The following is a 142,250-nucleotide window of genomic DNA, read 5'->3' as shown; positions in this document are numbered from 1 at the left end:
AGCAAAAGTAGCCTATTAGTAATTGACACAATGAAAAGAACCAAATTTTAACGCTTTGATTATACAGAATTTGCAGACTGCATTTTACTTCAGATAGATGCGATAACTGTTCCATTTAGTTTTTCTTTGTATTGCGAGTCAACCAGACCCCTACACATATTTCAACGATTTTTTTTAAAAGAAAATGACCACATTTAATGAAAAGATGTAGTTGATCTATTGGTATTCTAAGTCGAAAAGACTATTATTGTTGTTGTCACCAAGAGGAAAAGGGAACTAGCTTAGTCATTTGGCTACAAAAGCAGTGAAAACATTGCATTTTTAAAGTAGCTGTACCATAAAATAATTAATTTTTTTTTGTATAATGCACTTTATTTCTTGGGATGACCAGGGCTGTCATTGTCCCACCAAAAGGCGTGGAGTGTCCGTGTCTCAGATGTTCACTCATTTCATACAGGTCCTTCTGGTAAATATGTCTTTTTTTCTTCATTCTGACTGAGGTTTCCATGGTAAATCCAGGTTTCTTTTGAGTAAGAATTTTCACCTAATTATGATACTAAGCAATTGCTTTGGCTAAATTTTTTTTAATAAAAAATCTGCAACACTGAATTAAAAATTAATTCTTCGGTCACAATGACAGTGCATGGAGCCTAGTCAAACTGCTAATTCTGAACGGTGTTTGAGATGTTCTACCAAAACGAGTTGCCAAGTCAAATAAGTTAGGGAAATAGATTGTATGCCAAAACCCTTTATTAGACATTCATAATGCTGCTCAGCATATTGCAGACTCTGAAAAATCCTGCAATTAAGAAACTTGATCAGCTTTGTTTAAGCTAAAATTTTACAAGTATAGTTGACCAGCAACTTTTGTTGTAAAATACCAAAGAACATCTTGTGAAAAACAGGCTGAGAAATCTTGATTACCAAAATGACATAAGACACTTTTTGATAAATCAACTATTTGGTGTCTTGCAATGTGCAATCTTTCTATTTGATTTTTATCTCACTTATTGGCAGTGTCTTAACAATATCCATTTTGCCTCCACGGCCACTTTCTGGTCAACAGCAAGGTGCACAGTTGCAACTTCAAAGAGCCAAGGCCAGGCAAGTTCATCCACAGAATTCCCCAAGTGTCAATGTGCTATCGACAGATGGACTATTTTAAGATGTTACTTTCTTGTGTGTTATAAAACATCTTTTCAGTTGATTTCCTCTAATCCCCTTATTTTCTTTTACTTAATATAAAATTTTTCAGTGTCAGAGTCCAAGATTATTTACTAGAGGTCAAATAAGCCTGGACTAAAAATACAATCATTGTATTTCTTCAGAATTAATATTATGGTTGTTACTGAGTGGTAGGAGTAGCTTGCACATTCAAGATAAAATACTAACTCGTTAGTGTGGCATAAAAGGTTGAGGGAGTTTTTTTCTAAGGTGGCATGGAAGCGATGCCCTCAGATCACCACAGGGAATGGGAGTTTAGCACAAGAAATCAAGGTAAAACAAGGTCACCTGGGCTATTCCCTCACTTTCTTGTTATAAATTGGCCTTAGGTCCTGACACTTCCATTACTGGGTTGCTCCATAAACCTCATGGAGAATTGACAGTACTTTTGCATTATTTTGGATATGGCCATAGCTCACGTGATCTTCTTTCCCTGTGACTGTTTTCTATTCCTACATCCTGAGAGAGAGGAATCATTTAGATTAGTTTGTCACCATCCCATACAAAGAACTCTTACCAGGCACAGTTTTGCTGCAAGCTACTGCAAAGACCTGTGACCACCCTCTAGTTCAAGCTCAATTTAGAACTCAGTGCCTCTAGAACCAGCTCCATCCCTAACTCCATTAATTATGTGCAGAGTATCCACATTTTTTTGTGCTGATATACACACCATGAATCCTTGCAAAAATTTCCATAAAGAATCACTTGCTCTTTCGGTCCTTGAAGGTGACATAACGATTGTGGTCGTGGGAACCTAAAGCTGCATAGAATTTGTTTTGGTCTAAGTTGTGTTATGATCTGGTTCCCACAGGCTATACTTCAACTGATCTCCCATTATCTTTCTCCTTTCCACATTAAAAAAATAAACGAATTGCTGTTCTCCAAGTATTCCTGCTTTTGCTTGTTGTCATGTTTTGCACACGTGCTTCTCTTCCACTAGAATGTCATTCCCTTCCTTTCTCACACAACTACATTCTTCTCATATTTTCAGATTTGATTCAAACAGTACCTTTTCTAGGGTATCTTTCATGTTCACTCCCAGGCTCAAAGAAAATTTTAATTGCCATGAAAAAATTAAGATTAGAGATTAGATTAGTGTATTACATGTGATGGGAGTAGCTGCTGTGACATACAATCCTCAAAATATATAATTGTTCAAATATACATGTGAGAAGTTTATTTTTCAATAACCTCTCAAAGAGATCAGTGGGCCACTGCTCCTCCAACAAGAGATTTAGGGTTTTAGGCTCACTCTAGCCTGTAGGTTCACCATCCTAGCACTGTGCTTGTTTGCGTCAAGCTAGTGGAAGGAAAAAAGAAGGGGTGAAGAAAATGTAACCACTTCTTAACAACCTTGATCTGGAAGTAATACAACCACTTCCACCCATTTCCATTAGTAAGAACAGGTCACATGGCCCAACCGAGAGGTACTGAGTTTGGGAAGTATGGTTCCTGACCGGGTTACAGTTTCCTAGCGACAACATCTACTGTGGAAGAGAAAGCTTCCATTATAGGGATGACAGTTAGCTCTCTCTGCCACAGTTAATATTCTTATGTTTGCAAACGACATGAACTGCAACTTAAGAAGGCTAAGCAACAAGGTTGTTTTAGCGAAGCCCTTCAGGGGGTAGTTCTGAGAAGTCAAAGAAGAGCTGCAGAGATCAGGGGACCCTGGGGCACTTCAGATGAGACCTGGAGACACAGTGCCGCCATGGGTATCTTTGGTCTCTGTTTCTCCTGCTCGTTAACTTTGTCCCTTCTTACGGCAGAGAGATGGCTTCTTACACGTGGTGGTGGTGGTAGGGTGCCCAACTCCAGGCTTAGAGTCTCCAAGTTTAGCTACTGCAGAGGAAACGGAAAATATAGTCTCCCCCTGGAACAAACTGGCCGATTTGGCTCATATGTTCACCCACTGGACCAATCCCTGTGACTACTGCTAAGAAAAGCTCTGATTGGCTAAGCCTCAGTGAGGGGTCCTCCACAGTTTAGCATGGCAGGCACTATGAGAGGCAGCTCTGCATAACGCCAAAGTTGAGATCAGACTCTCCAAAGCAAGGTAGGAGCTGCTGTTGCCAAAAGAATGAACAACGATTTTCTGGGTAGGGCGAAAAAGAAGAGTAGAGATCTATTCCAGAAATGCTGTTTTTACAAATCAAGAATAATGAAATGAGATTCTGAGATTTTATTCTAAAAATCAATTTTCGTGTTTTCCTAACTTCTATAATACTAAAATGACTTTAATTTGTTAGTAACATAAAGAAAAACTTCAATCCCCTCCATATTCGCGGGAGCTGCCAAGTGCAAAGTTTTGTTCTATTTTTTGTTTCAGTTCACCATACCCTGAAACTTTTCCAAGGAGCCCTAATGTGGGAATGAGACAGAAAACCCATTCTTCCAGTGGCACATGGGTCAGAATTAGGATAACCGAATATTCCAGTTTTCTCAGGACAGTCCTGTTTTACACCTGTCATCTTAGAATGTGAGTAATTTTACAAAAGTGCATCAGGAAATGAGTTCACTATTTTCCTAGACTGCCACTATTTAATATCGTCTTCCCTTATTTCCGGCCATGGTTAAAATATGAACCAAGGACTTAGCAAAGTTCTGTGATGAGAGAAAAGAGGACTTCTCTAGGTTCCTCAGGCTATTCAGCCACGTCTAGTGGGAGCCGTGTAGTATTGGACAGTCCTGCTCCTGGCACCTTAGCAAAAGCAAGGGTGAAATAGCCCGTAACCAAGGTAGTGGGAAAGAGTAAATTTCTAGAAGTTAAATTGTGTAGTTTTAGTAAACATTCTACATTAAGTAAACAATGCATTCGTATATGTGTACATTCTTGACTAGATTCTAATCTTACTCTTAGTCTAGCTATATTCCCACCTTCGACTAATGTGAGATAAAATTCGGTTATTCTGCAGTTTTATAGTTAGCATTTATTATATGCTAGGTGCCATTTTCTAGGTACTGGGAATACAGTAGAAAAAAAAGTTCATGCCTTCCTGGAATGACATTTTTGTGGGGGAAACATAACAAACAAATAAACAAGTAAATATACAATATGACATCAAGTAGAGATAATAGTTATGAAGAAATATAAGGCTATATCCTTATCACAAGTTACCTCTTCTTTTTTTCTTTTATTTAAATTGACTACATGGATTTCTCTTACTTGCAACCAAAAGGAGCCTTGATAATTACACTTCTATATAAAAAAAACCTTCCCTTTAACATTTGTCAATTGTATTTAAAATTGTGACTTCCCCTTTACCAGCTCATCTTCCAGGAGCTCTCAGAAGTTTATAAATTACTGCAGGACAATTACTAACTAGCATCCAGAAGTGAACTGAGCAGCGATAAAAATTATAATTATAACTGCTTCCCTGTTACATTTTTTTCCCCATTCTGGAAGAATATTTTTCCTCCCATGGCTGATCCAAACATCTCCTTAGAATGCATGCCATCTACCTTTTGGGACTTATTTTCAGCCAGAAGACATAGGCAAAGTATATCCATTGGGTGTCTGCATCATTTGCATCCTTGGTCCCACCCATGTGACACAATTAAAATGGGGCCCGATCACTCGGATCGTAGAAAGGTTTTGGCCCTGGTTTATGCCAAGATTCTTTCTGGAGAGAGAGAGAGAGTGAATTCTGATGGATAAGAGCTTATTTTTGGATAATTTCCAGCCCGATAAACTTCAGTATTGTTTATCCAAAATCTTTTGAAATCTGAGATTATGGCAGTATCCCAAAAGTGTTTTTTTTTTTTTTGAAGGTTATGGGGAAATAAAACCTCTTGACCAGACATTTTTGACAGGAAGGGTAGGAGGGCGGGAGCTAGCAGATTCTCAGGGTTTCTTTGAATAAGAAAATATAAGGAAAGAATTTATGGAAAAACTAGTGACCCGTTCTTGTTCACAGCATTGTACATTCCTCTGAAATTTATCTGTGATTGTTCAAGTCATCTTTTCTTTTTGGACAGAAGTCTGAGAGTATGGTTTGTGTGAAAATGTTGCTCAACTTCTAGAATAAGTCATAGCCCTTTAGTCCTGTTTGTAGTAGAAGTGGACCTCCGGTGGTATTCAGTGGTCTTTAGTACTCAGGATGGATCTCACAGCGCTGGGCAATAATTAGAGTACACTCCCAAAGAATGGGATGGGGACATGGGCAGGGGGGAATCCAGCTACATCCATTACGAGAGTCTGTTACCATAAGAATATGGTAATATCCATAACATTATTATCATATACATTGTATATCATAATCTTATTTCAAAAAGCCCTAGGTAAGTAGAAGAAGATTATTGCCAAGGTATATACAACCTTGGAATATAAACTGGACTAAAGGGAGGGCTTCAGCTGATTGGAGAAGCGTATGCAGTGAATAAGGAGTAAGGCAGCGGGTCAGCTTCTGCTGCTTTAGCTGAAGCCCAGGGCCCACCCCACTCACTCCCTATGTAGTCCCGAGTTCTGAATTCCTGCCACTATCTTGACATTTTGTCCTTAGTGACATAAGCAATCCACAACCTCTTGTGTTGAACTTAGTTACTGGTGGTATGATTGGCTAGATGTCTTGAAAGCCTTCCAGATTTTCCCCTGAAATCACTTAAATATTCTGGATGAAAAGTAAAACAAATCATTTTGAGTCCGTAGCTGAGCAAGGAAGGAAGTTATATCTTCAAAGCACAAAAATGAAACACTTTTAACAATGGATATATCATCCAGACAGAAAATCAATAAGGAAACATTGGACAAACTGTGTGTTAGGTCAGGTGGACATGTACAGAACATTCCATCCAACAGCAGCAGAATATACATTCTTCTCAAGTGCAAATGGAATGTTCTGCAGGATAGATATGTTAGGCCACAAAACAAGTCTTAATAAATTTAAGAAGATTGAGACATTGTCAAGCATGTTTTCCAACCACAAAGGTATGAAACCAGAAATCAATTATAAGAAGAAAATGGGAAAATACACAAATATGTTGAAAATAAACAACATGCTACTGAACAACCACTGGGTCAAAGAAGAAATCAAAAGATAAATCAAAAAGTATGTTAGAAGACGTGAACATGGAAACAAAACATACCTAGTAAGGAGATTGAATCAGTGATGAGAGACCTGACAACAACAGACATCCAGGACCAGATGGTTTCTGTGAATTCTAGCAAACATTTACAGAGGGATCAATACCGATCCTTCTCAGACTGTTCTAGAAAATAGAAGAGGAGGGAACCCTTCCAAACTCATTTTTCTAGGCCAGCATTACCCTGATATCAAAGTCAGACAAAGACACTACAAGAAAAGAAAACTATAGGTCACTATCCCTGATGAACATAGATGCAAAAATCCTCAACAAAATGTTAGCAAACCAAATTTAACAACATTAAAAAGATCATATGCCATCATCAGGTGGTATTCATTCCAGGGATGCAATGATTTTCAATATCTGCAAATCAATCAATGTGATATACCATATTAACAAAATGAAGGATAAAAAAATCATATGATCATCTACATAGAAGAAGAAAAACATTAGACTAAATTCAACATCCTTTCATGATAAAAGTCTCAACAAACTGGGAAAAGAGGGCACACACCTCAACATAATGAAGGCCATGTATGACAAGCCCACAACTAACATCATACTCATGGTGAAAAGATGAAAGCTTTTCTCTAAGAACTGGAACAACACAAGGATGCCCAAGGTCAACACTTTTATTTAGCATAGTACTGGAAGTCCTGGCAGGAGTAATCAGGCAAGATGAAGAAATAAAAGAAATCCAAGTTGGAAAGGAAGAACTAAGACTATCTATTTGTAGATGATGTGATATCGTATATAGAAAACCCTAAAGAGTCTACCAAATAACTGTTAGAACTAATAAACTCAGTAAAGTTGCAGAATACAAAATCAATTTGCAAAAATCAGTTGCATTTCTATTCACTAACAACAAACTATTAGAAAGAGAAATTAGGAAAACAATACCATACACAATTGCATCAAAAAAAAATAAAATACTTAGGAGTAAATTTGACCAAGGATGTGAAAGATCTATACACTGAAAAGTATAAGATGTTGGTGAAAGAAATTGATTAAGACACAAATAAATGGAAAGATATTCCATGCTCATGAATTGGAAGAATTAATAGTGTTAAAATCCAAACTATCCGATGTGATCTACAGATTCAATGCAATCTGTATCAAAATTCCAGTGGCTTTTTTCACAGAAATAGAAAAAAAATCCTAAAATTTGTATGGAACCACAAAAGACCCTAAATATTCAAAGCAATCTTGAGAAAGTAGAATAAAGCTGGAAGTACTACACTTCCTGATTACAAACTATATTACAGAGCTATAGTAATCAAAACAGTATAGTATTGGCCTAAAAACAGACACATAGATCAATGAAACAGAATAGAGAGCCCAGAAATAAATCCATGCATATATGGTTAATTAATTTATGACAGAGGAGCCAGGAATATACAAAGGTGAAAGGGCAGTCTCTTCAATAAACGGTGTTGGGAAACCGGGACAGCCACAGGCAAAAGAATGAAACTGGACTGCTATCTTATGCCACACACAAAAACCAACTCAACATTGATTAAAGACTTGAACATAAGACCTGAAATGATAAAACTCCTAGAAGGAAACATAGTGGGTAAGCTCCCTGACATTGGTCTTGGCAATGATTTCTTGGATTTGACAGCAAAAGCAAAGGCAACAAAAGTCGAAATAAACAGGTGGGATTAAATCAAACTAAAGAACTTCTGCAAAGCAATGGGAACCATCAAGAAAATGAAAAGGCAACCTATGAAATGAGAAAAAATATTTGCAAACCACATATTAAACAAGGGATTAATATTCATAATATACAAGGAACTCCTACAACTCAAGAGCAAAAAACCAAATAACTCAATTAAAACATGAGCAAATGACCTGAATAGACATTTTTCGAAAGAAGACATACAAATGGCCAACAGGTACACAAAAAGATGCTCAACATCACTAATCATCAGAGAAATGCAAATCAAAATCACAATGAGATATCACCTAATAGCTATTAAGATATCTCTTATTGAAAAGACAAGTGACATATTGTTGGCGAGGATGTGGAGAAAAGGGAACCATTGGGCACTATTGGTGGGAATGTAAATTTGTGTAGCCACTATGAAAAATAGTATGGAGTTTCCTCAAAAAATTAATAATAGAACTACCATATGATCCAACAATCCCATTTCTGATATACAAAAGAAATAAAGCCATTATCTCAAGAGCTATCTGTACTCCTTTGTTCATTGCAGCATTATTCGCAATAGTGAAGGTATGAAAACAACCTAAGTCTGTCATCGGATGAATGGATAAAGTAAATGTGATATAAAATGATGTAAAAATGAATGCATAAAGTTAAAAAAATATATATATATATAAAATTAAGCCTTAAAAAGATGAAAATCCTATCATTTTTGACAACATGGATGAACCTGGAGGGCATTGTGCTAAGTGAAATAAGCCATACAGGGACAAATACTGCATGGTACCACGTGGAATAAAAAAAAAAGTCATACTCGTAGAAACAGAAAGTAGAGAAGCAGTTGCCAGGGGCTGAAGAGTGAGGGAAATAGAAAGAAGTTGGTAAAAGGGTACAAACTTTCAATTATAAGATGAATAAGGTCTGAGAGTCTGATGTATAACATGGTGACTACAGTTGATAACACTGCATTGTATAATTGAAATTTGCTAAGAGAGTAGAAAGTAAATGTTCTCACCAAAAAATAAAAAATAAAAGGGTAAATATGTGAGATGGTGGATGCGTGAATTAACTTGCTGAGGGGGATCCTTTCACGGTGGATACCTACATCAAATCGTCACATTGTACACTTTAAATATCTCCAACTTTATTTGTCAGTTACACTTGTTTTCATTATCACCCTAAGGAGCCATTTTAGACTTTTTTTCCTAATCACCCTTACCCTCTATAAAACTTTAATATCACAGATATTCAGTATATCTGTTTATGTTCTGAGGCCCAAGAGCCACAAACCATTGTAATATCTATAAAGAATTTCACCCCCCAAGAACCCATTTTTGCTGGTGCGTCATGTTGCCCGCATTGGGAATGCATGGGTTAAGTGAATGGCTCTGCTTTCAATATCATCCTAATTAGTGGAATAGTAAAAAGAAGACTCCATCTGTATTCAGTTGCCTACGGAAGATTAGAATACCAACTCTACTTCGTACTCGCTCTCTTATTTTAGAAACAGTATTCAATTTCCTTGAATGTCAATTTTCTCGTGTATAAATAGGGTAAGTTTAACATAATAAGCAAAGAAAGAAACAGGATGGAAAATATCTTATCTGCCTGCATCACAGGCTGGTTGTGAGAGCAACTTCTCCTGAGAGAAGTTAATTTACCAGGATGGGGCTCACCACAAGATTGCCAACCAGCTCTTTGTTCACAAAACCACAGTCTTGATGTAATTAACATCGAAAACACCTCAAGCGTCTGCACGGCAGTAACAGGAATGTGACAATGAGCTCGGCACTTCTGTGGAGTAAGCAGCCAGAAAGCAAGTTTCTTTCTAGAGGAGACTTTGTCTACACATAAAGAAGGAGAACTCATGCCGAATGGAGGAAAAAGTCACAAAGGGAACCCTCGGAATATTTTTCCGATTCGAAACTTTGAAAACAGTATCAAACAGTGCTTGACTGTGGGCATTTATTTGCAATCAAGAACTGGACTACGCAACTGCGGATCACTCCTACAGTTTAATCCATTGCGTTTCTAGAAGGAACAGTGTCATTGTTAAATTACCCAAGATTTCAATGTAAACTTTCATTTCTAACCCTAGTTTATTAAGTATAACATCTATATGTTGGTCTTACAAGATGCATTTCACTTTTAACTCTCCACAACGTCTGAAATAAACAATTTGTTGAAATATGAAAAATAATAATACAGCTAACATTTGTTGAGCACATAGTATATGCCAGGCCCTGAGCTGGGTGTGTTACCATCATGATTCCCAATCCCTATAGCAACATGTAGGGTGAATATTACCCACTGTATCAGTTATCTATTGTAGCAACAGTCATTCTATTTACTCCCAGTTCTGTGGCGATTTGATCTCAGCTCAGCTGGGCAGTTCTTCTGCTAGCTTGGGGCCATGCATGAGGCCACCGTTTGTGGGCAGGTTGGCTGGGAGCTAGGTGGTCTAGGGGGCCTCTGCTAGGATGGCAGTCTCTGCTCCATGTGGTCTCTTTTTCTCTAGCAGGTCAGCCTGGGCTGTTCTCATAGCTGCAGTGACCCAAGAGGGCAAGAATGGAAACTGCATGGTTTCCTGAGGCCCAGACTGAGAACTACACAACAGGACTTCCATTGCATTCTACTGGTCAAAGCAAGTCACAAGGCCAGCCCTGATTCAGGGAGTGTGGAAACAGATTCTGCTTCTTGGTGGGAGGAGCTGCCAAGAATTTGTGGCCATTTTTAATCTACCACACACACTCTTACAGATGAACTGTTGTTACTTATTTTGAGAAATACTAGGGGTAGTAAACTCTTTTTTTTTTTGCATTCACCATCTTCAACTTAGCATAATAAAGAGGTTAGGGTAAGGAAATAAAAACTTGTAACAATTTCATGCTTGCAGAGACCCAAATGGAAGAAAAAATTCTTAGTGTTGAAATATAAATGAGCTCTGAGTTTTAGCAATAATTCAAACCAACATATTTGGGGTATAAGCGTTTCTCCCAAATGATGCTTGTTTCAGGGATTATCTTATCATGGAGCAGTGAATAAGGCTGGACCCAGGGCAGCGTGGAGGGTTAGGTGGTGCTTGGTGCTCTGGAGCCTTGCTTGCCCCTGAGCTGAGGCTGTGTGGTAGGTCTATTGGCAAGCTAGAGACTGTGGCCATGGGCTGTCATGGGGCCTGTAGCTTTGGGACAGCCCCCTCACCTCCTCTGTTTCCAGAGCTAGTAAAGAGATGCTGTCTCTGCAATTTGAGCAGTAGGATGGGGCAAAGAAGATTGTGCTACAAGGGTCAGGATTTTTTCCTTTGTAGAAGAATGAGGCAGGCCAGCCCTGTGGACCTCAGCATCGCACAGATCTGTTATGCTCTCTGCTCTATACTTTCTAATATTTTCTAGCTTTGGGACTTTGGGCAAATTAATCTCTCTAATTCTCAGTTTCCTCATTTTCAACACGGAAATAACTCCTCAGAGGATTTTTGTGGACCCTAATAATTAATGGCATTAAAGTATCAAGTATAGTTCATGGCATGAAGGAGATGCTTATTGCATGGTAATTATGAGTAGAAGTAAATTAAGTTGAATTTTACTTTCCATGGATAGCCATGTGGTCTTATGGAGCTGTGTGTGATATTATTGACGCAAAAAATATTTATGGTGCCCCTTCTGTGTGCTGCATACACTGCTAGGTTTGGGGCATATGGGAATACAGTGGACAGGGTCTGTGGTCTCATGGAATGTGTAGTCCAATTTCCTTACTACTCAAAGTGTGATCTAAGGACCAGCAGCGTTGACATCACCAAGGAGATTGTTAGAACAGCAGAATCTCAGGCTCCATTCCAGACCTACTGAATCGGGGTCTGCATTTTAGCAAGTTCCTCCACATGATTTGTGTGCACTTGAGCCTTTGAGAAGCACTGCTCTGTTCAACCTTAAATGGACTCTATGATATTTTACTCTATTTGGTACCTAAAGGCGTCCTGGGAATATTCTTGCATTTAAGAGGGTTGTACATCTGAGATACAGAACTGAAAATGTAGAGATAACAAGCTAAAGAGAGTTTGGTTTTAACCACTTTAATTTAGCAGAAAGAAATCAGGTAAGACCTAGAGGCTGAAGTATTAAAGAGAAAATGTCAATAAAAGCAAGGGCGTGCATATTCTTCTAGAATCCTGTCCCTTGTCCTCAGTTTCCTATGGTGCGAGCTTTGACATTACCAACCCCATCAAGTCCTACACCCACCACCCCCGTCTTGCTATATTTAGGGGATTCTTCTTGAGTGAATGACATGGTTAAGGCACTTTTCACTGCTGGACATAGAAGGAGATTTCACTTGCTGAATGTGCCCACGCCTGGGTCCTCTTAAAGATTTTTATCAATGATGTGAATAAAGTCATAGAAAGAAGGCTCTCACATTCACTAAAACTGCTAATCTCAAAGGATGTGCGAGAAACCGCTAGTTGTCCCCCAGTATCTGTTCTTGCCCTCTTAATAACAGAGTTAATTCTTTTTAGCCTGAAAGACAGCCACGCAGAATACAGATCGCATTTGCCAGCCTCCCTTGCAGAGAGGTGTGGCCATGTGGATACCTGCTAACCAGTGAATGAAGGGTACCAGAGGCAAAATTCTGCTCTATATAAGAAATCATTTCTCAAGGCCGTATAGTCCATATAATGCCATATCGAGTGGCACTTTTGGACGGTCATCTTAAATGGACCGGAGATGAGCTTCTTGCTGGCTGGAGAGTACATGTGACAGCTGAAGCTCCAGCCTGCGTCTTGGACTATGAAGCAAAGGAGGTGTTTAGGATGATAGTAGCCAGCAGAAGGGACCGAGATCCCTGATCATCAGAGTCCTCACTCTAGTCCTGAAGTGTCTATCTATGCTCTCTGTTCACATAAGATAGAAATAAATTTCTATTTTGTTTAAGTTATGGTATCTTAGTGTCATGATGTTCACAGCTAAACCTAATCCTGCCTAGTCCAGAGAGCTTGCTGATGTATTAAATAATGAAATCAAGATTCAAAAGCTGTTTATAGACTGACATGATAGTCAAAACTGTTGTGAAATAAAATGTAAATGCCAACATTAAAAACAATTTACAAATATACAACTGAGGAGAACTGGCTAAAGAGTAGTTCGTATGTAAATCCTTGACTGTGTTGGGCAGGGGACGTTGGCAGATACTATTTCCTAGGGGTGAACAGGGTAATGAGGCTGTTCAAAGCTACTGCCATGTTAGGCTAAGTTAAATTGTACCCAGACCAAGGGAGGGTAACACTTTCCATTTTTTGCGTTGGCATAGCATATCTGGAATATTGTGTTCACTTCTGAGCTCCACATTGCTCTGTGTGACAAACTAGAGAGTGTCTAAAGGGCAAACAGGATAGCATAGGGCTGACAACCATATGACAGTCAGTGGAGGGGACTGTGCAGTATTAGCCTGGAGAGGGAAGATATAGGGAAATGTGTCTTCGAATGTTCAAAGGGTTGTCCCATGGAGGACCGAACATGGGTGCTTATTTGCCTGTTTTCCAGAGGGCGCACTTACACCAATGACTGACAGGTACTTGAGGCAAAGTTCTGCTGTGCTGCTTTGGGAGCTGTTGAGATGGATCATCATGGACTCGTCCCGAGTGCTGAACTTTATTGGGTGCATTGTACGGAGCAGGCGCTTTGTGTGTGTGATCTCATTGAGTCCTTACAAATTTGTGAGGCAGACTCTGTTTTTATCTGTTTTACAAATTTGAAAGTTGAGTAACCTACCCTACATGGTCCTGCTGGGGACAGGTGGAGCCAGGCTTTGAGGCTGCCTTGCCTCCCACTGTTGTCAATCCAGGAACGTGGTGAGGCATGGGCTGGGAGAAGAAGGAGCATCTGCTGAGTTTAGCCACATCTGGAAAATTCTCTACCTTTTTACCTTCTTTTTTTTTTTTAAAGATTGGCCCTGAGCTAACATCTCTTGTCAATCACTTTTTTTTTTCCTTCTTCTTCCCAAAGCCCCCCAACACATCGTTGTATGTTCTAGTTGCAGGTCCTTCTAGTTCTGCTATGTGGGACGCCACCTCAGCATGGCCTGACAAGCGGTGCTAGGTCCTTTCCCAGGATCCGAACTGGTGAAACCCTGGGCGGCCAAAGTGCAGTGCGCCAGCTTAACCACTTGGCCACAGGGCCGGCCCCTCAACCTCTTTATCTTGAAGACATTTTATTAACTCTAGTAATAATATTGAGATCTTGTGTGGTATGGCAGGAGTAAACCTCACCGGGTTTGACTAGGATCCTGTAGGGGGAAAGAGGAAATCACGAAACAAGAAGGGGAATGGATCAAACGTCTATATTTAAATCTTCAGTCTTCTGCTTTCTAGTTGTATGGTTTCAGACAGGACATGCCATCTGTTTGAAACTCACTTAATTTCTTCACGAATAAAACCCCCAAAATTATGCTCAACTTGCTGGGCTGTTGTGAAAGCTAAAAATAGTGATCAGCTCAGGGCCTGCTGCAGGGCAAACGCTCAAAACCGGCCATTCATTATCTCTGACACCTGGTGTGTACTGAGGCAGGTGTCAGTTGCAGCTCGTGGCTAGAAAAAATCAGATCCTGGAGTTCCTCCAAGATTTAAAGGAAACATTTAAGCTCATTTAAACGACATAATTTTTATAATGCCGTATTCACTACTTGTCTAGAAATTCAGAACTTTACTTTTTTGCATGAAACATATATTGTAGGGACTGGAAAGCTAAAAACTAAATTTCCCAGGCTCACCCAGAATTAGGGTTCTGGGTGTGATTTTAGTTTTGCCTATCAGACACGCTCATGCAAAACTTGAATTAGTGAAAAAAATCAGTGGGGACAGAGACACAGAGGCAGTGCCACGTTAAGCGTTGGGGAAATATAGAAACATCTCCTGCCAACCCAGAAAACTTCTCCATAAGGGTGGAAGAGAAAGAAAACAGTTTTATTATGGAATAAGCATATACCAGAATCCGATGTGAGTCACAGACAATCCGTTAGGAGATTGCAGACAGAAAGCAATCTCACCTTTTCATATAGCCGGGCAGACACAACCCATACTCTACACATTCTCAAGGTAAGCAGCAACTAGTCCTCAAGTAAGAGGACCAGACAGCACCATTTATCACACAAAGTCGATCCTAAATTCACCTGGTAATTGGAGCAGCCACCTGTGTTTGCTCATTGTCTTTATCCAAAGGAAAAATACATTTTTTCACATCATTATGACAGAAGGTAGGTTTGCAACTTGGAGCCAGGTGCCAGCTGAAGTTTGGCTCCTGCCCTCCCACAGAAACTGGGAGATGGGGGCGCTATCTTCCTTGATGATCGTATCTCAAAGAGTTGGTTTCCAGGTCCTTGAGGAAATTCCTGGGTTAGAACATTGGTGAGGCATATTTAGCTTGTAAAAAGAGTTACATATGTTTCAGAGAAGCAGAGAAATTACGAGTTTTCTAAAGTTAATGCTCTAAGAAAAGGGAGAGGGAGAGGTGCTTCACTCTTTCCAATAGGAAGAATTAAACTATTTTTTCTTATTTTTAATGTGTATGTGTCCTTATACAGTTCGTTACACGTGTGTGGTCCTGAAGCCAACAGTTGAGGCGGTAGATTCCCCATCCTCGGATCCCAGTCGACAATTGTAGGAAATGCGCTTTCCCTATATCATGACCATGATGATGGCCCAATTGAGACCACGGCTTCTAGACCTGCCAGCTTCCTGATTATGATCGTTCGCATCCCTTGGCGGGCCAGTTCTGTGGGGCTGGTCTACAGCATCCCGGATCTTGTTCCTCCAACGTTTCCAGTGACTTCATATGTACCTAACTCACTGTATTAAATCCTTTTCTTCGTAAGCACCTGAAGTGTTGTCTGTTTTCTAGAACTGAACTCCATCTAATATAAAATCTACTAAAAATCATTCATCTAATGAGCCACAACTCTGTTTTAGACAGTTTCTTTAAGATTATTCGTATAAACAAGAGATGTCTGAAATTTGATACTTTATATGATTTTGCTACTGAAATAAATATTCTATCAGGCATAGGTAAATTCCTATTAACTTTTGACCTTTTTATGGATAACATGAAATAGATGAGATGAGTATATTCTTAATTAGTTTGGGAAACTTAAAAGGCAGATTTCCTTGGCAGGGGTTTCTTTTTTCTTTTCTTTTCTTTTTCTTCTTCATATAATAAAAGAAACACAATTATTGAATAAGGTAGTCCAAAACATAATGAAATTTAAAAATAGAAGGGATGTGGCTAATCTGGGATGTCTGCATTTCCAAGTCTCGAGGAACAATCGTGTTTCACATAGTAGAATCCAATTCTTTCCATCCTTATAGACATATGTTGGTCCTCTCATCCAGAAGTGAAGACTGGTTATTTTCTCCGTGAATTGATGCTGGCTTTGTCCCTTGCATTGACCAACAGGATGTGGCAGAAATGACTGCAAATTCTGATCTACCCCTTAAGGGGCCTGGAAAATCCTGCCCTTGTCCTCTTGGAAGCCAGTCCCTGTTAAGGAAGTCTGACTATCTTCCTGAAGAGAGAAGCCACGTGGAAAGAGTCCCAGGGATGTGAGACTACGAAGGGTGACAGAGGCAGACCAGCCAGCCCTCAACCATTCCAACCAACCACCCTTGGAGGTGCCAGACATCTCTAGGTATTCACGTCTGTTGGCCCTTCCCTGGAAGCCCTTCACACTCTCTTTCCCTAACTAACTCTTACTCCTTCTTCAAGACTCAGCTCAAGTATCGCTAATTATAGATCTCTCAGAGAAGCATGGAAATGTGGTAACTACAGCACAAGTCTTCTAAGGATCCTAGCCTGGGAGTGGAGTGGGAGAGATGGGAGAATCTTCCCATACAGTTAAAATCATTTTCTACATATTTATTATTTAGTAAATGATTACTAATTGTAGTACTGCTAGAACAAAATACTAATACAACTAAATCCTAATAATTATATAGGGGGAAATATTATGTATTATTATGCAGTGGATGATGTATATGAATTCGGATAGTTAATATTTGAATTATTATATAGTAATAAAGTTACATATGGTATGTATAAATAACTTTATAATAGTTCTTATTACATAGAGTACTTTAACTCTTTAACTCTAGTAAATAATAGTAATTACTGAGAGTTAAATAAAGTGCTACATATTGTAAGGCAATAAATAATATTTGAATAGTCTTTCTTACCTTATAATTGTATAAAATATTATTTCCTAGAGCTCAACACTGAAACCTCATAGATAATTCGAGTCAACTCTTAAATATCATGCTTCATCAGCAGTGCAGAATTCCAGCCTCCGTTAACTAACCCCTGCCGTTCTGTGAAGGACGTTCCTGTGCATTAGCTTAAAGTAGTTTCTGTTTACTACTTTTTTACTTTCTGTTTTATTACCGTGTCCAAGACTTTTGAAAAAGTCTTATTAATAGTAAGTAAAGGAGTATTACTGTGTTAATCCAGTATAGCACATTCTACAAGGTATATCATAGTAAAGAGATTAAATAATTGCCATAAAACTGATACAATATCAAAAGAAAGTTGGGGGAAAAACAGGAATATTGTCACATGCAATCTTACTAGACCATCATTTGGCGTCTCAATGCCTTTGTCTTCCATATTCCTACTTCTGATTTCTCCCTTCTGCACCTAGTTCAATGTTGTTCCGTCGCCGTCATGTCCATTTGCCAACCAGCAAACTCAGCGGCAATAAAGAGAGAGGTCAGCTAATGATGCCAAGGATCCAGTCCCTTACCAGTACCTCTGAAAAAAGAGTTCTCTCATTTTTTTTTTTTTTTGATCCTCTAAATCACTTGAATAAGAGCCACTGGTATTAGTATGATGTTTTGACTCTCACTAGACTCTAAGAAAGAGTTTCCACTTTGAGTCAACAAAGAACCCAGTAAATTTAGGTACAAAGGTAACACTTTTTTGGCATCCACTACACACTACGCCTTTTGAGTTGTAAGGCACATAAACCCATTCAAACTAGGGGAGATAAATTGGGAAGGGAAGTGGAAATAATTTAGGGCATCAGGAAAAAAATTTTAAAAAAAAGAAACAGGGTTATACACCATGACCAAGAGGGAATTATCGCTGGAGTACAAGGTTGGTTCAACATAAAAATTGATCAGTGTAATGCGCCACATCAACAAAATGAAGGGAAAAAAATGACACAATTATCTCAATTGATGCAGAAAAAATATTTGACAAAATTCAAAACCCCTTTCATGATAAAAGCACTCAACAAAATGGGAATAGAAACCTCAATATAATAAAGACCATATATGAAAAGTCCACAGTAGATATCATAATGGTAAAAGACTGAAAATTTTTCCTCTAAGATCAGAAAGAAGGCAAAGAAAACACAGAGAACACCTGATTTACAACTTAGTGCTTGGTTTAGTAAATATCAATAGAAACAATTAATACTGTTAGTGTGCATAAGTACAGAGATAAAGCACTGGCAAATCAACTCTTAACCCGTTAGCATCCCTAAATAGGCATTAAATCCCCTTAGTGGCAACTAAGGATGGGGCAGTGAGAGTAGTCCACTCTGAGTGCAGGCAAGAAGTCAGTGTATTGTCTTTAAAATGAAAATAAAATCAGCTAGGTGGTCTGCTCTTGAATATTTCCATGTACAGGCAGTTTTAACAAACTTCATGATAAACTACTCCTTCCTGAAAAAAAATTTTGTCATTCTAGGTTCTAAACAGTTGTTGTGGTTATTGTTGAATTTTAATAATACGTGTAAGTTTCAAATTAGCTCCTTTTTATTACATATCCTTTCATGAGCATTGAATCCTGCGTAGGAGCTGTTTGAAGAACTCCTCAGTCATACACTTGGTCTCCTACACACATGCAGATTCAGGTATGTGTGTTCATTTTGAGGGCAAGGTTGTAATGTGTCGAGCTCTCTTTGAGTACAGTTTGTCTCTCTGCCTATCCCTGAGTGTAAATAATGAAAAATGATGTAATTTTTCTCTTTGGTGCGCTTTGAATCAGGGAATGCAAATTAAACCTATAAGGAGATTACGCGAAACCCCACCGGAATAGCTGGAATTTAAAATAACTGCTCATGGCAAGTGTTGACAAGGATGCAGGCTTCGTTGGCATAAGGGCTATTTTGAGCTGATGATTCCCCCCCGCCCTGAGGAAGATTCACCCTGAGCTATCATCTGTGCCAATCTTCCTCTATTTTTCTGTATGTGGGACACCCCCACAACGTGGTTGGTGAGCAGAGTAGGTCCATGCCCGGCATCCAAACCCACGAACCCAGGCTGCCAAAGCAGAGCACACAGAGCTTTACCCACTGGGCCACGGGGCCAGGCCCAAGCTGATGATTATTAAAAAACAGCAGACACAGGAAAAGCTCTGAAAATCTAGTAGAAGTTACCCTTTTGTAAGGGAAATATAAGTTGCCCTTACAAAATTTACATAAGAGAAATCCCCATTTATAAGGGTGCCTCCCTCTCTGCGCCAGGAAGGGGAGGATGACTCTAAATGTCTAGAAACTCTTATCAAGGGAGAAGACAGTGACTTCAACCTGCAGGACAAATTTTCCCTTGTTTACTGTGTTTTTCCAGGTAATTAACCTCCCATAACTGACCCCATCTTAACAATAGGATGTTAAAGCTATTTTTCAGGAGCAGGGAGCCAGCCAGGAGCATGCACAGAAGAGGAGATTTTGATCTGCCACTCGAAACTCATGCTGCCAGTGCTTCCTCATACCAGTCGGCCCTCCCTGCTCCCTGAAACCTTTACCCCATACCTTGGATGGGGAGACAGATTTGAGAGCATTGCCTCCTGTCTTCTTGTAGATCGATCTCACAATGAAGCTGTATTCTTTTCCCAAAAGCTGGTGTTGTAACAATTGGCTTTTTTTAAATGCATATTGGGTAAGAGAACCCCATCTTTGTGAGGTAACAGAATGACTCTCTTTCTGCATTAAAATGTAATGTGATTTTCAAATATTTTATTCAAATACACAAGAAAGAAATCTATTATGTAATTTCTTAAAGTAAATTAAGTATTTTACCTTACATCTCACATTTATATACTCTTTCTCCTGTGTATTTATCTAATGAGATTCTAATGGAATATCTTCACCATCTTTAGTATCATCATCACCATCATTATCCCATTGTATTTGCATCATGCTTAACGGTAACAAAGAGCTTTCTCTGATTGTACAACAAGCCTCAGAGGCTAGGACAGCAGATCTCAGACTTACATTCTACATGAGCAAAGAGGCTCAGACTGGCTAAGAGATTTTCCTAATATCCCACTGCTTATATGAGGTGAAGCTGCACCTTAGTCTGGTACTCTGTCTTCATTATCCCTTGATTCTGCCAAGTTTCTTGGCTGCAAGTCACAGAGATGATCCCTGGTCATCTTAAGTCAAAAAAGAAAGAAAGGAAGGAAGGGAAGAGAGAGGGAAGAGGGAGTGGGAAGAAAGAGAAAAAAAAGAAAGGAAGGGTGGAAGGAAGAAAGTAAAGAAGAGAAAAGAAAAAGAAAAAGGAAGCCAGAATATATTGGAAGCATAGCAGAGGCTCAAGTATGAACAAGAAGCTGGAGCACCGTCGTGGGAAACTGGCAGTTTCAGGCAGTTCTAGAGGCTTGGCAGCAGGAACCATGATGTAGAAATCATCTGGTCTTTGTGTTGCTGCTGGGATGAGTCTGAAATCCAAAAAGATTTGTTATTTTGTCGGGAGTCAAAGTCCTAGAAAGGAGGGTGCGTTGGGCTGAATTCTGGTTTTACGCCCACTCCCTCGCTACACGAAGGGGCCGGGAAGGATCAGAGTCCCTTCGTTTCTTGGAGGAGGCAGTCAGAGCTGGGGAATTTCCCAAAAACGATGTTAGTGTCAGGGACTTCCCCTAAAGGGAAATTAGGGTGTTGACTGCAGTGAGCTTTTGGATGCCGGACAGCCAAAAAATGGCAGACGTCTTCTATGATACTCATCGTCTTATTGGAGAAAAGATCAGATAGATGTCATGTTAGCAGCTGGAATCATGATCAAGGTGAAAGTCAGTCTGAGGGATGGGGTAGGTAAGACACTGGGTCGTAATTAACTTGACTCCACACACATTCAATGTTGAACCAACCCAGTGCCTCTGGGAGCCTGTGTAGACCTCGCGAATGCCTGGAGTTAAGTGTGTTTGCTTCAAGCTGAGCCCACCACTTGCTTTCCAGAACAAGCTGATTCTCTGTCTTAACTCGTGAAATACAAAATAAGACTGTGTGTCAATCATTTTAAAGATTTAACAGGGTGAAAAACAGAATAACAATAAAAACAGAAAAGCTAGTGGGCACCTAAGCGAACATAAAATAGCAAACAACGCAGAAACGACAAGAGAGGTCCAGCCTGCTGCTGGTGCAGCAGCAAGAAGAGTTTAAGAAAACAAGCGGAACTTTAAGGGAGTGCATTATTTTGCTGGGCTGGGGATCTGTGAGTCTTCAGTATAATTTTCAATATGATCAATATAATTTTTAATATAATCATGGTTAAGATTATCGTGTATATTAGGTTGTTAGGGTTGCTGTGACAAGACACTACAAACGAAGTGGTTTTCTTGGCTCACAGCTCTGGAGACTAGAAATCCAAGATGGAGGTGTTGGCGGGGTTGGTTCCTTCTGAAGGCTCAGAGGGCAGTCTCCTCCTTGCTTCTCTCCTGGCTTCTGCCAGTTTACTGGCAATCTTTGATGTTCCTTGGCTCACACATGGGTCAACTGGCTCTCTGCCTTCATGTTCACATGGAGTTCCCTACGGGTGCACGTCTCTCTCTGTGTCCAAATTTCGCATTTATTTAAGAACATATGTCGTGTGCTTACATGGATTAAAACTCACCCTGATGATTTTATTTTAATTTATGTTTGTAAAGACTATTTCCAAATAAAGTCACATTCTGAGGTACTGGGGGTTAGGGTTTAAGCAATCTTTTAGGAGAACATGATCAACCCATAACAGAGGGGACGTTAACAATCAGAGTAATACTTGTATCTGTAGTATCTTTTACTGGGACCCAAAGAGCATGTTCAATATTCATTCGTATAAAGGAACAGCCGGTTGTGAGAAGATCAATGATTTTACTAGGCTCAAATGACAATACCAGGGCTGCAGATATTATGTTCTGAGGTTTGGCCTTTATTAATTCCACTGAATTCCTGATTTCATGTTGACTAGAAAGTATTAAGTCCTTTCATAGAAAAATATTGGCTTTGTCATATGCTATTTAGCACATTTATTTTACTTAGAGGTTTCATTTCTTCCATCTCAGTCTTACTCTTCCAAAACTTGTTGAGGATTTTGCTATTGTTAATATTTTTTTGGCCCGTAAATGTGATATTGTTGGTAGGGAGATTTTATAGGCATGGAATTTATCAATAATAACTAACATTTATTAAACAATTATTATGTGCCAGGAACATCATAAGATCTTCATATAGATTATCTCTTTAATTCTTGAATTTCTCTCACTCCACATGAGGAAGCTGAGGCTGTGGAAGTTTCCATGAAAGTCAAGGTCAGTAGGTAGCGATAGCAAGAGAATCTGGACTCAGGCTGGTTCTAAAGTCCAGGTGTACCACTATACAGTACCACTAATTAAACTGTTTCAGTAAATCAAGGTTACCCCAGATTTGCCTTTCAGCTCCTTGGCCGCAAACCAGGATCTTTTTGATTCAAAGCCAGGAATTATCTGAAATACTTGCTGAAGAGTAACAGCAACAGCAACATTGCAATCAACTGTTTGGCATATCTTCTGGGGATGCTGCCAGTGGGGAGGAGAGTTAGAGGAAGAGAGAAAGGGGTGTCTCAGGTCCTCTGTGAAGTTTCTCTGCATGCAGAAGACTGAGTTCCACCAGGAACTCAGGTGGGATGGAAGGAACCTTCTTCTCAGAGAGGGGGCCAGAGGGCCAGGCCCAGCGCCTGAAGCTGACCTGCTGACAGCCTGCTAGAGAGAGTCAGAGCAATTAGGATTTGGGGCAGAGTCTAAATATTATCTCGGAGAATACACTCTTTATATATAATCACTTTATTATAAAAAGGATTATTTTTTCTTAGGACCCGGGTGAGCACTCCTTTGGGTTATTTCACACAGGACACTCATTGCTGAGGGATGAGTGTCTCCTTCTGAATTGGATTAGACTTCTGTTGCTTTGAGGGGGAAGACACGACTGCCTCGAATACACTTTTATCTTCTGTGGCTGGCAATGGATGAGCCAAGACTGCATCCTTTTCTTTCTGAACTCTGGAGAGTGGGGAGAGGTAAGGCAGGACATGCTAAGGTGTCCTTGGCAAGCTGCAGCTTGGGAGCAACCCCATGCCTTAGCCAATAAAGATGCCGTGTCCAGAATGCACAGGGGCGCCAGGAGAAATTCATCTTGCCATCAGGACCAGTTTGCATTTGGAAATTTCTTATTTCAAAAAGCACCAACTTCCAAGAGGTCTGGCTGCTTACTTAATTATCTGTGCCATACAGCACGTCCTTTTTCCCTCCTATTCTAAAGGGAAGGTGATTTGCCCTTTACCTCTCTCTCCCTGACTGTGTGCAAATACTATGGCCTTTAGCAGTTTTATGATGGGCTTGAGAGCTATACAAACAAATCCTTTACGATCTTTTAAACTTATTCTTTTCCTCCAGAAATGTGCTGAGGTGTCCATGGCCGCTTGCCGTGTCAGACAGTAAAAGTGGTGTGATGATGACCCAGTTTGATGGTGACTGGAGGATTCTTGACACCTGGTACTGCCCAGCCAACAGGACACGGGTTTGTCCCATGGCAGCAGGAAGTTGCTCTGCAGGCCAATAGCAAGGCTGAGAAATGGCCTGATCCAAACAAGGGCCAGTCCTGACAGCACCCCAGCGCTGCCTCCCCAGCCTGGGCGTGAGCCAGAACACCACCCTCCCTGCTGACAGGGCACAGCAGCTTTCACAAAGAGCTCCCTGTTGGCTCTGGCATACACCGCCACTGACAGATAAAACCCGGAGATTAACATCTGTTAGAAACTAAGCAAATAACTTAAAGGATAATATTTCCAAGTGCTTCTCTATCTAGATCCGGACTTTCTTTTATTTAATTTCAAGGTATGCAAATATGACAGCACGAGAGACTCTGGGTCCAGGGCAGTGTCTTGCTAAATAGTTCCTGGCTTCTCTAGGTTTCAGGGTCTGCATCTCACTGAGCTGCCAATTCAATTAACAGGAAGTACGTGCAACAGCTTATACGTGGAGGAAGGGGAACCCCACAGCTACCTTGATTGGGGCGAGCACTATGGATGAGCATTCATAACTGAAACCACAGTTTCCTCCTCTATTCTCGGCCCCCTTGGTGATCTTTTTACAGGTCTGAAGCAGGAAGTTTTGTCCTAATAACAACCAGAGAGATACAGTGTGACCGAACAGTGTTGCTCGCGAATTGTCATCTTTATGTCTTTAAATTGGAAATGACTTTATAATCTATTAGGCCAACAAAAGGTGTTATGCGTTTATGTTACGATAGCTAAGAGTGGGCACTCTGGGTTATTCGATAAGAAGTGCTAAGCAACTAGAGAATTCATCAATGTTCAATAAATGTTAAATTTTCCAATAGACTATTTTATTATCTTCACACTATGACTTTACATTTATTCCAAGAAAAGAAAGAAAAGAAAAAAGGAAAAAGACAAGACGCTAAATGCTCGAGTTGCTGCCATCTCACGCCGCTGAACTTGGACTACTGGAATGATGTGCTTTGCCAAGGCTGCTCAGCACAGTGAAACTCAATGTACCTGCATTTTCCCTTCGAAAAATGGTATTTAGACCATCACATGCTATTCAGTTAGTTTATATCCATTCTGGAAACCAGTTAAATAGAAATAATCTCGAAAGATTGATATTCAGAAGATGACGTTGCCTTTACTCTGGAAAATTCGAGCGCTTTGAGCAGCTAAACGAGCCCCTCTCCTACTGCTCCTTGTGCCCTCTGCACGGGTTTATGTTCGGGTTGAGGAACCACCTTCTCCCACACGAGATGCTGCAGAAAACAACTCAAAGAAGCGTTGGGACAGAGAAGCACACGACAGCGAAGTGAGTGGGACAATGTTGGTCGTGTGCCTCTGTTCCTTCTGCCCCGTCTCCTAACCCTCTCCTGACTCTCTGCTCACTGGGGGAAAGGCAATTTCTCTGTCTACTATTTTTCCCCTTCTGCCCTAAGAAAAGCCTTCTCTGATAACAATTTACACATGGCATCTCAAAAACAACCATTTCCAAGTTCTCAATATCCTGAAAGAGTAAGCATTCAGATCGCTTCATTCTCTAATCAGGTGTTCCCAATAATTTTATTAGTTTCTGGACTCATTGTATGGAGGTGCTAAAATATTGGGAATCTCTTCAATAGTGTGTACATAAACCCTTAGTGAGAAGTCTCGTGACCACAGCCTTTGGTACACATTACTCAACACAGTGTGCCTTGGGTGTGCCCGAGACTGCGATCCTGATACTGCATTGGGAAATGGTGCATGGAGGCAATCAGGACCAACGAGTTTCCCCTATTTCTAGGCTAGAGATCATAGCTACATGCCTAATTAAAAGGCTGAAAAGATGTAAGGAAATTAAACTTCAGGGAATTTTCAGAGAACAATTCCTTAGAAACTACTCTGAGACTAGCTACTAGATTCATATGATTTTGTCACAAGATCTAATCTCTGGCATTGGATGTTTCAGAAATGCAACTGCCTTAGCAGAGAGTCAGCCAGCTGGACACTTGGCAGCTATTTTTTTCCATGCTGCCAACCATAAGAGATTGCCATGATTGGTAATTATAAATCATAAAACATCAGTAAAATGGGAATGATTATGGAAAATGACTCGTGCCAGTTTTTACAAAGTTGTCAAAATAAACAAGGGAATTTTTTTTCTAATGAATAAAACAGGTTTAATCTTATCTGTGTGTCAGTACGAAAGTCAGTGGTGGAATATACAAGTACAAATGACTCAGATAAGTAAGAAACCACAAGTACTCAATCATGTAGAACCCCATGCATAATTCAACCCCAGTGTTTCACTTCTGGGTTTAAGGAGATTGGTTTTCTTGAAGGAAGTGTGATCAGGCCAGATACATCAAAAGTAAGGAGGAAAGTCAAGCCCGGAGGGGATTTTTTAAAGGCAAGGGGGTTGCTACCATTATTATTAAGCTTCCACCGTTTATCAAGCCCTGTTCCCAGCACTTTGCATATCTGATCTCACATGGTCTTCTCGGCAACTCTATGAAGTCGGTATAATTATTTCTGTATTTCAGATGCTTCCCATTGGGGAAATTTGGTAAATTTTGCAAGATCTCACAGACAGTAAATGATTTCAAAGAGTCTCAGGCCATTCTGGTTCCAGATCCCAAGGCCCATGCATCTTTCTGTTGCGCCTCCTCCAGCTGAACAGTAAGGGCCCTCAGTAAAGGGGAAATAAAATCCAGTAGAGCTGCCCAGGAGATGCGTGAAGCAATCTCCCTGCTGGGCTACAGGAAGGAGCGTGTTAACTCTATGCTCCTATCTTTAAACCAACCCAGTTCCCTGCAACAAGCCCTCTCCACACCAGGTAATAACTGACCCAGACTCTGGAACTTATGCAAACTCCAATTTCATCCTGTGTCTCTGACCTTGTTTAGCATCTCATCTCAGCTTCCAGTCACTGCCTTTCACCTTCTTACTGTCCTGGTTCCTTTAGTCCACGCCTCTGCAATCTCTCCTCCGTGTGCTCCTTTGGATGGAATCTGGGATTCTGATTTTTGTGTTTCAGCCTCGGCGTTTCCCTCATATGCGTCCTTGGAATCCTTGGGCCCGGCCAGCTCACCACACAGATCACTGCCACGGGAAGAACTCTGTACTATGTTCATAAAAGTATATTTAACCAGTAGTGACTATATTTGGACATTTTCCTAAAAGTTGTCTAGCCATTGCTTTTAAAGCTTGCAAAACATTTTGTTTTATTCTTTTGCTAAGTCAGTAAATATGGTTCTTTGTCAGTTTGACCATTTGGTGACTTCCTTCTTTCCTTACTTACCGACTGGGAGCTGGGGAGTGATGGCTGAACAAGGCTTGGCTCAGGGGCTGCCTTCTTTCTATTGGGTTTCCTCTGCTTCCTGGGAGGAGAGGTGGGATTCCCAAGTCAGACCCTATGGACGCTGTGGCAGGGGCCTGGGACGCGGAGAGGCTCTCCATCAGGAGGCTGGGAAGACATGGGTAGAGCTCCCTGGAGTCCAGCAGGCTCTGGACAGTCTTGTTATTTTAGCAGGCCTCTGTCCATGCTTCTCTGGAACGGGCTGTATCCTCTCCTCTCCAGGTCGTGCAGAAGGAGGTGGAATGAGGAGGCATTTTAAATCACTGATTTTCCTTCTCCTTCGGAGTTCCTAGATGAATATGCTGAGCATTCACAGTTCTAAAAGGAGTGGCTTAACAACTTTTAGAAAAATGTCCAAATATAGTTAGGATGATTAAATATATTTTTCTGAACACAGTTGATATTTAGCATTTCATGTACAAATTTTTTTTCAGTTTATATTAATTTTTCTTTCAAAATTTCAAACATTTTCAGTTTGCCAGCATTCTAGCATCTAAATTTTAATATTCTTTGGTTTTTTATCTAGCTTTCTTATCTTTCCTTTACAATTTTACATTGATCGTGAATAAATATCAAATTAATGTAAATAGCATATTAATTACAAATCATCCAGTTCATTAAAGTCTTCTCCTCTAAAAAATCCTTACCTTTTTTCTATTGATTTGAACAGTTTTATATTCTTAAGTTTCTGCAAACTGCTACCCATCTTTCTGTTTCTGAAATTCTTGTTAGAAACCAAAATATCACCATTCTATCTCTGATAGGACTCTTGGCTAACTCTGACTGATTTCAGATACTCTTTAAATTTAACTTAAAATTCTAATTTAATGAAAATTCAATTTAGTTCTAATTGTAAATGAATTTTAATTTAATTTTGAATTTTTTTTATTTTACAATTTAAATTAGTTAAACTAAAAATCACTTGCTAAAAATGTAAATTAAGGCTGACATGCCATTTGGGGAATTGGTAAAATAATTCTAAATGCGCTTAAATTTGGAAAAAATAATTTCATACAAAGCATCTGAAAAGATCAAAAGTCACATACTGAACGCCAAAATTTTGGATGGAAAAAGCAGTTCATATTGCCATTTTCACTGAACTTATGATTTACCATCATTTTAGCATTTGATTAGAATTATTTTATCAAGCTTAGTTAAGCCAACATACAAAAGAATTTATTTGATTACATGTAATCAAAAATAAAATATTTTTATTAAAATTGCTAAAAACTGCAGTTTGTAAATTTTAGTCATTCCACGAAGTGTTTATTTCACGAATTGATTTTTAGTGAATTGGTAGTTAAAAATACAAACAAGAACCTCAATAATATTGGCAGCATTCATTGTAAATAGACAGTGAGGCTGCACTGGGCCGGATGTTCTGCAGTAATTGTCTTTCATTTAATCCAAACAACTTTTTGAGTTAGGTATTATTATTGTCATTTTACAGAGAAGGGATTTGAAGTTCAAAGAGGTTAATAACATCAATTGTCCTGGGGAGGAAGAATCAAGACTGTTTGTCTCAAGGGCCAGGTTGCCTAGTATAGTTCCCAAGCTGTGAAATGCAAGATGGAAACTACCCGTTTCTGTCCTAGATCTATAAAGATTGAGATGAGGAAAGAGATTGCTCCCACTTCACTGCCTGAATAGAAAGAGCTCAGCATTGCCAGATTGAAGCATCTGGGGCAAATAACAGGAGGGCTGGGAAGGTTCCTAGCCAATTGCTCAACGAGTATGAATGGCAGTAGAGATGACATGGATGATGGGTCAGGTCTGGGCATGATCTGGCAGGGGGGCGAGACATTGACTTCTCCTGCCGGTGGCTGCAGCTCCACATCCAGCGTAGTCAGCTGCCCGCTGGTCTCTGGCTCCTCAGCAAAGTTCTCCACTTTTTCCCTGTAAGGCCATTAGGTCTATTAGCTACAAAGGAATGGGCTGTTGCTCCAAAATGCAGCCTGGAACTGGTTTCTCTCTGGAACAATGCTGGTCAGCCTTGCACGGCTGGGAGGAAAGTGAGAAGGTCTCTTATGACCACAGAGCATAGAACTGAAGGGCATGTGCTCAGGTCTGGATCAAGGGATCCAGCTGTAGAGGTCATTTCAACAAAAGGGATGCACATGGGATAGTTTTAACTGTGTCTAGCAGGCTTTCATTTGGATAGATTGGAATGAGATGTTTATGGGCTGACATGTCATATGAGCCTTAGCTCTTTATTAATACCAGCTAGCAAATATTGCTCTTCGTCCCTTTCCTGTCACTTTCTATAACGGCCACTGGCCAGCCTGGAGTGATTATTCTGAATTTTTACACTCTGGTGACAGATCTGGGTGTAACGAGTGATTTTATGTCCTCTGTCACACTTGCCACACACAGCCTGCTTCTCCTTTCCCAGTGCAGCTGCAGGAAGAATAGGGCTTGAGAAGGAAGGGAAAGGGGACTAGAAAGATTTCCCTTTCTTTCTGCTCAGGATGGCATGACACCATATCTATCAGATTATTTTTCTCTTCCAATCTCTCATCTCATACCCTTCTCAGATTGAATGTCTCTAGTTAGTGAGGTGGCAAGTTTATATATATATATTTTAGTTTATTATTTTTTAATTTACAATTCAGTGATTTTTAATATATTCACCAAGTTGTACAAGCATCGCCACTATCTAATAACAGGACATTATCACAACCCCCCCAAAAAATTCTGTTCTCATTCTCCTCCCTTCCCAAGTCCCTGGCAACCATGAATCTCTTTTCTGTCTCTATAGATTTGCCTGTTCTGGACAGTTCATAAAAATAGAATCACAACATATGGCCTTTTATGTCTGACTTCTTTTACTTAGCATAATGTTTTCTATGTTCACCTATGTTGTACCCATGTCAGTACTACATTCCTTTGTATGGCTGAATAACATTCCATTGTATAATTACGCCACATTTTTTATCCATTCATCAGTCGATGGAAATTTCAGTTGTTTCCACTTTTTAGCTGTTATGAATAATGCTGCTATAAACATTCATGTACAGGTTCGTGTGGACAAAAGTTTCATTTCTCTTGGGTGTCTACCTAGGAGTGGAATTGTTGGATCATACGGTACTCTCCATTGAAATTCCCAAGGAAGTACCAAATCATTTTCCCCAGTGGCTGTACCATTTTACACCCCCACTAGCAATGGTACATAGTGAAGCAAGATAACAAATTAATGCCAAGTCAGGCAAGTAAGGATTTGAAACTAGAAATGGACAATGCCATTAGTGTGTGAGAAAACAATGACAAAAATACTGCAGTTAGTGACTGCAAGGCTAGAAATGAGATGGTGTTGCTTAAAAGGAGAAATGAGAAAACATCTCAATGCATTGCATGTCAGTGAACGAAGTGTGATTTATACAGACAACACTAAGCTAGAAAGCTGCTTTCTACATGCAAGAACAAGACACTAGGAGAAGAAAGGATATCCTAAAATATTCAAGGAAGCATTTTTTTCTGTCAACCTGAGAGATAAAAATAGGGGGTTGAGGAAGAGAGCTTTTCAATGTTTGTAGACTATTTTTGTTTTTGTCAAAATTCTTTAGATGAACAAAGGAAATCAGTATAAACGATGGAGATCTCTGATCCACTTAGGAAATGGAAAACAATGTCCAACAGTAAGAGTTGGACGGATCCAAATTGATACAGAAGTCGTGGAAAATTCCGTCACCTTCTGATATTTACCCCCTCTGAGACTACAGGAGAGTGTCTACTCCTAACATCCACTCAGTGGAACACTGAGTTGGAATGATTTAATCAAATACACTAGTCAAATTTTTACCCCCATATCCAGGAGAAGCAATCTTTCACAGTGGTTCTATTCACGTTTAGGATCTTCTGGAACAGAGACATTTCCTGAGGTAAATATGGAGAAAGCTTGATCAGAATTACCTATAGGTATTTTGGTAGCTCTGGGGCATTAATCTTAGCCATCAGGATGTCCTTCATTAAGTCCCAGAAGTTAATAGGAATTAATACAGTAAGTAAGACCTATGATCAGAACATGATTATGTCCCCAGTTAGGACCATAGGGATGGTTTGCCGGATGACAACTGAGCTTCTGGCTCTCGACCCTGCAGATTAGAAACGTATTAGAACTCTTTCTAGTTACTTTCAGAGCCCATTTTTGCATCTGCCGCACATGGCTTTCCATAAACCTTTCACAAAATTCCACTATATTTGCACTTACCACCCATGGTTGTTGAGACAGGGTTTCACTACATGTTAGGGAGTCCTGAGATACCAATGGCTTAAACGAGATAGAATTTTATTTCTTCCAAGTCAAGTCCAGAGGTGCACACTGCAGGGTTGATACAGCAGCCTGATCCAAGGTGTGCTCAGGGACTCAGCCTCGGCCCCCCTCACCAGGCTGCCTTCCCTCGTGGGTGCCTTTATCCTCATGGTCCAGCCGTCTCGGTTCCAGGTGGTAGAAAGGAGGAAGGGATGAAGAAGAGCCGCAACAAGTAGGCCGCCTCATTCGTAAGGAGTATTACAGAAGCTGCCAGAGGAAACTTCCACTTACATCTCATTGGCCAAAACATAATCGTAATCACACGACCACACGGAACAGCAAAGGAGGCTGGGAGATATGCAGTTTTAACGTCCCAAACAATTTGCCCAGCAGCAAAATGGAGGTTTCCATTTTAGTAATTTATTTCAATAACAAATATTGGGGGACAGACTACAGTATTTGCCATGCCACATTTTAGAAGTAAAATATTAGTCTGTACTGTGTAGTGCAATTCTTCCTTTTAGTTCCCCCACGCTTACCTCTTTTGAACCTCAGTGCTGCCTCCTACTTCTAAAATAACTGGCTTGATACTGGTTAAGAAGTAACTTAAAGGTCCTTGAGAGCTCTGACTGTGGAAGTGGGAACTAGATAGGGCTCGAGTTAACAGTTAACTTGGGGTAACGAGGTTTCCTCTAACTGTCACACTATTATTACTGAATGGCTATGCCCACCCTTGGTGTATTCTTCCTGTGATTATCAACTCTAGTTATTTAACTTTTAACAAATTATCACATTTGACTACTCAGCAAATCATCTTTCCAAACAGGTTCCTAAACTTTGTTGTCTGTGTTTACGTGACAGGCATCTCTGCATCACTATGAACACTTGGGATGCTCGCCTTCGGACCTTCTGAAGCGAGGGTGGTTCTTTGATAAGTGTTAGAACTGAGTGAATAAATCTTGCCTCAATGGAGAGAGAGAGATCCCTTGGATAATCAAAATTCCTCAATGGTTTGACCAGCTTATGGATCATTGAAAGGAAATACTCTCTGTGGCCAAAGGGATGGAAATTGATAATGTCATTTACAATGTGAGACTATAGTTAATAATATTGTATTGTATATTTGAAAGTTGCTAAGAGAGTAGATCTTAAAAGTTCTCATCACCAGAAAAAAAATTATAACTATGTGTGGTGATGGATATCAACTAGACTCATTGTGATGAGCATTTTGCAATATACACATATATCAAATCATTATGTTGTACGCCTGAAACTAATATAATGTTATATGTCAATTATATCTCAACAAAAAATAAAATAAAATGTGGGAATATAATTATAGGAAAAGTTGATAGTGAAACATTATAAATGTTGAAAGGAAATTTTGCTCCAGCTGCCAATTAAAGTAGGCCACCAAGTTAAAGAAAGAAAATGGTCTGTTTAAACTATATAAATGTAAGAAAGATAGATATTTTAAGAGCCGAATTATTGTTTAAAATTACCCCTTCCAAAGTTTTTATTTTATAGATGAGGTTACTGAGATGCAGGGAAGTGAGCTGTAAATGCTCATGAAATTAATTATAAATCTCTTGGGAAAATAATTTCTATTTTTGCCATTATTGAATAATAGTTACCTGTAAACATAAGATTTTGTCAGATTCTCACAGAGACAAATGATTAAAAATAATGTAAATTATTGATTAATGGAAAAAAGTTATTAATGTAAACCTTGGAGCAAATCCCTAAACTCCTAAAAACGAGGGGAAATAATTATCTTTAAATACGACATAGTTCAGAGGGTGACACTGACATTTAAATATAACATGTCCTATTTGTGAATGCAAAAGAGCCAGTCAATATTTAAGTATGGCTGTCTAACTACTTACATTTGAAGGCGAAAAAACAAAAGCAAACCATAGGGTTTTTGTTTATTTTTTGGTCATTTATTTCCTACACACTTAGCTTTTCATAGTTTGGTGGGCAAGATGTAAAATTTTTGGTGAAATATAATGAGGAAATCCACCAAAATAGCCATCAGGGCTGAAGCCAGGGCATCTATTAGCTAACAATTATAGGTTGTATTTAGTCCTGCTTATTTCTCCACTAGCTGATTCCTTTCAATAGATTCTTCCAAAAGAGAGTTTTGAAAATATTTCTTCTGCTTCTTTTAGTTAAGGAGTGTTTCCTTTCTTGCTTTTGTTGGATAATGAAGAAAACAATCACTATCTTCTGCTTGATAAACAAGAACACACAAAATCTAACCACAAAGCTAAAATAATCGCTGACCTGTCATCATTTCTGCATCTTCCACAGAATGACCTTCTGCCTGAGAAGTTCACCAATTCCTGTCATAGCTTCATATCCCTGATCAATGTGCTCAGAAAAGAGCAGATGTGACCCCGGACACTGCACTGCAGATGTGGGTACTGGGTTTTTTAAAAGGCATGTCTGTCAACTTTGTTCCCGTGGATATTCATCTTTCCTTAAAATTTCTAAATTAAAATTGAAGGCTTTATGGAGATTTACTATCATTATAAGGTGATATTAAAATATGATAGCCTTTAAAATGTATCACCACACTCAATAAATGTTACTGGGCTGGGAAAGTAAAGCAAAAAACAAAGAAAATATATGAACAGAAGGGATTCTGTAGGATTTGTAGTTGATTTGTTCATTCCTTCTCTCTCTTCTCCTCTTTCTCTTCCCTCCTTCCTTCTTTCCTTATTTCCTTCAGTCTTAGAAACTAGTTACTGAAAATCTGTTACGTGATGATGTAATGTCAGGACGTGCTCCAGCAGCATCTCAAATGCTGGAAAGGATTAATGTGAGGAACAGGCTGGCAGCCTGCTGAAGTCATTTAAAAGACAGCAAATGCTACGGAATAAACAAGCAAAAATGAATGCTAGTTGGTTATTAAAGTAAAATTTCTTACTTAATTGAAGACTGATATCACTTGAACTAAATCTGAGTACAGAAGGGCCATCTTCCCGCTAAGTGCAGAGAGAAGAGTTGACATTGCATTTTGTATAGTTGTGTATGGAGATGGCTTATGTCACTCTGTCTTGATACCCTTTTTCACAGAATCATCATGCGAACTCAGACATGATTCAAATCCAGTCAGATCTTTACGCAGAGATTAAGAATCACAAAGTCTCTATTATTAACTAGATTTTGGATGTGAGTATTTCATTGTAAGCCTCCTGGATCCATTGCCTTTCCAGCCAATCTGGGTCAAGACCTCTCAGCTGCCATGTGCTTTCCCCAGGTTTCCCGGGTTTCTAATCTCCAGCTAGCTCTGTTCTTCAGCTGCTTTTTGACTGGTAATGAGTAACTGGCTGGCTTACTTGCAGACTTTATACACAAAAGTACAAGAAACCTGACATTCTTGGTGGACGGATTCAATTAATTATCTCCTCTAAACTTGTTCTCCCCACTGGACTTGTTCTAATAGGTGTTTTTGTCCTCACTATTTATGACTGGGGTTATATGGCACCATGGATATTGAGTTTCTCTCTCTCTGGGGCCTCGATTATTGCCTGATAGGGGATGATCAGATCATAATGATTATTTCAGGCCCTTTCTCCTCCGGCTGTGCCTTACCCGAGAAACAGCCCAGAGGGTCTCAGAGTTAAATCGCTTCTTCGAGCCACCTTCTGGGGCAGCTTCTTCAAGTAGAAAAAATATGAACCTTTTAAGTGAAGTTTGTCCTCATTGATAAACACGGGATTCGCATCTTCCCGTTCTGGTGGTTGCCTGCTCAGATAATCTTTCTTTATTGTGGTGGTTTTAATGACTCATTTTTGTTCTAAATTTTTTTCTCTCTAAAGAGCAATAAGTGCACATAGTAAAAACTTCAAGCAGTACAAAGTATATATAATAAGTCTCCTTGTACCCCTTGAGACCCAGTGTACCCCTTGAGTGCTCCAGTGTCTAAAGCTGCCCATCACACAGAGAAAAGGTTCCATTTCTATAGCCTGTGATTAAAAACTGTCAGGATCTCTCCATGATCTCTTTCTCTCAGTTTTTTCCTACTCCAGGCACATACCCTCTGCTCCAGCCGTACTTGCTATAGAGTTTCTCTTCCTTTTTTTAACTTTATTGAGATAACTTTGACATAGAAAAATTATATATATTTAAGGTGTTTAACTTGATGTTTTGATATACGTATACATTGTGAAAAGATTACCACAATCAAGCTACATTACTTACCCATGACCTCTACATAGTAATTAGCTTGTGTATGTGTGTGTGTGGTGAGAAGACAATTTAAGATCTACCCTCTGAGGAAACTTCAAGTGTATAACACAGTGTTGTTCACTATGGTCACCATGCTGTATGTTATATCTCCTGCACTCTTTCATCTTGCATAACTGAAACTTTGTACCCTTGACCAGCATCTCATCTCTCCTATCCCTGCCAACCACTGTTCGTTCTACTCTTTGCTTCCAAGAATTTGACTATTTTAGATTCTAAATATAAGTGAGATCATGCACTGTTTGCGTTTCTGTGTCTGGATTATTTCACTGAGCATAATGCCGTCCAGTTTCTGGATGAGACCTGGGTCTTTGCTTGTGGACACCCTGTCCCTGGGTCTTTGCTCTGGTGGTCCGCTCTGGTGGAGAGCCCTTCATTCTCCTATGAAGCTTGCCCCACCTTTCAGGCCCTATTCAGGTTTTCATTATCACTGACTTCCTTGTATTCGCCTCACATATTTGTCTCCACTACTAAAGCATCAGATCTAAGAGGGACGGAATCCAGAAACATGGGCTCTATGCTCAGCTCAGCCATTAATAATTGTGTGGCCCAGAGAAAGACAGGAAGCCTCCCAGGGCCTGGTTTTCTCATCTGTTACAACATTTTTGAAAACAAAGAGCCAACTCCTACAAGACTCAAGAAGAGAGCAGTAACTCACGCTGCCTGTATGTTCTTAAAGTAGGGAGAGAGATTCTCTCTTCTCTATATAGATGAAAATAAATATTTGAAGTAAATAAATTAGTTTACTGTTGTCCTGTGAGAAATACAAGCCTAGTGGAAAAACAAAGAATGTGTTTATGGAACTATATGAGCTAAACTGGTTATTATAAATCTGAGTGGTTAATAAGAAATTCCAACGTCCATGGAATGTTTACTTAATATACTAAGACCCTCCGTTCAAGCAGATAACTTGCAAGTTGATTGAATTCATGAACTTTTATTGGTGGTCTTTCAAATTAAATAAAATCCTTTGCATTTTCTTGAAGTGTTGCTTCTAGCAGGAGCTATGTCTTATGCACTATCAGGGAGGGACTGTGAAGAGCTTGTGACCTTATTTCACAGTTAAAATACTCAGACCATAATCACTAAGATGTCCTTCTAGGAAAGAATTTCATTTAAATCCAGCTAAAGTAGACTTTAATCTTCATAAGAGGATAGAATTGTTCTCCGAATAAATCTATCATGGAAAGTGTTGTGGCAAGTATGAATAAAGCCAAGGAGCTTAATATTTTAATGGAAATTTTTCTTCCAAAGACTAGAAATAAAAATAGAAAAAATTTAACCTTTCAGGTCATGGAAATGAACTCATAAAATTCTCAGACCACAAGTGTTAAGGTATCTTCACAGAAAAAGAGGAAATAAAAAGAATCATAAGAGTTTTTCGGTCTAACTTTGTGCAAGTAATTTTGAAAACCTGGATAAAAGAAAGAATATTTTGAAAAATGTAATCTACCAAAACTCAACCAAAGACAAAAAATCTAGGCAGATAGATTTCCAAAGAAGAAATACAGAAAGTAGTCCAAAAGTTGCTTTCCTTTCAATGTTTTCCTAAGGGAATTCTAGAAAACCTTTAGAGAACATATTATTCTAATGTTATTTAAATTTTTTCAGATCATAGTGAAAAAGGAAAGTCCCTAAGTGCATTTTATGAAGTGAGTATAACGTTAACACCAAAGGAATGATAAAGATCACACAGAAAACTACAGACCAATCTAATAAAGAACATAATCCAAATAAAATATTAGCAAATCAAACTCAGTAGTTCCTTAAAAGAATAGTAAATCATTACCAAGTGGATTTATTCTAGAAAGGTAAGTTAAGTCAATATTTTGAACTGTAAGTCATCATTTTATAGGGTCAAGGAGAAAAACCATGTGATCGTTGTAAACAATGTGAAAAAAAGCATTGACCCAGCATCATGTTTTATGGGAAAATGCAAGAAGCATTTTGTTGAAGTCAGGAAAAATTAAATAATGTCCACTGACACATTGTAATTTAACATTGGACCGAAATATTAACCAATGCATTTAAGAAAAGAAAAAGAAACTAGAAGTTCAGATACTAAAAGGGGAAGTTAAGATAATCTTAACTGAAAATACTATTTCATACTGAAAAGTTGCAAGATAACTAAACTGTTAAACTACTTCAAACAATAAGGAAATTTAGTAATACAATAGGGCACAGAATAAATAATGATAAATCAATGGGCCTTATGTATAAAAAAGAGGAGATGAACAGATTTCATTTGCAGTAGCAATAAAAAAAAGAAGAAAAATTAAAAAGCATTATGAGAAACCTACATGAGAAAACATTCTAAACACTTTGGGGGCCACAAAATAATACTTGAAGAAATTAGAAAATACTCCATTCTTCAATAGGTACATTTATCATATGAGTGTCGGTTCTCCCTAAGTCAGTTTGCAAATTTAGTGTGATCCAGTAAAAAGGCCACCTGCTTTTTTTTGGTTTCTTTTTTTTACAATGGAAGGATAAGATCTAGTGGAGGTGAAGCTCAAGTTCATTTTGAAAAAGAAACATACCTCGTGCATATACGAAGATAAATTACTCTGAATCAATCAATGTTTTAAATGTAAAAAATAAAACAATAAAAATACAAGATAAAAACATGAGTAAACTCCTATAAAAGAGGAAGGTCTTTCTAATTATAGACGCAAATCCGTAAGCCGTAAAATAACAGATTGTAAAATTCAACTACATTAAAAAAGAAAAATCTTTTGCATGGGGTAAAAATATCATAAGCAAATCAAAAAGAGAGACAAGCTGGGAAAAATGATTTGTAACTCAGATCACAAAGGAAAGGCTCACCTCCCTCTTCCATAAAAATATCGTTGAAATAAATAAGAAAATTTCTATTAAACAAATAGAGAAAAAATAGGCAAAAGATACGAACAGATAGCTTAGTATCGGCAATATACACAACCTTTAAGTTTGTAAAAAGATGCTCATTTGTACTTAGAATAAAAGAAATGCTAATTCGAACATTACTACACTTACGGTTTCAAAACATGGCCCCAGAATCATTTGGCACTCCTACCATCAGGAGGTGGCCCTTCTCCAGAGTCTGGGGTCTGAACACGACAGAGGTATTGTGGGACCAGTTTCTTGGCCAGAGCTTCAAGAAACTGGCACTTTCCACATCCTGTCTCTTTCTCTTAGAACCCAACCACCATGTTGTGAGGAAGCACAAACCCACTAGTGGAGAGGCCCATGTAGACAGGGGCCAACAGCCAGGACCAACTTGCCCACCATGTGAGTAGGCCGTCTTGGAAGGAGACAGGCCAGCTTTATTGAACTGTCCCAGCTAACATTGCATGGAGCAGGGATGAGTTGACCTCACTAAGTTCTACTAAAATTGAAGATTTGTGAGCAAATTAAATGATTGCTTCATTTTAAGCCAATGAAGGCTGATTTAGGGTGGTCCTTTGGAATATAGCAATAGATGACCAGAACAATCACAACTATCTTTCACTTCTTATAGAATGGCAAAAATCCAGGAATTTGATGACTCACTCCATTGTCAAGGCTATGGTAATAGTTACTCTTAAACATTGCTAGGAGATAGGGACATGGATCGGGACACTGTGGAAGCAATCATTTTCCTATATGGTTCTTTTTAACTTTTGATTTTGGAGCCATATGAATATATCTCTTCTACAGGTCTATCTGGAAAAGCAGTTTGAAGTATATACAAGTTACTTTATTATCTAGAAAGAGTATACTTAATATGTGTATTAAACAGTTTATAAGACAATTTCACAAACATCGTCTCACTTTATTAATCAGAACAATTCTGCGAAGAAAACATAAGTAGGATAATTATTACAATCTTGGATTACAATTGCAGAAACCAAAACTCTAGTTGTTACTCACCTAAGTAAACAGCACAGCCAGCATTTAAATTGAGCTCTCCTGACACCAAATGTAATTCTCTTGCAAGAGGCAGCCTGGCTAACTGGAAATCAAACCAGAAATTAGGAGACCCAGGTCCTATTTCCAATTTTGTCTTTAATCCCTCAAATGTTACTGAATGAGATACTTAACTTCTCTTGCATTTGGTTTTATCATCTGGAGAACAGACATGAAAATACCCCCCATTTGCACTTCCTTCTAGAGAGCATTATAGGATTAAAACAAAATAACAAATATGAAGGTGCTTTGAAAACAAGTAAATACAAAGCATTATCATCAGCAATTGTAAGTATAAGGTAAAAGAGAGCATGGCTCTGCTTAAAGAGAGCAGCCCGGGGCATGCATATACAGGAAAAATGACAGAGTAAGAATATCTGCCACCATGAGACGTAGACCCATTTCAAGGAGACAGGAAGCGGATGAAGGAGTGGAAACCGATGGAGTAAGACAAAGGCGGCGCTAACGTAGCACAGACTTAAACGGAATACAGCCAAAAAGGTTGCTGATCATCCCCACAGACCTCTGGACTGTCTCAGGGTCTGGACATCCCACGGACATTGCTTCCACTCCAGGCCAGAACGGAGGAGATTTTCTATAAAGATATCAATGCCTTCTGAATAAAGTCCACCCCATTCAGGCATTTAGGGGTCTCCAGTGAAATGGCTGATTCTTGCCCAGGCATCTCAGAACCAAGTTCGATAATTGACAAGTCCCACCCACATACCCATTTCTCTCAGTCAGCTTTCTGTCGCCTCGTTCTTAAAAATGACCATTGAGAAAACAAAAAGAAATTACAAGGAACAGAAAATAACCCTTTAAAAACTCTCATTGTTATCCTTAGAAAGTTTCACCAGAATTTTCCATCCATTAAAAAGGAAGAAAGATAAAGAGAATAGCATGCTAAGTAACTACCAGGAAACGAGAAAGAGCTCTGAAAATTTTTTCCATGCACGCACAAAAATCAATGGATCAGTAGAAATTCAAATTGAAGAACTGTTCTAGAAAGTATTACAAAAGGATTAAATGTTGTAAAATAGAAGGGAAAATTCAGAGTTATGGAATATCAATACATGAGATCTAACATATAACTATGAAACTCCAGAAAAAGAGAACAGTAAGATTGGAAAGGAGAGAGTACCAAAGAGCTAGGACAGCAGTTCTCAAGGTGTGAGCCAAGGACCTCTGAGGTCCTCTCTTTTCTTCATATTAACCAATACAACATATCTCAACAGAGAGAGCACGTCAAATAGATAATATCAAAAACAGGGAAATCTAGAACTTGCTTCGTAAGGTTTTTATTTAGAGGTAAAACCCATTTTAAAAAGTAGCTACTACAAGAAACAATTAAAGGGATTATCTGTGGACATGCAAGTGGGGACAGAAGACATTAGCCAAGGATCCTTTCTTTTAAATTTCAGTGTTTAGATCTCTAACTAGATAGCTCAAATAATAGAAGCGTCACAACCCGGAAGGAAGTTCTCACAGTTTCACATCTTGAGGCTGAAGGTGGGTCCCTCCTGAGGTTGGAGGTGAGAATTACTGCCACCAGCCATTCTGCAAGTGGGGACTCCAGATCACCTGGCACCCTCCCTTCTGTGCAGCTGTAAAATGGTGAGCGTGTTTGAGGAGCACTGTGCGTGCTGTCTTCTGCCGTCTTGAGTGCCTAAGGAACTTAAATCACCACTACGTTTTCCAGCTCTGCTATCCTCCTTTCCTCATTATCATTCTCTCCAGTTCCTTGTTCTATTGTCCCTTTATAACTCCCAGTTACAAACTTGAAACTCACTGGTTGAAGTTTTGGTTCCAGTTTTGTTGAGATTTTTGTTAAAAGTTTTTGTTCTTCCGAAGAAAAACACGGGGACAATTTGTATTGAGTCCAGTTCTTGAAATCTCTTGCCCTAGTTTGTACTGGAATATTTGGGGAAGTCCAGGGGCATCTCCAGAACAGCAAAACTCTGCATGGTGGGTCCTGTCTCCTGAAAGGGAGCATGAAGCGATGGCCTTACGTGATGGACACTCTGGCATGACGGAAGAGAAGCAGATACCTGAGACCTTTATGCCCCTGTCCAGCCACACGGGTCCACTGTGTCCTGGAACTCTGGCTGTTAGTTATTAGCACAACTATTGTAATGGCATTCGAGGGGGGAAAAAATGGACAGAAATTTATTTTGTATGACAGCATAGTGGCTGCAGTGTGATCAGCCTTCCTAGCTTGCTTGGGACTCTCCCAATTTTAGCACTGAAAGTCCTACATTCCAGGAAACCCCCGGGTCCCAGAAACCCTGGGACAGTTGGTCACCTTGTGGTTAGCCTGCCTAGCATGAAGCCAACCTACTGGAATGAAAGCTCAGCTTCACCACTTATTAGCTGTGTGACTTTGTTGAAATTATTTAACCTTATCTTTTCTCAATTGCTTTATATGAAAATGGGGATAAATTAGTACCTAAGTGTTAGAGTTGTGATAATAAATGACTTACTTAATACATGTGAAGAACTCAAAATGGTGTGTAGCATGTGGCAAACACTCAATAAATATTAACTAATAACAAAGCAATCATAGTTTGCTATTTTCAAGTGGAAAGGTGATTTATTGTGCACCAAAGTAAACAGAGTTATGTAGATAATATCATTTTGTTTTGGAGGTTGATGAGGTCAAATAGGACCAATGGATGTCTTGAGATGTCAGTTAGCTGAATCAAAATCATGTATTTACTTGGCTAATCCTAGAAGCTCTGCAGAAATAGCCATCAGGAAAAGCAGCACCCCATGTTCATCTGAGCTGTCAAAGCTTTAATCAATAGGTGATATTAAAACAACACAACAATCAAAGTTACTTTCATGTATGATTTTAAGACGTAAGTTCATGTTCATGTTGGTGAAATTGAAATGGACATCAGACACTTACTCTTGACGGGGTCTCGTAAATATGGAATGCAGTGAAGTAGGGCCAGGTGCCACTGAGTTTGAATTGTTCTAGGATTTGTCTTTTTGATAGTAGGCAAGTTCTTAGTCTTCCTGAAATTTAGAGTTGCAAAAAAATGTACAGTAGACTTATGCTTCTTACTGTTGGTTTTGTTTCTTTGCTATTCAGCATCTGAGCATCCTTTATCCTCTTTCTGGCATGTGGGCATTGGTCCCACTCTGGAACATAAAAGGCCAATTCTCCTGCCCTGTTGTGGCTTTAACAGTAGCTGTCAAACCTTGTCGTCCATGAGGATCACATGGAAAGCTTTTAAAAGCATAGATTGCTGGGCCACACCCCCTGCGGGGTTTGAGTATTTACATCTCTAACAAGTTCCCAGGTGATGTGCATGTTGCTGGTTAGGGATCACACTTTAAGAACCACTGAACGAGCATGTGAGTACGTGGCTTAGGTCAAACAAGGAGATGCCTCTGTCTGGACTTGAGACAATGATGCAAACACAAGGTCAGCTGGGAGACTCTCTCTGAGTAGAGTAGACACATCAGCAATCCAGCTCTGGTGGTGGACAGTGTACGACAGCAGCTATCGAACAGGTAGCGAGACTGTTACTGTGAATGACCTTGGCCTTGCCTGTTTTCTTGATTCTTGCCTGTTTTCTGGAGCCTAAGTCTCTCGCGTTTCTGTCAGTTCTGTGAGCTATTCTATGTCTTTTCAGTAAATTATCTTTCTGGGTAAGTTCACCACGGTCGGTTTTTTGGCATGCATCCAGGAACCCTGATTGAAAAAGCGATGCTATCAATGAGCAAGCGGGGACTTGGACTGCTGTCGGCCAGGGTGTGCGATCATTGAACTGTGACTGAATGAGTGACAGAGAAATGTTCTGAGCACCATATGAGACCAGAGGAGAGGGTTTAATCCAACGGAGAGGTGGGCGATTAGAGGACGGGAAGTGGGGGAGGGGCACGTTTGGAGAGGGTATGTTCAAGGCAGGAGGAAACTGGGGACATAAGTAGGAATGAGCTTATGGAGAACTTCGAGTGCCCTACAGGGGAATTCAGAGCTTATTTGACAATATTTAATCTGTCAGTATTTCCCAGACTTCTTTGATTAGATGAATTATTCTGAAGGTTCAAGGCTTGGGCCACATAATCTAAATGTTTAATGATTCTTAGGATCAAACACACTCAGGAAATGTTGCCGTAGATAATGAGAATCACTCAGGCATTTTCAGTACGGAAGCGACATGGCTTTCTAGAACATTCTCCAACAGCATGAGGAGGATAGACTTGAGAGGTAAAAGGTGGGAAACAGGCAGACCAATTAGGTTGTTGCTACAATTATTGGGACAAGCAAGGAAGTGTGTCTCAACAAGTGCCGTCACAGGGAGGAAAAAGATTCAAAACATACTGGAAATAACAGACTTGTTGATGGCATAATATTCAATAGATGAGGGGATTCATGGTGAGAGAGAAGGAAGAATCTACAAGGACCACTCTCAGGACTCAGTCTTGGGTGATGGATGGATATGTGAAAGTTCCTTTTCAAAAAGTTTGGAGATAAAACTACCGTGCAAGAGAGTAGTGGGGACAGGCAGAATCCAGGAAAGGCATTAATTATTTCTTCTAGTGACAGTGTCGACGAGCTTGAACTGGTTTATAGAAGGGGAGCTGCTGAGATCCTAGACACAATCTGAGTATTGTTGCATAGCCTTCTGCCAGAAGTTTGTGTGTGTGTATATGTGTGTGTTCTGTGCGTTGTGTGTGTGTGGTGTGAGAGACATTTCCTGACGTGAGCAAACAACACTATCCAAAGTTTCTCTGTGTGTCCTTTAACACAGCCTCAGGCTAGGGCAGAAAGGGCTCGAGAGTCTGCCCTTTGTAAGATGAGTTCAGTCGGGAAAAGGGAGTGAGAGCTGTGGTAGCAGAAAAAACTCAGATGTTGTTGTGGGTGGCAGCACAGAACGGCAGTGATTCTGATGCTCATGGCCCTGTGAGGTAGCTGGCCTGAGCACATGACCCCACCACAAACTTAGTTCTCACTACGTGACCCCCTGTGTGTCACAGTGTGAGCCATCCGACTTTCAGTTCCCTACCCTATTAAGAGGAGTAATGAAGCAGACAGAGATTTTATTGTAACAAACAGCAAATTAGAATAAAAGAATTTGCATGCATAGCAAAATAGAGCATTCTTGTCAAAAGCGCAACGTGACTGACATATTTAACATAAAAAATAGTGTTCTTGTGGCACCAGTATTTCTACAGGAATTGAAGACCTGCTTTCTAAACATTGCTCTTCACTTCACGTTGTTTTGTTCACAGCACTGATTTGGTGCTGTGGCATGTTAACTACTTTTTTCTTAAAAGTTCTTCTAATTCAAGAGATTCAAAGTTCTTTCTAAAATCCAAACCAGAAAAGTGAAGACTTAGACGCTAGTTAACTCGGTCTTCCTGTATCTTTTTAAATGAATAAATATCATCCAGGGAATAGCAAAAGAAGTACACGCATACCTTTATGGGGCCGTGTCTTCTTTGACCTTCACAATCTTTCTTAGCAGATTTTGTCCTTCAAACGTACAGTAACTTACACTCATGCAGCTGAAATGCAGTGGACACTAAAATATGAACACTGGCTGTACATAGCTCGTACTCATTTCATGCTGATACAATCCCTGTAAGGTTATTACTATGCTTGTTCCAATTTCAGAAACAAGAAAACTGTGACTCAGTGAAGTTAGGTAATGTGGCCACAGCCACACAGTAACAAAATTTTATAACCAGCTTTCAGATCCTCATCCGATTCCTTCTGAGAGATAGACGGAAAAGGAAGTAATCTGAGGAGCTTTGCAGGAGCATCTTCTTGGTAGCGAACACACTGTGTATAGCTTTGTACACCACCCTAAGTGAGGCTCCTTGCTCCAGACATTGGCTAAAACGTTAAAAAGAACCTTTTCTCATAGAGTTGGATGGGTCTTGAAAAATATATTTTCTGAATCAGCTCTTATGTATCGGCTTCTAAGAAGATGATGAATGCATACCCATTTCATATTGCCATCAAATCTTAAGTCTCCTGGTTGGAATCTAAAGTAAGCACATCGTTCTGATGTTTCCAAGACTGTGAGAAAGCAAGGAGGTGGTGCAGCGCCTTCTGCCTCACCGGCGGGTCAGATGTTTCTTTTCTCCCGGAGCACTCCCACACAACATTTTCCTTTACCATCTTCCCCCACTCAACCCACACCCAGCCTTCGGGGCTTCCGGCACACTTTATAACCTCGCTGTCACATCAACCCACTTAAAGAAGGCTTACTCCTTTCAATCCATTCTACACAGTCCTCCAGTGTTTCCCACCCCCACCATGTTAATTTGGTCACATTATGCTTCTCCTTGGAAACCTGCAGCAGCAATTAATGGCTTAAAGAGTAAAATTTAAACTCCTCAACATGCCGTGATACTAGTAGATTAACCTATCAAATGAGAAATATTTACAAATGGTTGTTCCATACCTTAGTTTTTCTTAAAATATTCCCATGAGGAATAGATGTTAAATATTCTTCCTAATTGTAAATTGAGGAAACAGAGGTGAGCTACTTTCCAGAGATAGCCAGGAATTAGATGATGGAGCCAAGGCAAGTTATATTTCTTAGTCCTCTGTTATGCCTCGAGAACAGATGTTTGCTTTACTATCACTTTGACACCTACGATAAACAGCTCTCACGTGTGCCACACGTTCCCACATGCATACTTCAATTGGTGGTTCTGTATAAAGTGTCCCTTTTCTATACCACTCATGAAAACATCTTAGCACATGCTTGCAAGTAAGAGGAACTGCAGCATCAAGGATAAGAGGGGCACCTGTGGCGGGAAGACTCTGAAGAAGTGTTTAACCTCCTAGGACTGATTTTCTCATCTGTACAATGCAGATAAAAACATTGGTCTTAGAGATCTAATGAGAATGGAATGAGATGTTTGTTAAGTTCTTAGCACTTTTGACGCATAGTGAGTGTTCAATAAATGCTCATTTTTAAATAGTTTTGTTCTAATTTATTTAGAAATTTGTTGTTTGGGGGTTTGAACTCTATTTTGGTAATAAATCCCTAATGGATCATGACACAGTGGTGTGTGATGACCCCGCTTTCTAGACAATACATCTTTAAAAGAGTTACGTGGTTCGGGCCACCATCTTAGTTCTCTCATGCAGTCTGGTTTCCTCCAGACTCCAGCCTGGAAAAGAGGTACAGAGCACAGCAAGCATGTGGTGTGGCCTCTCTGCCACAGAGTCCCAAACTGTAAAAACAGAAATGTGGAGTAGACTTTGAGGGTGGGTCACTGTAGTCAGTGGCTCCTTTTCAATAAGGCTTTCTTATTTTTATTTTATTTTATTTTTAGTGAGGAAGACTGACCCTGAGCTAACCTCTGTTGCCAATCTTCCTCTTTTTGCTTGAGGAGGATTGTCCCTGAGCTAACATCTGTGCCAATCTTCCTCCACTTTTGGTAGGTGGGACACCTCCACAGCATGGCTTGATGAGTGGCATGTAGGTCTGTGCCTGGGATCTGAACCGGTGAACCCTGGGCTGCTGAAGCAGAGAGCACCAACTTAACAACTATGCCACTGGGCTGGCCCTCAATAAGACTTTTGAAAAGAATATTCTTTTTTACTAGACATCCATTCTGGTGTTAATAAATATTATATAAGCATCTAAGACATTCTTTCATTTGTTATATAATTACCAAACTATCGGTGATTCTGGAATTAATGAGAGCAATATTCAAAACTGTTAAAAGCCAAACCTTTGGCTTCATCCAGAGCCGGATTCAAGCCTCCACTCCTTCACTTACTAGGTATATGTCCTCAAGTTTCTTGACTTCTCTGAAAATTTTCCCATAGCTTTATAATGGAAATAAGAATGGTAGCTGCTTCAGAGGTAGTCGATTTGAGGGTTAAATGAGACAATAGACGTAAAATGTTTAGTACAGTAACTGATATGCCCTAAGGACTCAAACAATATTCACACTCATCTTTTTCTCATTTGAAATTACTTCTCTGGCCTCTTCTTTGATCTCAGTTTGAAATATTCTTATTTTTATACCCATGTTTATCCTTCATTCGCTCTCCGTACCACACTCACTTTTTCTGATCTCTTGTGTTCAGAGAAATTGTGTCTATAGCAAAGAAACCTCAACTGTGGAATGAAACGGAATTGGAAGGATGACAGAAGATCTAGTGTTTGGATTTCTTGGAGGAGCCTTAACTGGGACGTTGGTCAGGAAATGTTACCAACACTATTAGTCATGCTAGGAGGGGATCTGTCCAAATGGAGGGGACCATGGGGACCAGGAAAGGAGAGCAAAAAGGCTCTGGCTGGTTCTCAATTCAGAGTTCTCATTAACAGTCATCAGGAGCAGACAATGGGCTGTGTTCTGAGAGCCTTTCAATTTGTGTGGGGGAAAGAGTCTCTGAGAAAGTGCTCCCTGCGCCTTCCCGTCGTGCCTGGGAGTGTCAGTAGGCTGTTTTGTGTGACTAAGGCTGATTACAGTTTGCAGGTGTAAACTGCCATCTGCCACATGATTTATCTCAGCCTTTATAACAGTATGGTTTTAGTAATAACACTGAGATGTTTTTAGGTGAGATAAATGGTAACGGTAAATTACCCCTTTAAATTAAAGAACATAGTGATGAAGATTAGCAGTACCAAGCAGTTTACAATGTATCTTGCACCCTAAGAGAAAATCCTAAGGAAATTTTAGTCATTAATTACAGTGAATCCAAAGTACCCCTAAGAGTTGCCTTATTCTTCCCTTTTTCTAAGTTAATTAATGCTGTCCTCATTTTGAATAGAACCGAGTGGTTGCCTTTTGTTCAGCTTGCCTAGTAAAGCAATTGCAGACCTAACCAGTGCCTGGAAAAATCCAGCCGGCTGTCTGGAAAACTCAGTAATGTTACAGGATATTGGATATAAAACCTGTGATTTCTGGGATGGTCAGGAAAGTTGCGGAAAGTTGCCAAAACTTGTAAAAGCAGATGTGGCCTCAACTCCTACTCAGCACCCAGTTTTTCTCTAGCATTGTGTCTCTTCAGCCTCTGCCAGTGTATTCATCTTTCCTCTTTGACTTACATCCTTCCAACCACCTCAGAAAAACACACTTACACACAAATGTGCACCTTAACATTTACCATATTTCTCTATTGTTCTTCCATTTTGTTACTGCACAAAGGGTACTATCTGCTAGCTTTGAGACAAAAGCCAATTGTCAAGAGGCAAGATGGTGGGAGAGAAAGGGCATTTTATTACAGCTTGCTGGTAAGAGGGAAGATGGCCAACTAATGTCCAAAAGAACCATCTTAAGGGGGGCACAGGATCTTGAAGCAGTTATATAGGCCAGTGGGATATGGGGGATGGGTTAGGAATGTTGACCCTCTGGTGTTACAGACTGGGAGTTGCCACACCAGATCTTTCAGTTTTCACTGATGATGGCTATCAGCATAGACTCTCTGTCCGGGGTCATCACATTCCTGCAGAACTCAAAAGAGCGAAGTTATCGTCTTATTGCAGCTGGGAGGCATATGTAGTAGCAGGGGTCATAGAATCTACAGAACAGGTGGATCTCCCGGAGGGTGCGTATCCAGCTGGGTTAGTTAATCAGAGGTGATTCAAAGTTACAACATGTCTCTTTTCTACAATATGTCTTCCCCTATGTCAACCTTGTGTTGAACCAGTTTTAAGTTCTCGTTCTTTGCTTAGCGAAAGAAAAAAGAAAGGCAAGTTCTAGGCATCAGATCACCATAATGTTAAATTTTCCTATTGATATCTAAACTTATTACCAGATAATTGTGCATTAATTAGTAGTTCAGGCAACTAGCACCTTCACATGTAAGAAGTTACTCCCTTGGGTTAATAAAGATGATACCAGGCACAGGAAATGCAATCAAGCTAAAGAAACAGTGGTTGTTTCTTTAGAGCAACTGTCTATGATAATTTCCCCCTAAGCTATAAACACTGTGAAGGTGGGAATTGTGTCTACTTTTTCCACCAGGATATTGTCAACACTTAAAATAGTGTGCATTATATGGCACACACTCAATAAATATCTGCAAAGTGAGTGATCTCATGGAGCCCCTGCTATATGTCAATCACTGAGTTAGGTCCTAAATAAGATGAATCCTCAAGGTTGAAGGTGTTTGCAGTCTATAAAGAGCTATGGGAATACAGATGAGGAGCAATGGCCTCTGCTCATGAGGTGATGATAGTGGAAGACACAGGGAATAATATGAAGAGAATTCGAATTGTAAGCTGGACTTGGACTAGTAAGTAGGAGTTTCCCAGATAAAAGGGGAGAGTGAAAAGAATATTCTAGGCCAAGAGTATAGAATCACAAAAGGCATAGATGCTTGATAGTGCATTTGGGAACCGTAAGTGAAAAGTATAGCCAGAGCGTAGGCTATATGTGAAGGCCTGAAGCAAGCAAGGCTTGAAGGGTGGCCAAAGAGTGAACTTCATCCAGTAGAGGGAACCGTTTAGAACTAGTATTGCTACAGAATGATAATTCTGGACTCAAAGTGAGTGAATGTATGAAAGGAGAACTGGAGCCAGGGTACCTTGTTTGGCAGATACTGCAGATGTTCTCGAGGGAGCAGAAGAGGGGCTGGATGAGAAGACAGCCGAAAGGATAAGATGGAGGGGATGCTTACCAGCAACAGTGTGGAGGGAGAGCTAGCAGGGTTTGCCCACTAACTGAAGGATAGAAGGGAGGTAACTCCACTACACAAAGGTTTCTCTAGGGAGTGACGTGCACACTCAGGTGACATTTATCAAGACAGTAAATGGGGGAGCAGAGACAGCTTCTCGGAAAATGATGAGTTCAGTTTAGAAGATGTTTATTGATAGCGCACCTTTGATAGTTTCATGATGGTTAACAGGAAGCAATTGGAACTGGGTTAAGATCTCAGAAGAAATGTCAGCGTGAGAGACAAAGTCAAGAGTGATTTGCTTTAGAGGCGACAGTTGAAGCCTTTGATGAAGGAAGAGCATGCCAGACAGAAGGGCAAGAGGACTAAAGACTGAATCTTGGGAAATGCCTCTACTTAAGGGAGAATGCAGAAAGCAGAATGAATGAGGGAATGAAGAAGAAACTGTCAGAAGAAAGCCCAGTGTTTAGTAATAGAAACCAAGAGGGGAACATTTCATGAAGGAGGGGCAATCAACAGTGTCAAATGTTGAAGAAGCCTGATGACTTAGTAGAATGCTTTCGGTATTTAAAACTTCATGATTGGTGAATGTGGATTCAAATTACAGGAGGTAAGAAGCAACTGTGAGGGGAGGAATGAAGGCAGTGAGCATTTCAACTGCTCTGTGAAGAGTTTAGCAATGAAAGGAATGGAAGATCTATCGAGAGCTTGATGAGGCAGCCATATCTAAGAAGGTTTTATTAAGATGACAGAGAAAATTGTCTGGGAAAAATAATTATCAGAGAGGAAGGGACTGAAAATTTCCCCGGGAAAACTTTATTCATGGAATAATCCAGAGGAATGAAAGAAGGAAGTGGGGTCTACTGCTTGGGCCTTAAAATGATTAAATTCATTCTCTCACTGTTTTCAGATGATGGAAATTGTGAGTTCTCTGAGGTCCAGAAACAAAGGAGCTTTTCTAGGGAATATTTACCAGGTTACAATTATAAAAGAACCATGCTATTTTGAGAAATTTTTCTTATGGCTGAAACCTTAGGTTGCATGGGAATACCAGCGCAGTCTGGCCTGAATGGGGAAGTCAGTGGCCAGGACTCCGCCCTGTGGGTGACAGAACAAGCACGTCTGCTTCGGCTGCCTTTCCTCAGCCTTCACCAGGGCCACTCCACTTCTTAGACTAGGGAAAGTAATTATTTACAGTACAATTCATTCAACTTGGGTTTGCAATAGAAGAAAGTTAATTCCTCGTTATAATGTGTTTGTAAAAGAACTTGACTCATGGGTGGTAGGCAGACTGTGGGCTGAGAGATTAAAAAGTCCTAACACATTTCTTCCAGGTCTGTGCCCTGAGCTTGGCACAGTAATCCTGGAGCATGAGTGAACTGGTGATGGAAAAATCAACCATTGGACCAATAAACTCACTCATATAGCTTGTAAGTAATGTTGAAGCCCGGGGTATCTTCCCATCTAACATTCTTCCTAGGCAAAGCAAGCAAAGAGAAGTTGATGACATTTGCATTCAATTAATGTGTTTGGTGGTAGACGGCTTGTGAACTCCAGACACTGTTAGCAATAACCAGATAAAGAATGGGTTTGGACAGAGTTATCTGATGGGCTGTTAAATGACCTTCACACTGAATTAGGCTTATTTTTCAGAGCCACTGTTGACTTCTCATGAGCTAGAATGTATCTCACGGTGCTTCTCTAAGTGAAGCTCTTTGTGGAAAGTAATGACTTTCAGTAATTAAAATACCTGATGGGCATCGGGTATCAGAACCATCAGGGCAGTAACCTGTACAAACAAAACAGGGGCGCCTAGGAAGCTACAAGTTTTTCCACTTCCAAGCCAAAGGGAGAGTTTCAGATTTGTGAGAGCTAAACCCGTGGCTGTTTGAACAAGCTTGGTATTGCCTACGTTGCTAAGTGAAGAACGTCCTAAAGGAGGAGAGGAAGGAAACAGCGGTTTGCTAAGTAAAACATTATGAATTTGTTTAAAAAAAAAGTGGTCAGTATTTCTGAAAATAACCTAAGGAAAAAATCCAGAAGTGGAAAATCAACAATGTAGGGTTTTCAGGCATTCTCCTGTTTTTTGCAGTATATGTTACACAAGGCCGGCTTCTAGTTTTTGCCGGTATGAGGCCTAGCATGTTCATTACAATGGGATGGGACACACTTAAAGAATTTGGACCTGAAACTAGACTCTCATCTTTAAAGATGTGTGGGGCTCTTCTGGAAGAACTAAAGATCTAAACTAAAAGACAAACGAGGGAGTTTTTGTTTGTTTGTTGTTTCATTTTTTTTGCTGAGGAAGATTTGACCTGAGCTAACATCTGTGCCAATCTTGCTCTATTTTGTATCTGGGTCGCCACCACAGCATGGCCGATGAGAGGCGTAGGTCTGTGCCCAGGAATCAAAACCAGGCTGCTGAAGCGGAGTGTGCCAAACTTAACTGCTAGGCCATGGGGCCGGCCCCTATACAAGGTTTTAAGGCAATCAGAACACCCAGGTATCCGAGGGTCGTGTCCTCTTCATCTTTTTGTCTCTAGGGTACTGTATACTTCTCAGTCCATATAGAAGTCACTGGAAAATGATTTGTTGACTAAATGAAGACCAGGCAATGAATGATCTACAGACAAGTACACTACAATGATGAGAAAATCCAGGAATAGAAGTGCTCAGAAATTCAGGGGTGTTGGGATTAGGGAAAAGTCTGTGGGAGACAATGGAAGACAAACCTAGGTAGGGGTTCAGGGTCAGAATCTAAGTCCTAAGGAAACAGGACTAGTCCTAGAGGTGCTGATGTTGAAGGACAGTTGCCAAAACAAGATCTGGGCCTAGGCAATAAGGCAGAAGCCCATTTATCAGGCCTGCATAACTAAGTCACACATTCATTCAACAATTGATTATTGAATGTCTTCTCTGTGACAGGTAAGATATTAGATGTCAGGAATCACACAAAAAGAGACAAAGATTCCTGTTGTCGTGTAGCTAGTGGCAAGAGGAGACAGGAAATAAAGAAAAGAAAGATAAGTGAAATACGTAGTGTGCTAGGTGATGTTAAATATTTTAAAGAAAAATAAAGTAGGGAGATAGTAAGCATTGGAAAGAGTTGTGATTTTAAATAGAGTGGTCAGGGAAGACATCTAAGGTGACATTTGAATAAGACGAAAAATAAGATGGTGGAGTGATCCAACCAGATATCTGGGAGAGGAATGGCCCAGGGGGAGGAAGCAGAGAGAACAGTAGGTGCAAAGGCTCTGAGGCTCTGAGGCTAGAGTGGATCAGAAATTTTCTAGAGAGCAGGGAGGTTTATGTGGCTTGAGGGAAGCAAGCAAGTGGGAAACTAATGGGAGTTGAGATCTGAGAGGCAAGGAGCACACCAGAATGGGGGCAGATCACGTAGACTTTGTGGCATTGGACTTGTGTGCTGAAGTCTTGCCTCGCTGAGATCAGAATTGTTCCTCAAGATCAAGGTCAGGTTGAGCCTGCTGGGATCCATCAGATGGAAAGCACATCTGTGAAGGGTGAAGAGGTAGGAGCCAAGTGGGTCCTATCAGCTAATCCTCAAGAAAAAAAAATGCACAGGAAGCAAAATGTGTCACCAGCATCCTCCCTGACTTTTAGGGCGCCTCTCCTACGGCACTCTCCCCAGTGCCAAAGGAACACATTTTATGTCCCATTTCTGTAGAAAACTAAAGCATTAGCCTTGCTGCCTTAATATTAAGGAAGGGTTACTTAAATTGTAATTAGGGCAGACTAAAACATTCTCAGTATTTAAATAAACATAATGATGGAATGAGAAACATCAGAGTTGACAGGTTTGGACAAGGATCTGGTTCATTTTAGCTGGTTCACTATCAGCAACTCCCTGTGTGAGCAGTAGCTGACAGAGTCGCTCTCTCTGCGTATGTGGGTATATGTCATTTATTGTATGCATATTTATAGCTAACTGTGTTTGCTGAAGAAAAATTCCTAGTGTAATTTCACCTTTAAATAAAGACAACAAAAACAAAATGAAGTCTAAATTTAAGAAATATAAGTGATCTCCAACATTCTAAGTCTGGGTTGTCCATCCCTCTCTATTATCCATGTACTAAACCAGTAGGCAGGCATGATCCGACCCATACATAATTACTGGAGAAAGAACAAGGGGACTTACAGAACGGAATACCCAATGGAGACATTTATAGAGCAACTTCTATTTGCAGAAAGCTACTCGGTTTGTTCATTTTTAATTATTTTAAAATCGTGAGCACCGTCTTTTCCAGGTAGGGCGCATTCTGGTTTTTCACATACATGGTAAGCAGCAAGGGAGGGGTATAAACGATTCAAGTTGCTTTTTCCTTTTTTTTCCCCTGGAAAACAGTAGCTCTTGAGTTGGGGGGAACTCAGAACTCTCTAGGAATTAAGTTGTGTCCTGTTCCATATTCATCATAAGCCAGACCCAGGCTTCCATGAGGCTAAATTCAGTTGTTCGGCCACTGCTTAGCACAGCTAGTTTATCAAACGGGGTATTGTGCAGTCCCAACAGAAACAAAACGCTTTTTGATTTGGGCAGTTCTCATGAGAGCTCATTGAACTTATTGTGATATTTCTCTTTATACAGAAAGAACCAGATTAGTGTCTGGTGATAGATCAGCACATTTGTCAATGCTGAATGCTGAGCCTCGGGCAACATGTGATCGGATACAGAATTTGTAATTATTTTGCTTTACTGTGTTTGCTGCAAGGACAGGGAGGGGGAACGAGGCCTTGAGCTCATCTGCAGGGGCCTGAGATAGCACCAGGAAAGGCAGAGGTGGGCCCATCCCTGGGGTGCACACAATACCCACACGGGACTGGATTTAAGCCGTTGCTGAGAGACTGTGCAGGCAGGTATTAGCACTGAATGTGTAGATTCAGAGCAGAAGGCGGAGGATGGAGAACGCAGGTGCCCTGCTGGGTTAATCTCTACCTGAGCTGACAGATGTCTCTATCACTCCTGGGGCAAGTTTGTGGGTGTGTGTCTTGTTTTGTTTTGTTTTTACAGCATACAAACAAAAGCATTGCCTTATGCAGCTGCTTGGTATGACTCACCTCCAGGGAAATGGATCTCCTCTCGCCCCTGAGTGACTGGTACTTTGTCTCTTGATCACTAAGTCTAAATGATCACTAAACCAATATGGCGGGGGAGGTGGTGGTGAAGATGGAGCCAACTGGGGAGAAAAAGAAGCTGTGGAATTATTCAGGAGGCAAGTGTCAAGGCAACTCACTCTGAGTATTTACGTGAATGATCAGATTGAGAGTCAGTGAGACTTAGTGATCAAGAGACACAGTACCAGTCACTCAGGGGTGAGAGGAGGTTCATTTCCCTGGAGGTGAGTCATACCAACCAGCTGCATAAGGCAATGCTTTTGCTTGTATGCTGTAAAAACAAAACAAAACAAGACACACACCCACAAACTTTTATTGAAGTATAATACACAAACAGGGAATTACACATTTCATAAGCATACAGTGTAAGGAATATATCCAAACTGAGCCACTCATGTAACCAAGACACAACATAATCAGGGTACACCCAGGGCCCCCTCCCAGTCATTACAGTTCCCAATGGAAACTGGTATGCTGGCTTAGTATCCATCAGTTTACCTGCTTTGGCATTTCATGTAAATGGTATAGTACAATCTACAATCTTTTGTGCTTAGCTTCTTTCACTCAACATTATCTTTGTGAGGTTCAGCCATATTGCTGCATGTCGTTTATTCTTGTTGCTCTGGAGTATTCCATCATATAAATATATCACAATTTTCATATCCATTCTACTTTTTATAGACATTTGAAAAATTTCAAATCCTTAATTACTAATAGAGCTTTCATGAGCATTCTAGTACATTCTCTGGTGAAAATATGTATGCATTTCTGTTGGGTATATACTGATAAATGGAATTACCAGGTCATGGGAAAGTGTATGTTCAACTTTGGTAGATACTGCCAGTTCTCCAAAGTGCAGTTGTACCAATTTTTGTCTGCTTTTTTTTTTTTTTTAACATGAGTGGCACAAAAATCTCCACTTAGCTCTTGCCTAAAGTGCTTCCTTTCTTCCGTCTTGTCTTAAAGTGTCTATGTTTTCGGTAACAACAAGGCTTTCTGCCAAGTCCCAAGAAGACTAAAAGAAAGGGGGAGATTAAAGAATAGGCCTAAGCATTAAAAAATTATCTTAGGTTGTCATACAAAACTGGGCCTCCAAGTCTCTTTATAAAGCTCTTATTCTCTATTCAAGCACCAGCCCCTATTTATTTATTTTTTTTTTTTTTCCAAAGATTGGCACCTGGGCTAACAACTGTTCCCAATCTTTTTTTTTTTCTGCTTTATCTCCCCAAGCACCCCTTGTACACAGTTGCATATCTTAGTTGCACGTCCTTCTAGTTGTGGGATGTGGGACGCCACCTCAACGTGGCCTGACGAGCGGTGCCATGTCCGCACCAAGGATCCGAACCCTGGGCCGCCGCAGAGGAGCGCGCTAACTTAACCACTTGGCCACGGAGCTGGCCCCACCAGCCCCTATTTAAACTCTTCTGTCCCACTCAAGAATTTGACCCGAGTTCTCATTTTCTCCTGAGCTCCCAACCTCCTCAGGTGCATGCACCAACTCATAGAAAATGGATCTCAGAGCTCCCTGTCCCCTGGGAGTTGGGCCTGTAGCATCTGAAGTTTGGTCTTTTTGTCATATTTTCTCAAGGAAATAGTGTGAGGTGACTGGGTCGAGTTCTACAGTCAGAAATTAACATATTCGTTAATAAGGCTTTCAGGGCTGTCTGTAATCTAACCTGCATGTATCTCATTACACCTATAGGAAAAGCAATTTAAACAACTGACTTTTTTTTAATTACTGGGGATCCAGATGGGCAATAAATTAGGAACTCCTTCAATTTGTCCGTCAAACTGAAGTGTTCTTGATTTCTAATTATTAGAAACCACAAAACAAATAATGGCCTGCTGGAGGCTGTCTTTTTAATGCAGGCCAATTGTAGAAAAAGCTGAGTGATCAGATGTGAAAACACATTCTAGGAGCATTCAGAAAAGAAGACAGCGTTGATAATGTCTTTGCCGTCAGCTGTGGGACAGGCGGCCAAGAGGAGCACCGAACCAGTCTCTGACTACACAGATTTATCTATTAACCCTTCTGGCCTTAATCTCATTTCTCACAGAGAATGGAGTTCTAACTGTGGGTCTTCAACTGTTTTTTTGGAGAAAGCAGTCCCAACAATGTTGAGCAGTGCATGCCTTCCCCAAGGCTCGAGCGCCCTGCAGAATACGGGGCTAGTACACAGGCCAGGTTCGCTTGATAAGCCCCAGAGTACTGAGGAAACAACTACACTGAATGCTTGTTTACTAAAACCTCCATCGCTATAGCTCCTATTGTATTCCTCCAATGATTAAAAGTAGAGTTATGTATCTCAACTAACTGCTGACCCCCAAATGTAAAAAAAAAAAAAAAAACCCTGCTAAACAAAGCTAGTCAAATGTGCCTAAGTTGGATAGACCCCTCACCACTTCTGAGTCATTGGAGAACACTGCTGACGGGGAGGCTGTGTGTTCTTGGGCACAAATGCTTGAAATAATATAATCTTATGTTGAAATTTTACATACTGTGTGCACTGCTATTAGTTCTGATTATACCCATCTATTATCTTGCATTAAAAGATACCCTCTGGGGGGAGGATTCTGGGAAGATGGTGGAGGAGGAAGCATCAGGAATCATCTCCCCACCCAGGCAATGGCACTGGCGCAATATGTCTGATGTGACTAGTTTGGAACTCTCGAGTCTATTGAAGGCTTAGCTTGGCTGCAGTTATCCAACCCCTGCCCCCCAGCCTGTGGCGGAGAGCAGGTCCTGTGTTCCTGGAGCAGCTTGCATACAGCTCCAGGAGCCAGAATGGGAAAGAAGAGCCTAGCGGCCAAATGCCAGGGATCTGTGTTCTGATCTCTGATTGTTTCTTCAGATGTTAGTTCCAGTCACAGACCGGCAGGCAACCATTGTTGTTACACCTCTCCCCATTGTTGTAAGCCCATCCCCCTCAGGCTCAAGGGACTTCCAGGAGATTTAAAGGGCCAGCACCTTCCCTACCCCTCTCATTTTTCTCTTTTGGGAGCCGGACGTTGAAGACATTCAGTGCGTGTATGGGGAAAATTAGACAGTCCCCATCCATGCCCAGAGAAAGGCGTGGACTCAGAAAAGACATGAAAAGGCCTTAAGTTTACACCTCAGGCTGATCCTGGGCACAGAGACACTGTACAGCAACCAAAATAAAACAACAACAACAAACAGCAAACCCTGGGGAAGGAGGAGAATCTGATTTCCAGAGTTACCACATTATTAGATTCAAATGTTCAGTTTTAAACAAAAAATCACAGGGCATACAAAGAAACATGAAACTATATTCCATTCAAAGGAAAAAAAATTAACCCACACAAACTGTCCCTGAGATGGCAGATTTAGTAGATAAAGACTAAAACAAGTGTCTGAAAGATGCTCAAACAACTAGAGGAAGACATAGAGAAAGTAAAGAAAAATGATGTACAAACAAAATGGAAAGATCAGCAAGGAGATAGAAAACCTAAGAAGAGTCCAAAAATAAATTCTAGAGCTAAAAGTACAATAACTGAAATGAAAAATTCACTAGAAGAATTCAAAGTCAGATTTGAGCCGGCTGAAGAAAGAACCAGCAAACTTGAGATGGGACAATGGAAATTATCAAGTCCGGGGAACAGAAAGAAAAATGATTGAAGAAAAAAGAACAGAGCCTAAGGGATCTGTGGGACACCAGCAAGTGGACCAACATACGCATCTTAGAAGTCCCAGAAGGAGGAGAGAGAGAGAGGAAGGGGCAGAGAGGATATTTGAAGAGATAATGGCTGAGAATTTCCTAAATTTGATGAAATACACGCATACAAACATCTAAGAATTTCAATGAATTCCAAATAAGATGAACTCAAAGAGACCCACACTGAGACACATTATAATCAAACTGTCAAAAGCCAAAGGCAGAGAGAGAATCTTAAAAGCAATAAGAGAGAAGTGACTCTTCACATGCAAAAGATTCTCAACATAATAATAAGCAGATTTCTCATCAGAAAACTTTAAAGCCTGGAAGACAATGGGCTGATATATTTAAAGTGCTAAAACGAAAAACAAAACTGTCCACGAATAATTATGTATCTGGCAAAACTGTCTTTCAAAAGTGAAGGAGAAATTGAGATCTTTCCAGATAAAGAAAAGCTGAGGGAGTTTGTTACAGCTCGATTCGACCTGAAAGAAATACTCAAGGGAATCCTGCAAGATGAAATGAAAGGACACCAGACTTTAGCTTGAAGCTGCATAAAGAAATAAAGATTTCAGCAGAGGTAAATACATGGGCAATTATAAAAGCTAGTCTTGAAACTTTGGTTTGTAACTCCACATTTTGTTTTTTACATAATTTAATGAACTAATGTGTTAAAAAACAATTATTAGTTTGTGTTTCTGACACACAGTATATGAAGATGTAATTCTGTGACATCAACAACTGAAAGGTTGGGGATGGAGCTAGAAAGGAGCGGAGTTTTTGTATATTATTGAAGTTAAGCTAGTATAAGTTCAAGGTAGAGTGTTATAACTTTAGGATGTTAACTATAACCCCATGGAAACCACAAAGAAAATAGCTATAGAATATACACAAAAGGAAATGAGAATAGAATTAAAATGTTTCTCTATGAAAAAATCAACTAAAAACAAAAGAAGACGATGCAGAAGGTGAGAGGAAAAAGCTATAAGGTACACAGAAACAAATAGTGGAATGGCAGAAGTAAGTCCCCTCTTATCAGTAATTACTTTAAATATAAATGAATTAAACTCTCCAATTAAAAGATAGAGATTGGCAGAGTAGATTACAAAAAAAACCATGATCCAACTATGTGCTATCTTTACAAGAGACTCACTTTAGATCCAAAGACACAAATAGGTTAAAAGTGAAATAATGTAAAAGATATTCCATGTAAATAGTAACCAAAAAAGAGACACATAGAATAAGACATTATTCATCCCTGAAAAGGAAGGAAATTTTGACGTATGCTACAGCACGGATGATGCTTGAGGACATTACACTGTGTGAAATAATCAGAAAAATACAAACACTGTATAACTCTGCTTATAGGAGGCACTTCGAGTAGTCAAAATGAGAGACAGAAAGAAGAGTGTGGTTGCCAGGGGCTGGCGGGAGGGGGGATTGGGGAGTTATTATTTAACAGGTATAGAGTTTCAGCTTTACAGGATGATAACAATTCAGAGACAGATGCTGGTGATGGTTGTACAAGAGTATAGATGTGTTTTACGGCCACTGAAGTGTCCACTTAAAAATGGTTAAGATGGTAAATTTTATGTTGTGTGTATTTTATCACAATAAAAAAATTGAAAAAAATACTCTCTGATTTTTTTCTTAACTTTTAAACAATGGATATAATTAGCCCTTCTGCAGGTAAACTGTTGTATTGAAATCAATGTGGTTTCAGTGGTAGATGTACTAGCAGGTTGAACACATTGTATACCGACCCCAAGACAAATTTGTGCAGATGCTTTTAAGAACAAATTCTCGTTATCAGCTTTTTGGGTGAACATTTTGTCTCTTTCCCATAAATTTTGAGGGCCCAGAGGGAAAATAGTTTATATTTCTGGTTAACTATAACTCTGCTTATGTGAGATTTTCTTGCTTCTTAAAAAAAAATATTGCTGGAATTAATGGTTAAAATGTACTCGCAAAAATCAGCTGTGGAAGTTTTACTGTGTCGTTGATACATAAAAAATCGAATTAAGGAGAGCACCAGAGACAGGAGCCTTGACCTTGGGAACTTATATCTAGCTGGTGTATGGTGTTAACCAGAGCTCTTCAGTTTCAGTAACAGAAACCCAATTCAAGCAGACTTAAGGAAAATAGGGAGCTGATTGTTTAGCTCCCTTCGCAGCAACCCCTCTGCTTCTGTTCTCACTGGGCTGGCTGCTGATTTCCAGCACCTGTGGCTCTGCCTGCCAGCTGTTTTGGTCTTATGTGGAGGAGGCTGGAAGTGCTCAAGAATTAACAATTAGGAGCATTCATCAACCAGTGACAGGAGTTGGTGGATAAACACCCCAGTGCCCTTGCCTCTCAGACAGGACGACTGAGGCCTGTGTTTTATACCAGGTCCCAGAGTTCCCTCGTGGGACTGAGTTTCAGTTGCCCAAAATGACAGCTCACTTGATAATGGACCCCTTATTATCTCTTCTCTCTTCCCCCATCTCACTTCTTTGCTCCCTACTGGTATTTTCTGGGATCACTCCCTAAATAAACTACTTGCACTGTAGTCCTTGCCTCAAGGACTATTTCTATGTGAAGGAACACTAAAGTAATTGGCTTTTCTAAGAGAGAAATCCAATGGTAAACTTCAGGTACTGCTGGATCCAGGGGTTTAAATGATGTTACTGAGAGTGTATTTCTCTTGTTTATCTCGTCAGTCCTTTATCTTAGCTTCGTTCTCACCCACTGGCTTCCATTAAGGGGACAAGATGGTTCCCAGCAACCCAGTTGTAGACTATATTCTCTTAGCAATGCCAACCCAAAAAGAGCTATTCTTCCCTAGTTTTTCTGATGGAAATTGGCATAAATTCATTGACCTGAATTTAGTCCATGCCTAACTCTGTTTTAATTAGTATGAGGAGAGAGATGGAATACACTGACCGAATTATACCAGAGTCAAGCATCTAACTCTGGAGTCAGAGTAGAGTCAGGCTAGTCCACACCACGTTGCCTGTGAATAGAGAGGTGGATTTTCCAAGGGAAAGTCAGGTTGCTGTTTACAGAAAAAAGATAAATGGATGATGAAAAGATAAGAAGTATAGGGGAGCAAGATATTTATGTTTAAGAACAAAGTACAAAGCAATATGGATGTCAAATAGGGGATCTTAATAAGGAGGATCATTACCCAGGGTTTGGGAATGGCACCAGGCAGAGGAAGGGAGAAAATTCAAATTCTTGGTAATCAATTGCTATAGACTGAATTGTGTCCTCCCCCACCCCCAGTTCATGTTTGAAACTCAACCCCCAATGTGATGGTACTTGGAGATGCGGCCTCTGGGAGGCAATTAGGTTTAGATGAGGCTAGGAGTTGGGGCCCTCATGATGGGACTGGCATCCTTATAAGAAGAGACACTGGAGGTCCCTTGCTCTCTGTCTTTCTCTGTCTCTCTCTGTCTCTGGCTCTCTCTCTCTGCCATGTGAGGACATAGTGAGAAGGGCGCCATCTGCAAGGCATGGAGAGAGCCCTTATCAGAACCCAACCATGTCGGCCACCCTGACCTCAGACTTTCAGCCTCCTCAAGTGTGAGAAAATAAATTTCTCTTGTTTTAAACCACCCAGTCTATGGTATTTTATGCCAGCCCAAGCTGATGACACGATACAGCACTCAATGTTCTCTAGCTGTGAACTATGAACAATATTATTCTGAAATATGTAAACACCATCAGCTGAAGTGACACACACAAAACTCCACCAAAGGTAGCCGATGGCATCCTCTAGCCCTGTTGGAAGAGAGCCATCAATACACATTTTATATTATTGAGTGGAGTATAGTGACACATGCTTTTCTAGGCAGTAAAATAATCGAATAGGCTATCACATACTTTGATTATTTAGTAATATGTAAACTAATTTAACCTACTTTGTAAGATCCAATGGGTCAGGGTTGATGCAATGTTTAGAGGACTTTAGGTATGGTACTCATGTGACAGAGATTGTGGAATCCACAAGATACTTTGACACATTTCTTACCTCTCTCTGTCCTATGTATGCCAGCGAGGAAACTGAGGGCCGCCTCCTTCAACAACCCTTTGGTGCCTGCCATTCTGGATTGGACCGAGCAAGATCTTTGCTGAAAGGAAAGTGCCATGGTCTGAATGTCTGTGTCCCGCCACAAAATCTATATGTTGAAATCCGAACCCCCAAGGGGATGGTGTTAGGAGGTGGAGCCCTTGGGAAGTGATTAAGTCATGAGGGTGGAGCCCTCATAGATGGGGTTAGAGTCCTCATAACAAGACCTGAGAAAGCCTCTTGCCCCTTCTGCCACGTGAGGACACAGTGAGAAGACATCGGTCTGTGTGGAAGCGGCTCTCACCAGACACCACATCTGCCTGCACCCTGATCTCAGACTTCCCAGCCTCCAGAACTGTGGGAAATAAATGATTGTTGTTTAAAAGCCACTCAATTTGTCGTGTTTTGTTACAGCAGCCTAAATGGACGAAGAGAGAAAGTATATAAAATTTCCTGGCATCAGGGGCCAGCCCCATGGCAGAGTGATTAAGTTCACAGGCTCCGCTGCTGCCACCCAGGGTTTCACTGGTTCAGATCCCGGGTGTGGACATGGCACCACTCTTCAAGCCATACTGAGGCGGCGTCCCACATGCCACAACTAGAAGGACCCACAACTAAAAATTATACAACTATGTGCTGGGGGGCTTTGGGGAGAAAAAGGGGAAGAAAAAAAAAGTTAGGAAAAAGAAAATTTCCTAGCATCAGAAATTTTGATCAGCCATTTATCTGTGAAATGGGGAAATTAATACCACCTGATAACTTTATTGTAGCAGACATATGAAATCATCTTATGTGTCTGTAACATTTTCATAAAGGAATTGTCATGCCTTGTACCTAAAGACACAGAGATAACTATTAAAAACACAAATAGAAAATCTATTTCAAGACAACAAGTAAACATAAAATATGTTTATTGGGAGAGTTAATATAGTTGCCATGATGGACTTTGCTCTTCTTGGTTGTCAGGGCAAACGGGGAAGATGCTAAAAATTACATAGAGCAGTTATTATCAGAATGATCCTCAAAGGAGATTGTATGTGTGGGTGTCCGTGAGTGTGTGGGCGCTTGTGTGTTTCCTCAGCCCAGAGTCAGCTTTGGGTGCTGAGTGCCCTGCTGGGCAGTTGGGCAATGTCCTCATTGTTTTTAGCTTTGTTTGTTTTTCATCAGGCTGTGCAAGTTCTATTTTGGTTTATTTTATTTTTTACTATCTTCCCGCATTTTTCCTGAGCCCTCGTCCCTCTCTTCCACAGCCTTACACATCCACTTTAATGTATTTGGTTGCTTGGTGTCTTTCCATAGATGCAGAAATATGAGCTATTTGGCCATTGTTGTGACACTTTGAGAGAGGCAAAGAGTGTCCCGTGAAAACACCACCCTGGCAAAGCTCTTCTGTTAGGGGAAAAGGCAATTTGGTCTATTTAGATCCAAAGAGAGAAATTAGAGTAGTCAGAAAAATGGATACTCATGGTCTCTCTAAGTACCGTTTAGTACCATTTTATTCATATAGGCCTTTTTTGTCTTAAGCATGGAATAGCTAAAATACCATCACAGAAGATTATAAAATCTCAGATTATAACCTGGAGTATTGATAGTTTCTACCGACATTTCTAAATCATTTCTCTCTGTGTGTTAGGGAAGATGCAAGGTATTGAAAAAGGAAAAAGTCTGGGGGTGGACAGATCTGGGTGCAAATCATGGCCCTGTCGTTTATGAACTGCATGAACTGAGAGGATCTGTAACATTCTTCAGATCTCTGAGTCTAGGGAACCTCCCTTGTAAGAATGGTTTGGTAACACCGGTCACAAATTTGTGAGGATTAAACGAGATGATGAATTTATATTCAGCATCTGGTAGTGCACAGCTCCAAAAATATTTTTAAATGAATAAATGAATGGGCCCTCATAGAACGTGACTATGATGATGGCAATGATAATTTCTTTAGGAGAAAAATATTGACAGAAGGACAGAAACAGGTAGAGGATAGTGATTAAATACTATGTCAACAGATCCCAAGAATTTGGTTTGTTATCTTCAAAAATAGATATTTTAGCCAGGAGAGACCATAAGAAACCAAACTTAACCCAGCATGCTGGTATATTCCCATTAGTCAAAATTGGTCTGACAAGTCATTTTCTACTTTGCAGTAATTAAAAGGAAATGGAATGATCAATTTTGCTCAAAAAAAACAAATATACATTCATGAAGAGAGTTTCCTCCATATTTCTTTGTGGGAAAATCGTGTAACCTTTAGCTTCTCTGTCCCTTTGGGGCATAGGAAATATGCTTTGATGGCTCTGAGCCATTTTACTTTATTCCTTACAAGGAAGAAGTCTGAACTAGGAAATTTTCTCAAGAACTCTGGCTGTCCTTTTAATAGCTAAAACATATTTGTGGTTTATTTCTAATCAAATATCTGTTACATACATTAGGCAAATCCATTGCTTGAAGAAGAGATTGACAAAGTCTTTCAGAAAGGCTGACAGTAAAAGGAAGAGAAAATGCCACCCAAGCAAATGCAACCAAGAGGAAAGTAAGGTTTGTCACAATTATATCAGTCACATCTGAATTCAGAGCAAAATGAATTAAATGAGGCAATGGAGGGAATTTTATAGTGATAAACATTACGATGCACAATGAAGAATATGTATGCACCAATCAACACAGCATCACATAAAGCATAAGTTAAGAACCACCAGAACTACAAGGAGAAAGAGCTGGAAACATAGTAGCAGGAGGCTCTTGCAGCTCGTGACCGATCAACTCATCAAAAAATAACGGTATGAAAAACTTAAGAGTTCACAAAACAATGATAGAGCTTGACCATTAATTTTGCTGCAAACACTATCATGATTAATTCCCAAAGGTAGAAAGAGCACAAGAACATTCTCTTATCAGACTGTAATAAAACGAAAAATTAACCATAAAACAAAAAAACTGAGACAATAATACCCATAGTCTGAAAATTAATATGAAACTCAGATAAAAGAGGAATTCAAAACCCACATTGAAGAGTCTCTATAAAACAGTATTAATAAAACCATACACATCTGAAGCTGTGTGATAATTCTAAAGTGTTTATGGAAAAATTCATGGTCTTAAAAAATGATGTTGATAAACAAGAATAAATGAAAATAAATGAAGTAGTCAATTCAATAAATTAAAATAATAAAATAGGGCCGGCCCCAAGGCTGAGTGGTTGGGTTCACGCGCTCTGCTTTGGTGGCCCAGGGTTTGCCAGTTCAGATCCTGAGTGCAGACCTGTATACCACTAATCAAGCCATGATATGGCAGCATCCCACATAGAAGAACCAGAATGACTTACAACTAGCAGACACAACCACGTCCTGGGGCTTTAGGGAGAAAAAAAGAAAAAAGAGTAAGGTTGGCAACAGATGTTTGCTCAGAGCCAATCTTCTTCACCAAAAAAAGAATAATAATGAAATAAACTTAAGATAAATAGAAAAACAAAATTATTTATTAATAATAAATGAGAATTTAACAAAATACTTGAAAAATTGGAAAATTAATGTCAAAGTTCTGATTATTTACAAAAATAAGACAAACTATCAGTTAACATATTCAAAATTAGATTAAATATGCAAAAGTAAGATATAAAAATGGCAATATAACCATAAATATAAAAGAAATCAGTCATTAGAGATATTATGTGTAATTTTATGAAAATATATTTTAAAAACTAAATGGGTAAACAAAACAGAAACCAGTAGAAATAGATCTCATTAAAAAAATTAAAATTTAAAAGAACAGTTATACACAATAGAGAAAGTTGTCAAGAAATTGTACCCTGCTTCACAGCCCTCTCATGTACAAATTGTTACTAGGTCCAGATATTTAGGAAACAGATGTCCCCCATAACATGGAAACCGTTTTAGAATATAGAAAAAGACAGAAAATCCAAAATTTTTTATAACATAACAAAGGAAAATCTGAATAACTTAATAATTACTATATGCAAACAGTATTTGCAAATCATCCATAAATTTTTTCATAAAGAAAAATTTTAGTGTCAAGTAGTTCCACTGACAAGTTCTACCAACCGTTCAAGAAGCACATGTCACTTATCTAACAAAAAACACTTGCAGAGGATGAGAAATAGTGAACATTTCCCAATTTGTGAGATTAGCACACCATTTACACAAAACCCCCAAACAGAACAGGAAATACGTATTCCAGATCAACCTCACTCATGAATTCAAATGCATAACCCGAAACCATTTAAATCTAGCAAGGTGTGTGTGTGTGTGTGTGTGTGTGTGTTTAAGACATCATGACAAGTTGGGTTCATCTGAGGAATGCAAAGTTGGTTTAGTATTAGAAAATTAATTGATTTAATTCACACTTTAATAGATGATCATAACCTCATGTGCAAAAAACATTGATAAAGTTTAATACCCAATTATGATTTTAAAATAACTTAGTAAACTAGGAATTGGAAGAAAATCTTCTTAAGCAGATAAAGGGTCTCCAGAAAAACGTGCAGCCAACACCATAATTAACGGGATGTATTGAAAACATTGCTTTTAAGATTGAGAATAAAGCAAGGATGGCCTCTATCACTGTTCTTCAACATTCTACCGGGTGTCCTGGGCAATGCAGAATGATAAGAAAAAGATACTAACAAATACTCAGATGAGAAAAGATGAAGTGACAACAATATGCCAGTCTAGGAGGCCCTGCACTGTCTGGTCCTGGGTTACACCTCTGACCTGATTTCTTTGTGTTGTGCCCAGCCTCACTGCAGTCTTGCTGTCTCTCAAAGAAACTAGTCAAGATCCTACCTCGGAGCCTTTGCTCTTGCTGTCTCTCTGCCTACAGCACTCCTCCAGGGTTCCCTGTATAACTCACTCCTTCAGATCCCTACAGAAACGTCTCTTTCTCAGGGAGGCCTTCTCTGACCATCCTATTTAAAAATCAGACATGTCTCCCTTCCTCTTCCTTCTTCATTCTCCTTCCCTGTTTCTTAGTCTATTTTCTCTAAAGCATTGCTTGCCATCTAACAGGTGTTTATTTTGTTTGTTTGTTGTCTGTCTCTTCCTACCAGAACATAAAACTCCATTTCAGCAAGGATTTTTTTCTTTTTTATTCACTATTGAATCCCCCGGGTCTTGAACGGTGCCTGTAACAGAGGAGGCATTTAATAAATATTTATTAAATAATTGAATAAAATCAATGCAGAAAATCCAAAAGATTCTATTATTAGAATGAGTAAGAGTTTAGAAAAGTTGCTTAACACAAAATCAATATAGAAAGTTACTTGAATTTCTCTGCAACACAAATCAGGTAGAAAATATAATTTGGAAAAAATAATTTCTTATAAAAGTAACAACAAATTTAAAGGACTTAGGACTTTTATGGTAAAAACTGTAAACTATTGTTAAAGGCATAAAATAAGACTGAAATAAATGAGTCGATATACTGTGTCCTTTGACAGAAACTCAACAGGATAAAGACTTCACCTCATCCCAAACTGACCTTCAGATTCCAAAGTAATTCCAAGAAAAGTTCCAGCAGGGTTCTCTTTGAGGAAATATGACAAATTGATTTTAAAATTTAAATGGAAGACAAAAAGGCTGAGAATAACCACTTCAAGAGAAAAAGAACAAGGCCGAGGGACTTTCCTTATCAGAAATCACTATAGAGCTATTTTAATTAAGATGGTATGATACTGGTGAAGAGATAGCCAAGTTAACAAATAAAACTGAGAGTCCGGAAGCAAACTCACACGTGTATGGAAAATGGATTTATGATGGAGTGGCTAATGCAGATCGGTGAGTCAAGGATATACGTCATTTTAATGTAGTTGAATTTATCCATATTTTTCTGATATCATTTGTGCCTCTTATGTCTTGTTAAAGAAATCCTTTAAGACTCTGTGATATAAAAGTATTCTCTTAAATTATCTTCCAGAAGTTTTACAGTGTTTCCTTTTAATTTGTATCTTCAACCCACTTCAAACTGAGATTTTGTGCACGATGTGAGGTGGCGATCCATTTTAACTTATTTATTTTTTCCACAAGGAGAATCGATTGTTACAGCCCTTCTTTGCCGCACTGATTTGCAATGCCCATGCTGTCATAAATCAGGTTTCCATACAGGAGTGAGTCTGTTTCTGGGGCTCTCTATTCTGGCCTATATAAATGTGAAAAGATGCACTACCTCATCAGTCGTAGTAATGCATGATAAAGCCATTTCACATCCACCAAGTTGGCAAAATTAGAAAGCCAGATAATATCAGTTGTTTACACAGGTGTGAAACAATAGATAGGTTTACCACAGCTGGTGACAGTGTAGAGTGATGAAACTAGTTTAGAAAGGTTTGGCATTGCCTAGTAAGTGTGAACTCTCTGACCCAGTAAATTCAATTCCTAGAAATAGACCTCCTAAGAACTCTTGCACACGTACACCAGAAGGCATACACAAGAATGTTCACAGCAGCATTATTTGTTAACTGAAAACCTAGAAACAAACAGTGCCTGTCCCTGATAGCCTGGGTAAGTCACTTATGTGATATTCATATGATGGGAGATACACGGCAGTGGGACGGAACTAACTTCAGTACCCGCATCAACACGGAGAAATCTCAGAAAGACACCGTGAAAGGAAGAAGCAGTCACCAAAGAATATGTAAAGTATGAAGTGTGTAGAATAGACAGTTTAGGGATACACAGAGAAGCGATAAAACTACAAAGAAAGGCAAGGGCATGATTAACTTAAAACGCAAGATGATGGTTATCTCTGGGGTGAGTTGGCATGAGGGGGGATGTGACCAAGGGGTCTCTAACCTATATGGTGGGTACTTTTAAAAAAGTTTATTTTCTAACTATACATATAAATCTGTATGATTTTTCATATATGTGATATGATTTACAATAACAATACTTTAAGAAGAAAGTGACTATAATACAATATGAGAAATGCTACCTCAGAATTGTTGTTTAAAAGTGTCACAGAAGCAGATTAGAATAAATAAACTGCTGCTAAGAAAGCAAGTGAGGGTTTGCAGGGGACATGTTAAGCCAGGAAGCAAGGCTAAGGGAGCTGATGGCTTTGTGGTCAGGGCGGGACACTGAGAGAGCCTGGTGACGCTCCCTACTCTCAGGACGACAGACTGGACAGTCAGAGGACAAATGGCCCCTAGGAAGTACGAATGATGCACTGGCAATTTAATTACCTAATTCTTGTGTGTGTGTCTTCATGAGGAGGGCCACTTATCCTTCTGAGTGCACTGATGATTCAAACATCACTCTGTTTTTATTCCAACATAATTTAAAAACAAGTCATAAGTCCCATGTTCATAGAATCATTCTCATTGGTTACATTTTCGGTTGACTGCTTTAGAGAAAGCTGCCTTAAACTTTTCCACAAAATTTCTCCAAATTCTATCATAAAATTAGTTATAGCTTATATTTCCACCAACCGAGCTGTGAAGAATCATGTTTGATTTTTTCAGAAACACAAAGTTACTTGCTCAAGCTCCCTAAATTTAGGCATCTGTTTGCAGTTCTCAGATAGGTTATTCCTGGCAGTAAGTAAATTCAGCTGTTACCTATTTCCTTGAGACCACAGTAAATTTAGCTTAATCTGTATCAGAAGAATGATTGAAATATTTCCTTCTCAAAGAAAAAAAATAATTAAAAAAAACTCAATAGTTTATCTCTCTCAAAGACAGGTTAAATTTGGTGCTGGTTGGTTTTTATCAGATAATCTGTGTGCCTCAATACTATAAACGAAGAAATGGGCTTAGTGCTGCTGTTTCCAGTTCTGCAGTCCCGTGCCCTGAGGAGCATATGACGCAGTTCTCTCTCTCCCTGCCCTACTGTTCCGTCACTCTTCTCCAAATCATTTTGCAGGCTGTAAATCTTACTACACTTGTCTTCCACTCACTTTCTGTAGGAATAGCCCAGTTATGTCCGATTAACTTTATGGACTTTAAACGTTCCAGGGATCCTGGAACCGTCCTGGTGGTTCAGCCCCAGGAAGTTGTTTTCCCTCCATTTCATTCAGAAGCTGGATTCAGAGGCCATGCATACTCCTTGCCAGCTCCTTAGAGCTCCTTTTTTCTTAATTCACTTAGTCTTAGCCACTTAGTTTTCTGGGAACTCTTTTGGGATACAACGGGCAGATTAAACAACAAGGAAGGGAACCAAGCCCACATTCTGATTCTGAGAAACCTCCTGCACCACGGCAAGAATTCCAGCTTGGGGGTGGGGTTGGCAGGAGAAAGAAAGAGGCAAATTGTTCAACTATCTCTCTACAATGTTGAAGAAAATTACTTCAGATATTGGCAGAAATGGAGATTTCTTTAGCACATTGGGTCCACGTAGATGCTTCTTTTTCAGTTGAGGATTCAGGCCATTTCTTCAAGACAGATTGACTGATTTATTTACTGAATCTCAGCATCCATACTTAGCACATGTAAATAGTCCTTGTAACATGGGCATCCTTGCTTTCCAAGGAAAATCTGTAAGGGAAGTTTGAATTGGTCAAGTGATAAAATCTACTCTGAAAAAGGATGGCTTAGCATCATGAGTTCCTTCGTTTGATGCTGAAAACATGAATAGGTGATTTTAGTCTCTGGGGCTATTCACGTAAATGTCTATGTCCATAGCATTTAAGGAACAATTAAGGAATTTTTAGCAGAAACTACATAATGCTGCTGGTAGAAATTCACTCAAAAAAACCCATACATCTCTGATACTGTGTTACTAGGAATTCTATCAAAAATTATTATGAATTGATGTGACGAGAAAAATTTAAACCAGACATGAAAACTAAATTCATGCCATTAGTAGGTCCTATAATAAATCCAGAGAAGCCTAAATAAAACCAGGCAACAAGTGTCATGAAAAATCATGAAGTTAATGCAGTTTATAAGAACCTGTCAAACTTGCAGGAACAAATCTTGGAATCTGAAAGTCAGCGTTTTACTTTCCTAAAGCTAATTTTTGAAGCTGTTGAAATAATTAGAAACTGATTTTATTAATTTGTACTCTACTAATAAACAACAAAATTATTTATTAATTTATCTTAAATTAAGAAACCCAATGTCACACTTATTACCGTATGCTGGTATATGGAATAGCTTAAACAAAGATTCTTGTTTCAAAGTGTTTTTAATTCTCCTTTCATTTGGTTTTCTTGAAAGTTTGTATTTAGGGGAAATATAATAGAGGGGGCACATAGGGAACATTTACTGAGTGGCACTTGTGTTTTCCTGGTCAAGTGAAATAATTCAAAGAAGATCTCCTGGGTTTCATTGCTAGATTAGACATTGAGGTTAAGCAATAGGGAGCAGTGAGAGGGAAAATAAAGCAATGGTGTGGTTTGAAAGGAAAGGACACGACCTTAAGTGTGAGTCTGGAGATGCAAATTTTATGAGCTGATTATCATTTTCTTATTCAAACACAAAAGTTGAGTAATTTAAGATCTCTATGAGGCTTCCTGTGCAATTATATTGCCGGTTCCCTTCCAAACTTCCCTTCTCTCTTGATAAACCATACTGTGCACAGTCTTTTATTTTTTTCATTTTACTATTTTTAAACAATAACAAAAAACACTGGGGGCGTGTTTTGATTCTGCAGCTGCAGGGGTATTGTTCTCATCCACTTGATGTGATGACGGATCCTGAGAGTTCAATTGCAATGATGATGATGACTTCTGGCAGGCAGCTCTAGCGAGATCTCTGGGGTTTGCGTGACACAGGACATGTTTTTCTGAACCAAAGGGAAGCGAGTCAAGGTTTTGTTACCTCGCCTTTTGAAAAATGGCCTGTAGTGGGTAGAGAGTGACGAAAGCTAAAAGAACGATGGTACATTGAAAGAGCTATGAGCTGTTTGATTGGAAGATACAGAGTAGAGATGGGGTAGTCATCAGAGGAAAGGGGAGAAACTGACATGGTGTGTTTCCATGAAATGGAAATACTTTCCAGTGTTACTATAAAATGAGGCAGATGAAGGGAATCTTAAGGATGCTTAATAAGGTGTAGGAGCTCAGGGCTTCTTTTCCATTTGGAGAAGCAACATTGACCTATTTTCTCAAAATGGTAGGAAAAGAAGTACCTCAAACTTCTTCCGTGCCTTCTAGATCTATTCTTGGCACTGGCATGGAAATCATGCAATCAACAGTATAACCCTCTCTCCTTTGGTATCAAGATTCTCTTGATCTAGTTGGCGGGACAAGAGCTCACCTCACATATGGGGCTGCTAACCAGATTTGAAAATTCCAGACCTCTCATCTTCCCCAACATACCTCTCCCACAAATGTAAAACTTCAATATTAGTGCTAATAACACATTAGATAGGTACATCATCTCTGTACGGCCATTTGACCCTTTCTTATCAGCTTGTACCAAAGAATATTTTCTAGGAGAAAACAAAACATTTTCAAGCCCTGTTCTAGAGGGTAAGTCCTGGGTCAAAGGTGATCACCATACGTGCCTGGGAAGGGAGTGGATGGGACACTCGAATGCTGCAAGAATTTTTGCATAGTTCCATCTCCTCTGCTACTCTTTAGTGAGTATAAATTTTAGTATTCTATACTACTCCAGTCTTAGAAGGAGAAAAGTCTCATCAATTTTGCTCCTAGGAAATCAAATCTGGGGATTATCAGGGTGGAAGAGTAAAGAAGTTATCCAGCATTATTTTTATTTCTTGAAAAAGCATTCCCGAGATTGAGGTTCCATTCGGATAAAAATTGGCAAAGAACCAATCCATTGGTGCTACACTAGTTCCCCAGGTCATGGAAAAGCTCCAAAAATGACAGCTTTCTTCCTGCACGTTATCAGGTATGGGCTCCACCCTGCTGTTCTGTTCAAATGTTTTACTGAAAAAGCACACAGAGGAAACTATGAGCAGAAGCATTTACTTGCTTCCTCAATATGCCTTAATTATGTACCTAAAATCCCCTCAGGTGGAAGTCACTAAGTGGAGCCGGCTGCACAGGTGAGGTCCGTGAATGCACTGATGCGGTACTGAGAATTTTATGAGTATAAGCATATATATGTGCCCTTCCTGTGGGGAAGAGTTCATATTTTTCATCAGCTTCTCAAATGAAACTATGACCCCGGAAAGGTTAAGTGCTATCACAGAAGAGGTAAAGCTTTGGGCCAGTGACTCTGCTTTGAGGTGGAAAAGTCTGTAAAGGAAGAATTTATAATGAACACAGTTTAATAACATCGTCTTGTGCAACAGTGCATAATACAGACACAAGAATGTACAATCATAACTGGTTTGATTCTTACTAATATGCACAGCCACTTAGCTCCTGAATGGTACACAGAACTCCACATTGATGTAATTTGCACAGTTTTGGGCATTTGAGAGAATGGAAGCTGATCTGACGCCTTCCTGAAAGTTACTTCTCTAACGGGAGTCAGGGATGTTCTTAAAGCTGGTGGGGTCCGAGCGGTGTGATTTAAGGGAAGGGCTCTTGGTGAAATAAAAATTTCCACTTCTTCTTTTTACGTTAGTTTAAATGATTGCCATTCTAATACCCAGCACTAAAATATGAATGAATCGTAGAATTCTTAGTCACTTAACTCCTCCCGGGCCTATTTATTTGTGTTGGTTTTGATGGTTAAAAGAGAGCTGGTATGGGGGCCGGCCCGGTGGTGCAGCGGTTAAGTGCGCACGTTCCACTTCAGCAGCCCCGGGTTTGCCCGCTCGGATCCCGGCTGCGGACATGGCACCGCTTGGCAAGCCATGCTGTGGCAGGTGTCCCACATGTAGAATGGAGGAAGATGGGTATGGATGTTAGCTCAGGGCCAGTCTTCCTCAGCAAAAAGAGCAGGATTGGCAGCAGATGTTAGCTCAGGGCTAATCTTCCTCAAAAAAAAAAAGAGCTGGTATGGTTTTCGTAGAGGGGGAGGTGAGGATATTGGCCAAGTCCTGAGTAGAATTCCTTATCATCCTCCCATCTTTTCCCTAGTCGTGTAGCATGTAATATTCTAACTTAACAGCATTTCATGATTATCATTCCCTTTAACAGAGGTTATGGGAAAATAACATGAAGAGAGCTATGAAATTACTATGTTTGTAAAACCACTTACCAGAAAACATCAGTGGCTTATTATTATTATTTTTTTTAAGATTGGCACCTGGGCTAACAACTGTTGCCAATCTTCCTTTTTTTTTTTCCCCAAAGATTGACATCTGGGCTAACAACTGTTGCCAATTTTTTTTTCTGCTTTATCTCCCGAACCGCCCCCCCCCCCCCCCCCTGCCACACACAGTTGTATATCCTAGTTGCAGGTCCTTCCAGTTGTGGGATGTGGGACGCCACCTCAACGTGGCCTGACGAGCGGTGCCATGTCTGCGCCTAGGATCTGAACCCTGGGCCACCGTAGTGGAGCTCGTGAACTTAACTACTCGGCCACGGAGCTGGCCCCAGTGGCTTATTGCTTTTCATTTAAAAGGAGAAAAATCAAAATGTTTGGCGTAAAAATTAATTCATAATGCAAATTTTATTATAGGTAATAATTTCCAATGAAATTATTCTTTACATGGGAAATAAAACACAGATCCTGTGGGTAGCATATTAGAAATTCACTTCAAAATATGTAAAAGTTTGAAAGGAAAACCAATGTTATCCAGAAAATCAACTTGACATATTGGGTTTTGTTGACTAATTTGACAAGGAAGCCAAAGGAATTAAAAATAAGAATATTTTATAGTGCTTTTCAGCATAATACTATTTCTTATTCAATAATTAAAAGCATCATTAATGCAGAGTGCATATTTTAAGCAATTAGTATTTAATAAGTATTTCTTTACCAGAAAATATAAGCTTGGCTTTTACTCCACCACTCTTATCAAAAAGTTTAATATAAAACCTAAATACTCCTTAGATAAAAGTGTTTGCTCAGCAGCTATTGCATTACGATGATATTGCACCGTCCTTAAACAGCAGCATAGCTTAGCTGTTTATTTTTCCAAGATAAATGTGTTCTCCCAATAATTTTTTTTAAAGAAAATCCACACATTAGCCTATCAAAAGATAAGCAAGAAGCCAGTTATAACCAACGTTCTTACTGCATTTGTCTCTTGAATTGCATGCTGTGTGCAGGATGAGTAGAGTAATGTGTTTGAATCAAATGCTAAACAAATAACAAGTTATTAAAGAATGGGGATTGCATAGCTGAGATGACATTAAGATGAAGATATTAAAGCTTAGAGAGTGGAAGAGGACACTCTTGCCTAGGAAAAGGCAGCAGAAGGATTCTAGAGTTCTCCTCAGCTTTGCAAGCTCTAGGTCAGACCTAAGACAAAAATCCTACCTACTTAACCACTTCAAAATATATGAACGATTACTAATTTTTAAATAGTGCTTTAAATTTTACAATGCTTCCAAGCACATTTTGTATTTAGCTCTCACAACAAACCTGAGGCCTTTTGAGGACAAGTTCTCTATTTTGTTCACAGAGGTATTCTCCATGTCTTTACCCTGCCTGGCTTGCAGGAAGCACTCAGGAAATTTTTGAATGAATGAACGAATGAAAGAAAGGTAAAGTGACTCGGTCAAAACCACCAGTGCGAAGAGGCACTTGGGTTCAATCTTGGTCTTCTGGTTCCAAATCCTTTGTCCCTTTTATAATTTTAGCTTCCAACTTTTCTATAGAGAAATAGTCAAGTCTTTACTGTATATATTTTCTCTTTTACTCTGATTTCAAAACAAAATCTGATGACTTATTCAGAACACACAATCTCTTTTATTATTTTTAAACAGCGAAGTTAGATAGCTTAAATCAGATGTTGGCAGACTTCTCTGTAAAGGACAAGACAGTAAATATTTTCAGCTTTGCGGGCCATATGGTCTCTGGTGCACCTCCTCAGCTCCGTCATGGCAGGAGGAAAACAATCACAGACAACACGGAATGAATGAGTGTGCCTGTGTTCCAATAAAACTTTATTGAGGAACACATATATCAATTTCATAAAATTTTCTGGTGTCACAAAATATTATTCTTCTTTTAGTTTTCTAAAACCATTTGAAAGTGTAGAAGCTATTCTTAGCTTGTGAGCCCAACAAAAACAGCCAGCAGACTAGATTTGGTTCACAGGTCTTAGTTGGCCAATTTCTGGTTTAAATAATGATGGTAACAATAATGAGAAGAGCTTGACTGTCTTTTCTAGTATTTCAATAAAATCGGTCCATTCGTTCTTCTGTTGGTGAATGTGTGTATCAAGTGAAAGAACATTTATTTGAATTTTCTCAGTTGATTTCTCTTTAATGCTACCTAAATGGGAACAGGTTTAAGCAGGGAAAAGCTGTCAGTGGTATAATATTATTTCATTTGGGATAACTGAGTGAGAAAGAGTGGCAGGGGGATGGCGAAGAAAAGAAAGAATTTCCAAAGAACCCTTCTGTACATTTCTACAGTTTGGTGATTTGAACTTGGTTCAGGATTATGTCAGTGTTGAACTTACCTAGGCCTTCAGGAAAGAAAATACTAACAAAAGGAAAGTTTTCCTGCCTGAAAACACAAAACATGCTATTTTTTTTAAAACAAAATATTTTTTTTTGAAGACTGATGTGTCTATCCTGGCATATTTACAGTCAATGACAAGAACAAATCTCAAAGACTGACATATGTTTTGGGGAGAACATAGACATCATGCCCAGTTTCTATAGGGAAATGAGAAACAAATTTGAGGAAAAAGATACAGAAATGCTCCCGGGGGAAGGGAGAAGGAGTGGTGGAAGAAGGGAGATATTTCCAAAGTTAGAGGGACAAGAAGGTGAGGCTTCACTGATGCAGAAAGAGAGGAGCTGGGCTTCTCCTTGGCTGTGCATTGCATTAGTATTGTTAGAAGGGCTTATTAAAATGCCGAAGTACCATCAGACCATGGCTATAAGATAACCTATCATGTTTTGTGAGAAACTGCATGAAAAAATGGAAATTTAGGATAAGAATGTTTATATTCATTCATTCACAGTTCATTGTGGTTGGAGGGGGACTGAGGAGACAGTGAGAAAGTTAAAGTCATAATCATTTCATTACGGGACCCCTATTTTTTTGTGTGTGTCAATTTCAGATATTTTCAGTCCTATTCATTCGCTGGAACTCTCAAGGAGCATAAGTTCCTCTCATTTTGGAGAGGAAAATTAGAATCTGAAAAATCTCTTCTGAGAGCTCGCTTTTTGGTGATTTTCCTGATTCCTGTGAGGACCCATGTGTTTGAATGAAATAACTTGCTGCTGACTGAATGATTACTTGTCGTTCTGCTGCTAGTACATGAAGAATCTCTCTACACATGGAACGGTAGGAGCACGTTGCAGTGAAGACTTTGTTAAACATTCTCCTGGGAAACATACATTTTGCGTGAGAAACCAGCAGACATCCCCTCAAAATGGTCCTTTGACCTCCTGAAAAGACTTCCATTATTCCAGTTCACAAATCAAGACAGGCTAAGCTGTATCAAGCATTCCTGCTCATTTGACCCCAAACTTTTGTTGTGGTTTTACTCAAGAAGAGCTAAGACATGAAAACATGGAGAGACACAAGTTCTTTTGAAACAGTTAGCAGAGTCTGAGATGCTGCTTGCCAAGTACAAGGTGGATATTTAATTTTTGAAGGTGGTTTGTTTCCTGTATGTAAACTCTCCGCCCTTCAGGGTTGATTTTGGAAGTCATGTAAACAGTTCAGATTTCTCCTTGCCATTTTCAGGGGTTCATTTCTGAAGAATTAAGAAGAGTGTATTCCCTGTGTGTGTCCTGGGGGTTTCCGTTTCATCTTCCTTCTCCTTGAACTGTAATGTTAGGCTGTGACCTCCTCTTCTGGTCTTCTTGAGCATGTCCTGTATCTCCTCAGCAGAGTCTCATGGGTGAGACAGCCTTTGTGCACAAGCTCTGACAGAGGTTCAAGGAGAAAGCTCTCTCTATTTGGAGAATGTCCTGTTTGGTGCCAAAAAGAACACAGCCTGGTGTACAGCAATGAAACACCCTTGTTTGTGTCAGCTCTGCCTTTAATCTCTTTGAAAATTGGAATATTCACCAAATCTCTTCAAAGATCTTTTTCATTTGTAAAATGAGGTTAATTAAACTACACTTTGGTCAGGATAGGTCTGATTTTGCAATGATAACAAGCATGCCCCAAATTTCAGTTGTATAAAAGGGCAAAGGTTTTTACACGTTCCACATGGATCGGCAGGAGATCTTGGGTCTGGGTATTTGCTTAGGGATTCCGACTCCACACCTCATCAAATGCTTCTCAAAGCAGCCAAACGTGCTCCTGGTATTCAGTTTTTAAACCTCTTCCCGAGACCTTGAGTTTATTAAGTCCAGCATTTGCTTCTAATTTATTTCAGGTGAGGAGTTACTAAATGTTTTGCCACTGAAAGGCAGAATGCCATCCTTTAGGCCTGCCATGAACAGTTTCCTCACCAGACACTGCTTGGTTCCTAAACCAACGCTATATATTTCAGTTTGGGGCACCATCCTAATTATATATGGTAATTTCTAGAAACATCAGGTTAGTATGGATTATGCTGTGATAGCAAATAACCTCCCCCCAAAAAAGTTAATGACTTAAAACAATAAAGGATTATTTCTCACTCAAGACACATTCTCTTAAGCATTGCTTGGGCAATTACTCATTACAGCTCCTCGAGGATCCAAGTTCAACAAAATGGAGCCATCACGTCACACATTGTTGATTGTTGATTGCTGCCCCAAAGAGTAAGGGGAATTCCAGGGGGTCTCACACCAGCAATTAAACACACAGCTTGAGACTTCATGTGTTTCTTCTACTCAGAACTCAGGGGCAAGAAAAAGTCACATATCCCCACCAAACAGACTTACTGTGTGACCAGAAAGGGGGAACTTGCAAATATCTGACGAAAAGCACTGATGACCAGCATAAGCTGGTCCCTTCCACTCATAAAATTACACGATGATGTTATTCTTGCCATGGTCCAAGGAACTCTTTGGGTGTCAACCCTAGGCCACAGAAAGATAATCATACATGCATAAAAAAATTTCACATTTAAAGAAATATTCCACGATCCATAAAGTTTGCTCAACTTTCAGCACCGGTGACTGAAGGTATCTAATCATGACTCTAGCAGAAAGCATACTAGCTCTGTCTACACCCAGCTCACGGCTCCCCAGCTACTCCTTCGGTGCCCTGGTTTCTCTGGGACAAAGTAGTCAATTCCAGCAAAGCCTCAAGTCAGGGTTGGAAAAGGACATGGCACTCTCAGTTGGTTCTTGTCCAGTGTGTTGGCCAGCGCTGACAGCAGCGAATTTGTCAGCAGCCAATTTTCCACTTACCTCCGTTCCCAGCAGTTCTGAGGGGATTTCTGAACCAGCAGTCAAGAACAGAGGCATCTTTGTTTGGTGATGGTATAAGGTATTTTAAGCATGTTGATTGATGTTCAAACTGGAAAACACTGTAGCTTCATTGTGCAAAAGTTTCTAAGCCCATATACTGAAGCAAAAGATGGCTGGCACAATGGGTAGCCGGGAACACGCTCCAGTTCTGTCATTCCTTTGTGCTGCACAGCAAGGGAAAGGACATGAGCAGGGAATGAGAGAAAATAAATGTCACACCCTGTGGTTAAATGTGCAAATGGTTATAGTTATAGTTATTAGACTTCAGGTAAAAAAATGAAGATTTTTTTTTCCCCTAACGTAAAACCCACAAGCCCACAGGCAGAATAATGGAGATAATTGCTTTCAGTAGGACAACGTGCAACCTCAGAGTTTGGGGAAAGGAGTGACCGAGCTGTGACAGAATAGTGCTTGACGTGCATGTGGCACTAACTGTGACTCTTTTTTCAGAGTCTTCAGGTTCTTGAAATCTAACAAGTTCCTGACTTATGATTATATCTTGCAGAAGTTTAATCTTCTAGGCTAAAAGTTCTAGAGTCGTTCTGACAGCCTGGCTCTGCAGCCTTTCAGTGGTGGGACCGTGGGCAATTATTTAATCTCCCTGTGCCTCAGTTTCTTCATACATAAACATGTTACCTCATGCAAAGCACTCAGTCCATAGGAAGTCCCTAAACCACATTAGGTTTTGGGTTGAGAAATCATCAGTTTCTGAGGAATATGATATCCAGAGCAATATTACTTCTATATTGTGAGTAAGGAAGGATTCTCAAATGGTTGATTCAGTTAAAGATGTTCTTGGAACAGATAATATGGAAGCATTTTTCCCTGCTCCTCCAGCACTTTCTGCAAAGGTTTGACTTCAAAAGTCTCAAAATACTTCTGTGTTCTGAAACTCAGAAGGTTTGTTCACAAAGACTCGAGTTCAGAATTTAGGTCTCCTGGTGTGTTCTGAAATAACGGAAGTCACCTTTCAATACTTGTCAGTTCATTCTTCTCAACCTTTTTTCAGAGAAAAGAATTTTCTCCTACTGAAGAGTTGCCCCCAACGTTAAAACAACTCCTCGTGATAAAGCCCAAGCTAACTTAGAATGTTATCTTAAACCACTTTCCAGCACGTATAGTCACTCCGTGACTGCATTGGAGCTAGCTCTCATTCATTCCGAGGTGTATTCAGTTATTCTGTGTCCTTGGAAATGCCCACAGATTCCAAGGAGAATAGAAGCCGGGGGGAAAAAAAGCAATTTGAACTTAAAAATCAAACACATTCTTTTATTTGGAATTTTGGAAAAAATACGTATCAGAATTCCCTGTGGACATATTCTAGGTAGGCAAATTGGGACATAGATTTGGCAGCTATAACAACAGTGGCTTAAACAAGATGCACATTTATTTCTCTCTCTTGCTAAAATCCAAGCCATATAGCAGTTTTCCTCCATGAAGACAGCAGGGACTCCGGGTCCCTTCATTTCTTGGCTTCTTTATTTCTGGGTTCTTGCCCTCATCTCTCTGGTACAAAATGGCTTACTACCACGTCCGCATTCCAGACAGCAGGGAAGAGTTGAGAAAAGGGAGGGATGGCACGCCTTTCTTTAATGGTGCCCCTGCTTTAGATAAGGTGGGCCATACTCACTCCCATCCCATTGGTCAGAACTCAGTCATGTGACCACAGGAGCTGGCAAATGTCATCTTTATTCTTGGTGGTCATGTGCCCAACTAAAAATCAATTTCATTACTAGTAGAGGAAAGGAAAGAACAGATGTTAGAGGAGGATGGATAGCTCCCGGTTCAGTAGGAGACAGAGTGCTGGGTGACAGCTCTATGCAACACTGATACTGGCAGCATTTCATAAACTACTCCAGGCTCGTCAATGGACGTGTATTGTGAATTAGACAGAGGAAATCTATTCCTGATGTTCGGTGTAATTTTAATCTGAGGACTTGCCTAATCTGTCTGTGTCTGAACCTCCACAGTTGCAAAGTGGGAGCAGTCACATTAACTACAATAAGGCTTAAGGAATATTTGTTGACTTGACGACTCTTAGATTGGAGTTTTAAAATCACTGAAATATTCTTTAAAATCAACTAAATCCTAAAGTTAGCATTATTTTTTTAAACAGTTGGTTTTTTGTCACTGATTGTAGCCAGGGGTTAAAAGTGAATGTTTCCTTCTTCATCTGCAACTTTATCCTTTGGAGAAAGGTGACCGTTTCCATTTTTAAGTCAGATTTCAGAATCAAGAGGACTATATATTTTTCAAATTCAGGAGCTGTCTCTCAGGCTAAAATGGCCATGTTGAATGATAACCTGTATGTGTAGGAGAAAGAAATTTTGATGAAAAATTTGGGTTTGGTTTAAAGAATGCTAAAGAAAATGGAGTGAGAAAAATTTTAAAGCCTTGATTTTAGGGCTAAACAAATAAGGAAAAGTCAAACATTCATTCATTCATTCATTCATTCAACGTATATGTATTGCGCACCTACTTTGTTCTAAACTAGAGGCTGGATATACAAGGAGAGTAAAGGCAGACAAGATTCCTGCCCTCAAGACTTTCCACGATGTGGGAGGAGATGGGCAATAAACATGGAAATAAAACGTGTAATAGCAGATCATGATAAATGCTATTAAATAAGTAAATGGTATATTCTCATAAAGAATAACAGGGGGCATCTAGTTTAGATAAGGTGGTCAAGAAAGGCCTCTCTAAAAGGGTAACATTCAAGCAGAGACCAAGAGGAGAAGACACCAGACTTGGAGAGAGGAGGGAGAAGAGAATTCCAGACAGAGAGAACAGAGGTCTTGGGCAGAAAATCTGTTGGCTTATTCAGTACAAATAGTAACGTTAACAAGAGGAACCAATATATTTGTTTGCAGCATGATTCTCTGAAAAGTCTCCATGGTTTAGAATTGCGACCCACATCACCTCCTGTTCACTGTAGCTTCCATTATTTTTTATTAGCTAAATAATGGAAATTAAAATGAACCAATCCCAAGTATTAGAGTTTGATGGCCAAGAGAGAATACACCTAGAAGCTGCTAGAATAATGTACTTCAGAAATGTATAGAACAAATTACTGAACTGTAAAGAGCAAAAACAGATCTATAACATGATTGATTTTAAGCTTCTTTAGGTAGACCTGGCTGTTGCCAGTCTTTGAGCGCTTCTAAAACAGACCTCACTTTAATTTTATGGACATGCCGTCTCTCCCATATTTAGCTGGGAATGTGTTTACTTCATAATTGGAAGAATTATCCATTCCTAGTTCTGCTGGATTGAAATAAGATTGTTTTCTCCATCTCGAGTACAGGGCTCTCTTCCAGCTCGAATCCCCAGAGAGCGGTGCATGGTTATATCGGGAAACCCATCGCGCTGAGCACATCGCCATGGCGTCACCTCTTCCGTGCTTTCAATGTGTCCCCTCACAGAACAGATCCTCGAGATATGGTTTGAGAACTTGACCACCCCTTTTGTGTTCTGACCCTTTCTTCTAATATTGAGGAAAACATTTTGAAAATTGTATCAAGGAGGTTTGCTTCCTAAACTCACTCTGCAACTTCCTAAATTGCCAAATCACCTTTCACCCTGAAACGCTTGGAAGGAAAACCTAGAGAGAGTTGATGATGAATCTTGTGTTTTCAGAGACGTTTTCATTCTTTTGTCCTTTAGTGGATGATCTGCTGAAGACTTACATACTGCTTGGAACAGAAGACCTGGGCACAGAGGCTGCGGCCCCTGGTAAGCATCTGACCTTTGACGTGAGCTGCGCGTGCAGCTCCAGTCATGGTGGACCTGCCTCCCAGCACATGAAGACCAGTGACCGAGCCTGGCAAAGGCTTTGGTAGAGAAACTCTTTTCAGAAAAATTTGCCTATCTTTTCCTAGTAAGGAAATCCCAGAGAGTGAAGCTGAAACTTTCCTATTTTGGAAGGGTGATATATAAGCTTTGGAAAAATCAGACAAATGTAGAAATATATATAAAGGAAATATGGCTTTTGCCTAGAAAGAGATATCTTCAGAAAACATGGTGGTCACGTCATATCAGATTGACTGATGTGAAACGTGGACTAGGTGGAAAAGGAGCCAAAAATCTGCGGGAGGACTTACGGTGGGGCTACAGGTGACTGCCTGACTCCAGCTAACCATCGCCCTAAGTTTCCCTGTCAGCAGCACAGAGCGTATCTTTACGAGGATGTCCTATACGCTTTCATGTGCACGGAAATCCCCTGGAAGATCTTGTTAAATGCAGATTCTGACTCAGTAGATCTGGGTGGGGTCTGAGCTTCTGTGTTTCTAAAAGCCCCGAGGGGATGCTCATACTGCTGGTCCCTAGACTACATGTTGAGTACCAATGGATCCAAGAGGATAGAGTAAAGGGAGGGAGTAACACAGGTGAAGGCAGTGATGAAGACAGAGCCTTCCTGTCTGTTCTCCCTTCTTCTGGGTACCGTACTTGTGAAATGAGCGTAACAGGAACTTGTTAAGAAATCTTTCTGCTAATACTGGTAAGTATCTGAACCTGGCTTGCTGTCCTTAATTGAGCGTATTTCATGGGGAGAAAATCTAGTGCAAGAGATACAGAGAAGAAATTGTGCCTAGCTGGGAACAAGCCAGCCCTGCTCATGATCTTCTACCTACATGGGAGCAAACCAGGGAAATTCAGCTTGTAAAAGAAGCAGTCTGCTGTCGGCCAAGTGGGACCCGATCCAGTGATGATAAGATCATTAGCTCCTGTGACCTTAGCCATATTTACAGAGTATTCTCTTGAGACCCTGGGATAACATGTCTTGATTGGACATTGTAAACTAACATCCTTATCATTCACATTTAGAACCAAATGACTTCCTTCTGGCATTTTCACAGCGATTTGGTAGACTGCCATGATATTATGTATTGTTCAGAATAATTTTCCATGTCACTGAGGTTGATTCACATGATTTACAGCTATTTGTGAAAGCTGGCTCTCAAAAGGGAGGGAGAAGGCAAGAAGAAAATAATTTTATGATAAACCACTCCGAACAAAATGCTGATGGTGAAATTCGTAAGATAGTGTAATAATTCTATAGAAGTATCACTATGACATGTAGCTCTTGCTGGACCAATTCAAATGTGCACCTGTTGAACTTTTTTTTTTTTTTTTTTGAGATACAGTGATGTCTTGGCTCTTTCTTGGCTAGCAAAATAACCACTCATGGAAATGTGCTGTTGTGATTTGTAGTAAAGCTAAACAGGCATAAACTTTGTCGAGGCACCATTCTCTGCAATCTGCTGCTTATCTACTCACTGCAGTTGGATAACCAGAATCATGGTTAAAATTGCCTATAGGGGAACATATGGTGAAATATATATTTATGCCAATAACCAATGGGATCCTTTAGATTGCTGTTTTGTATTAAAAAAAGAAGAAAATCAGAAAAGAACTCAGTTTGTTAAGTGAATCTCGACTATATAATGAGAACTCTATCCTGATTCTATACTTCTGTTTCTAAACTTTACAATAAAAGTTTGAAAAATCATTAATATGGTGAACATAAAAAGCCAGAAATACTCAACAGTTTAGTTCTATCATTAACTTCCTATTTCCTTTCAAAAGAATCCTTGAGGCTCTCAGCTGAGTGTGGCTGAAGGGCAAGTCTGTGCGATGGTGCAGTCTCTATTTATACCGATAGTTGTTACTGGCACCCGTATCTGTTTCAAGTTCAATGTCAAGCTTTGTTGTCCTGGAATGATCAGCGTTCATGTACGGGGATTTTTAATGATTGTGACAAATTCTCAGTCTCAGTCTGTGATTGCTCACAGGTCTACCACTGAGCCTTCACTAAGTGTATTTCTCTGGCTTTAGCCATCTGTTCTTGACGGCACAGAACTGAAAAGGGACCCTATGCCTCCAAAAGGCGTCGAGGGATGCCTGCCAACAATTGTTTACCAGCCAGCACGGCCTCTCCCCTGCAATGCTTCACCTGACACCAGGAGCCAGGGACGGAATGTGACAGAAAGAACAATTTCCAAACTGATTACGAGTTGAAGCCTTCATTTCTTCTGCTGTAAGACACAAAGTCTCTGGATAAACCCATTAAACCTCTCACTTGCCCTACCTATGAAGTGTCGCTTTCGTTTCACGGCCACAGTGGAATAGGCTCTAGTGGGAGACCCAGTAGAGGAAACAGTTTATTTTGACTAGTTTTCTTTTTGCCAGAGATTATCTGGTGTTAGTAAAAGTTTTCTGTGATGTCTGTAGAATAAACAAATTAAACAACAAAAAGCTTTTTTCTCAAAGTAAAAATATTTTCATGAAATATCAATAACTAATAGTCACTTGGGAAAAATTTAAAATGCAAAAAATTATGCTTGAGTTCCCCCTAAATTCCATCATCCAGAAATAATCATCATTAACATTTTTGTGAGCACGCTAAAGATATTGCTTTCTTCATATTCTTGGGCAAGTTATTCAACCTTTCACTTTTCCCTCATCTGTAAAATGGGAGCAAAATAGTACCTATCATCTGGGGTTTTTTTGAGATTTACATGAATTAGTATATATATAAAACATATAACCATGCATGACAATAAACAGTTAATAAATGTTTATTAATATAATCAGTCTATATCCCTATTTACAACTAGTATGTATATTATTTCCAAAAATGGGATAAAACTATGCACGTTACCTTGTAACCTGTTTTCACCCAGTAATATGTTCAGGTCATCTTTCCATGTCAGTAAATATAGATCTGTGCCATTATTTTAAATTGCTGCATAATATTCTATTATACAAATGCACTCAAATGTTATAAAACTCTGGCTTTTCCTTGATCTTCCTGACTGGCACATATTTGCAAATTTCCTTAGACTAAGTTCCTAGAATTAGAATAGAAGTTCAAACAATGCAACATTTTTGAAAGTAAGTATTTTTAGGAGCTCAATTTAAGCTATTTAAATAGCTCAGCTTAGCTTAAATTGACTAAAAATGCAGTTTAATAATCATATTTGAATGCAGATGAGAGAAAGCTGGCATTTGACTGTATGTGTGGTGGTCATGAGCACTGGTTTTGAGGAAGCTTCCCTGATTCAAACTCCAGATCCACTGCTAACTAGTTGTATGACCTTGAACAAGATCTTAACCACTCTGGGCCTCAGTTGCTCTATCTATAAAATAGGAATTTTTTAAAAGGACTTACTTTATACATTATTAGGAGAATAAAATAGGATTATGTATACAATGCACTAAGAATCTTGCCTAGCTTATAGTTCAATATTATTATTTAACACTTCTTTTTACACAGGCAAAGTGAAATAGAAAAGTGAGTAATTGTCTACTGAAACTGACCTTTCTGTAACTTAGGAGAAGTGATATAATTTCGGCAGCCTGGGGTTTGTGGGTTCATATCCTGGGTGTGGACCTATGCACTGCTCATCAAGCCATGCTGTGGCAGTGTGCCACATACAAAATAGAGGAAGACTGGCACAGATGTAGCTCAGGGCCAATCTTTCTCACAAAAATAATAATAATAATAATAATAATAATAAATTACAATCCATTTTAAGTTATTTTTCCCCCTCCTTTATTCCATATGTGTTGTTACATTAGTTAAACAAGGAGGCTATTAGACTGAGGTGGTTTTAATGCCTTAGCAGCCTAAGTAGCAAGCTCAAAGCTAAGCCTGTAAATGCCTCAAGCTTAAGAAATTGAGACCTAAGGACAGCCAACCACAAACAGCCAACTCACTTTCCCAAATAAGGCAAACGCTTAAGCTATAGCCAATGAGTAATTTCCTTACTTTGCTTCTGCTTTTTCTCTATAAAAGTCTTTCCCTTAGCTCTTGTTGGAGAACTCCTAATTCTGGTTTGGCACTGTCCAGTTGGAATCTATTTTTGCTCAAATAAACTTAAAATTTTTAATACGCCTCGGTTTCTCTCTTAACAACGTTGATATGGAATCACTGGAGGAAGTGCTTTGATTTGTCGGGCGGTAGGGGACCAAAGCATCTGAGCCAAACAGCTCGGGGACTGCCCCTTCCCAGAACGTTGTGGGTTCTGTCAAGTTATTTGCAATCTAATGGCTTTAAACTCTAAGGCACTAACAAAGAAATCTTTCCTTTGCTCCATCTGATGCTTGAGAGAAGAAATAAAAGAAAATATTATTTTTAAAACACTGAAAAGTACCAGCTAAAACAACTTATTCTGTATTATTCTATAAAAAGGATTTATTTCCTTTCCAGAACCTACCCTATTAATAAAGTATAGTGTCACCAAGGAATGTGCTTAAGGTAAGGCTGCAGGTGTAAGTTTTAATTAAATTCTTTTTTAAAAATTTAAAATATATCTTGATATTGGTTCAGCCTGCTTTTTCAGACCTTCTCTGTTAATGTCTTTTACTAATCATGTAAATTATTTCAAAAAGAAAAATTAGAATTTGACCTTTGTACTTAAGTGGCTTCCCAGACCAAGGTAATTTGGTAAAAACAAAAAAGACCCATACTGACCTCATAAGGGTTTCTACTTTGCCAAAAAACGGGAACGGCCAGATGCCCTCTTCTATCACAGGAAGATTTCCCACGTCCTCAGAGAGCCCTGACCTTGTCAGATCTGTCTGGTCATGATTGTCAATGAGACCGCTGACGAACCAGGTGAGAGATGATTGTCAGCGTGAAGATGTCACGGACTAGTTGCCCTGAGGAACTCAAGGGTGGGTTTGGAAGCATTTAACTGTTTTGCCAAATGGTTTTTCCTTTTGTTATGTTAAGGAATGCCATCACCAACCACCCTGAACCAGACCAAGCCTCACTATGAGAGCTACGCCTGTGACCTCTGCCTTATTTTTAGTGGTAAGATCTCTCCAGGAAGGAGCTTAGGCCTTATTATGGTAACCTGCAGTGTGTGTGGAAGGATGTTTTCCAACTGAGCCCGCTCGAGCTAATACCACCTCTCCCTTTTGAATATTCATTCCCCATCGCAAATAAGTGTCCCTGCTTCCCTTTTTTCGAGGACGCCATGACTCTGGAAATGATTCCTGGTGGTCTCCTATTTGCCGCAAATGGACTTTACTTTGTGAGACAACTTCTTCTGCTGGAGGGTCTGACTTAACTTGACAGGAGGCGAATCCACTTTGGTTTCAGTAACAAAGACTCTCCAGCATCCTGTCTCTGAGCACAAGGGCAGGGCAGGTAATTTGCCCTCATATCAGGCCCTGCTGGACCACACAGCAGTCATAAGAGAAACGTTGGTTTAGATTGTGTTATGAATGTCCAGGCTCTAGAAATGCCAATGATCCACCCTCGAAGGAGTCTTCTTTGCCCTTCAGGTTTAATTCTTAACGAAGGAGAGTGGATGACGTAACACAGGGCCGCTCAACGTTTATGCTTAAGAGACCATATCAGCTACCTTTCTGAAACCTATCCTCAAAGAACAACATAAAACTCATTCACAGTCTACTTTTTGCTCTCCATTAGCCTCCCTCCATGTGTTCCTGTCCTCCACTCTCTTCTGGCCTCCCACTCGCTGAGGAGCTTCTGAGTTCCCTGAAGGCTGGGCCTTTTCTCATTCATCTTTCTTCAGCAGTCGTGTTTGTTGAATGAATGACTCTGTCCTTTGAATTTAGATTGTGATTTTCTGAGCAGGGTACTTGCTTAAGGTGGTGCCTAACATATTGCTGTTGTTAAGAATTACCGTCTAGAAATAATGTGTTGTTTTGCTGTATTCACTGGGATCAAGAAAGCTGGGTGGGGAAATTGTTTGGTGTTCCTGTGGCTTGTGAAGCATCCTTTTACTTTCTGGAGTAAATGCTGCAAATAGTGATAGACCTAGTTGAATATTTGATGATAATACCTTTGTTCTACTTGCCCCAGGAAGGAGAGACTTTTTCATCAGGATATATTTCTGGTCCTTTCTGTTTACCGGGGAGTTATGTCATTGTTTACCTGGGAATTATTTCAAATATCTTCTCTCCGTTTCTCACCCACTGCTTACGAATGAGCAGAGAGTTTTCACCCAAAGAAGGCAAAGACGCTTCAGTTTAAACATTTGCCCACTATGGAATGGTCTTCCTAAAACTAATCTCATACATCTACCAGCTGAATCAGCAAAACAAATATAAATCAGCAAAAGACTGTGGATCTCTGACGAATCCTGCAGGAGTTCTAGATTCAGTGAGCCATAAACCTAGGTCATAGATACGCAAGGAACTGAGAGAGGTTCCCTTCTATGCTTTTCTGAATATTTCCTGCATCCTCTCCACCCAAATGTGTCTGCCCTCATATCAGCCATTCAAAAACCTAAAATTAACTTGAATTCTACGCAAGATAAATACAGAGTGTGCAGCTGGGAGTGGTAGATCTAATCTATACTCCATGTTGCAAGCAGATAAATCTTAATCACATTACTAATTCATGGACTTCCCTGACTTTTTCTAGATAAGAAAATTCCTTGGCTTTCCTATAGACTCAGGAATGTGACAGGAATCCTGCTACGTCAGGTATTTGACCATCCCTGGGTTATGCATGTCACTTACCAGAAAAGCAGAAGCAGACAGACTTCCTGTTTATAGTTTAACATTCCAGACCTCAACATGTCAAGAGGAAAGAAGGGAAAGTTGTATGTGATGGCATATTATAGTGGCCAAAAATAATCACATTGTTCATTGTCTGTGAAATTCTGAGAAAAAGAATTTACCTCGACTCACCTGGGTGAAATCCATCCGTTTGTTTCCAAACTCCGCATTGGATGGGGCCTTGGTGTGTAGGATACTGTGGTCAACAGGTGAAGTGGTATACATTCCCACATTCATTTACTTAGCGAACATTTACAAAGACTTTTCTGGGAATCAATCACAGTGGGCTGGAAATTTTTTTAATTAAAAAATTTTTAATTTAAAATTTCTTCAATTGAGCTCTCAGTCTCGAGTTAGAGATGCCAATACATTGTTATATTGCAGTGGTAACGCAGTGGAGGGAGTTACCAAATTCTCCTCCTCGGAGGCAGGTTAGAGAAGTCAGTATGGGATTGATGTCTCTTGAAGGATGACAAGGAATCTATTGGATGGGAGATAGGATTGGATGGAGAATATAACTATATAAATATAATATATATAAATTTATATTATAATATAAAATAAATATAAAATGATTATTTGTGTGCATGGAACTTCTGGAAGTTGGGGAGCAGGCAGTTATTAAAATACAAAAGCTTGTGACTATAATAAGGTTATTTCAATATTCAATAGCCAATTCTATTAGATATGATATAGAATTTAGAAATAATTGAGATCTTAGAGATCATCCAGTTGGGCTCCCTCTTTTAAAGGTGGAGAAAGTGGAGTTATGTGATGGTAAATGAGTTACATGAGGTCTCCCAGCTGTGGGGCTAGAGAACCAGGATCCAAGTGCATGACTTCAGAGGCTGAATAACACTCTAGTTAACAGCATCTTATCTATTTCCCTCTATTGGTGGGATGAATCAAGACTGTAATATGTTTGACTCTATTCACTCTATTTTTTTTAATAATTAATCATTCAGGAGCCTGGTAAACAGAAAAGTTTGTATGGGGTTGGAGCATCACACAAAAACAAACAAACAAAACAAACCCCAAACAAAAAACCTATATGATGAAAAGAAAGATTCATATTTATGTGTTCATAGACATAATCATTATTATATTTTATGTATGAAAAATGCTTTACACTTTACAAAGTGCTTTCACATGCATCATATCATGAACCGTCTGGGGTAGCCATTACTGCCTCCGTTGTACAAATTAGGAAATTGCAAGTTAGAGTTTGTGACACAATGTCACACAGGTAATAAGTGGCTGTAATTACGAAGACAAAAAAACAACAAATGTTAGAGAGGATGTGGAGAAAAGGGAACCCTCATACACTGCTGGTGGAATGCAAACTGGTGCAGCCACCATGGAAAACAGTATGGAGATTCCTCAAAAAACTAAAAATAGAAATAGCATATGACCCAGCTATCCCGCTACTGGGTATCTATCCAAACAACTTGAAATCAAGAATCCAAAGTAACATATGCACCCCTATGTTCGTTGCAGCACTATTCACAATAGCCAAGACATGGTAACAATCCAAGTGCCCATCGACCAATGATTGGATAAAGAAGATGTGGTATATATATATTCAATGGAATACCACTCAGCCATAACAAAAGACAAATTCATCCCATTTGCAGCATGGTTGGGCCTGTAGGGTATTGTGCTAAGGGAAATAAGCCAAACTGAGAAGGACAAATACCATATGATTTCACTCGTATGTGGAGTATGAACAAACACATGGACAAAGAAAAGAGTTCAGTGGTTACCAGGAGAAGGGGGGCGGGGGGTGGGCACAGGAGGTGAAGGGGAGCACTTATGTGGTGATGGACAAGAAATAATGTCCAACTGAAATTTCACAATGATGTAAACTATTATGAATCTCAATTTAAAAAAAAAAAGCCGGGGTTCAAATCCATATTTCCCCACTACCCTTGTGGGTTTCTTGCTATTATATTTATATTAAATTTATATTCCCCATCCCATCCTGTGCATACTCCCTAATACATGAAATAGGCAATAGATGCCCAGCACCTTCCCACGTCAGTCAGGAATTCAATCAGTAGTTGCTGCAAACTAGCACTTTTCTTGGAAAGATTTCATGGACACGAAGTGGCTTAGGATGTGTCCTCACCTTCAACAGCACACAATCTAGCTGAGGGAGATGGTGCTGCAATGAATACAATGTGGCATATTACAAGACAGGTTTTAATACAAATCTAAATTCGCGCTGGCTGTCAGCACAGTAAGTATTCCCCAACTGCCAAATTACATTGAGGAAACACAAGCCCACTGATGATTTATTTTGGAAATCCTAAAACTGAACTCTCTTGTCAACTCACTCTACATTATTTAACTTATTTAATGCAACTTACATGCAATAATGATGCATTAATAATCTGAAAAAAATGCAATTATAGAAGATCAAGAATAATAGTATTGTAATGCCAAATGCAAGACTGTGCAAAAATTCATGTCCATCTGAGATTCCAACGAGGGAATGATATTATTTGGTCTTCTAATGGGATGTGAAACTTAGACTTGTCACAGATCTAGTTTTCAAAACCCTTTAGCTGTAGAAACATCAATCCTTGGAGCTACTGGGATATTTGCTTTGTAACACCAGACCAATTAAAATCATTGCACAACAGTCAGTTAGCTAAATGGGCGATCTTACATTTCAAAGATAGTGCCAAAATCCCGATGCCTATAACTGGGACCTAAAAATTTTGCATTCCAACACTGATTTTTTTTTAATACATAGCAAAATGTAGGAAATGCTATTTCAAAACTTAGTCCCATGCTACATTTTTTGAGTAATTTGAACTTACTTTCTAAATTCTCCTGAAAGATGATTTATATTTTGCAGAGGTTTAGCATTATTTTGTAGCTTTGTTTTTCCTGTTGATCCACATTTTGCTGTTTTTAAACCTTCGCTTTTCCATATGTCATGGATAATGGCCACTTGTGTCACCTCCTGGGGAAATAACAAAGATAAGAGGTAAACACTTACTTCCCTAACACAGGACTTGATTACATCTGTGTTGATTTTATGGTAGTATTTTGACTGCCCACTGTTACTTAGTGTGACGTTGGAGACATTTGGTACCCCTGACTTTGATGACCTTCCACTCCATTTTCATTGACATCAAATGAAAATACCCCGCATTAAATTTCTAACTTTGGAAGACTTTGGCACAATGGGTTCTCAAACTGGCCACACACTGGAATCACATGGGGTTGTTTTAAGAAAAATACTGAGAACCCAGTCTCATCCATCACCCATAGCGTAGACTCAATGGGTCTGTGGTACAATCTTGCTATTGGGATGTTTAAAAACTTGCAGATGATTTTAATGTACAGCTGTATTTGGAGAGGTACAACCTGGTTTAGAAGAAATCGTCCTAAAAGCTAAACAGGAGTGACTTTTTAAGAACTTGCAAAGGAAGTCTTTAGTCCAAAATTAGAAATATTATGGTCAACATGAAGCTAAGATTCTCATTGATAAAATCCAAGAATGATGCTACCTCTAGTCAGTGGTGTGCCAACAAGTGTTTACAACCAGCTCCTCAAGAACCAAAGCCCTAATTGGTTGTGTTTTGACCTCTGGTGGTGTAAATTCTTCTATCATGGCTGATTTTAAGCTACCAATTGTTTAACAACCGGTTTGCTAAATTCCTGAAAATCTCTCAGCACTTAGGAGACCATTTGAGGCAATTCCAGCCCCAATCGCTGTCTAACTGAGATCAGGTAAGTTGCTCATCCTTTGGGGAGTAGACGTATTTCTTAAGACCTTATTTGTGTTAGAGTAGATAATCACCAATTGCCATTTTTAGAAGTTGCTTAGATTAGCAGAGTTATGTAGCAATGGTTGTTGGCTTTCCTACGGATTCCTCTTCGTAGATTTCTCAATTGTTTTTATCTTTGTGTAACTAACATTCTTAATAAATTTAGTCACTTGGTGGCAAATCAACATCAACAGCTCTGAGATCTTATAAAGGTCTGTTTTGAGGCATAAAAATGATCTATTTGAATATCATGTATATTATTAAATAAAGAATAATAACAAAAGACACTTGTATAATGCTTTTCCTGTGCCAGGCACTGTTCTAAGTCCTTCACATATACAAACTTAGTTATCCTTTACAACTCTTTAAGGTATGTTCCATCATCTCCATTTTTACGGATAAAGGAACTGAGGGGCAAAGAGGAGAAGTAACCCACTTGCCCAATGACACACAGCTAGTAAGTAGCGAATTGGAATTTGAACTGGGCAGTCTGACTGCTCTTAACGACCACGTTACATCGAAAAGATCTGCAGAATCAAAGTTATTTTCTGAGACTATTTTTGAATACTGTGGAACTCCAGCTCCCCCCTTACCCCTACCCTCTTCTGCTTGCTTGAAAATCTTTTTCAAATCTAGCAACGTGTGTCCCCTGTCTAAATGATTGTTTGGTTCCTCATTATCAGTGTGGTTCCACTTTTCCTGTTGTGAAAACAAAAAGGACCCACGATTTTTGTAAAGCAATTATATTGATTGAGGAATACATTTTATAGCAAGTCATGTGACCACAAACTTTTAAAAATAGCACCACAGTTTTTAAACTCTCCTTTTTGTGGGTTTACCTGGGGAGCCAAAAAATAAATAGAAAACCACACCTCAGTTATGACGCCCCCCAGACATGTGTTGACTGAATGCCCACAGTGAGAGAAGGACTTGACCAGGGCAGCTTTTTAAAAAACCTTTATTTGGAATAACTTCAACCTTGCAGAAAAGTTGCAAGAATCAGATTAATTCAAATAAGACACATGTAGCTTTTCCCAGGATTCATCTATTATTAAATTTTACCCCATTTGCTTTTTCCATTGCTGTCTTTATGTATGTACGTAATGTGTGTAACATACACACACACACACACACAGACACACAGAATACTTTTTTCTGAATTTTTTGAGAGTACAATGCATTCGTTATGGCCCATTACCCCAAAATACCTCAGTGGATATTTCCAAAGAATAGGGAGATTCTCTTACATAATTACAGTATATTTCTAATCTAATTTACCATGTCTATTTCAATTTGCCAATTAACCTAATATCGTCCTCCGGAGCATTTATTTTACCTCTATAACAAGATCTCATCTAGGATCACTTACTGTATTTAGTTGTCATGTATTTTTAGTATAATTTAATCTGGAACGTTTCCACAGAGCCTTCCTTTGTCTTCTATGACATTGACATTTTTGAAGAATTCAAGCAACACTCCCTCCCGTTTTTTAATAGAACATTCCTCATTTGGAATTTGGTGTTTCCTCATGATTAGATCCAGATATGGATTCCAGGCCAGATGACTACACAAGTGATGTCGCTTCCTTTTCAGAGTATCACATTTGAAGGCGCGTGTTGCTCATCCACCCTTCATGGGTCAGGTTAATTTTGATTACTCAGTCAAGAGATGGTTCAATTTTTCCACTGCATAGTTACTATTTTTTCACTTGTAAGTAATGAAAGGGTTCAGGACAGGCCTCCCCAGGATGTGCCACTTTGGCATGTGGATTATTTTGAGCTAAAGGCAATCGAGACCCTGTGGGCTCACGAGGATCTTTTACCTCTCCGCTAAATCATTTAAATTGGGGCCCTGCCCATAATGAGAGTTATTACCAGAAATAAATTTGAATGACCTATCTGTATGGCAGGGCAGGCCTCTAATTACTGCACATCTGCTCTTCTTATTGCCCTGTCCTGAGAGTTACCCTCCTGTTCTCTGAAGCCCCTGGTCCCTATCCCATTGCTTGGCTCGAGATGGCATGTATACTTCATTTTACCTTTCTATCTTCAAACCTCTCATGTGTGTGGGGTCCCCTTATGTATCAAATTAACTCTGTTTTTCTCCTATTACTCTGTCTCATGTCTATTTGATTATTAGACCAGACGAAAGAACCTTTGAACAGTAGAGGAAAAGTCTTCCTCCTCAACAATAATAAGCAATCTGGGAGGAGATATTTAAGACGAACTAATAACCTGCTCCTAGCTTTAGCATCCATTGATCATTCTTGACTGAGCCAATATTTACTGTGATGGTTAAAAAATGATGATTTTCCAATTTCAGCACTCCTTCCACACTTACCAGTCAGTCCATGGCGTTCTATTGTGAAGAAGATACATCCTTCTCCCTTCTCTCTTTCTCGGTCATCATCATCATGGATTTATGCATTCTTACTTTCCCCCCTAATAGTTTATAATTTGCTATTTTTCTTAATTATTTTCCTTCTCAAATTGTTCCAGATTTGGCCAATGGGAGCACCTTCAAGTTGGCTCTCATATTTCGGTGATGTGCCTCTTTTATTTTTTTTGAACACTTTCTTACTTTCTGGTATGATGAGATGTTTCAGTCTCATCTCGTACTTACCCTGCCTTCACATTGGAATCAGCCATTTCTCCAAAGAACCCTCATTCCTTTCAACGGGGAATGATATTAGACACCCAGATCTGGGTGGTAGATGTACTCATTCCTATTGAGGTATCTTTGCAGCTAAGCTCTTTGGGCAGATAGAGCTAGGAAATATATGCATGTATATACACATATACATACACACAAATACATATATATACACACATAAATACATGCAGGTATGCATGTGCAGTTATACACACACACACATGCCTTAGAAACCACGGGTTTATATCTATTCCAATCCATTCTCACATGGTTCTTTCTTGCCTTCCCTCATTCCATATTTCCACAGTGAAAATCCTGGCTCCTAACAACATCAACACATCTGAAATAGTTTCACTATTGCTTAGGCACAGTGGTCCCCTATTCCTGCCTGTCAAAAATCAACTGGACCCAATAATTCCATGCCTCGTTATTTATCCAAAAGAAAGAAACTCGTGTATCCACAATAACCTTGTACAAGAATTTTTATAGCAGCTTTATTCATAGTAGCCAAAAATTGGAAACAGCCCAGTTGTCTTAAGAGAATGGGTAAATAAACTGTGATATATTCATGCAATGGAATACTGCTCAGCAATAAAAAGGAACAAATTACTGCTGCATGCAACAACACGGGTGAATCTCAAAAACATCATGCTGAGGTTTAAAAGCCAGACTGAAAAGAACACAGAATGTATGATTCCATTTCTATGAAGTTTGAGAACAGGCAAAACTAACCTGTGGTGATAGAAACCAAATCACCATTTGCTTTGGTTGGAGGTAGGACACGGCCGGACATTGGCTGAGAAGGAGCAGAGAAAGCATTCTGGGATTAAGGAAATGTACTGTATCTCGATCAGGATGTGAATTCTATGGGTGAAGGCGTTTGTCATAATGGATTAAAGGAACTCTACCTTTGATATCGGTGAATTTCACCGTCTGTAAATTAGCTGTCAATTTAAAAAGAATTGGCTGGAGTATAGTACAGGCTGCACCTTTTAGTTGAAACTAGAACTCGTCATTTTAAACCAGCTCCTTCTTCTAGATTGCCTCATTCGGATCCCCCTCCCTCCTATTCTCCTGGCCCCTGAAAGCATTTGAGGTCAATATATTTACTTCCTTCTACTGTCTTCTGACTTCCTTTTACTGTCATTTCAAATATACAAAGTACGACATAGGTTAGAATTTCGCAGATAATTAAACGACATTATCAACTATTGAGGACTGGCCAATATACATACTTTAATATAGTAAAGATGTGCATGCAAATTGAAAATGTTTAAATAACACTGAATTTTAGCTTAATCCTCAGTTTAGGCCTTTGCCTATCGGATCTATTAAGACAAAAGCAAAAACAGACAAGCAAACTGCAGTATGTAGTGAGGCCTTGGCACGGAAACAATTGACTTCCAACATCAAATGGTCAAATACCACTTCAGTGAGGATCTTCTCAGACCTTCTCATAAACCCTGGTACAAACCACGTCCTTCATCTTACATTCCTTAAAAAAAAAGAGAGAGAGAGATTAATTGAACATCTAAAACTCTAATTAGGGGACAGCAAATTTGTAATATTAACGGAAATTAAAAGCGAACTCATAAGATTAAATTTAGAAAGGAATAAAATATCAGTGTGTCAGTTTCCAGTAGTACAGAACCACGACCGTTAAAATAGGAGAAATGGTTTTAAAGTTGATCTATGTTACAGCAGAAGAATTTTTTCAAGTGGCCAGTTTTAATTTGCATGCATTTAAATCTACTAAAACAGTGGTTTTCAAAACTATCTGTGCCTTTGCATTACCTGGGGAACATTTAAAAATAATGATGGCCCCTCCTCCCCCAAGAGATGTGCATTCAATTGATCTGTGTTGGGGCCCCCACAGGGGGACTTAATCTTCCTGTAAATTTATTGTGCAGCTAAGGATAAGAACCTCTGAACTAAAGGGAAGAAACACTTAAAATGTTATATGAATCTGTTTATATTCCATGTACGTGTTTAATTAGTAAGCACGGAACTTAATACTTTAAAAAAATCATTGTAGGTCATCTCATGTAGCTTTGGTCATCACTCGTATCTGCTGGCTAGAAGAGGTCTCCAATTTGCCAAACCTGAATTATTGACATTGTTTAGTCTAAGTTAGTATAGATTCTTGAAAGCAAAATGCTTATAGATCTACAAATACTCTACACTTGAGCCTTTTAGGGTTTGTTTTGCTTTTATTTTATTTTTCTGAATCAAATGGGATTTTTATTACATTCAGTTTTTTTGACGTATTAAGGCTCATTCACGTCCTTAAATATTGTTTGGAAACTTGATTTTAATTGCTATACAATATTCAAATATGAATATACCATACCTTATTTATTATCATTTTTTTTTTTACTGAGGAAGATTCACCCTGAGCTAGCATCTGCTGCCAATCTCCCTCTTTTTGTATGAGGGTTGCTGCCATAGCACAGCCACTGACAGACAGGCGGTGTAAGTCTGTGCTGGGGAACCAAATGTGGGCTGCCAAAGCGGAGTGCACTGAGCTTAACCACTAGGCCACTGGGGCCGGCCTTCTTATTTTTTTAATTATCCTTTGTTTTGGGTATTGAATTGCTTTTAAAACTTAGATTTGCTTTTCTTTTTGTGAATCCAAACTAGTGAGATTTATTCATACTTTCTTTATTATCATTTTTAGGAGTGGTGATTTCCCAAAATAACAAATAGGCTTTGTTATTTCCAAAATCTTGGACCTATACTTGAAGATGAGTCCTTATGGTTTAAGTATCATCCAGGCATTAACTTTGACTTTATTCTTAGCCATTCTGACCCATTTGTATTCCAAATAAAAAAGAATATTTTGAAAATAATATAACCAATTTCTCTATTTGAGTAGCACTATTACTGTAGCTGAAGTGAAAATACTCTTACCACTACCATTTTCCCATCCACCAACTTTCTCTTTATTGTTGTCTCGTTGCCATCCCATTTCTGCACTTGATTCAGTGAACCTCTTGCCAAGGTTACAGTGCTCTGGAAAGAAAAGTTCACAGAATTGACTTGCTTGGGCTTTGGTTGACTAAAGAAGCAGTTCATTCAATATTGAGTTGTTTTCATAATGCATGTCTTATGAGGCACATTCATTTTCAACAGAATGGAGTAGTTCACCGCTTTGAACACTAACAGGACTAAGCCTCTCTCTCAAGTGGTAGACTGAGCCACCTTGAAGAGAAACAGTGAAGTTTACCTTGGCTTTCCTATTGTCAGCTGTGGTTTCTTCAAATTCTCGGCCTAGCTTGAAGGAGATCTCTGTATTTTTGAAGGCACTTTCAGTTCTTATAGTTATAACATCTCCTTTCTTGCTGATGATCACAGTGGGTTTGGCCAAATTTCCCAGTTTTCTGGTGGCTAACCCCACACCTGAAAATCAAGATGGTGGTAGAATTATGTTGCCCAAAAGACCTTACCTAGAGAGGCTCTGGGTGGCCACAGTCTCTGCTCAGTTGCGCCTCAGGTGTGCAGATGGCAGGTAGCGTCACTTACCACTAACGACCTAATGGAAATTAGGTTTCACCACCTAATGGAAATACATGTCCATGGACTCAAATATTTTAGGTTTTGTTATTACGAAAGTAATGTCTGTGGATTTTATAGATAAAACTGTTCAGACTAAAGAGTGCACGTCATCCACTTTTACCACATCCAATCTCACACTCCATTGAAAATCACTAAAGTTTTGTATGGATTTTTCTAGACATTTTAGTTTGTATATATAGATATTATAGGTTATTTAAATGTCTATGACAGATACTCACTGTTTCATATTTTTTTCCTCAGTAATATAGTATGGATATAGAAAATAACTCCCCCCATATCCTTGATAGAATCTCATTTCTGAAATTTTGTTGTGGCTCCTAAGTATAGCTAGTAGGAAAAAACCATCCATTGCCCTTCAAGATCTCTCCAATTACAGATGATCATAGATAAATAAAATGACTTTTAAAAAAATTTATGCATTTGAAAAACAAAATTAGACTCAAGTTTTATTACTATTACTACCCAAGACTAAGAAAATGTATCAGTTTTGTGTGTGTGTGTGTATATATATATGTATATTAAATAAGAAGTGAAGAGTCAGTGCTAATAAAGAATTGTGAACTCTATTCTTCCTCCTGATTCTGATTAATCTTGTGTTATTGTATATGATTTAGGACAATGTGTTTCAAACTAAATTATAATCTCTGCAGAGAGCCTGAGAATTTGCCAACCCCCAGGTCTTTTTACGCACTTTAAAATTTGAAAATGACAGACCCAGGGAGTCTTTCATTGAGATTTTGTTATATTTTGCTTCTTCCTCAGCTGTAAAGTCCATAAATCTAACCAATCTCATAGTATGGATTTATCCCCATAAATTCTCATAGTTTTCTAGGCAACATGACATGATTTTGTTCATTTTATCTAAAAATAGAACTTTTCTCACAAGCTTTCTGAACAAGTGAGTAAAGCTACAGGCACTCTGACTAGCGTGGCAACCTGAGGTCATTGGCATCACTCTCTATTATACAAATCTGGAAATTTCCAGACTCTTCACACCTGTTTTGCTCATATCTACGGAACATTCTCTAAAATAGTATAAAATAAAGTTGATGTAATTAATGACTGGGCTTTCCATCTTCATCCACTGCTCCAACTCCAGAAACGCCTGATGTTAGTGTCACTGACTTGAATTCACTGACACAAACCAGTTCTTTTTCTCTGTGTAACTTCCCCAGACTGTGAACATCCTCATTTATGAAGCATTTACTTTTTAAAAACTGTCTACATAATTATGTAATAACAGATAGCCTAGAGGTCTAGAGAGAAAACATCTGGTTTAGCTAACTATCAAAATTTTAAATTGAGGTTTTCTATTAACTTTAGTAAATTCAACTCTTTATTTCATGAGCACTTTAGTTGTTACAAAACTAGCTCTCAGGAAAGTCAGAGAATGGATGGACTGAGCTTCTAAGATTTCTTTCCTCCAGGTCTGAAACCAAAGCTCTATTGATATGAAACTGCTTTTAAAATTGGTGGGAGTTCCATGCATTTAACCAACTCTCCTTTAGGTTAAAATATATTAAAATTGCCATGAATAAAATGCAAATAAACTCTCTGAATGACACAACCGAAGATTAATTCTAGAAGAGGATTGTACTTTAGCCTGTGCAAATTTTCCCAGACTCCTGGAAAAAGAGTTAGAAGGAAATAGGCATGCAGCTTTCTCAAAAAGGATCTTCTCAACCCAAACATCAAAGAACATTTCTTACCCAGAGCTTTCATGTAGTCATCAAAGTTCTCACTGGAGACAAGTTTCCAGGTGCCCAGGAATCTGTTGCTCATTGTGATGGGTGAGAATTCAACAGAGTTCTAGGTGAGATACAGAAGACAAATGAGATGCTGAAGCCTCAGAAGATTCTTTTCAAAGATGTCCGAAGCATGTGACTCTCACAGAGACCCAATGGAGAAAAGCAGTGTCAGGACTGGGCAATGAATGGCTCTTCAATCATCCATTAGGACAAAAGAAAACTTCACATAATGTTTCCTTTAGTCTCCAAAAATTTTTATAGAAATCAATGAGAGCGCTATTTAAAAACCTTCTGGTCAATCTTAAATTTTTAAGAAGTACTTAGGTCCTTAATGCTTTGGAAGATTCCTTAAATTAAGTCCTATACTGAACTAAATTATATAAGCACGAATGAAGGAATATGCGTGTGTGTGAGTGTGTGTGTGTGTGTTTAGGCATCTCGGTCACCCTCAGTCCTGAGTCTGCACAATTAAGAATTCTTACTGAAAGAAAAAAGAGAGGAAAATGTCCATGAGTATTGTGATCACCGCCTCAAATATGTTGTGGGAGAGAAATGCAGGGGAGCAGTGTGAGGAAGTATTCATAGGTAAGGGAGGCTTGGCATAGTTCACATATCCCAGGCAGGCAGAGTAGGCAGACAATACAGTCAGTCTATTACAACAGAGCACAGAAATTGTATTCATGGGATGGACAAGAAATAGAACTATAGCACGCTCTTTGACCACAGCAAAGATTTCTAGCTAAAAAAAACCTTACGTCCAAATTAAGCAGGTTCTTAGTTAATACAACTTTGAGTTTAAGTCCTTTAAAGCAAATCTACAGTTTTATAAAGAGAAAGAATGTTCTATGATAATAACACTAATGTATATTGAGATCTCACGATGAACCAGTCACAGTGCTAAGTGCTTAATATGGATTATTCCATTTAATCCTTCCAACAATTCCAAGAGTTCGGCGCTATTATTATACCCATTTGCCAAAGAGAAGGCTGGAGCTTGGGGGAGATTAGGTAACTTGCTCCCAAAACTCGAATAAGGAGAGGTAGGATTTGAACCTGGCATTGTTCCCCCATAGCTAACTCTGGTTGGTTATCTTACACTGCTCCTGCTATGCCACATGTGCACAGAGGCCCTGGCTGAAGGTCAGGCAATACTAACATCCCCATGACTGGATAGAGACAGTCATTCTCTGCTTCAAGGTCAAGAGAGGTGAAAATCCAGAGATGAGACATCCAGAGCTACTCCAGTACATCAGGGCCCAGCCTTTGACCAGGGGGAAAAAATGTAAAGCCGCTTCAAATATAAGTGTTGCTCTTGGGAATAGCTAGTTGCTGCCATACATTTTCCCAGCAGGTTTTCCACATTGGCATTAATCCTGGCCACGAGACAACTGATATTACCAGGTTTTATATTTTTAGTACACAGGTTGGTACTCTTCACAAAAATGAAAATACCCCGTGATCAATTGGCTCACAATGGGTATAATTGCTGGCCTCGAGGGCTCAGGTTACCAATGCCAGAGCTATGCCATAACCATTGCAATTGTGTGGTGTGAGTCCAAGTTGGGTCAAAAATGTGGAATCAGGTACAGTGGGTCCAAGTCTCATCTTACATCACTCATGCTTGGTAACTCAAAGTGGGAATGAAATCATGACTAGAAAAACTCCTCAGCTAACCAGCTAACCCAATCCCAGACCCAAGAGAATGTAACTGGAGGGAGTACATGGTACTGGGATAGAACAAACAGCTATGAAAGAAAGGGCTTTTCATTAGAGGATGTGTTACTTTCTTATCCAAAACACTTAGTTAAAATGAATGATGCTATCACTTGTGCCTACGAAAATTTACATGTTCTGCCTAAATCTATGAAGGACTCTCAAACCTTTCACTAGAGCTGAGCCCTTGTATTCAGAGGGACTGGTACAGGAGAGCTGTATGAATTTTCAGTAATCCCTGTATTGCAAATAGGAACAGCCATGGAGTTTAAAACATAAACGTTGAGGGCCCTGACGGCCTAGTCATTAAAGTTTGGCACACTCTGCTTCAGCGGCCTGGATTTGGTTCCCGAGTGTAGAAACACACCACTCATCTGTGAGTAGCCAGGCTGTGGCCGTGGCTCACGTAGAAGAACTAGAAGGACTCACAACTAGAATATATACAACTATGTACTGGGGTTTTGGGGAGGAAAAAAGGCAAGGGGAAGATTGGCAACAGATGTTATCGCGGGGTGAATCTTTCCCAGCAAACAAAACAAAACAAACAAACAAAAAGCATACTAAATCTACTTTTAGAGAAAAATATGTAAACATTGAGAGGTACGTTGGCAAATCTTATAACTTTGAAGCAATTTTAGACAAAGGAATTTTTTATTTTAGACTTACCAGCAATGTACCCGACTCCTGGAACTGACCAGATGTATTTGGACCAAGATGAAATTCTGAGGCCCATATGTGAATCGAAGGCACAGATCAAAGCAACGAGACAAGATCCAGACTGAACCAGGCTTGAGATTCTAAGTCACTCCTTGCTAAGAAAGTCATCAATATCCTAGTGAGGAAGGATGGATAATAAACATTATAACTGGGCACATATATTTAGACTTGAACTACATGTTCATAAAATGGACATAGTCTCTCTACAGTATGGGTTCACCTTTCACTGATTTATTGCCTATGTAAATTCTCAAGATAAAGAAGCTACTTGAACCACACAGTGAAAAGAACATCCAGAGGTCCAACCAAAATAGATAAGGAAAGCTCGCTCTATATAAGACATCATGTAAATATCCTTTACAAATTATCTTCAAGCTACATCCAACTGTGTATTTGGAAAAGCTATAATCAACCATCCTGTAGCAAATGAACAAAGAATTCATGGTTCTCCACTTAAATGCCAAAATCTGAGTCCATGCCTTTCATCCATTTAATTGCAAAAGTATTGAGAACCCACGAAGTGCTCGGAACTCTTCAAGGTTCTGGGGAAACATCATTGAACAAAATTTCATGTTCTCATGGAACTTACATTCTACTCATGATCTGATAAAAATTTGAAGCAAGAAATTTTAATCCTAGTGAGTCTGAATTTATTTGTAAAATAGACATATTTGATAATAACTGGTGGCTGGACAAGCTTACCATATAATACTAGGAGGATTAACCAATAAAAATGGCTATTTTAAAAAAATAATTGAGAAAATAAAAGTGAACCTTAAAATTTTTATTCTTAGAATATTTATAGATGAGGAAATTAAGCTAGCTTTCCAACTGTGACAACTAGAAAAGATGGATGAAGTTTAAAAAAAATTCTTCAAGGCATCAGAGAGAGAAAAAGGCAGAGAAAATTAAGGGTCTAGGATTTGGGTGAAAAAAGAAAGCCTAGAGAAACAGGCCCAATATTTGAGGCTGTTGCCCCTCTAGGGATCTACGAATTCAGAAAGAGGCCAGTGAAGGGCAAAAGTCTGAGGAAGATTTATGACAGAGTTAAGGGTTAGGGGACAATGATGGAGAGTTCTGATCGGCCACTACACTTTTGTTTGAGATTTTGAAAGCCTACAACATAGGAGAAAAGATGAACTGGGAGTAGCCCTGTGCTAATATCAATTCAATTCTTAAAATTAGTTTAGTGTGATCTTGGACAGCTGGTGAACCCAGCTACCAGTCAGAAACAGCATAAACTCTCTCCAAAAGAAGATAATGCCACCCAAGGTCTAAATTTATGTCTACAATTTTCCATACACATTGCCAATCAAAAATAAATAGAACAACAAGAGACAGGAAAATATGCTCAAAAGCAAAAGGAACAATAGACAACAGAAACAGATGATCAACAGAGCAGATATTAATAAAATAAAAACAAGCATATTACAAAAAATATCATCAAAACAAGTTTTTTAAAGACTAATAAAATTGACAAAATCTTAGCAAGATGGATATAAAAGTAGAAAAGGTGAAAGTTATGGATTGCAAGAATAAAAAAGATTGTATTGATATATCCTATAGTTATTTTTAAATCGTAAGAAAATATTAAGTACTACTTCATGCCAATAAATTTGAAAATTTAAAAGAAATTTATAAGTTCATTAGAAAACACAGCTTACCAAAAATAATAAAAGATGTAAAAAGTGTGAATATTCTCAAATCTGTCAACGTTGAATCTGTAATTAAAATTTCTCCCACAAAGATACTTTAGAACTGTAGGCCTCACCAATGAATTCTTACAAATATTTAAGGAAAAAGGTAACACCGATCTTAAAGAAAATCTTCCAGAGAGTAGGAAAGAAGGTAGCAATTTCCAACTAGCATATCCAACCACTCCCATATGCTTAATCCTTAAATCTCAGCTCAATCATACTTTCTTACCTTTGTGTTGACATCCTTTAGGTTTCAACTCGATCATCTTTCTTAACCTTTCCTAGTATATCATCACTTAATAGTTACTGCAATGGCCATTTTTATTAATTTTGCATGTTATTTGATCAATATGTATATCAAACACTAAAGTCTTGAGTGAGTGGGGACAACGTGGCATTTTACCCATGTAGTGTTTGTCCCAAATACTTAACACCAAGCATGTACACAGTAGGTAATCATTTGTTGACTGACTGAACGAATGAAGACAAAATAAAAATTTCTATTTATGAGGTTTATTGTTTGCATTAAATCAGATAATAAATATTAGTAAAGCATCTAAAATTAGTACTTATGATCAATAATATTATTATTCTCCTAAACTTCCTCCTCTCTTCTCCCTCCTCTGCCTTCTCTTCCTTCCTTCTTTTCTTCTCTGGAGGCACGGAAAGAGCAAAGACTGTGAGTCATACCTAAGTATGAAACTTAGTTATAAGACTCATTCCTTTATCTGGTCATTTCTTTAGCTGCTGGTAAAAGCAGGTGGTTCTTTCCCTGTTTGAGATGACATGATCTTATTGTAACACCAGGAAAGGGCAATAAGATAATTCCACGATTCATTGTATATATTCTCACCTGCATTACTGCAGACAATTAGCACGAATTTATTTAACTGTGGTAACACTGGAATAACATGGAGCATGAAACAGAAACGATTTCTGCCCTCATGGACCTTATACTCTGGTTAGGAAGGTGGACATTAAAAAAACATTCAGAGACATGGTAGAACATCTAGAATATCCAATTATTATTTTTTATCATTTGCAGATGGAGATAGAATGCCATTAAAAAGCCAATTAACCACTACTATAGGAAGATATGTTATGGGGTTTCTTAGATAACAGATGCCATGAGACTGATGATCTGATTTATCTTCAGGACTCAGGCACTAGGAGAAAGCCTAGACTGCTATTTGACAGAGGATGACAATGGCATTTCAGGCTTGACATCCTCTGCTTTCATGTTTCAAATAAATGTTTTTCTTTAAGTTTAACAATGCTGAGAATACAAAAAGTTTCCTTCTTAATGAAAACCGTTTCTTGTAACTTTCTTAGCCACCAGTGGATATTTGATCTTTTGGTTACTATGGTGACAGTTGCATTTACGCTGCCCAAAGGTAGTTAATAGCTTTTCTTTTGTTGAATGGTAATAAAGAGAGTGAAGAAGTAGTTGTGATTTCTGCAAACAATGCAATTAGCTTTGTTTTTACTAGGCTCTAATGTACATGGTCTCTTTTCCAATGTCTAGTCTAAGATTTCAAATCATTATTCCTAATAGAACACCTGAGAATGGAAGTTACTCGTTCACTTGTGAGGAAATGGAGGACTGAATTTCTGCATTTCGGTTTCTTTCTCCAGTCATTATAGCGTATACTGAGCTGGCCACAGTTTTTCTATTCCATTTGCATTTCCTCTTAGAGAGAAAGTGCCATTAACAGCATTAAAGTAGGCTCTACTTTTCAGGCATTAGCACACAGAGCCGTAGGAAATGCTTTTTAGGACTCAGCCACCTGCTCCTTTACAGCTGATGGAAGAGAGGAAACCCTTAAAAATAATTCACTTGCAAAGCATAGTGAAAAGTGTGCATGTGTCTAGCTTTATTTCATAAGGAACAGATATAAACTCATAAAAATTCAGGTGATTTTCTAATCATGTGCTATCCAGGGAGCCTCCTGTCTTTCTTGCTTCCTTTCCTTGATTATGTCTTACAAATTTTTTTCAATAATTGAGATGGTATCAAGGCTTTGAGAGAAAGTATAATTTACATATTTCACTTTGTGAAATTGCTTTGTAACTTATATATTGAAAGGCATTACTTTTAATGAGCATCTACTGAAATCTGAACCCTATTTTACAAAGTAAACCAGAATCCATTTTTCCTGCTCATTTTCCTCAAAGCCCATTTTTAACTAATTAGTTGCTTCAAGACCCTGTTCAAAGCTTATCTCTGTGGAGACGCCCTTTGCTCCACCTTGTTCTGCCCTCTGGTTTCGTGCACCGGCCCTCCAGTTACGTTGTTCCTATTCTTTGCATTCCAGTTGCCCTATACAGGGTGCCTAGTTTTATTGTGCTTCGCTTTATTGCACTTCGCAGATATTGCATTTCTTACGAATGGGAGGTTTGTGGCAACCCTGCATCAAGCAAGTCATCAGCGCCATTTTTCCGAAAGCATTTGCTCACTTAGTGTCTCTGTGACACATTTTGGCATTTCTCACAATATTTCAAGCTTTTTCATTAGTATTATATTTGTTATGATGGTCTGTGATCAGTGATCTTTGATTTTACTGTTATAACTGTTTGGGGGCACCCATATAAGACAGTGAACTGAATCAATAAATGTTGTGTGAGTTCTGACTGTTGCTCTGACTGGCTGTTTCCCATCTCTCTCCTCGCCTTGGGCCTCCTTATTCCTTGAGACACCACGGTACTGAAATTAGGCCAATTAACAACCCTACAGTGGCCTCTAAGTATTCAAGGGAATGGAAGAGTCGCACATCTCTGAATTTAAGTCAAAAGCTAGAAATGATTAAGCCTAGTGAGGAAGGCACGTCGAAGGCTGAGATAAGCTGAAAGCCATGCCTCTTGTGCCAGTTAGCCAAGTTGCGAATGCAAAGGAGAAGTTCTTGATGGAAATTAGAAGTATTACTCTAGTGAACACTCGAATGATAAGAAAGTGAAACAGCCTTGTTACTTATTTGGAGAGAGTTTTAGTGGTCTGGATAGAGGCTCAAACCAGCTACAACCTTCCCTTAAGCCAAAGCCTAATCCAGTGCAAGGCCCTAACTCTCTTCAATTCTGCGAAGGCTGAGAGAGAAGAGGAAGCTGCAGAAGATAAGTGTGAAGCCAGTAGTGGTTCATGAGGTTTAAGGAAAGAAGCCATCTCCATAACATAAAAGCTCAAAGTGAAGCAGCAAGCAGAAGACCTAGCTGAGATCAATAAAGAAGGGTGCTACACTAAACAACAGATTCTCAATGTAGATGAAACAGCCTTCTGTTGGAAGAAGATGCCATCTTGGACTTTCACAGCTAGAGAGGAGAACTCAATGCCTGGCTTCAAAGCTTCAAAGCACAGGCTGACTCTTGTTAGGGGCTAATGCAGCTGGTGACTGTAGGGGGAAGCCAATGCTCATTTACCATTCTGAAAATCCTAGGGCCCTTGAGAATTATGCTAGATAGATTCTGCCTGTGCTCTATAAATGGGAAAACAGAGCCCGGATGACAGCACATCTGTTTACAACATGGTTTACTGAATATTGTAGGCCCACTGTTGAAACCTATTGCTCAGAAAAAAAAGGTTCCTTTCAAAATATTACTGCTCATTGACAATGCGCATGGTCAACCAAGAGCTCTGATGGAGATGTACAATGAGATTAATGTTGTTTTCATGTCTGCTAACACAACATCCATTCTTCAGCCCATGGATCAAGGAGTAATTTTGACTTTTAAGACATTATTTAAGAGATACATTTTGTAAGGCTGTAGCTTCCATTGACAGTGATTCCTCCAATGGATCTGGGCAAAGTAAATTGAAAACCTTCTGGAAAGGATTCACCATTGTAGATGCCATTAAGAACATTAGTGATTCACGGGAAGAGGTCAAAATATCAACATTAATGGGAGTTTGGAAGAAATTGATTCCAACCTTCATGAATGAGGAATTCAAGACTTCAGTGGAGGAAGTAACTGCAGATGTGGTGGAAATAGCAAGAGAACTAGAATTAGAAGTGGAGCCTGAAGATGTGGCTGAATGGCTGCCATCTCATGATCAAGCTTTAATGAATGAGGAGTTGCTTCTTATGGATGAGCAAAGAAAGCGGTCTCTTGAGATACAATTTACTCTTGGTGAAGATGCTGTGAAGATTGCTGAAATGACAACAGAGGATTTAGAATATGACATAAACTTAGTTGAGAAAGGAGCAGCAGGGTTTGAGAGGACTGACTCCAATTTTGAAAGAAATTCTACCATGGGTAAAATGTCATGAAACAGCACCGCATGCTACAGAGAACTTGTTCATGAAAGGAAGAGTCAAACGGTGCAGCAAACTTCATTAGCTACCACCACCCTGATCAGTCATCAGCCATCAACATCTCTCAGAAAATAAGTTATGACTCATTGAAGGCTCACAGAATAGTTAGCATTTTTTAGCAATAAAGTGTTTTTTAATTAAGGTGTGTACTTTTTTTAGACGTAATACTATTACACACTTAATAGACTACAGTATAGTGTAAACATAACTTTTAAATGTACTGGGAAACCAAAAGATTATTGTGACTAGCTTTGTTGTGACATTAGCTTTATTGTGATGTGGAACTGAATCCACAGTATCTCTGAGGTATGCCTGTAATCTGGGAGGGAGATGTGGGAAACACGAGAAGACATGACAAATTCCTTGTGCTGGTCCATTGCATAAGGTCTCATTTACCCTCACCACAACGCTGTGATGTAGATAATCTTTATTTTGCAAAGGAGAAACTGAAGTGGTTAAGCAGCTCATGCATGCTCACATAGCTGTCAATGGCAAAAGTGGGATTCAAGCCCTGCTAGGACTGGTTCTCAAACCCCGTTCATTCCACTTTCCTGCAGTGTGTCTCCGGGGCAACAGACAAATCCCATTCTACCATGGGGCTGGTGGATGGCTAGTCGCTCCCCATCTTGCCCCTCTCCAAAATTTACTCGGGATCTAGATACCAAACTTCCAAAAGGACAGACTATATTTTCCTCTAAATGTTCAAAGAAGAAATCTTAATAACCTGTAACTTGGGGATTAGATTATGTCCTAATACTTCATCCTAATTTTCCATCTATTTTTGGTTACTGTCTTTGGATAGTCAGTTGTCTTTTTATGGCCAGCAAAGAAAAGCATGTCCTTTTATGTTTATTGCATTTTTGTGCAAAAAGTATGAAATATTAGATACACTAAGACTATTCAAAATAACTTATTTTTTGTCAGTGATGTACTAAATAGTATTGGATAGCAAAAAAAGAAATCTAGTGAATTATTCTTTGATAATAGAACTAATCATGGTTTTAGTATGATTAATCTTTGGATAATTAATACTTTCCTACAAACTTTAGTGTGGATTTGAAATATAATGGTTTACTACTAAGTTATTCAGTCTAAAATTTTCAAAAATAAAATCTATTTTCTGTGTGGCTTATAAAAACGACTCTCATTCCCTTTATTTCAAAACTTTTGGGAAAGTGAATAAATAATGGATTTTTGTTGCTCAACTACAATGAAAAGTTCCATTATTTCCAATACAACTTGACAAATATGCCTTGTTGTCATTTATATACAGACAGATGATGACTTTTGAAGGCAAGTCACATATGACGAGAGACTGATCATGTGAAAGTCTTTAGGAAGGACTAATGATTATAAGTATAAACTTTAGTGAATTTCTTTCTTAGAAATTTTGACATGATTTTACTGAGAATAAAAATAAAAGCAATAGAGTTTCAAGAGGCCTCTGCTACTTGTAACATCACAAGGCAGTTGGGAACTCCACGTCTGAGCCATAGCTATTTCTTAGCACCCAATACGGTATTGAACAAACAGTGGTCGCTAAGTAAGAACTTGTTGAATGAATGCTTTCCTCAGGAGTAGTATGTTTGAATCCATCTACCAAAGACTCAACATCAGGATTTTTTTTTCTCATTTAGCCTCTTTGTACTTTGAGCTGTGACATTTATGAGAAGTCGAGTAAGTCTTAAGAATTCAGAACTGTGTTATTCTTTTCTTAATTATGCGTCTGTAGAGCCAAAGATTTAAATGAGTAAGTGCCTGGTGCATTTTAGAGTACAGACTTCTTCCTAATGGTTGAGGAAAGCACTTCAACCCCTGATCCACGGTGTTGCTAAAGGACTGTCACCTGCAGCCTCTTGTGGACGGAGACTGTCCTCTGATTAAGGAGGCAGTGGCCTGTGCTCCCCTTGTGAACACACACTACCTTGGGGGTTGAAGTCCTCTGACTTCTGGAGAGCACGCATGGCCTTATTTTGTACATACGTGAGTCCTTTAGGAAGGACAGGAACAAGTCATGTGGGGACGACTGTCATTGCCCACATCCGGCAGCTGTGTGGCCACCACCAAGCCCATCTCCTCAGGTGCACAGCTGTATGCTCAGAGGTCTCCGAGTTTAGTAAGAGTGCCCTGGTTCCTTTCCTTGGCCAGGGATTCAGCTCTTGCCTCAACCCTGTGCTCAGTCTTTTTCTAAATCACCCTTCAATTTCATCCTTCCTGAGGTGACCATACGCCTCCGTTTGCGATGGACAGTCCCATGGTGTGCCTGTTGTCCAGGTGCAGTTATCGATAGCACCCCTTTCAACTTCTCACCTGGTTTAGAGGACAAATTGCGTGGCCAGTCTACTTTAGCACATATTAAACACAATTCTCCAGACTTATTTTTGGCCCATTACCATCTATTTTTAAATTTAAGGTGCAGCATGATATTTGCCTAATTCTTCCTCTTTCTCCTTTTCTTTCTCCAACTGCTACAAATACCATCAGTGTCTTAGGATTTACTCTCTAATTTTACCCATATTACTCTGTTTTGCTCTAAGCCCTGAGAGTACTTCCTAGCAGCAGTACTTAGTGAAACTATAATGGACTCTGTGTAGCTCTGACTATTATATTCTATTTAGGCATCTAGAAATTCAGGTCTGGCATTTAATAACGTCATTCTGCAAAGACTAAGTTGTAAACAGTGGTGACAGTTGCACTGGCCTGATTATTTTAAATGGGTTTGTGGATAAATAAAACAGTGATTGTTTTCAATGTTCTTCTACAATAATTCAACCACAAGGTATAATGTCCAGGCTCTTTTTTGTACCCTGTTTATCTACCTACCCCGATCTGTCTATCTATTTATGCTAACTACTTTAAGCAGGGCCAGCCTTCTGCAAAAATAAAAAGTCAGCAGTGTTGGTTTTCGGAATCTGTGCTGCCCAAAGTATGTTCCAATGATATTAATGCCTCCCGCCTCAAGGTCACATGAATTTCAACAGAGCACCCTTGGACAGAATGCCTTGACCTAAATGGAGTGGGTCCACTGGAAGGAACTCAAGGACTGTGCAAGTCAGGTGGGCAGAGGCTAAGGGGACTCCGATGCTCGTACAGTAATACTGTAGCCAAGTAGCTTTTTGCCTCACCAACTTAACAGATTGTCCCTAACCCTCAGTATTGCATAGCTCCAAAACTGCACTTAATTTGATGGTTTTATTGAGCAAATTTATGCTAAGCCATTTTTTTGTAATCACTGACCCTGAGGCATATCTTCTTCAAGTTCCAGTTTCCTGCTAGTGACCAGGCTTTCACTGATGTAGACACTTTCTTCACACTTTTTCATAAATCCGAGTGCTGACGGTATTATTCATGGTATATTCCTAAAAGCAAAGAGGGATCTATTAGAGTAGGTAGATGACAGGTAAACTTGCTCTGCCCTCTTTCCCCAGACCCTCAATTCAAGATGCAAAGCAACTGAGTAATCTGAAAGGCATGCATCGAATAGGAGCATCTAAAAAATGCAATTTGGAGAAAACTCACCACTACCATTTTTCCATCTACAATTTGTCTCTTGATTGTTGTCTTTTTGCCAAACCATTTTTGGACATGAATCATTGAGCCACCATGTAATGTTATGATGCTCTATAAATGCACAAAGGAATCAGTTAGAAATAGCAATTCACTGCATTCTAACCTACATAAGACCAGGCATCTACTTTCTAATTTCTATTTTAAAACTCTTTTCTCCAAAATCCTCACCACCAATCTTGTCAAAATAATATTTTAATACCATCAAACTGAGAAGTCTCAAGAGATTATTCAATTTATGCTCCCCTCCCCCGGGCAAACAATACCTAAATTATTTGTGAATAATTATTCTTTTCTACATGCTCTTTTATATGACAATGACAAAGAGAGATCAGAAAAAAAGTGAAAACATGTTGAGTTTTTTGGCCCTGTTTACCATCAGAATAATTTGCGAAAGGATTGCCTTTAGAGATGTGCAATGTTAATGAACTAAACAAGCCCAGAGTGACTTGGTAATTAATCAAATTAGATACGAATAAACCATGCATAACCGCTGTCTAGTTCTTTTCCTGACTGTGGAACATCAGGATGATTTAGTTCTTACTTTTACTTTCCGGTTGTCTGCCGTGGTTTCATCAAATTGTTCTCCCAGCTTGAAGGAGATCTCCATGTTCTTCAGAGAACTTTCTGTTTTGATGTTCACCATGGCCCCATCGGCGCTAATAATGATTCTCGGCTTTGCTAACCCCGCCAGGTTCCGGAGTGTGTCACTCACTCCTGTAAGGCAGAAAAAGCACCACACCTTCTTAAGTCATTTAGGAAGAAGTGCTAAGATCATTCTGGAAAGCAATTTAAAAAGGGCACGTACCTCCCCCCCTTGAAGTTTTGGATAATGGGCCGTAATTTCTTCAATCCTCTTGGTGCTAGTTGGATTAAGCCAGACCCTCCCAACCTGAAGGCATGTCTAGTAATTATACTTGACATTTGAAAGCTAAATTCAATTTTTGAGACTATTGTGCTTTATCTAAAATCTTTGAGACGCTCGTGCTTCATCTGAAACGTATATTTGTATAGTGTCTCTCAGGCGATCAGATACTTGAGCTGTACCTCGTGAAGCGTTACAACAACGTGCAGGGTGTTATTGTCCTCATTTTAGAGATGAGCACACAGGGTCCCAGAGAGGGCAATCCTAGGTGATGTGTCTGGTAGGTAGCAGAGTTGAGACTTAAACACAAGTTTTCTAATTTCCAAGAACTTCGGCATATTTTTTTCTTAAAAAAAAAACAAGAAATCCAACTTTCAAAATAAAAAGAATATGACTTCTGAAGTCCAAGCTCCTCTCTTATCTGCAGATTAAATTCAGATGTGGCTGAGTCAAGAGGAGGTAGGCAAACTGGACAGTCTGGCTTATTAGAGCATGACCCCCGTTGTTCAGTTTGGGGATGGTCCCTTGTCAAACCTGACTCCTGCAGCAGGTGGGCGGAGGAGCTGACCCTCTCTGTTTCCATATCAAACTTGATTTCACATCCAGATTGTGGAACTGCCAGGACCGTCCGACTGCAGAGCAGCAGTGTTAGGGGGATCACAGAAGAGTGAACGGTGAGGTGGTTAAAACCTAGGCTGCACCCAGGGCGTCCATGCTAGCGTGGGATCTTATTTCCCTTCTCTAACCTTCAGCTTTCTCAATAGTAAAACGGGGATGACTACAGTACTCACCTCGTAGGTGTGTTGGGAGTTTAAACAAAAGGACTTAGCGTTGTAGTGGTACATGGCAGGTTCTCGGCTCATTCCCTCTTGCCCTCTGCCAAAGCCCAGCTCCCAATGCAAACAAGTGCTACTCTCACCATAACCCCAAGTTTCTTAGATGCTCCCAAATTTAAACTCTAAACAGTGCGTCTGTGAATCTATGAAGAGGTAGGGAAATATGTTCCCTATTACTCCCTGAGACAGTTAATGCAGACTATGAAAAAGGAAAAAATATTACACTACAAGCACATTGACTTATTATTATGCAGTGGTCGTTTCTGCCAAGTTAAAGAAAAAAGTAAGGTTAAAAAAATTCTTGACTTTCTATACAGTTTTTATTGCAAGGAAGTTTTCTCTTAATTAAATATTATAAATTGCTTAATTAAATATTAAATAATTACCATTCTTCTAGCATTCTGGAATAATTTAGTTGTCAGAACCGAGCCATTATAACTGATGTTTAATCAACTCAATTAAGAGCTAAAGATGGATAGGGTTTATACTTCTGAGAAATATCCACTGTTGAGACATTCCACAAGGAAAAATGTTCCATCTCTCCTATCAAAAGTGTGAAATTCTTCAAAAGAATGCTTTGACAGTATCTCCCACATATAGCAGAACCTAAAAATTAACCAACTAGAAATTCCGTTTGTTGCTATTGCTCTTTTGAAGTTATAACTTAAAGAAAACCTTGAAACAAATTTAGTTGGTAAATTTAATTATAGATGGTTCTTACTGTCTATAAATTTGAAGCTTGGAAAAGCTATTTGATGTAACGGCCAAGCTAAAAAGAAACTCTATCGAGGTGTTAGGATGAAGTATTTTTGAAAAGGGTAAATGGGCTTAAATATATGGATAATGACTAGAAGGAAGTATCTGTGAGCCTATTATTCCAAAAAGAGATAATTATTACTCATAGTTAAAAAAAGCAAAAGTAGATACATAAACTTTGTTAATCTCATATGAACATGCCCTAGAATCACAAAAGAAAAAAAGAATTCTAGGAAAATTCATTGAAAATGCAAACCCAGCCACATCACAATATGCATTGCCAGTTTCCAAACCTTGTTATGATATTTCTCACCCAGTTGTTTCATGTATTCTTCAAAATTTTCACTGGAGACCAGCTTCCAGGTTCCCAAGAAGGGCTCAATCATGATGGAAAGCTTGCTGAGAAGAGGCACTCACAAGCAAAACCCAAAGAAACCTAGGAAATACAGTGCTCCCAGTATCTTAATTTAATAGCCATGTTTGTCACGTGACTCCTCTGAAATGGCCAATGGGCAGCAGCAGGACCAAAGATTCCAGGCACCAGTATTGACTCATTTTATTTACCTCCAAATCAAGAAACAGAAAATTAACATGTGAAGTTGAATTTAAGTCAATGATTATAGCTTCTAGCAAAGATGTTTACACCCCAAGAGTCACCTGATATATATTGCTTGTGGAATGGAGACATTTTTCAAAGAGAACAGCCTTTTGAACTATGACTGCTGAGTCAACTCCAAAGGAATATCTGGACAAGTGTCTAATGAACACTAGACTGAGGTGTTCTCCCACCTAATACAAGAACATCCTTGCTTGGTCCACCTCAGCTGTTTTTTGTTTGGACAAGTCACAGTGCCAGAATCCCCTCTTCATTAAAATAATATCTTCCCCTCCCTTCCTTGCAGGGTTGATGAACTGATAGTAGTTAATGTAACTGAAATGTCTACAGTCGTTTGAACTGAGGTGTAGGGTATTATTAACATTATCATTGTTATTAATCAAGAGTAACTGTGGACTGGGAAGAAAAGTAACAATTATCGTTGAATAGTGTTTTGGGATTTAAGCCCTAAAACGGAGGTGGAACTAATGCTTGGAAAATTCCTCTTTTAGGCTTACAAAGTAATCTTGATATTAAAAGATAGCACTGGAAATTGTGAGGAGAAGTTTTAGGGAGAAATATGATGTTTTGATATCTGCATTCTAAAAGAAACAAAAAAGCAGCAGATCTTTTAAACCTCTGTGCAATTACTTCTGAAATCGTCTTCTGCAACCCAAGTAATGGAAGTGGGCTTTGCGGGTACTGCATTTACTAAAAAGGGTTAGATTCAGAGGCTGTAGATTTATATCACAGCTTTGAGCTCCTGTTGTTTTGAAGAAGGCTGGAAGATGAGAGCGCCAGGCACCAGGAGAAGAATAGTTATACTATTATCCGCCTGTGGCAAATATTCCTTCAATTCAAAGAGATACTTATTCAAACTACCTCTCATAGAAAAAAACAAATTTAAAAAAAAGTTTTATGTCTTGGCACCACAAAGTTATAACTTGAGTGAGATAAAGAGTTTCTTTTGATGAAAACACATAAAGAAGAAATTTGTAATGGAATATATTTATAGCATTCTATTTTTATTAAAATATCTAGAGGGGAAAACAGGGGAGGCAAAACTGGAAGAAACTGTGGAGAACAAAAAATGAGCAAAACTAGGGGAAATAGAAAACTGAGACGTGCTCAAAATAAGTGCCTTAGCAATTGACAGTGTACTCAGAGGTGACGTTCAAATAAAGAGCAAGTGACTGGATCTTGCTTTACTGGTTCTAGATGTGTATGCACTCTCTGTTTAAAAGAGCAAGCGTACATGGCTATGCATGACCGCCAGTGGGGTAGTGTGACAAACGTCTCCCATTTGTGTAACCATCTTTGTCCCAATTCTCTTGCCATTGATTGATTCAGAAATCAATCCGGTGGCCCCATTTTAGAACTCAGTTGGCCCATGAGACAAAAGGGAAAGTCAAATTTCTGGCTTCTATAAAATTTCCTCACCCCTCAGAGAGAGCCAGAGGGATGGTCTCTCTTCTCCTCTGCACGTTTTGCTTTCTTCTATAATATTTAGAAGCCAGCCCTGGAGGCCTAGTGGTTAAGATTCACTGCTCTTCACCACCAAGGCCAGGTTTGTTTCCTGGTCAGGGAACCACACCGCTCATCTGTCGACTATCATACTGTGGTGGTTGCGTGTTGCTGAAAGCTGCACCACCAGTGTTTGAAATCCCAGCAGAGTCACCCATGGTGGACAGGTTTCAGTGTAACTTCCAGACTAAGACAGATTAGGAAGAACGACTTGGCCACCACTTCCAAAAAAATTGACCATGAAAACCCTATGACCAGCAATGGAGCATTGTCTGATACGGCACTGGAAGGTGAGAGGATGGCGCAGAAAGACCGGACAGGGTTCTGCTTTGCTGTACACAGGGGCGCAAAGAGTCAGAATCGACTTAAATGGACTGGAGGACACTAATAAATGATGTTTAGGACTGCTGCAGCCACTGTGTTATCAACTCAAAGAGGAAGCCAAACCGAAGATGGCAGAGTGGAAAGTGGGGAGCAACTGAAGACCACTTTTTTTCTGGAATTTTTATGTGACTTAATAAGTTCCATTATTATTTAAACAATTTTGTGTCTCGGTTTTTGTTACTTGCAGCTTAAGCCTTCGTAACTGATATGTTTTTGTAAATAGCTTCCCCTATATGATTAATTTGGACTCTTAAAACAACCAGTTTTATGTATCCTATGACGTTGGCCTTGTGCACAGCATCTTGTGTCTTTTCAGATCCAACTCACACCTCCTCCTCCGTGAAACTGGTTCAGAGCTGGTGGAGCCCCACTGTGTGATACAGTTACACTTTAAGAGCAGTATATTAGAGAATTTTTCTCACAGTGTGGCAACCAGTTATCCTCCAGCTGTCCCCTGAGCTATTTTATGAGTGGGCCAAGCAAAGAAAATATTTCTTACTCATCTCTATATCCCTCAGGCAGTGCCTGGTATATTGTGGGTGCTCAAAAAATGTTTTATGAATGAATGACAAAAGGAAGAAACAGGGTTTCTTTCTTTCTTTCTTTCTTTCTTTTTGGCGAGGAAGATTGTCCCTGAATGAACATCTATGCCACTTCATCAGCAGGCCAGCCTCTGATTACTTCTTTTTAACTGACAGTTTCCCTCATTACTGATCGTAATCTCTCTAACAGTGACTAAACACAAAGTTTTAACACGTTCTTCTCTCCTGCCCTGCTCCTAGGACAGGCCTTCCATCGTGGTCCTCAGATGGAAGAAGGGTTCTCAGATTCCCTTCTTTGCTAAGCATCTCATCATGACCCTGCAAGGCTCCCTTCTCAATTAAGGAAGTTCTCTGCTATTCCCGCTGCTCCCATTACCAGCTCCTGCCACCTTTGTTTGACTATTAAAAGAAAAAAAAAGCACCATTTCCTCAAGTAAAAAATTTAAAGTTTTGAATGTTCTGAATTATTAATCCTTGTAAAGAAACTAGAATACAGTAATTTGTTATAGAACCGTTACACATCTTTTCATGACAGCTGCAGTGTTTATTTCTCCGTCATTTCATTTTACATCCTCCTCTAATATCTTATTTTCTATGCTAACTTTCCTGTAACGTTTTAGCTATTAAGTAGTTTTTAATAAATTTTGAGTTTGAGTTGCTACATTATCCATTGGTGAGGGATACTGGTAAGGATAAGTATATACTGGAAGCTACAAAAGTATTCAGAAATATGTCAGGTAACTTACTGCTATACATATAATGTTTCAGCTGGTGCCACACTAGATTTTTTCTATTTTTTTGAGGTAAAATACATATAACATAAAATTAACTATCGTAACCATTTTTAAGTGTAGAGTTCGGTCGTGTTATATACGTTCATATTATTGTGCAACCATCACTGCCGTCTATCTCCAGAACTCTTCATCTTGCAAAACTAAAACTCTCTACCCATTAAACACTAACTCCCCATTCTGCCCTCCCCTTAGCCCCAGGCAATCACCATTCTACTTTCTGTCTCCATGATTTCGACTACACTAAGAACCTCATATGAGTTGAATCATACAGTATTTGTCTTTTTGAGCCTGGCTTATTTTACTTAGCACAGTGTCCTCAAGGTTCATCCATGTTGTAGCATATCTCAGAATTTCCTTCTTTTTTAACACTCAATAATATACCTTTGTGGGTAAATACCACATTTTGCTTCTCCATTCATCTGTCAGTGGATACTTGGATTTCTTCTATATTTTAGCTCTTGTGACTAAAGCTACTATGAACGTGGGTGCGTGGACTCTGCCTTCAATTCTTTTGGGCATATGCTCAGAAGTAGAATTACTGGATCACATGACAATTCTATTTTTAACTTTTTGAGGAAATTCCATACTGTTTTCCAGAGCAGCTGTACCATTTTATGTTCCCAGCAACAGTACAAAAGCGTTCCAATTTCTCCACATCCTCATCAACATGTTATTTTCTGTTTCCTTTTTTTTATAGTAGCCATCTTAATGGGTGTGAGGTGATATCTCATTGTAATTTTGATTTGCATAATCACTGATGATTAGTGATAGTGAACATTTTTTCATGTGCTTGTTGGCCATTTATACATCTTCTTTGGAGGAGAAACATCTGTTCAAGTCCTTTGCCCATTTTTGAATCAGGTCGTTTGGTTTTTTGTTGTTGTTGAGTTTTACAGGTTCTCTCTATATTCTGAGTATTAATCCCTTATCAGATATATGATTTGCAAATATTTTCCCCCATTCTGTGAGTTGCCTTTTACTCTGTTGACTGTGTCTTCTGTTGCACAAATTTTTAATTTTCAAGATGTCCAATTTGTCTATTTTTCTTTTGTTGCCTGTTGCCTTTGGTGTCATATTCAAGAAATTATTGCCAAATCCAATGGCTTGAAACTTTTGCCCTATGTTTTCTTCTAAGAGTTTTATAGTTTTACCTCTTACATTTAGGTGATGGGTCCATTTGAGTTAATTTTTGCATATAGTGTTAGGTAAGGCTCCAACTTGGTTCTTTTGCATGTGGATATGCAATTTTCCCAACCCTATTTGTTGAAAAGAGTGTATTTTACTCATCGAATGGTCTTGACACACTTGTTGAACATCATTTGACCATATATGCAAGGGTTTATTTCTGGAGTCTCTATTCTGTTCCATAGGTCTATATGTCTGTCTTTATGCCAGTACCACACTGTTTTGATTACAGTAGCTTTGTAGTAAGTTTTGAAATCAAGAAGTTTGAGTATTCCAACTTTGTTCTTCTTTTTCAGGATTGTTAAGGCTCTTCAGGGTCACTTGAGATTCCACATGAATTTTAGGATGGGTTTTTCTATTTCTTTGAAAAATGTCATTAGGATTTTGATAGAGATTCCATTAAGTTCATAGGTTGCTTTGAGTAGTATTGACATATTAACAATATTAAGTCTTCGAATCTATGAATATGGGGTGTCTGTTTTTAAATTTATGTCTTTTTAAAGTTTCTTTTAGAAATGTTTTATAGTTTTCGTTGTACAAATCTTTGATTTCCTTGCTTACTTCCTAAGTATTTTATTCTTCCTGATGCTATTGTAAATGGAATTGTTTTCTTAATTTACTTTTCAGATTGTTCATTGTTAGTGTATACAAATGCAACTGATTTTTGTGTGTTGACTTTGTATCCTGCTACTTTGCTGAATTCATTTATTGGTTCTAACATTTTTTGGGAGGGAAGGGGTCTTTCCTTAAGCTGTATACTTAGCTTATTAATTTGAGAACTTTCTTCTTTGATAATATAAATGTTTATAGCTGTAGGTTTGTCCCTTGGCTCTGCTCTCGATGCATCCATAAGTTTTGGTATATTGTGTTTTAGTTTTTATTTATCTCTAAATATTTTCTAATTTCCTTTGTGATTTCTTCTTTGATTCATGGGTTTTTTGAGTGTGTTGTTTAATTCCCACAAATTTGTGGGTTTTCCAACTTTCCTTCTGTTATTGATTTCTTACTTTATCCCATCATGATTGGAGAAGGTACTTGTGTATGATATCGATCTTTTTAAGTTTGTTGAGACTTAATTTGTGTTCTGTCCTGAAGAATGTTCCATGTGCACCTAAGAAGAATGTGTATTCCATTGTTGTTGGGCAGAGTGTTCCATATATATCTGTTAGATCTAGTTGATTTACTGTGTTTCAAGTCCTCTATTTCCTTACTTATCTTCTATCTGACTGTTCTATCCATTTTTGAGAGAGGGGCTTTGAAGTCCCCAACTATTATTGTAAAGCTATTTCTCCCTTCAATTCTGTCAGTTTTTGCTTCATGTATTTTGATGATCTGTTATGAGGTATATAAATGTTTATAATTATTAACTCTTCTTGCTGTATTGAAGCATTTATTAATATAGGTCTATACTGTCTGTTATTAGTATAGCCACCTCTACTCTCTTTGGTTACTATTTGCATAAAATCTTTTCTATCCTTTTGCTTTCCATACCAACCTATTGGTGTCTTTGGACCTAAAGTGAGTCTCTTGCAGAGATCATATAGTTGGGTCGTTATTTTTTAATCTTTTATGCCAACCTCTGTCTTTTGATTGGAGCATTTAATCCATTTACATTTGAAGTAATTACTGATAGGAGGAATTTACTTCTGTCATTTATTGTTTTCAATATATCTTACAGCTTTATTTGTCCCTCATTTCCTGCATTTCTATTTTCTTTTGTGTTCAGTTGACTTTTTGTAGTGAAACACTGCAATTCCTTTCTCATTTCCTTTTGTATATATTCTACAAATATTTTCCTTGTAGCTACCAAGGAGATTACATTTAACATCCTGAACATCCTAACATCAATGAATCATGTGGGAAACAAAAAGAGAAGTTACACACCATTGTACAATAATACAAGCTTTTTTTTTTGAAGAAGATTAGCCTTGAGCTAACCACTGCCAATCCTCCTCTTTTTGCTGAGGAAGACTGGCCCTGAGCTAGCATCCATGCCCATCTTCCTCCACTTTATACATGGGACAACTATCACAGCATGACTTTTGCCAAATGGTGCCATGTCCGCACCTGGGATCCGAACTGGCGAACACCAGGCCACCAAGAAGCAGAATATGCAAACTTAGCTGCTGCGCCACCGGGCCAGCCCCTAATACAAGCTTTTATAATTGCTCATGTATTTACCTTTACTAAGATCTTATTTTCTTCGTGCATCTTTGAATTACTGTTTTTGTCCTTTAATTTCAACTTGCAGGATTCCTTTACCATTTCTTACAGGGTAGCTCTAGTGGTAAAAAATTCTCTCAGCTTTTGTTCATCTGGGAATGTCTCAATTTCTCCCTCACTTTTGAAGGACAGTTTTCCTGGATATAAGATTCTTGGTTGACCATATTTTCTTTTAGCACTTTGAATACCCATTCCCTCCTGGCCTCCAAAGATTCTGATGAGAGATCTGCTGACAGTCTTATTGACTGATGAATCACTTCTCACTTGCTGCTTTCAAGATTTTCTGTTTGTCTTTGGGTTTGACAGATTGATTTTAATTGTTTTAGTGCAGGCCTTTTTGAGTTCTGCCTGACTGGAATTGTTGAGCTTCCTGGATGTTTATATTCATATCTTTCATCAAATTTTGGAAGTTTTCAGCCATTATTTCTTCAAATATTCTCTCTGCCCCTTGGTCTCTCTCTTCTCCTTTGGGACTCCCACAATGCATATCTTGGTCCTCTTGATGGTGCCTCACATGTTCTTTAGCTCTGATGACTTTCTTCAATCATTTTTCTTTCTATGTCTCACATTTGATAATTTCCATTGTCCTATCTTCAAGCTCCCTTGTTCTTTCTTCTTTCTGCTTAAATCTGCCTTTGGATCCTTATAGTATATATTTTATTTTAGCTATTGTTCTTTTCAACTCCAGAATTTCCTTTTGGTTTCTTTTCAGGTTTTCTATCTATTGATTTTCCATTTTGTTCGTACATTGTTTTCTTGACTTTTACCATATCTTTCTTTAGTTCTTTGAGCATCTTTCAGACACTTGTTTTACTGTGTGTTGAGTAGACCCACCATCAGGTCCTTCTCAGGGACAGATTCTGTTGGTTTAATTTTTCCTTTAAATGAGCCATACTTTCTTGTTTCTTTGTAAGCCTTGTAATTTTTGTTGTTGAAAACTGGAAATTTGAATCTAATGATGCAGTAACTCTGGAAATCAGATTATTCCCCTTCCCCAGCTTTTGCTGTTTTTGTTTTGTTTCTTGATTGCTGTAGGCTGTCTGTATGCCAAGGTTCAGCCTAGAGTATAAACTTAACATCTTCTCAAGTCTTTTCTGAGCCTATGTCTTTCCCTGGGCATGCACAGTGACTTTCTAATTTCCTCTGTATATGCAGTTGCATTTGAATGTCCTAGTCTTTATTGGCTGGCTCCCAAAGGAGGAAAAAGCAAAATTGAAGGGAGGAGAAAGATGCCAAGGCTTTAAATCCCCTGAAAGTCACTTCAGCCAGAGGGGAAAGAGCTTGCAACCTGGGAGGAGGTGCAAGAACAATGGCCGCAAATTCTTTGTCTGCACCTCTGTGACCAGGAGCAGCAGTGATTAGAGCACAGATCCCTGATACTTGGAGGAAAAGGTCCCCACGGCCCACCCTGGTTCATGCAAGATGTGTGCAAGCTCCTCCAGGAATAGATGCACAGTTGCCTGCCAAGGGGCTGAAGGGTGGAGTATGACTGGCTGTTACTCTGCTAAGAGCTGAATGACTGGATTTAACCACATTTATATTCCAATCTTTTTCTCTGGAAAGTGTAAGCCTTTGATAGACTCCAGCATTCCAAAATATGAGGCAGATTGTGCTGCTGCAATTGTTTTCTAGATGGGGAGACAGATTTCTGGTGCTTCATACTCTTCCATCTTCCTAGAATCCTCTCTCCACACAGTTTTTATAAAGTATATTAAGATTTTTACTTGCTCATACATTGGTGCCCCTTCAGTATCACATTCCTTACTATGTTTCTCAGTAAATTTCAATTGTCAAATTTTATATAGATGCAATAGTTAACATTCATAATTTTTGCCATTTTATGTTTCTCTGGTTGCTCTTAATTTTTATCTCTCTTCAAAGGTACAGAAAATTTGCAAGAACAACAGAAAAAATAAATGTTTTGCCCCGATTGTCTAATTATCAACATTCTAACACATTTGCCCTCCATTTACATGTATGTATATATTTACATATATATTTTATATATATATATATACATATATACATACTTTCATTTTCTGAATGATTTGAGAGTAAGTTGCAGAAATGTTGCACCACTACTCCCCAAATAATAACTTTTTCTATGTTAGCACAGACCATTCATCAAAATCAGGAAATCAACATTGATAACAGTATCATCATCCAATCCACAGACTCTTCTCAAACCTTAGCAATTGTCCCAACAGTTTTTCCTCTTGCCACAAGGCAAAAAAAAAACCCCTTCTTTTTCCCCCTTTTCCTTCTGGTCCAGGAAATTGTCCATGACCATTCATTGCATTCAGCTCTTTAGTCTCCTTCAATCAGAAACATATCTTTAGCCTTTCCTTGTCTTTCACGGAGGACAACATGGAGGAGACAGACGATGTCTGTCTTTCTTTTGACAGATTTGAAGCATACAGTCTGGTTACTTTATAGAACACAGCTCAGTTGGAGTAGGGTGATGTTTCTTCATGATTCATTTCAGGTTATGCATTTTTGGCAAGAATATTATAGTGATGATTCTGTGTTCTCATTGTGTCATATCAGAAGGCACATGATGTTCATTTGCCCAATTACTAGTGATGTTAACTTTTATCACTTGGTTAAGATGATATTTGCCAAGTTATTCTACTGTAAAATTAATTAATAAGCAATTAATAAGTTAATCAGCAATTGATTAATTTTATAGTTATCCTTCATGGCCCAGCTCAAATGCATCCTCTAGAGTGAAAACCTGCCTGACTACTCCAGCACCCAGTGGTCCTACTTGCCTCTGGCTTCCTTCAGTCCATGGAATATACCACATAATCCTTGCCTTTGAGATGCTCTCGATAACTGATATTTTTGTTGTTGCCTAACATTTTCTGTTTGTTTAACTATATACAACCCATTTTAATGAGTTCTGGGTTGAGATGGGGCTGGTGTACAAATGGATGGATAGATCCGTAATTGGATGTGAGGTCAAAACGGTTTTTTCCACACATACTACTGACCAGAGGGATGCTCACTGATAAGCTATCCAAGTGTTGTCCCTCACTCCCTCCCCGTGCCATTTCCTGCACCCATAGATTCTGGTCAGGAGTGCTATACACACGTTGCTCAGAAGCTAGACCGTAAAGATGGAAAACATCACCACCTGAAGGCCATCTGGAAGGCTTACACGTTCCAAGTCAAGAATTCACAGTCTGTTTTTCTTCTCTGCAGCAAGGGTTTCAGCAGTGCTTCACAAACCCTTGAATAATCTTTGGGTACGAGCGATAATTCAACCTCTTTCTCTCCCACTCAAGAAAGAAATAAGAAAAAGAATACTTTACAGGATAATATTGAATTTTAATAGTTTATTTTTAAAACTAAAATAACTCACAAATTTTAGGTACTTTATTATTAGTAGTAACTTATTGTGACATACCACACAAGGCTTCAAGTCACAACAATGACTTAGGTGAAAATCACTATTCTAAACTGAGACATCTACACAAAATTGATGCATTATTTTCAAGTAAAAAATGAAGAAAGTAAAGGTTTGGACTTTGAAAGAAGAATTTCTAAACCAGAAATTGTAGATCAATGATAGTAGTAGTGGGAATTGGAGAAAAGAAGAGATATGCTGGCTCATTATTTTATCTGATTCTCAGTTTCCAAAGAGGGAGTGAGTGGCTCTCTGAACTATTCATATCTGCTTCAAGATCTGGATAGACTCTATGCCCACATCTCTGCCTTTCTGAGATGTAGCCACTTGATCCTGCCTCTCTTCCTTTAAGAGTAGAATCTTTATACTTCTGTATGTTGTGTTGGTAGAAGCAATGTCAAACAAGGGCAAATTATGTGAGCTTCAAAGTGGTCCCAGGCAGGATAAATTGGAGAACTGATACTTGAAGGTACTCTTATATCTACAGCCTTAGTTTTATGGTGAAAATATAGAAACAAGAAATTGATTTATTTAGCAAATTTGCATTGAACTGGATCTTCTTCTTACTCTATGCTTCCACACCAGATGAAAAATAAGAATTAAACTTGAATAGTACATTTTCAAAAATAACTAAATTCACAAGTATACCTACATAGGAATGGTACCTAAAGCAACTTGTAAAGGATTAGTACAGAGGCACCATTAAGGTATGCGTAAAGTCAGAAAGAAGGGAGGGGAGAGTTCTAGACAGAGAGGAGCAGAATATGACCCCAAAAACCCACCTAAAAACAAAAACCAGAAGCAAGAAAGAGTATGAAAATTGTTTGGTATGATTGAAGCAAGAAGTGGGAAGAAAACAGGAGCAATAATAAAACCAAAGAGTTGAGTAAGAAAAAGCAAGCATAAGACGGATGTACATGCCATGCTAAGGAGACTGGAGTTTCTCTGGATGCAACGCGAGCCACTTAAAGGTTTTAATCAGTGAGTGTCCGGGTCAGATTTTCATTGTGTAAGTATCATTCGTGAAGTCTACAGGGCTTGAAAAAGAGAGGAAAGGATAGAAACTGAAAGAGGGATGTTTATTAGGACAACCCTGAAGTAATTAAAGAAAAAATTATGGTGATATTGGTAATGGTAATGAGAAAACTAAATATTAAAGAAGTTTTCTGTTAGTAGTTAGGTTAACCGATACGGGTTTTTAAATTTTTTTAAAGATTTTATCTTTTCCTTTTTCTCCCAAAGCCCCCCAGTACATAGTTGTGCATTTTTAATTGTGGGTCCCTCCAGCTGTGGCATGCAGGATGCTGCCTCAGCATGGCCCGACGAGGGGTGCCATGTCCACACCCAGGATTGGAACTGGAGATATCCTGGGCCACCGAAGCGGAACTCACAAACTTAACCACTTGGCCACAGGGCTAGCCCCTGTTTTTTTGATATAAAATAGATGTTGTGGAGTGAGGAAGAGGGCATATTCAAGGATGAATTTAAGATTTGTGGAATGGGCAAATGGACCAAACATCCTGCCATTCACTGAGATGTGGAAAATAGGATGCGGAGCAAGATTCAGGGAGTGGGTGGAAGGGGCAGTAATGAGAAGTCTAGTGTAGAACCCGTTGAGTTGAGGTGTCTAAGACAACCACTTGGACATTTTCAACTCTTTTCTTCTTTCTAACTCCCTTCTCCTTGGATAATCTCATCACCATTTATTAATTAAGTTACCACTTGGATTCTGATGGTTCCTAGATCTATATCCCAGCCAGGACTGCTCTCTGGAATTTCAGATTCCTGTGTCTATTCCTTACTTAGTTTTACAGACTTAAACTCTGATCCTCAGTTTTCTCATCTGTATACGGGAATACTAAACCCTCCTCACAAGATTATTTTCATGATAAATGAAGTAAGACCTGCAAAGTGCCTGGCTCCATAGTGAGTGCTTAATACATATTGGTTTACCAAGAATTGTCCTAATCAATTCTCTTTTTTTTTTTTGATTGACTTTTATTCTTTTCCCTTTTTTGTCCAGGGTGTGGGGGTGGGGGGGTAGAGATTAGCCCCTGAGCTAACATCTGCCTCCAATCCTCCTCTTTTTGCCAAGGAAGATTGGCCCTGAGCTAACATCCGTGCCCATCTCCCTCTACTTTATACGTGGCTTGACTGCCACAGCATGGCTTGACAAGCAGTGTGTAGGTCCACACCCAGGATCCGAACCAGTGAACCCCAGGCTGCCAAAGCGGAACGCACGAACTCAACTGCTACACCACTGGGCCAATCCCTAATCAGTTCTTACAAGTCTTCTCCTTTTGAGTTGTCCAATCCTCCAGAGAGCCCAAGGTGAGAGTCTGATTTTCTATTTTTGCAAGGAAAATAAATTTTTATGATCAGAAGCTTAGTCCACCTCTTCCAGCCTTTCCATATCTTGGTATCATACGTAGGGTAGGTATTCAGGAAATAATAGAATTATTTTTAAAAGAAGCATCACAAACAGAATTATAGCAACTGCAGCACACACTTTAGCAGATTTTGGCTGACTATAAAATGTAAGTATGTGGTTGGGAAATTTCAACCTATGAACTCCGATGACCTGTAGAGGTGCTTCAAAGATTCCACAAACGGCAGAAGAAGCAAGTTTCTCTCTCACACACACACAAACACACGCACACCTGCCTGGGAACTCTCATGACCACCTGTGTCTGTTTTATATATTGGGATTCCATGGAGATTTTATTTGAATAAAAAGTTGCACTGGTGAGAAAAAGGAAAACTTGTACACCACTAAAAGAACATTTGCATCATTACTCATTACAAAGCTGTCACCTCTTTTCTGGAATAAATATTATGGGATTATTTGCATTTAATTTTTGAGAGATTCCAGAGGTAACTTGGTTTGCCAATATTTTTTCAGATTACAAATTGTAGCCTGGAAATCTTTGTCTACAACCTACATTGCTACTCTGCTTCTGTAGGTCATTGCCCTAAGACAGGCAGGTGTGAAATGGCAGCACTCGGGCCAGCTGCCTATGGACAATTTCCCTACATCTGAGACTATGTTAGGTCTCTGAGAGAGTTTCTTGACTACAGATATGCTAAAGAAGAACGTCATATTCAGTAATAGCGCATACTTATTGTCTCCTGCCTAAGACAATGGAAATTTCATGAATATTAATTTTTTACTTTAGAGTATTATGAAAAATCATATCACTTATACCAGAAGCAAAGTGATAATACAATTTTCTATTTCCTTCACTGAGTTATGAGTAAGAAATTATCCAGCAGAATGAATAAATCATTACATCACCTTCTAAAACTAAGAAGTTTTATTTAACAACACAACCAGGCTGAATAAAATCAGTTTGGGGGAAATCAGTTGCTTACTAATTAGTGGAAAATTACAATTTATGTTTGGACAATATATCCAACAGAATTTCGTAGAATTCGATGCAAACTTCAGTCCAGCTCAATGTCCCTTGGCTTATGCTCTCTCATAAGTTCTGATAGCAGTAACGTCTTTTATGATACATTCCTAGACACACAAAAAAATTCTTGGTCAATCATGAGATGAAACTGTGGGTTTATTTACCGTTTCCTTCAATGTTGGGAAGGAAACAATACTCATTTGAAAGGTATTTGCTTCTGTAGGTATCTGGTATTGTAATAACTTAGGGAGATATAAAGACCAAGAAGACACAAGTTGTCCCCTCAAGGAACCTTATAATCTATATGGAGAGTAAGAAATATAAGCAGAAATGCATAATACAATATGGCGCATGCTGAGAGGGGTAAGAGAGTACTTCCTGGGGGCCATAATGCCTGGGCCAAGCTTAAAAGCGTGAAGGGCAATTGCCAAGGAGAAACTATAATCCCGGTAGAATCACCTTCTTTTTCTACATAAGCAAGAGCGATGATCCGTTTCTTCAGGTTGAATAATGAATAGAAGATGACCCAGCAGTAGACTCCACAATTAAGTAGCCAAAAGATACTCACCAGCACCAGTTTATCATCCACTCGTTTTCTGTTTATGGTGGTTGATTTTCCATCCCACTTCTGCACGTGTACAAGGATACCCCCTTCTAAGGTTATGGTGCTCTGTGAGCATAATAAAAAATGACTACAATTGGTAGATGGTGGAGGAAAATAAAATAAAAAATACAGCACCTTTGTTTGAGGGACTATTTTAAGGTCATTAGTAATGCTAAATTATGAGAATATATTGCAACAAGAAAAAAATGAGTGTCAAAACAACAGCATACAAAATTATCTATAGCTGATGATCAGAATATCACACAAACATGCATTTGAAAAAGTACCATGAAGGAATAGAAATAACAAATTTACATTGAGATGGTAGTATTAGAGATGACTTTTTTCCTTTGCTTCTGCCATCCTTTTACAAACATTCTCTAATATTGTTATGTTACTTTAATTCATTTCAAATACTCTATATGGCTTGACAAGTTATGTTAATGGCTTTTTAAAATAATGACAACTTCATGGGAAAAAATTCACCAGCTAATGATCGAAGGCAACGTGGTTTAGGTACAGGAGGTAAGGTATCATCGACTCATGATGGAACAGTTTCCATCCTTCTACAAAATGGCTTCTCATAGGCAGTGGTCCTTTAGAAAACAGGGGTTACTCTGCTCCAATTCCTTATTCCTCACCTTAACTTTCCTGTCATCTGCAGTAACTTCATCAAATTCCTGGCCCAATTTGAAGGAAATCTCAGTATTTTTAAAGGTACTTTCTGTTTTAATGGTGATCACGTCCCCATTCACACTGATGATCATATTGGGTTTGGCCATGCCAGCCACTTTCCTGGTGGCAAAGCCCACTCCTACAGTTGGGAAAAGAAAAAATGTAAGTTTACAATTTTCTCTCACATCTTTATAAGTCAGAGCGGTAGTGTGTATATAGGTACGTGTGTGCGTGTGTGTGTGAGTGCACGTGTGCATGAAAGGAAAAAGACACTGGTGAGTTTCTTAAAGGCCTCATTTAAACAGCTCCTGCAGAGTGAAGTCAGCTAATACTTAAAGAAACACATGGGGCACAATTAGAGGCAGGTCTGTTCTTTAAATTTCCCCTTCTGGGTCCCCGATACAAACCCTTAGGAGACCCACTGCTAATTTTCAATAAGAATATGTACAAAGATTAAGTCTTCTGGAAGGTATATATTTTTAAAACGTCACTGCATTCTCAAATTGACTGATCACCTCAGCCATTAGGGCAGCCACTATTGTTTTACTCAATTCATGAAACGCTTGGGCACCTCGACCCTCCCTTCCTACGTGACAAAAATGATCTAATACACAGTCAAAGACAGAACTCTCTGGGGGCCAACATAGAGTTACTCAGTTAAAAAATAATCTGTTTGGGTGTCCAAAAATCACACTTCATGGCATTTGCTGCCAAGTCTAGTTTTCTTGGCTTTTCCAAATTACTCCACCATGACATGAAGATTTTGATTAATTTCTCCAAAAGGCAAAATGTTTCCTACCTTCATACCATTTTAGAATGGTGATGTTGTTCTCAATAAATTATAGGAAATGTTAAAGAAGGTCTAGACGTCAATTGTGAAAACGTCAAAATTTAAGAAATCACTATTTTAGTAAGTTTGGAAATCAACACTTTGAATTCCAATCACTTTACGTTGCAGATTCCTTTTTTTTAAAAAAAAAAAAAGAGGAATACATTTTTTCTCATGAAAGGTATAGGATGAACAACTTACAATCTAACGTAAATGGTGGTAACTTGCTGTCATCGCATACGTTATACAGACTTTACGATGGTCATAGATGTATTGCATTTTTTACAACATGTACATAAATCTAATCTATTTCTTTGATTAAAGGCTGCTTATAGATACCAAAGGTTAGAAATAGGGGGATCAGGGAGGGAAATATTATACAAAACAAGTGACGCCGAGGCTCTGATATAGCTCCCTATCTGAAAAGTGGTCACAGGTGGGAAGATAATATGTTGCTTCAAGTTCTGCCTCTGTTACAAAATATGACTTCAAATACATGGAGTGAGTCAGAATAGTGAATGGATGCAATATCAAGTGTGATTCCAGAATTGCCAACCTTGGGAAAAATCATATTCTCCACTTGCTTGATTCTGTTTCTATGTGTCTGATGGAGGCAATGCCTGCTTACTGAGCATCAATTAGAACAGCTAATTTCAGGAAGTATCTTCCTGTCTTTCACTATCATCACTTTATAATTTTAAAACACAGTAGTAAAAGAATTTAAATAAAAATATTAAAAGTGTAAAATGTTTCTAGAAATCAATAGCTAAATAGCCTCAAATCCTGACATTTCTACATCAGCACATATTAATTAGTTTATGCATCACAACTAGCTGAGGTTCTAGAAAGTGAGGCCTCACTCATGCTAAAGTCCCTGATTTCCCTCTTGTCTATAAACAAGGCAAATAGTAGTTACAGATAAGCAAAAAGTATACTGTGTAATTTAGAGGAAGATTAAGTCTTGAGATTTAGAAATTAAATCCTAACCCACCCATAAAAATATTGTGAAAAATTCTTTCCCCATTCACTGCCCCTGGATACAACTTGATCGTGCAAAGGGGCATAGGAAACGGGGCTTCCCAGGAGGAAGCTGCCTGAGTGAGAAGCTGCTTCTCTAGTCCCTTGCCTCTCCTCTGTAATTATCCGGAGAACATTCGTACAACACACTGACAGTATCAGCAGAATCTAAAAACCAGAAATCTATTATCAAAGAGGAGGTGTGTTACGTATGTAACTTTCTCCTTTTTAATGACTCGATAATTCTATGACATTCCATGTAGTCAAAGAAATATTTAAGCTCCTTAAGAACATATTTTCTGAAATTAAGATTTTTGTCTCCCATAAAACAAACAGTTTTAGTGGATTGACGTCAAGACAATAAAATAATTGGTTAACATACGTTTACTTGTAAACAGTTACATTAGGAATGAGAAATATAGTGTTTTCAGTTTCAAGTGGAAACGATTACACGCTGGGAAATATATATGGTTTTATTTCCAAGTTATTGCTTGTTTTATTTGCAAGAGGGAATGAAAGAAAAACAGGCAAAGAGCCAAGTAAACCACAGATACTCAAGTTTTGCAATCAAATAAAATCTTGTCATTTCTGTAGACCATAAAAATTCCATTTAGCCCCTTTTTCATATCGGTTCACCTTTAGGAAGCATTAACTGTAACATTGCTCTAGAATCTTTCTGCAAACAAATGATTCTCACTTGCTACTTTTATAGCCTCTATATAGAAGGCAGCATGTCATACCTGGACAATGTTCCTAGAGCGAAAAACAACCATAAAGCCCTTTTCCCTGGAGAAAAAGTTATAGATCCAGTCATCCCACAACGCATATCCTTACCCACTTCTTTCATGTACTCATCAAAGTTTTCACTGGCGACAAGTTTCCAGGTGCCTACAAATGCATCACACATTTTGTGAGGTTTCTGGGATTTTTCTTCCAGGTGAGAAAGAAGCTGAAGCTTTCAGGAAGGTGCTCTGACCCTCTGGTGTCCACATAACTGCCTTTTAAACATGCCCAGAACATGTGATCTTAGAAATAACCAATTGGGAGGGATTGCACATCGTTTCCTTCATTACCAGCCTCTGTATTTTTTCCTCTGAGTCATGTTTTTAATAGAAATGTCTCAACTTTGGTACTCCCTGGCAAATGGTCATTGGACTTAGAGTACAAATTGTTTTTAACCATTAAAATATTTTAAACATTCCTGTTTTGACAATTTAATGCTCAGGGCATTGAATTTCCCCCTATTATTTTCGTACATTATTTATATCTCAGTGTAGAGTAGGGTAATTATCTTGGGATGAACCTTGACCCGTTTTTCTGGAGTTTCCATTAAAATTACAATTATGTGGTTCTTTTGAATTGAAAAACATAAAAATTGCCTTGGAGATTCTTAAGTAATTGCAAAGGCTCTTTGGGACAGCACTGTCTCAGGAATTACCTGGCAATTAAAACAAAATAAGTAATGGCATTTTAAAATGCCTCAGGTTTCTCATTTCAAATGTTTTACATGAACGAAAAGGTAAATTCAATTATCCACCAGGAATCTGGGTTGTGGATTTCATTAATAATAATAATTTAACCTCACTCTTTCCATTTCCTAAATGAGAACATATTGTTGATTTCCACAGACCCCTTTAAAAATAGGCCCCACTCCAAAATATACTCCCCTGAGCAAATTCATTCAGATCTAAACAGTGTTACTTTACTTGAAAACTGTCAGAAGTGGTGTGGTCACAAGCTGTCAAAATCTCATATCCTTCTTTTACATAGTGAATAATTTGTGAGATTACTTTTCTGAAGTAGTTACAGTTATCAACTCCCTCCATCCCTTCCTGGAATGGTGGGAGACGTTTGTGTGTGCCACAAGCTCTCATGAACATACCCAGATTTTAGGAAAGAAAAAAAGAAATTAAAATTTTGCGGAGTGACGAGTCACTACACCGTGTTTCCCATTGAACAGTATCTGTTCAGCACACAGTTGATTTGCAGACTCATGTAAGTATCCTGAAGGCTTCCCGGAAATGTTTGAGGTAAAGGATTCTGTAAAGGACAGGATTTTCTTTAGGCAAGCAAGTTGCCCTAAAAGCCTGCTAAAGTCATGTTACAATGGTAATTTTTAATTGCTGCATTTGTTAACGGGTAATAATGTCCATCCACCCTGGACTGTTGCATAGATACAAAGACTGTGGGTGATGTTTCATTCCACATAATCTTGCTATTATAAATTCACGTTTCCCATTGAACGAGTCAATAAAAATGATCAATCTTAACACAGAGATAACTTAAACAATGTTCTAAATAATAGTTTACTTTTCCGTTATGTTTTTAAAACTTTGGTTTTTTTAGAGAAGTTTTAGGATACAACAAAATTGAGAGGAAGGTACAGAGATTTCTCACGTGCTCTCTGCCTCACACATGCATAGCCTCCCCCATTATCGACATTACTCAGCAGAATGGTCCATTTTGTGCGAAGGATGAACCTACACTGATGCATCGCAATCACCCAAAGTCCGCAGTTTACCTTACGTTTCACTCTTATGTTGTATGTTCTGTGTGTTTGGACAGAAATATAATGACATGTGTCCATCATGATAATATCACACAGAGTATTTTCACTGCCCTAAAAATCCTCTGTGCTCTGCTTTTTCATCTCCCTCCCACGGCTCTACGCCCCACACCTCCTTCCCCACAACTGCTGTTATATTTACTGTCTGAATAGTTTTGCCTTTTCCAGAATGTCATATAGTTAGAATCATACAGTTTGTAGCCTTTTCAGATTGGTTTCTTTTACTTAGTGATATGCATTTAAGGTTCTTCCTTGTCTTTTCATGACTTAATAGCTCATTTCTTTATAGCGCTGAAAAAATGTCATTGTCTGAACTTACTATAGCTTATTTATCCGTTCACCTACCGCAGGACATCTTGGTTGCTTCGAAGGTTTAGTAATTATGAACAAAGCTGCTCTAAACATCGACATGCAGGTTTTTGTCCAGACATAAGTTTTCAACTCCTTTAGGTACATACCAAGAAGCATGACATGGTAAGAGTATGTCAAGTTTTGTAAGAAACCACCACACTGTCTTCCAAAGCAGCTGTACCGTTTTGCATTCCCACCGGCAATAAATGAGAACTCTGTTGCTCCACATCCTCACTAGCATCTGGTGTCGTCAGTGTCCTGGATTTGGGCCATTCTAGTAAGCGCATAGTGGCATCTCGTTGTTTTAGTCTGCATTTCCCTGATGATGCATTTCCATAATGTAGAGCATCTTTTCATGTGCTTATTTGCCATCTGTACATCTTCTCTGGTGAGGTGTCTGTTAAGGTCTTTGGCTTATTTTTTAATTGGGTTGTTTGTCTTTTTATTGTTGTCTTAAGTGTTCTTTGTACATTTTGGATAACAGTCCTTTATCAGATGTGTCTTTTGCAAGTATTTTCTTCCAGTCTGTGAATAATGGTTTGCTTTTCAAAGTATATGTTGATGCTTTACTTTTAGCAACAAATTGCTTCACACAGAATTTCAAATGATTATCACACTTGAATATAAATCATGTGCATTGTAACACTGCAATTTAGACATTTGTTTTCGAGATGGACTAATAATGTAGTGTCTAGTCACATGTGGCTCTTGAATGCTTGAAGTGTGGCTAGTAGGACTGAAAAACTGAATTTTTAATTTTGCTTAATTTTAATGAAAATTTAAGAAATGATCCTGATGCAGTTATTGGAAAATTTTTAAATATGTGTGGAAGAACTTGACTATGTGAACCTACTTCTTTAACCATAAATTTTATGAAATCGAAATGCTGATCAAGAATTTCAAAAGAAAATTTAAAGTCAGAGGGAGAAAGTCAAATACCGTAAGGTCTCACTCAGAAGTAGAAGATAAAAACAACAACAAACAAACACACAGAAACAGAGATTGGCTTGGTGGTTACCAGAGGGGAAGGGGGAGGGAGGAGGCTGAAAAGGGGTGATTAGACATGTGTGTGGGGATGGATAGTAATTAATCTTTGGATGGTGAACATGATGTTATCTACACAGAAATCAAAATGTATAACTATGTACACCTGAAATTTATATAATGTTACAAACCAATGTTACTGCAATAAAAAAAAAGAAAATTTAGAGTCTGAATTGAGGGTACTGTTAGCATAACATGTACACTGAATTTTGAGGACAATAAGAAAAACTACAGTATCTCACTAAAATTTTTTACATTGATTATATGTTGAAATGGCATCTTAGATATATTGGGTTAAATAAAATATATTACTAAAATTAATTTAACCTGTTTCTTTTTTGCCTTCTTAACAGGCTCCTAGAAAATTTTAGATTACACATGTGGCTTACATTATGTTTCTCTTGGGTAGCGCTGTTGTAGAGTGACATGGTGACACCAAGGTTCATTTGTTTATTCAACACGTGTGTCAAGCACTTCACTAGCCACTGGGGATTCAACAATGAGCAAGCCACGCCAGGCACTTGCTTGCTGTCATGGAGCTGACATTCTAGTGTTGGAGAAGATTGTATACAAGGAGATAGATAAAGGAACCAACATCAGGTAGTGATGTGTTTCAGAGAAAACAGAACAAGGTAATCTGGAGTAATGACTGCTGGGAGAGTTGGCAACACCAAATGGTCTGCCGTCCAGGAAGGTCAGTTACAAGAGTGGGATAACTGAGCTGGTACCTGAAGGATGAGAAGAAAACAGCCACGAAAAGATCAGAGAAAAGAATGTTCCAGACACAGCGAACAGCAGGAATTGCTGGTTCCATTCCCATTCATGACAATTTCATCCAAACATGACCACCAACACTAAACCATGACAAATGTATAGATATATGTTCCTGGTGAGAAGAGTCCAAGCTCCATTCAGGCAGGAACTTTCATCTAGAATGTTCACTGATGGATATCAAGTAATTAAGTATTCAATAAAATACATGAAGGAAATCCAATTAGGTAGGTTAGTGGGAGGCCAGAATACTCCTGTAAAAATACTTCAAGAATATTTCTATGGGCCAGTAGCCTCACGTTCCTATGTCAACATATTGGGTGCCTAATTGTTGGAGAAATGGTATAGTTTAGATTTTCTGGAAAAAACCACTGGCTTCTTTAATGGTTTCATATAAACGATAATAGTAGCACCCTATAGTAAAGGACCTTGGTAACTTGAATAGCAATGAAAGAATTAATACGAGAGAAGGTAGTTGAGTCTGGATGAAGAAATTTCATGTCATCAGTTGTCTAGAGGAACAAAATAGGCTTGCCAGAGTTACCTGAAGGGACGTTGTCTTTAAAAGTAGCTCAATTTATGTTTAAATAAATGGGCCATCCTGTGGGATGCTAATATTCTTCCTATGCACAAATCCACTAGATTATGTATCGTGTAAGGTAGAGATTTCTTCCTAGACAATAAGCTGTCCAGAAATTTAATGCAGAGACCAAAACCTCATATTTTCTGCATTGACTCTACAGTATGACTTGGAACACAAGCAAATTCCTAGTTCCTCCTGAAATTACCTTCATCTCGGTTCCTAAGATTTAATCTTGCTGCATGGATAAGATGGAATATTCCCTCATCAAATAACCATCATCTTTCACCACAATGTTGATGGACCGCTATATGAATAAGGTGGTACATAATAAGGAGAATCACACTAAAATTAATTCACTATTATCCAACCTTGGGTTCAACACTTTTTTGAAGACTATCCTCCCTATGTATTAATGAAGAGAATTCAGATTTAACCAAAAACTTTGTGGTCATCCTTTCTTGAAAACTAGTAAAAATTATACTATTCACATTTTCAAACCTAGTTTTATTGTATAAAGCTCACACTGGCAGAAATTTTTCACAAAATCTTTTTTGCAAACCATCAATGTCCAAGTCACTGTGCTAGGGGTAGTGAGGGAACATAATAATAAATAAGATGTGATTTCTGCCTCTCCTTGACCATCCAAGTTTGCATTCTAGTTACCAGCTTGGGGCCAAAGTAAAATATGAAGCCATTTTAGATGTTTTATTTTAAAGATTTTTTTTCCTTTTTCTCCCCAAAGCACCCCAGTACATAGCTGTGCATTTTTAGTTGTGGGTCCTTCTAGTTGTGGCATGTGGGACACTGCCTCAGCATGGCCTAATGAGCAGTGCCATGACCACACCCAGGATTCAAACCAATGAAACCCTGGGCTGCCAAAACGGAGTGCACGAACTTAACCACTCGGCCACGGGGCCAGCCCTTTAGATGTTTTATTTTGACAATCATCTTAATTTGGCTATTTTTGTGTGTGTGTACAAGAAGCATGTGCTTCTACTAATTTTTTTTACACTTTTAGTATCTTTTATTAGCATATTGTGTGTATAAGATAAGCAACTCCTCCATCCCATCCCCAATATCCCCTCATTCCTGACTCCGTTCTCCATCCTGAACATTCTCCCATCCATCACTTAAAGTCCCTAGCACCTTACTCATTCATCAAATATTTGGTGGATTAATGCATTAATTAACAAAAAGAATGAGGTATTGGATTAGGGTACATAATCATGCTTAATACTCATGTATAAGTTTTAAACCAACAAAGCCATGGGCTCAAATCTGTGTTTTACAAAGATATGGTGATACTAGGAAGGGTGGATTATAAAGGGTAGAGTAAGGGGCTGGCAGGTGGCCAAGTGGTTAAGTTCACGCTCTCTGCTTCAGCAGCCCAGGGTTTGCAGGTTCAGATCCTGAGCACGGACCTACATACCGCTCATCAAGCCATGCTGTGGCAGCATCCCACATTGAAGAACTAGAATGACCTACAACTAGGATAGACAACTATGTACTGGGGCTTCAGGGAGGAAAAACAACAGAGGAATACGGGCAACAGATGTTAGCTCAGGGCCAATCTTCCTCACCAAAACAATAGCATAACTTTGGGGAAAAAAGGAAGGGTAGAGTGAGTAGACGAAATTCCCTTACACGGCAAAAGTTAAAAGATGGTGAGGGGCTGAGAAGACGTCATGGCAATGAGGTGATGGAAGGCAGTGGAAGAAATTAAGAAATGGGATAGGAGGGGTACAGGAAGCTCAGGATCAGGAGAAGCCTGGTCCCCATAAACAAGGGACATAGGAGAAAATTCTCCTTTGATTATGAAAAGAATTCCCACAATGGCAAAAATGCTTTTATGCACAAATATTCAAAGACAGCATTAAAATGCACGTAGCAAGCCAGACTCTCTCCCCAGGGCTATAGGGAAGGGCTCCTCAGGGCCTAGTGTCCCACTTTGCTTTGGAAATGTGGAGACTAGGGGTACGACCCCAGACCCGCAGTGCTGACTGCAAACTGGCTCTCTGGTGCAGACCGCCTGCCTCGCACTTTGCTCTACTATGGGCAGCTGCCATGGAATGCATCCCTCTGACCTTTGCCTGTGTTTATTTCTATTAGAGGAAATGAGTGTATTTTTCTGACAATTTTTAAGCTGAGGAGGAAACCTACCAGTCTCTGGATAATAAGGAGGTGAGACAAAGCCATGACAAGCGGGAGTGTCTTCACGGCACGTGTGCGGCGGGTTAAGTCAGGGGTCACGCCACGGCTCTCCTTTTGTTGAAGCAAAGTTCCTATATTAATGCATTATTATTACCAAGGTTTTAGGGTTTATTAGAGTTTTGAGATGAAATTCTGGCAGGAAATTTAGGCATACTTGATTCGGTTCTCTCTCTGCACAGATTATTGGGAACATTTAACACGAGAATTGTTTCCCATTTCTTATCCAGGTCTTCGGAGGCAAAGGTTACCTGTATTGGAGTGTGTGCCATTCATCAAAGATGTGTTACAGTGACTGGTCACTGACTCTGACTTCAAAATGGGGATGGTTTTGGAAAGAGTGAGTAAGCCAGTAGGCTACACATCAGTTAAAAAGTTACTGGCTAATTACACACTTGTGGCTTCAAGTGTGTTGCATAACTTCTTCACTTGCCCTCTTACTCATAAAAGGATCTTCGTT

The 142,250-nt window shown here is 39.0% G+C and overlaps 3 protein-coding genes and 1 long non-coding RNA gene across 6 annotated transcripts; 1 reads left to right on the top strand and 3 right to left on the bottom strand.

The window, feature by feature from the left end:
- The first annotated feature begins 66,628 nt into the window (after positions 1–66,628).
- LOC123290069 (uncharacterized) lies at positions 66,629–98,266 on the top strand. Its single transcript, XR_011493097.1, has 3 exons — positions 66,629–69,484; positions 83,626–84,053; positions 86,157–98,266. It is a non-coding gene; the product is annotated as an uncharacterized lncRNA (long non-coding RNA).
- Positions 97,764–105,137, bottom strand: PMP2 (peripheral myelin protein 2). Its single transcript, XM_014851010.3, has 5 exons — positions 104,998–105,137; positions 102,580–102,679; positions 100,521–100,693; positions 100,205–100,306; positions 97,764–98,789 (listed from the first exon to the last, which is right to left on the bottom strand). The coding sequence occupies exons 2-5, from the start codon at positions 102,650–102,652 to the stop codon at positions 98,739–98,741; spliced, it is 399 nt and encodes a 132-aa protein (XP_014706496.3). The 5' UTR covers positions 102,653–102,679; positions 104,998–105,137; the 3' UTR covers positions 97,764–98,738.
- LOC106837464 (fatty acid-binding protein 9-like) lies at positions 105,025–130,888 on the bottom strand. Of its 3 annotated transcripts, none has more exons than XR_006534373.2 (5): positions 117,387–130,888; positions 115,161–115,333; positions 114,569–114,670; positions 114,287–114,408; positions 105,025–105,163 (listed from the first exon to the last, which is right to left on the bottom strand). XR_006534373.2 is itself a non-coding variant. In XM_014851009.3 (4 exons), exons 1-4 carry the CDS (start codon positions 117,457–117,459, stop codon positions 114,358–114,360), a joined length of 399 nt encoding a protein of 132 aa, XP_014706495.2. In that variant the 5' UTR covers positions 117,460–130,888; the 3' UTR covers positions 110,892–114,357. The 3 variants fall into 3 exon arrangements, 1 of the variants encoding a protein (XP_014706495.2); XR_001399622.3 differs by lacking the exon at positions 105,025–105,163 and adding an exon at positions 110,757–110,885; XM_014851009.3 differs by lacking the exon at positions 105,025–105,163 and having other exon boundaries at positions 110,892–114,408.
- Positions 130,889–131,025: 137 nt separating this feature from the next.
- Positions 131,026–135,416, bottom strand: LOC106837463 (fatty acid-binding protein, adipocyte). Its single transcript, XM_014851008.3, has 4 exons — positions 135,102–135,416; positions 132,388–132,560; positions 131,711–131,812; positions 131,026–131,249 (listed from the first exon to the last, which is right to left on the bottom strand). Exons 1-4 carry the CDS (start codon positions 135,172–135,174, stop codon positions 131,199–131,201), a joined length of 399 nt encoding a protein of 132 aa, XP_014706494.1. The 5' UTR covers positions 135,175–135,416; the 3' UTR covers positions 131,026–131,198.
- Between the last annotated feature and the right edge of the window lie 6,834 nt (positions 135,417–142,250).

The sequence above is a fragment of the Equus asinus genome, chromosome 12 (genome assembly GCF_041296235.1).
Source record: "Equus asinus isolate D_3611 breed Donkey chromosome 12, EquAss-T2T_v2, whole genome shotgun sequence".
Lineage (NCBI taxonomy): Eukaryota > Metazoa > Chordata > Mammalia > Perissodactyla > Equidae > Equus > Equus asinus.
Note: the sequence above shows the minus strand (reverse complement) of the source record. Positions and strands in the feature narration are given on the sequence as shown.

What these genes read in the sequence shown, in the direction of transcription:
- PMP2 (XM_014851010.3), bottom strand. Translation starts at nt 102,652, where the DNA reads ATGAGCAACAGATTCCTGGGCACCTGGAAACTTGTCTCCAGTGAGAAC. An exon ending in CTGACAATAGGAAAGCCAAG is followed by an intron (nt 100,307 to 100,520) that starts GTAAACTTCACT and finishes TTTTCTTTCCAG; the next exon opens with AGCACTGTAACCTTGGCAAG. An exon ending in TGGATGGGAAAATGGTAGTG is followed by an intron (nt 98,790 to 100,204) that starts GTAAGAGTATTT and finishes TTTTTTTTTAAG; the next exon opens with GAATGTAAGATGAAGGACGT.
- LOC106837464 (XM_014851009.3), bottom strand. Translation starts at nt 117,459, where the DNA reads ATGATTGAGCCCTTCTTGGGAACCTGGAAGCTGGTCTCCAGTGAAAAT. An exon ending in AGAATACATGAAACAACTGG is followed by an intron (nt 115,334 to 117,386) that starts GTGAGAAATATC and finishes TCTGCCTTACAG; the next exon opens with GAGTGAGTGACACACTCCGG. An exon ending in TAGATGGAAAAATGGTAGTG is followed by an intron (nt 114,409 to 114,568) that starts GTGAGTTTTCTC and finishes CTTTGCTTTTAG; the next exon opens with GAATATACCATGAATAATAC.
- LOC106837463 (XM_014851008.3), bottom strand. Translation starts at nt 135,174, where the DNA reads ATGTGTGATGCATTTGTAGGCACCTGGAAACTTGTCGCCAGTGAAAAC. An exon ending in CAGATGACAGGAAAGTTAAG is followed by an intron (nt 131,813 to 132,387) that starts GTGAGGAATAAG and finishes TTATGCTCACAG; the next exon opens with AGCACCATAACCTTAGAAGG. An exon ending in TGGATGATAAACTGGTGCTG is followed by an intron (nt 131,250 to 131,710) that starts GTGAGTATCTTT and finishes TTGTGTGTCTAG; the next exon opens with GAATGTATCATAAAAGACGT.